General features: G+C 39.1%; 2 protein-coding genes and 3 long non-coding RNA genes across 10 annotated transcripts; 3 read left to right on the forward strand and 2 right to left on the reverse strand.

The window, feature by feature from the left end:
• Positions 1 to 7,230: 7,230 nt before the first annotated feature.
• On the forward strand, positions 7,231 to 42,270 carry SAMTOR (S-adenosylmethionine sensor upstream of mTORC1). The gene is made up of 5 exons (XM_080563686.1): positions 7,231 to 7,603; positions 19,753 to 19,894; positions 28,731 to 28,904; positions 34,485 to 34,599; positions 39,557 to 42,270. The coding sequence occupies exons 1-5, from the start codon at positions 7,246 to 7,248 to the stop codon at positions 40,184 to 40,186; spliced, it is 1,419 nt and encodes a 472-aa protein (XP_080419812.1). The 5' UTR covers positions 7,231 to 7,245; the 3' UTR covers positions 40,187 to 42,270.
• Positions 42,271 to 44,164: 1,894 nt separating this feature from the next.
• TMEM168 (transmembrane protein 168) lies at positions 44,165 to 70,599 on the forward strand. The gene is made up of 5 exons (XM_080563667.1): positions 44,165 to 44,785; positions 48,770 to 50,036; positions 61,898 to 62,040; positions 63,106 to 63,380; positions 67,219 to 70,599. Exons 2-5 carry the CDS (start codon positions 48,900 to 48,902, stop codon positions 67,764 to 67,766), a joined length of 2,103 nt encoding a protein of 700 aa, XP_080419793.1. The 5' UTR covers positions 44,165 to 44,785; positions 48,770 to 48,899; the 3' UTR covers positions 67,767 to 70,599.
• Positions 69,989 to 81,476, reverse strand: LOC308181085. Of its 5 annotated transcripts, none has more exons than XR_013941315.1 (5): positions 81,074 to 81,476; positions 79,178 to 80,102; positions 73,169 to 76,988; positions 71,915 to 71,998; positions 69,989 to 71,825 (listed from the first exon to the last, which is right to left on the reverse strand). It is a non-coding gene; the product is annotated as an uncharacterized lncRNA (long non-coding RNA). The 5 variants fall into 5 exon arrangements; XR_013941316.1 differs by having other exon boundaries at positions 76,870 to 77,470; XR_013941317.1 differs by having other exon boundaries at positions 76,643 to 77,470.
• LOC308181093 lies at positions 80,010 to 89,187 on the forward strand. The gene is made up of 4 exons (XR_013941323.1): positions 80,010 to 80,089; positions 81,472 to 82,001; positions 83,193 to 84,043; positions 87,157 to 89,187. It is a non-coding gene; the product is annotated as an uncharacterized lncRNA (long non-coding RNA).
• A 22,992-nt stretch (positions 89,188 to 112,179) lies between these two features.
• On the reverse strand, positions 112,180 to 120,734 carry LOC308188592. Of its 2 annotated transcripts, XR_013945622.1 has the most exons (4): positions 120,545 to 120,734; positions 120,377 to 120,421; positions 116,062 to 116,193; positions 112,180 to 113,517 (listed from the first exon to the last, which is right to left on the reverse strand). It is a non-coding gene; the product is annotated as an uncharacterized lncRNA (long non-coding RNA). The 2 variants fall into 2 exon arrangements; XR_013945621.1 differs by lacking the exon at positions 120,377 to 120,421.
• Positions 120,735 to 143,735: the final 23,001 nt, after the last annotated feature.

The raw sequence follows: 143,735 nt of genomic DNA on the forward strand, positions 1-143,735 counted from the left end.
TGTCACTGAGGCCAGACTTACCCTACCCTAAAACATGAACTATGTACAAGCCGTACAGGGTAGGAGCTTTAGCATTCATTGCTCTTCCCAAAGTACTTTATACTGCCTGCAATATTCTCATCCTGAAGATACAGCTCTGTTTGATGGTCTATGAATAGAATTTGTTGTTCTCTCACCTTCTGAAAACTTGACTTGAACTTCAGTAAGGGCCCAGATAAACCATGTGACAGTATTCAAGAGACAGAAGAGATGAAAAGGAGTTGGGCCATCTTTAGGATAGATAAGAATAGTTTACGCATACTAGAAATATATTTCCTTTATAGGTCATATCTAATGATACCCAAAATATCTTCTCACACACCCCCTCAGGAGTTAGGAAGAAAAAGAAAGAGAAAAGTGAAATGACGCAGCATACCCGGATCTATCCACAGCATCGCAGAAACAGATTTTTCCTCATAGATTTTTTTTTTCCTGTCGCAAAAATTCACACACAGCTTAGTCTTTCTCAGGGTGCTTTTTAGCACCTGCAACTCCCATCAGACAGTGAGGTCATCTTGGTTTATGAGTCAGGCTATCATACCTGCAGTACAAGATTACAGGGATAGTGCAGGATTTCCCAAGTTGAGAATGACCCAACCTAGAGCTACACTGCTATTGAACTGAACTGGAGCTGTACATACCTGACCCATACGGGAAGATTTGGATTTGTATGCCGGGAACTGAACTTAATGCTATCAGGTTCCCTAGATACAGCAATAATCAAACATAAAAGCTTTCCTGCTAGCTCCGACTTTTCGTAAAGTCGCTGTGTTTGAATTGATTACTCAGCAAGTTTATGCAGAGCAACTGACAGAAACATGAATCAGTGCTAAAACCACATACTATTTTGACTGACATCGGAAGAAAACCAGTTAGACCTGCTGGATGTTTTGACATCTCTTGCTAAATCAAAGTGATTTTATGAGTTAATCTTTCATGGCAGCAAGAAATCAGCTAGGAAGAAACTCAGTCTAGAAAGAGTAGCTAGTAGTCTTTGTTAAAGCAATCGTTGTATTGACTGTCTTCATTTAATAATTTATACTTTCCAAATAATAGGAGAATGTGCTTAGACTAAAATCGATGAAAAACAACAACAACAACACAGATTTTTAAAGGAATTTGGAATTCCTCTTCAATAAGTTATGTTTATATTTAATGATCTTTAATAGAGTATTACGTATGTTTGCAATGCTCATGTTGCGAAGAAGTTGTACAATAAAGCACAGCTTTTATTTGAAAAACGCATAGTCTATCTTCAATATTAAAGGATCGTTTTCCTTTCTACATTATACATAAAACTGAAAATAAGTGAGGTATAAAGTACTTTGCTGCATTTTCAGTAAGCAACTGAGTAGTTCCACAGAATTTAATTCCCACTGTATTATTAAACAAGTGTCAGACCGAAGCGATTAAAGCATTCGTAGCTTCTTCCTTCCTGTGTCCAAAGAAACAGCTACCTTCCATGGACAGACACGCTTGGTATCTGCCGACCAGAATAGCAGTGAATGCACTGATTATCAGAAGTGATGGCTACTATTAAAATTATTCCTGCGTTATTGCAACACGGGCTAACAAGCAAAAGATGTGATTTCAATAAATAAAATCTAAATAAAAATCTCCCATCAGTATCTAATTCTAGTGGCCTTGAGACTACATATTTAGACTCCATAACGAGACCGCAGATGTGATGGATTTTTCAGCCTTCTTCTCTAAGTTGGGTGTCTCCAGCTACTTGAGGAGCAACTTTACTTGTCCTTCAATAGAAGAACCCTCCGTTTTCCAGAAGCAAAATTTTATTTCAGTAAATATTGGGACATCAGATCCAAACTGAAGTCATTACCAAACCTATGTTTGCCACTAAAAAAGCACAGGGGACTAAGTAATGGAACTGCTGATGTAAACTTACTTTTAGAGGTGTCAGTCTCCAGGAATGGAGTCACAGATCTCTAGTTCAAAAATTATTGTTATGGGGTAGCAGTTTTAATTACTATGTAATTCTAATTACTAAATTGCCAAAGTGTGTAGTCTGGAGAAATGTAGTAATGGACTAGCTCTTAATAATTGCCTCAGTGCAAATACAGAGCTGTGACTTCCACTTTTTAAATCAAATTACCTGCTTTTCGTGGCTTATAGGACACCACAATTAATAAGTAAAATCTTAAATGCAAACCAAATATACTGTTGGTGCCTCTTTGTCTTCCCTTTGGGTACACATAGCAAAAACAGTTCCCCATCAACAAAGGAACCTTTTATTCCTTTTAAATTACCGCAGCATCTCAATATTCCATTAAAATCATTACATGCTTTTGGTAATATTTTTGCAGATTACATTGCATTAGAGACTCTTATGATGATGTCATCACACTGGAGAAAGAGTGTTATCTAGAAAGGTTACTTCTCTTTGATGATGTGTCATTTCTTTTTTTTTTTTTTGTTCCTTTTCATAGAACTAGAAGATAGAAGGGATGAACAAGCTGAGAAGACTTGATTGTCAAAAATGCCACTGAAATTGAGATGGAAGAAGAGCACTGCGGATTTGCTCTTTTCAGAAAGTTTTTATGTTACTTTTCTTCCATGGTTTTCCTGGGGAGAAAGACTGAAAATACAGACTGCTGCCACCCTTCCCTCAGGAAGGAAGGAAGAGCTCTTCCACCTTGTATCATCCCCTAGTGAAGATGTGGGTTCAGAACCCTTCAGGCAGAGCAGGGACGTGAACTGGTTCTCCCACATCCTCAGTCAATATCCCAGCCACCTGAGCACTGGGTAGAGAGGGGTAATTTCTCCTCCCAGTCTGTGAATCTAGACTTTTGTTTCTAAAGCTATTCATGACAAGTGATAGGTGCTGAAATATTTCAGAAATGCCAAAAGAAGGTGTCTTAGTCTGCCCTAAGTCTGCTTTTGTTTTGTTTTGTTTTGTTTTAAGACGTAATGCACAGAGGATCTTTTGGCCATTTTCTATATTCAAGACAGCAAGTTCAGCTGCTCAAAATGATTCTTTCCAGATGGTGAAACCCCCCTGTCCCCATGAGGACACAAGCAGTTTATTGTCGCATTCCTTTGGAGTAAGTGCACATGTCCTTATCAGTAGTACTGCTGTTATGCCTCAGAGAGAATTACAAGACTTGCAGTCATCTCTGTTTGTTCCTTGACTCTTCCTGGACTGAGTTCAAGAAATGTATTCAGCACAAGTGTTTTTCTCTGCCTCGCCAGAGCAGTGGGCCATAAGCTCCAGGCCTGCTAGAACCAGTCCTCCTTTAATCACCAGCTGCCATCACCCTCTGGTATCTCCATGCAGCACCTCGTGGAGGTTCCTCTTTTGATAGCTGTGCATTCAGATGCCATTGCTGGAAGCTAATTCTCAACACATATTCTGTAGGGACTTTACAGAGTGTCTCCATTGCCAAACCAAGGTAAGTATCTATGTATCCTGAAAGTATAAAGCCTCTTGTTTTAGTATTCTTTTTTTTTTCTTTCATTTCATTCATTTCATTTTTTCTTTCTTTTTTTTTCTTTTTTTTTTCAGAAAAAAAAAAAAAAGGAAAGAAAGAAATCCAGCAATTCCCTTTTACTTGCCTACGGAAGCTAAACTTCTAATTTACTTCTTTAGGAATGAAGAATGTAATTTTATTGTGGTCTATTTTAATATAGAAAATAGACCCATATGTTACAAATGTTATGCTTCTCTATTCCCTTTTTAAAAAAATAGCTTGTACACCTAGGTATGAATGTAGCCAGTGCACTGAAGTACATTAAAGTAGATTTTTTGGTTGTTAACACATTTCTGAAACACAGAAATTAATTTATACATTGACAATAGAAAGTAACACAATCATTAATAAAAAGGGAGAGTCAGATTTAAAAACTGTACAGTGTAAAGTCATAGTATTAAAATAAAAATATTATTTGTAAATGTAAATTTGCATATAATTGTGATCAATTGAACCCACTTTATCAGAATCATGGAATGGCTCAGGTTGGAAGGGACCTTAAAGATCATCTAACTCCCAGCCCCCTGCCACAGGCAGGGACGCCACCCACTAGATTAGGTTACCTCATCTAACCTGGTCTTGAACACTTCCAGGGATGGGTCATCCACAGCCTCTCTGGGCAACCTGTTCTAGTGCCTCACCACCCTCTGAGTGACAAATTTTCTCCTGATGTCAAGTCTAAATCTACCCTCTTTTAGTTTAAGACCATTCTCCCTTGTCCTGTCATTATCTGACTGAGCAAAGAGTTGCTCTCCATCTTTTTTCTAAGCCACCTTTCAGTACTGAAAGGCCGCAATGGGGTCTCCCCGGAGCCTTCTCTTCCCCAGGCTGAACAGCCTCAGCTGTCTCAGACTTCCTTCATAGGAGAGGTTCTCCAGCCTCTGACCATCTCTGTGGCCCTCCTCTAGACTCACCCTAACAGCTCCACATCCTTCTTGTGCTGGGGGCCCCAGACCTGGATGCAGTGCTCCAGGTGGGGCCTCACAAGGGCGGAGCAGAGGGGCACAATCACCTCCCTCCACCTGCTGGCTACTCCTCTGCTGATGCAGCCCAGGCTGCAGTTGGCCTTCTGAGCTGCTAGCACGCACTGCTGGCTCATGGTGAGCTTTTCATCCACCAGAATCCCCAAGTCCTTCTCAGCAGTGCTGCTCTCAGGGAGTTCTTCTCCCAGTCTGTGCTCCTGTCTGGGATTGCCCCAACCTAGGACATTAGTTATAGAAAGAATCCCTTAGAACTGGCAAACAACAATGATAACATTATTCAAATAGTAACTTTAAATTATTGTTCAGAGAGAGTATATTTCAAATAGGAACTCTGCAATTTTTTCTCCAGTTTTCCAATTGTGCAGATTTCCGGATCACATATACACTTATGTTTTGACCGTGTATCCTACACTGCTACATCCAGAGACTCAGGGCTGGGGACAGCGGGGTTGATGCCACGGCAGTATCTGTCAGGCATTCTCCAAATGCCCCCACCTTTCTGTCACTCCAATACTCCTAGTCTGCTGAAGAAGCTCCCTCAGTAGCCTCCTAGTATCATGCCACACACAGAAGACTGGCTCATGCTTTTCCTCTTAATTCTGTGCTTCCACAAATCCTACACAGCATAAAAGTGGATGGAGCATTAACCACTGTGTAGGCTGACCCTCTTGCAAGAAGTTCCCAGTAGCTATCAATTTATTCTCCTCTGTTTAAACTGTCTTAATTGTTCCTGTGTGGACCTGCATATAAAACTAGAAGCATTTCAGAAAGCTAAAATAGAGTCCCAGCGCTAAGCCTTCTTTATAATTCAAATTTAGCTTCCTGGATCAGTTCTGTGAATATGAAATGTAATCACCTATATGGGAAGCAGATTTCCGGATGCTTTCCAAGGTAAAGTGAAATTAATATATTTTTCTAATTAACCTGTGCTCATTTTCTTTGCAGTTTGAAAATTTAATGAAAAACATATCACCAGGCTTCTCTTTACTTTCTTAGGAAAAAAAATTAAAATTCTCCTTACGTAATGCTCCTGTATTATAAGTAAAAAATAAATAAAAAAAATCTGAAACATTTTGACAATAAAATACCCACTGGCATGAATCTAGTGATGGAAGATCCGAACTAGACTGCAGTTCTTTTAAGCACTTACTGAAAAATAACAATACTGAAAAAGCTGGACCTTTGCTCGCAATCTGCAACCCACTTGCAAGATGAGTGCAATGCGGTATTTGACTGCATAGCTAAGAGTAAAGTTAAAAAGGGATGTTTTTACAGTCAATAATAATGGCAGGCTTTTGTTTGGATTTTTCTGTTTTGTCTTGATAATTGCAGCTTTAAAAAGAACTTTATCAGAAAGGCAGACTGATGCCATGCTCCGTGATTAGCTATGAAATAATCTTTTTTGGCAGGATTGACAGAGTGCTGATAAGAACCTGTTACCCGCCCCACTGGACAAAGTGGCACATGTCACCGAATTCTCATTAGGATGAAATATTGACCCTGCCCAAGTCCGTGTGATTTGTCACTGGTTTAACTGCAGCCGCAATTACCTTCTTAGCGTTTATGAACATCCTCAGAGATCACAATTAGCTGCTTCTAGCCAAGTCAAACAAGGAAACAGCTTTACTGCAGATGTCCCTGCTACGATCCTGGGAGGAGTGGTTTTGCCTCTACTGTTTCCAACTGCGCTTAGAGGAGAGAATCAAAGTGCTTTGGGTTTTGTGCAGCACTTGGGCAGTTGCAGGCCAATGCTCAGCCCTTGCCCCGCTGGCACTGACCCTGCTTGGGGGTGGCCCTTTGGCCAGGCCTGGAGGTGCCGCAGGAGGGGAGTAACAGTGTCCTGACACTGCGTCCCCAGCTCTTCAGCAGGAGACAAAAACCCCAAGAACCCAGCTCCATGGGCTCTGCTGCTGGCAGGTTCTGTCCTGCCCTGGTGATGCATTTCTATCCCCAAAATGCTGGAAACCACACTCAGCATGGAAGCGGGACGAGCGGCCCCAGGAAGGCAGAATAAAGGCTTTGTAGGGCTGCATGCTTACAGTGGACACCGGCCTGCTGGCATCCATTTATCATAGAATCATAGAGGTTGGAAAAGACCTCCAAAATCATCTGGTCCAGCCATCACCCTACTACCAATGTCACCCACTAAACCATGTCCCTAAGCACCACGTCCAACTGTTCCTTGAACAACCCCAGGGACGGTGACTCCACCACCTCCCTGGGCAACACATCCCAATGCCTGACTGCTCTTTCTGAGAAGAAATGTCTCCTCATTTCCAACCTAAACCTCCCCTGGTGCAACTTGATGCCATTCCCTCTGGTCCTGTCACTAGTTATCTGTGAGAAGAGGCCGACCCCCAGCTCCCCACAGCTTCCTTTCAGGCAGCTGTAGAGAGCAGTAAGGTCTCCCCTGAGCCTCCTCTTCTCCAGACTAAACAACCCCAGTGCCCTCAGCCTCTCCTCACAGGACTTGTGTTCCAGGCCCTTCACCAGCTTCATAACTCTTCTCTGGACATGCTCCAGGGCCTCGGTGTCCTTCTTGTAGTGAGGGGCCCAGAGCTGAACACAGCACTCGAGGTGTGGCTTCACCAGAGCAGAGTACAGGGGGGCGATCACCTCCCTGGTCCTGCTGGCCACACGATCCCTGATACAAGCCAGGATGTGTTTTGACAGCATCTTCGGAGTAGGAAGGCGCCTCGGCGGCGACGTGACGTCATCACGATACGTCACGACACATGATGACATGTCGCGACAGGTCCCGACACGCCCAGCCCGCCCGGCCGAGGAGGAGGCTGCGGAGCCCCCCCGAGGCCTCCAATCCCCGGCGTGCCGAGCGGGCCGGGGCGGGGCGGCGCATGCGGGGCGGGCGGCGAGCTGCCGGCTCAGCCCTCGGTCGGCCGGGCTGCGCGCCGCGGAGCAGCGGGACCACCATGGAGGCCGCGCCCCGGCCCCGGCCCCGGCCCGGCGGAGCCGCCGCCGCCGCCCCCCCGCCGCTGCCGCAGCCCCCGGAGCAGGAGCGCAAGCTGGAGCAAGAGAAGCTGTCCGGGGTGGTGAAGAGCGTCCACCGCAGGCTGCGCAAGAAGTACCGGGAAGGTAACCGCGGGGGGGGGGGGGGGAGGAGGAGGAGGAGGAGGAGGAGGAAGAAGGACGGGGGGGGGCTCCCCGCTGGCAGCCCGGCGCCCCCCTCGTCCCCCGCTGCCCAGGGGGTGTGGCGGGGAGCGGGGGGCGGCGGCGGCCCGGAGAAGCTCCCGCTCGCTTCCTGCTCCTCCCCGGCACGGAGGAGGAGGAGGAGGAGGAGGAGGGCACGTCGCCTTCGGCCTCGGTGGGCAGCGCCGGTAATGCTGCCAGGTGAAGGGGGTGCGCCCGGCCGCGGGGCTTGGTGCTCTGGGGGGTGGTAGCCCGGCGGGGGGGGGGGGGGCTTGCTTCGGGCTGGGGCGGTCTGCAGGGACAATTTGGGGCCGTCCGCAGGGAGCGGGGGGCCAGCAGGTCGTGGGTGCCCGGGGGAGCCACCCGTGACCCGGGTGGGCCCCGCTCTTTGTTGGCGCTGCTCCTTCCTTCAGCCGCGGGGAAGGGGTCGGGCTGGGGCAAGGCGTTATGGCAGAGGTGGTGCTGGGGCCTTGGAAATCTGCCCGGGCGTCGGTGTTGATGCCCCTGTGCGGTGTTGCAGCGGTGGTATTGGAGTGCTTAAAACATCACAGAAATGTCTTAAGATGAGTGTCGATGAGCGTCAGAGTTGAGATTTATTTTTCTGGAATGCGTAGCCTCCTCAGGATGACTTCAACGATCTCTCCGACCTTCTTTATAGGGCAGGTTACAAGAAATTCATTCATTTTTTCAGGGAGTCCACCACTCTCTAGTGATGGGTAAACAGCAGGTTATGTTCCTCCAGAAGGACACCTGTAAAACGGGGACTCTTCCTCTTCTGTCACTGGTCCTTGTGTCCCTTCCAGGTCTGCGTGTGGCATGTCTGTTAAAGCAACAAGGTCAGGCTGGGCTCTAGGAGTCTCCACAGGAGCCTGACCGTGGGACTTGGGCACAGATATCTTACCTGTGTAGACACCGGTCAAGAGTTGCTGTTTGTTTTGGCCTTAGTGTGAGCCAAAGCCGAAGGGAGGCTCTCCCATGTTCCCGTGCCATTTGGGTGAAGGAATACAGTACGTTCAAACATTCCAGCCCTGGCAGAGGGGTCCAGCTTCTAGCAGTTCACATTTCTCTGTTACTTCACAGTGCCTGCAGATTAAAAAAGGCAAACACTGTCACTGTTAACTTTAAGAACTGTGAACAGTCTCCTGAACTGAATTGCTTCAGATGCAAGCCTAAATTGCGTGGAAGTCAGCGTAAGCACACTGCTCAGCAAAGAGTAACTTGGAATGAAAAGCTAAGTTGGGTTTTATCTTCAGCTAAACATTAATTGGTTAAAAGAAAGGAAAAAAACAGTACTCTAATTTACTTCATAGGCCCTGTAAATTACGTTAGCAGAAACTTTACAGTAATCTTCTAGTCATGTTAATTTAGCAATGTTGTTTGTATCTTTAAAGAGAAGCTTTAAAAACAAGTAGTTAATCATGTCACTTCTGTACAGCAAGGAGATTTCCGCCCATTACATGCTTATCCGATAGTTAGGTAGTCTTTACAAGTAACCTGTGATTAATAGTAGTTGTACTTCATACGTTAGGTTATTTCAATTTCAGAATTCTGTTTTTGGAAGGAAGTTCTGAGTCCTTCTCCCCACATTTCTCTCTGCTTCCATCTGAAATGCCTTTGTTTTATTTTCTAATACTCTGCTGCGCTGACTGGCAAGTGCATTACTGTGACAAAATCAAAGTTGTCGGTTTGCTAAAGAAGCAAAAAAGCAGTAAATCATCTGTAATTTCTTGGTAAAGTTTGAGTTGTAACTTGAGTGTATGAAAGAAACAAGGTTAAAAAACAGTATCCTTGGTTATGCACACAAGGAAAGTCTCTTGACTCCCCAGTGCAGTGCTCCCACCTCCGTATGAAGCAGTAATAGAGCTATCTGTGTTATTCCAGGGTCTTGCATTGTCTCTTTTTAATTTATGCTGACTACTCTCACGTTTACTGGAGTTCTGTGACGCTGGTCTCTATTTCATTCATCTAAATAAGCAAACAGCGCTAGAATTGCTGTTGCATGGACTTCAGTGCTTTGTCTGTGTTAATTTTGTTGATAGAAAAAAATATGCTGAATGTCTTTCTGTAAGGTGTATGATTATGTTGCATAGGGTCTAGGAAACCACTTGATACTGTAATATGATCATAAGTTACTGTGTTCTGTTAGAAGTGTTGGAGAGGAATAGATGCGTCCTTGAGATACAGAGATGTTTGTGGATAGAAGTTATACAGGCTTGATTTTTAATAGCAGAGTACTTTGAGACTTCATTTGCTTTGCTGGTATTAGCAAGGCCTGTGTTTCTGTAGGCAGTTGCAAAGGTAAGTCCGTGTATTACCTGACTTGCTTATAACTGGCATTGTTGCTCTTGATTTATTTCCCACAATAGTTCCCCTTTCTTTTTCTGGAAACTGAGCCAGTACAAAACTGAGAGCAGTGTGCTTCAAAACTGCAAGCTAACACTTCTCTGAAGAAGTCACAAACTTGTCAAAGTGCAAGAGCAGTGTTTTTTAACCAGGGATTCATCACGATATCTTATTCCCATTTCTAAGGAATCACTAGAGAAAAGTTTAGTCAGCTTCGTATCATCTAAAGGTTGATTGACAGATTTTTTTCTTAAGGAAAAAACGTGAACTCTTGAAGTTTATCAAAGCTGAATTTTGGCTTCTTTTTTAATTTCCGCCTTCCTGTGAACTATCTTTACCCTTATGTTTGGTGGATGGGTTTTGTATGTACTTCTGTACCGTGGCTAATGTAATGTCTTGGTCCCAGACCATGCCAGTGTATTCATGACCAAGCATTTTCAATGTTTAAAGTGGTTCAGCTTAAATTCTTTTAAGTTTGTGTAAAAGTGCATTTTCTTTCTTGAACAATTTTAACTTTTGTGCTGTGACCAGTACTTACCTTTTCCTGTTTTCTGGGTATTACTAATCTAGTGTGACTTCGAGTGGAAATACTGATTCTTTCTTTTCTTTCATCTCCGTTTCTTTTCATCTTTTTCAATTTCCTTCCCTTTCCCTTACACTCTCTCTGATGTTAATGAGTAAATAAAGAAGGGGAAGCTTGTAAACATAAGTACCATGGCAGACTTGGTATTTTGGGATTGCAGGATACTCTTACTGTGGATCCTAAGGCACTATTGTGTGTCTTCTATATTTTTAGATGGTTTCATGAAGTTTTACAAATCAGTGTGGGTCTTCTTGGTGTGGAGAAAAAGAGTGTATTTGAATTATTGAAGGACCTTTTCCACGCTTAGTAAATGTGTCAACTAAATTAGCTAATCATTAATAAGTTGTCAGACTCCTTTAAGGCAGCAGTAGACACAGACAAAACCCGTCTAGTGGTTCCTAAAAATACCTCATTCTTCAGGTTAGCCTATAAGCATTGTCTTCATAAAGAAAACATTCTTAAGTGAGAACAAGCACACTGAGGTGTGAAGTGTTCACTTAGGAATATGTCTCATTAGTGTAGAACTCACATTTTTCTGGAGTCCTGTTTCCTACCCAACTGGATTCGCTGAGCCTTACTTGCTTTACACACCAGGGTGAAATCCACAAGCTGAAACAACAGCTCTCAAGTGTTTCGTTAGTCACTTAAAAGAAACTTCAGGGATCTGAATACTTGACACAGGCACTTAGAAAGTACACAAATTAGGGTTTTTCATGGAAAAAAATGAACAAATTAGGGTTTTTTGTGGTCTTCTCATACTAGCCTGTAGAAAAATGGGTATGGTGGAGCAGTTTTGGGGTTAGTCTCTTGCTCTTGGCTCAGTTGCCTGGTACCATAGGTGACCCCAAATTTGTGTAGGATTTTCCAGTATGCACCTTTCAGGCACCTGTAGCCCTGGGCTGGGGCATGCATTGGCTGCGGTACCCTGGTGTCTGTCAAGCCCGACAGTCGGGCTTGTTAAAGCAGATTTAGTGGTTTATAGGGAACTAAACATGATTTATTGAATGTGTGCAGTGTGCTATTGGTTTTTGTTTACAGTTGCTCCTAATAGCCAAGTAGGGTTAATTTTTACTGTGGTATAAAAATCCCTTCCTTGTACAGAAGCAGCCTGTTTTTTCTGTGAGTTGTTTATTACCTCTGTAATCGTGCAGGCCTCTATTTATCAAGTAAACATTTTCTGTACAGCCTGACACTTGGTTACAGAGGGTTTTATATATAGTTTGGAGAGATGTTTTGCAACAGCCTCTACTTCTCACTGGAAACCCTGTATTTAATATAAGTGGAAAAACTTTGAGGTATCTTTAAAGGTGTTTAGTGAACACCCAGGAAAATATTTCATAAGTGTTGTATTTATCTTTAAACAGCCTTAAGAGGTGTAGAGTAGTCTTTGAATCGCACAGAATTGATACTAGTCTTACTAAGTATTATTTACTACATCACAGAAGCTGATAGCAACATTTTGAGATGGTAGTTTGGCTCCTTAAAAATAAAGTTGAGGCTTTGGAGAAATAGGTTTTAAGTTTATTAAGAGGTTTTAGAATTCCAGAAAATGTGGAAGACCTTTGAGAGCCATGCCCTACAATAGTAGGTAGCCTGAATAGGTAAGTGGTGTAGACACTGATGTGAGAAGCGTCATTCTGAAGTCAGTTAGTTGCTTTATGGTCTCTTCCTCTCCTGTTTTTCATGAAAAGCCTTGAGAGAGCTTAAGTTCTTCCTGATATGAAACAGGAAACATTTTGAAATAGTGACATTTTTCACAGGGCAGGAAAACCTTTTTACTGGGCTCTGTGTGGTATGTTAACAGTTGTAACTCCTCTCTAATGAAAACTTATGTTTATTTCTACGGTAAACCAGTTGTATATATAGTAAGGTCCATTTGCTTTTCCCCGCTTGCATTAATTTCCTGGAGAAGGGAAACATTTGGAAATACTGTTAGATTTTCAAACAAACTAAATTTCATTTTATTATAAATCAAAATTGAACGTGTTTTATGATGTAGACATTAAGATATGATTGTCCTCACAGTTTGCATGCCACAGTTTGGGTGAACGTTTCATTAAAAATCCCATATTAGTTTACAGGTTGATGGGGAATTCAGTAAAATTACTGGTATCATTTAGCTAGCCCGCAAATTTTGAATGCCCACTGGCTACAGCACAGACTTGCGATCAGTGGACAAACAGCTGTGTGTAACCTCCTCCCCAGCTCCTTTTATTGCTTTTGCAGGGAAAACAATGTTCCTGTTGCAGGGTCAGCGTGATGAAATCCATTCCTGTGGCTCAGCTGCTTCAGATTTTTGCTCCCACGTTTACATATATCCACCGAAATCAGTTTTACATTAATGTGTTTGCCTCCTTGTTGGTGTCCTTAGGGTGCAGCACGCAGTCATCCCTCAAAGCCAGGTTTGGGGAGGAGAGGGGGTGATCCTGCCAAACAGAGTCGATTCAACACCTGGGGGCAGTAATTGCCTCAGCTATCACGAATGGGCTCCCCGCTGGCTGTGTGACAGCCATCAGTCTTTAAAGTGATTTGTAGCAGATTGGAGACACAAGTCATTCTTCAGGGTGACGTGAGCTGACCCATAAGAGGTGCTTTAAATAGCAGGTGAGTTGTACCCTGGACGTCTGTTTAGTGTGAACAGATAGACAGTAGATTCACACACAAGATTTTTACCAGCTACAGATAGTTTGTCAGGTAGATTTAATATTTATATAGATAGATACCAGTATATTGTTTTGTATATGTGTGTGTGTGCATATATGCATACGCAAGATTTCTGCACTTTAAAAGATTTAATTGTGAAATATTTCAGGTAAGTCCTAAGAAATGTAAAGTAAACGCTAGTCAGACAAGAGAAGAAATATTAGCTTAGATTGCTTGAACTTTGTCCGAGTTGAAGTTCGTGCTCAGTATCTAGACATGTAAAACTGGGTACAGGCGAAGCCAAAAATACCTAATGTCTTTCAGATGTTGTTTTAGTAAGACAGATGTTAGTAGATTTCTGGTTTATCTTGTATATTCTGAAAGTAGTAAATAGCAGAGCGTTAGCTAAAATTCCTCGTGTAATCAATCACTGCCATAGCATCCAGAGATGTAGTAGTACAGCTAAATTCCAACTGATGAATACTGTTAATAAAGAAATAATGTCCTGTGAAGTATTCACAGGAATTCGATTTCAGTTTTTGCCTAGTGGACAGTGTAGGATTTCTTCTCCCATTTACTGGTTGGCATGATTTAGAAGCTGCTTTACTGTTTCCAGCAAGTACGTGAGAGGCAGAGGGCTTAAGAGAGCCTCTAAGAGGCTAAAATGAGATGGATTTTTTTCATTCCTTAGAGCATTGCCATCAACAACAACAAAAAAGAAAGCTCAGAGATCTTGCTAGGCGTTGCTATGGCTAGCAGCCTGTCATCTCAAGTTATCCGGCATTGTCATGGACACTTGTTAAATGTGGGCATAGGTTTTCTTTTAACAATGAGCAATTCAAAGAGTTTTATTAAAACAACTATACAAATATGAACATGTCACTTTTGTTTCTGTCTTTCACTGTTAGTCAGTGTTTTAAGCTTATTTTTTTCCCTCCATAGGAGCCAACAAAGGTGTGTGCAGGAAGGTTTTGTGCTGTTAAATAGATGCAATCCACGCCCTTTTCATCTACCTCTGAGTTTTGCGTTACCAGTTGATACTAGGATGCAGGTGGTCAAGACTTCAAACCCTTGTTTTGTCCTTTTTTCTTTATTGCAGCTACTAATTACAATTATAACTTTCCAAACAAGGAAAACTGGAATTAGAAGGGCCGTTATTTTCAAGTCCTGAAAAAAAATATTTTGGGGAGTAAGGGAGGTTGATTAAGATGTAAAATGACATTGCATCTAGCTGAATCTTAAGTTCGTGGTGTCAGTTACATCAAGGGATGCAGGCGATACATTCTGGTTTGGTGATGGACGAAGTGTCTTGCATTTGCTTTTGAGGTACTCTAGCCATCTCTGTCTGGCAGTTTTTCTGAAGTGCAGTGAGGGAATTAAGGAAAATTGTAACTACAAAAGTTACCCCTGGGTGCAGATTGTATGTTTAGCTTCATATGGCATAACTATTTTATCACTGGATAAAACAGAATGATTCAGATCAGTTGTTTGGGTTTTTATCCCATGCCAAAGTGATAAATACTGTTTTTAGCAAAACTGAGCTCTGTTTCTTCTATAGAGAACTGTCTTGAAAAGACAAATTGATTTGATTTATTCTGTCAGAAGTCTTAGTTGAAGAAGAAGAATTGACTAATTTTTCTATTTATTTAATGTACCTTAAAAGACAATTTTAACAATCTATAAAGAAACATCTTTTAAAAGTTTAACAAAAACGGTAAAATCTAGGATGGAAGAAAGCTGAATTTTGGGGAGTCCTTAACGTATAATTGTATAATTCTTTCTTCTTTATTAAAAATGTTTCCAGTTGTTAAAACTTACAGCTAACGTTAGTTGTCTCTTGCTGTTCCCCACAATTAAAACTATCTCGTAATTAGGGTTATTTAAAAATAACTTGTACGTGACTGGCTCGTTCTCTGAGACAGGCTTCAGTGAGTGCTGCCTTTGGGGGCGTGAGCGGCTGCTCTGCGTGCAGGAGTCGTGTGGGTGGATTTGAGGGATTCGTCTGCTCTAGGTAAACACGACTGGATTTTTGGTTTTCTTCTCGAAAAGGTCGGGCTGTGAAGAACCTCCTGGTTGGTCACTCATTTCTTCATTGACTGAATTGCTAGAAAGAGGTGGGCTTGGCCTTGTTTTGTTTTTAAAGGAGGAGTTAATCTTCAAGGTGAAGAAATTTTGGGTAGAGAGGAGAGTAGACATTAAATACCTTCAAAATAATTAGACCATGGTGATTTGATAGGTATGTAAAACTTCTGTTATGCGCTGGCCTTATAAATCAGAGGCTTTTCAGCTGGATTTTGGCTTAACTGGTTCCTTTATGGAGATCTGAGTTGTGTAAAGATCTGAAGAGTCAGTGCTCGAAAGAGGTTTTAAATTGCTAAAAGGTAATCGTCAAGTGCCTAGTGAGTATGGTGAGTAGCCTTAAACTTTGTCATGGTATGGTCATGAGAACTTGAAATGAAAAGTGTAATGCATTAGGCCAAATATTAAGATGTGACAAAAGATATGAGGCCTTTTTTTTTTGATCCTTTAGATCAGCTACCACAATCTCTTATTTAGTCTTATTTAGTTTACGGATTTAGTGATTGCTTAACAGAAGATCTATTTTTTTTTTTTTTTGAATAAGCATTAGTTTTGCTGTGGAACCTTCCTGTACAATTTACAGTCTTTTTGGTTACACAAGCAATGATTCACAAATAATTGTTTAACTGCACCAGATTTAATGCCGTATTTGCACATGGATTATAACACTGTTTGAAAATATTAATACACAGCTCTGCTGTGTTCTGGGTACCACTTGAAAATCAGATATTGCCAGACCTGTTGTAGTCACTACCTCAAAATGTGTCAGCAGATAGGAATCACCATTTGCATTTCCAACTCAGGCAGCATTGGAGCGTGATTCTGGAATTCAAGTTCCTGTAAATTTGCCTAATGCGCCTGTCTGTGCTTTCTCAAAACTCATGCTGGAGAAGAATGTGGAAAACAAACCAAAATAACTCCCTGCCAGGGTACTTGCTCAAGAGAAACTGAACCTCAAATGCTTCTTTGAAAGTCACTGCACAATGATGTCAGGCTCTTCAAAAAACCTTTTATCTGCGGTTGTTCTGGAAAAGGGCAGACAAATGGTCGTCATATCAAACCCAGTGAGTCAAAGGCAGGTGCGTAGACAAGAATATAGGACAAGTGCTGCAGAAGTATCTCCCTGCACTTGCTCACTGTTCTGTCTTTCAGTGATTTCATGGTCTAGGAACTCCTGACTTAGAAACCGCATCTTTGAAGTTTGTCACGGATTTTTTTTCCCTTAGTTTGCCAAGCTACGTAAACTTTAAGCTAAATTATGCATTTTATGAGGAAACAACTTTATGCATAGAAGCTGCCCTTTTGTGCTTTTCCTGGATGTCTCCTCATCTTGGAACAACAAAGCATTGTTTTATAATGAACTTTTCCATTTCACTCATGATCATGTGGAGTCCTATTCTGCTTTCATCCATTCCTTTCCTGTGTCTGTAAGGTATTCCTCAGGCAGAAACCATGCTGTATTTATCCTGTGTTGCCATTTTCCCTACCTGTATAGATACTTTATTGATAGATGAAAACAAACCAGAAGTGCACACGGAATTGACTTGATATAGGATATGTGATGGAATTATTTTGTGATGAATTTTTCACATTGCTTCTCCATGTCTCTTGTAATGGTCTGTATCGTTCAGTTTTATTTTCTTGTCTGGGTGCTAAAAAAGTTGTTACTGTCATAGGCAATTTTGTTGTAACCCAAAGTTCACATTCTGGGGTGCTGGTAGTCAGCTCCAGGTCTGCTGCTGTATACCTAAATTTAAGATTCTTTATCTTTGGACTCTTGTCCTTCATTTAGTTTTCAGAAAGGTCACAGAATGGTTTGGGTTGGAAGGTACCTCAAAGACCACCCAGTTTCACTCCGCTGCCGTGGGCAGAGACACCTCCCATCAGACCAGGTTGCTCAGGGCCTTGTCCAGCTGGCCTTGAACACCTCCAGGTACTCGGTATCCACAGCTTCTCTGGGCAGCCTGGTCCCGTGCCTCACCACCCTCTGAGGGAAGGATTTCCTCCTAACCTCTAATCTAAATCTCCCCTCTTTTAGCTTAAAAACCATTCCCCCTTGTCCTATTGTTATCTGCCTGAGTAAAAATTCGTCCTTCATATGAACATCCATGCTTTGTTCAGAAGAAAAAAGCAGGTGGGTATGGGAAGAGGAGCTGGGGTCAGGAGGCACTGCTGCTGTGCTGTAAGAAAGCCCTGGCTAGTTAGGGGCACCTGACTTTTCTGTATTTCTTCCCCCGCATCTATCCTATTTCTTAAGTTTTAAGGAAAAAGTGATATTTGGAAATAGAGCTGTTGTCTAGGAATAGACCAAATGGATGAAAAGAAGAATAGTATTAAACTTAGGAATTCATATTGGTGATGTTTTCCCTCAATAAGTGTTCACGTGTTAACTTTTTATGTTTCTATTTAGCCTGTGTTTTCCTCAAACAAAGCTCTATCAACTGTGTGTCATTCGTTTTACAGTTACCTAGCTCATGCAGTAAGGTTCAGTGTCTTGTGGCAGAAAACCCATGGAACTATCTAAATTGCATCCCAATTAAGCAGCTATTAAGAGTATACTTTGGACTGGGCTAGTGCTTTCTGCCTCGATGCTGTGCACGTTCAGCACTTCTGATGTAAGAAATCAAGTTCCCAAGAGTTGTGTTTGTTTTGCCCTCTTTGCTGGTGGGGCACTGTGTCTACCATTTCTTGCTCTCAGTGCTAGAATTTGTCCTGTCCTGCCTGACTGCTTCCACGCGAGGCCCTTTCCTATAGAGCAGCTCTCCCCAAACTTGCATTGTTTGGGAAATATGAGGCTTTCTACTCACCTATCTTGTTAAATAAAACAGTATCACGTCTACTCCCAGGCCTTCCATCTTGACTGCCATCTCATCCAAGGCGATGTAAACACCTAATTTGAAACATGACTCATTTTGATGATTGCATGAGTGTGCTGATGATTATTTTTGAAGAAGAGAAAATAGTTGTGACATCCCTAAACCGAACTTACACAGGCAGAAACCTGGATGTCTGGCTTAGATCTTCTGAGTGTGGAGCTATCTGTCATACCCAGTCTTGCTGGAATTGGTGGACAGATGGGGTGAGCAGTTATTACTGCTTTGTACAAACGCAAAAAGAAAAAAACAGTTGGGACAGAAGGAAATCTATTACTGCTAATTAAAACAAAGCACATCAAAGGAATTCTTGTAAATGGGTGAAAACCAGAAATCTCTTACTGATATGAGGACAAGTCATACTGTAAGCTACTTTCAGTCTTTAGCAGACATAGTCGGGTTATGCTTGGATACACTTTGTAAATATTTCTCTTTCATATTAAGGTGCTGCGAAAACTGGTTTTGGAACCATGTCGTTAAAAGCATGTTGCTTGTCAGAGTTGAATCTTAAAATGTAGTTCTACTCTTAATAACTTGCTGTTATCTGTATCAGCTTATAGATGCAAAATTGGTAGATAAATATTCTGCAGATTTATGTAAATCGATACCAGGTGTGTGCACACATTTGTGATTAAGAAACACAAAATGAATTAGTGAGGATCGTACTAGTGAGCATGTTTTTTTTCTCCTTCGTAGTGTAGAAGTGTCCTTTAGTTAAAGTATACCAAGAGTTTTCACGCTGTAGAAACCTCAGTAGGAATTGTGGCTTGCTACCAGTAGCATTTATCTTGTTTTTGTTTGACAGTACATTATGTAAAGCAAGCTTGAAGAAGTAGGTGCTTCCCAGCAAAAGTGGGAAAATCATGATGTTTAATTACTTTGAAGCGTCAGAATTTAACCTGCAAGTCTTCTTTTTCAGCAAGGTGAGGAAAGTGAAAATAAGCCTGTCCCTGGATATTGGCAGGTAAATTTGTCTGATTTTTTCGACTGTAGTCAGTTTGATTCTTCTGCACTGTCACCTAGATGCTAACTGGGTGAGACTGACTGTACAGGCAGACACTAGTGAAGCCTTGAATTCCTTTTCCAGTGTATCCAAAGAAATCTATAGCCTTGAATAAACCTTCAGTTAAGCAGTTTTACATGTAACATCATCCAGGGTAGCTGCTGTGAACAGGAATGCGACTACGAAGCCTTTCAGTCTTTCATTTCTTAAACTGTTTGTCAAGTTTAATAGCTGTGCACAGAAACCTGAAAGCAGAACTTCCTGGTAACTCTAATTTCACAGAACAAACTGAGCAAAATCCATATACTGAGAATATTGCTAGCTTCTCAAGTACCTGATAGTCCCTTCCTTCTCCAAAACCTGGAATTTTGTTTTTAACTAGAAAAATAGGACCTCATTTTTTGTTTTTAAATGCAGGTAAAGTAATCTCTTACTACATTATATAACTTCTTTTAATTGGAAGATGGGAATTTTGCCATCTACAATAAAGCAGCAATTGTCATATCTCGTGTGCAATTAGATATGTGTGCGTTGTATCTAATGTGCAATTTTTTGTTGTTGTTTTCTTTAGTGGGAGACTTTGATAAGATCTGGCGTGAGCACTGTGAGGATGAGGAAACTCTCTGTGAATATGCTGTGGCAATGAAAAACCTTGCAGATAATCACTGGGCAAAAACTTGCGAAGGGGAAGGCCGGATTGAGTGGTGTTGCAGGTAAACCCTAATGTATTTGAAAGATGTGATTGCACATTTCTATTTACAATTCTTTATAATACAGGATTTAAGGTTTTTTTTGTTGTTGTTTTTCAATTTTTAAGATTTGTTCTATAAAATGTTAATGGTTTATTGGTTCCTGAAACAAATAACCGTCTTACTGTTCCAGCTTATTAGGGATATGTAGCTTATGAAATGATTTCTTCTAATGTGAGACCTCAAATGCATCTTCAACAATGTTTTTTTTCCCCTCAAATGCTGAAGGTGTTTGCAAGTAGACCAATGAAGTAATTTTGTCTGAACCTAAACTGAACTAATGTAACAAGTGTAGTTCAAGTTTAATGTACAGAGTTTGGGTTTGCTTTGTGCATAGAAGTGCATGGATTTTAAACTTCCTACATGTCCTGATAACAAAATCATGGAACGAGTTCAAATAAATTATTTCAATCTTTGAGGAAACTTTAGGAGGATAAATGTTAGTCACTCGGGATTCCTACATAAAGTTGAGGCATGCCATGGAATCTGTACAGCAGAAAAAAAACCAATAGTTTGGAAATTTAACCTGGAGAAGAATTTATGCGTGGTCCTGCCTTTGGGAATGTCTGCAGACAGATGAAGATGCTGTACATCTGAGAGACAGACATACAGTGACTTTACTCATCTAGATGTTTAGAAAACCTGATTTCCCATCATCGTATTACAGTTCTTTTAAATGATGTGAGCTAGAGGAGGTCTATCAACTACATGTCATTAAGTCTTCGTAGGCATCTGTTAGTCTGTTCTTAGAATGCTGCAGTGATGGAGCTCTCCAACTTCCCTACAATCTTTAAAATCACTGAAGATTGAAAATAAATAGATTAAATATTAACAAAGTACCATTCTGTTCGAGTTCTGGAATAGTCACCCTGGAGGTGAGTGTTACATAGTAATAAGCAAAAGACAGTGAAGAAAAGCAGGCATGGTATCACTCGATTTAAACTTGTAACACAGGTCTTTTGATCCCAACCAATGAACAAAAAAAAGAGGGGGACACAGACTGTGAAACAGTTGGTGTAGAGTACATCACCTTGATGGCAAATTGAGATGTTCTGTGCCTGCTGGAAATGGAGCAAGTGATAACAAGCTCATTTTCTTTCTCTTTACAACAAACAAATATTTGAAAACCATTCCTTTATGTATCGATCGTTGATTCTTTAGGTTAAGAAAACAGTCAAGTATTTCTTACCCTTTCCTGGGCGTGTTTTGTGTTACGTTGTCTCATCTTCAAGAGAGGTGAATCAATTTGAAAGAACTATGCCCAAAACTGGATGCAGTGTCCCACTGGCATTGTCAGAGATAAATAAAATGAAAAAATACCATCGAGGTTGTACTAAACTCTTGTTATGCAGCTGGCCTTGTTTGATGGGTTTTCTGGTGGTTTTCTTGGTTGTGTTGGGTTTTGTGTCATCGACTTATGCTCACTTCTGATCCACAACTGTGAGTTTCTTTTTTACAGGCTTTCTCAGTTGCTAGTTGTTTCCTGGTGTTTATGCTATTCATTACTTCTGTAGAGATGTTGATCTTTGTCTCTTTACTAAATTACACTCTCTTAAATTATGCAGAGTTCTAATACTGAGATTTCTTGCAGCTTCTCTTCTGTCCAGCTTGGCGTCATTTGCAGAGCAGTTGAGAGGAATACTGACTGTTCTGGTTATCTGTGCGAGCACTGATTGTACTGGACCCAGGACTGATTCCCATGCTACATTGCTTGATATTTTTTACAACTTGATTGTCAACTGATCTGTGAAACTTTTTCAGTAAAATTATATGCACTTTATTTAAAGTAATTTCTGCTAAGTAGTATTCCCTTACCTTGTGCTAAGCTTGCCTGTTTCCCTGTAGGACAGGATAATGTTCCTTCCTGACAGTGGAAGAACAGTTGATGTCCTTTGTATTGAAGCATTTTGACACTCTCGCTTGTTTGTTTGTTGGGTGGTTGGTTTTTTTGGTAGTTCCCACAAGACCTACAGAGTAAACATTTAAATGTCTAGCTTGGGCCTTGCAGCATAAACTAAGAAGAAAATCCACCTGGTAGGAGACACTAAAATGCTCTGTCTCAGTATAAAGCTTCTTTTAAAACATGGACCTTTTCAGCCTGTAGAGTCCAGAGGTCAGGAAACTTACATCAGGGGAAAAAAAAAAAAAAAGAGGGTTACTTTTCACATTTTTGAAAACTGATGCCTGGATGGCTATATACCAAAACACAGCAGATTGACTTTGTGTTCTGCAAGTTTTTTGTTCCTTATCAAAGGACCAGGAGGTGTGCCAGACAGGTGGCAGGCCCCATTTTCCTTACTCCTCCTTGTGTCTAATTGCTTAATTGCACGCAAGAGAACTTTACGTGCATGAGACTTCACGGAAAGTTTTTGTTCGGTGCTTTAACTGTCTGTCATCATGACAGCAGGAAGGTAGCTGATGTATTAGATGAAATTTAATATGAGAGTGGAATGCTGAAAGTACTTGGGAACCACTGGTGTATCTCTGCTGAAGAAAGGATAGCTTGGGTTTTCTTGGTTTTCCTTTTAAGGAAGATCTTTTTAGACGTATGAAACAGAAAAGTGTTTTTTTCCACTAGATTGAAAAAAAAAATACTTTTTTTTGGTAACCTTTCCTTCACTTTTCTTGTGTTCTTGTATAACCAGATACCTGATAAAGTAAACCAGAGGATACAGAATAACCATCGGAGAAGCCATGTGTACTTCTTTTCAGGATCAAGAATAATTTTCCTGCCAGGTTATCCTTTTGAAAGTCTTTCTAGTTACTTAGTTGAAGATACTGGCAAAATGCGTATTGTGAAGTTAGTTCTTAAACCAGGTGACATAAAACTTACACTTTTACTTCATTAATTTTTATTTATAACTGCACATATTCAGATTCTAGAAACTTTAAAAGATAAAGCAGTAAGGGGTAGACTGTGCTGTTGACCATCTGCTGCCTTGTATAGGGCCATTTTTCTTTTATTTATCGTTCCATGGCAATACTATACAATTGCTAGCATGGGGGAAGAGTGCTTAAAACCTTGTCCCTTTCTAGATACAGCCTAGCTGAGTGGTGTTGTAAAAAGCCTGGACTGCACTGAGCTGTCTTTCCCTCGTTTTCTTTGTATATCTTTAGTAATCAAATGCAAAGTAGCAAATGATATTTGGAAACTAACGTTTCTGTTTCTCTTTCATTTCAGTTACGTTATGACAAAAAACTTAAACTGAAATGGGATAAGATTGCATTTACCCTGAATAATTGTCCTAACTCTTAATTTTTGCTGTCATAGGTAGCCTGGTGAACCTTTGTATGGACAATGAATGCCAGCCTGTTCTGGTTCTAGTTAAACCAAAACGAGCTAGACTAGCAGGTTTGCTTCTTTCTGTTGCTTTTGCATCAGTGTTAAGACTTGTGTTGACTTGGCTATTTTTTTAAATAACAAAAAGCAGAATCTGCAATTCTAACTAGCTAGCAATAGCTAACATGACAAAACATTATCTAGACCTGCATTTTTTGGTCTTTTGACAATTTTATGAGTAAACTGAAGAAATAAGGTCTTGATGAAGTTACTTTTTAGGGAATGCAGAACTGCGTGGAAAAACTTGTGGAGAATAGATGTTAAAATCTTACCTTAAATATTTGTTTTACTGAGATGGGCTTTGTAAGTGTTTGTCCCTGCATCTATTGCCAATCAACATTTTTATTAACAATCTGCTAGAATACAGTCTGTTCATAACATTTGCAAATGGGACCAAACAAGAATTGTCACTCTGAGGGCAGGACTAAGATTAATAATGATGTTAACTATACCAAATACTGTTAACTATGCAAATACAGGCCAGGAGTCATTGGTTATCTGTCAGTCTTTTAGAAAAGCATTTGGATTCTGTAGCAGACCACGAGCTTAATATGAAACACTCATGGGATGCTTTTTTCCCACAAAAGCAATGTTTTGTTTTTTTCTTTCAGCTAGGCTGTCTTAGTCATTAGTCAGATCTTATAAGATCTTTGAAAATAACTACTAGGTCTGTTTAGGATTGAAGGATAGAATAAATTAATGTTTGAAGCCTTTACAGTGCTGTTTTGTAGCTTTTTTGATGAATGCACTTAGTTGAGCAATTCACTTTCAATAGAATTAGTTAGAAGGGAGGTGGGGTAAAGAGGAGAAGGGAAACTATTTAAAACAGAAAAAGGATTTAATGCTCATTGTGCATGTTTGTATGACAGCCTTTATTTTTCCTTTTAAATACTTTGTTCTGACAAAACCGTATCTGTTTGAGTGCTAGAGCTAATTAGAGCATTGATCATACGATAACTGCTAACTATTTTCAAATTCTTGGAATCCTCTGGTAGTGAAGGATATTGCCCCCAGAACTTGGTTTGTGGTGTTGGGGGGTGGACACAACATTGGAGAAATGTCTGATTACAGACCTGTCTGTGTTTCTCAAAAGGATAATGTCTCAAATACCTGGAACTGAGACCAAGTATGAAAAATAAATTGGGAGAATGGGTTGTATACAAGTTTCTCATTGAACTTTAACAAAATATAATTAAGATAACTTATAATACCTAGTGCTATCATACAGGCTGAATAAAGGATTTCCTTAACCTAAATCTGTATGCCTATGACGACAGCAGAATGTTTTCCAGCCATCCTGCACGATTAATGTCTCCAAGGGACCTTAAAAACTCTCAATTTCTTGATTTTCTTCAGGATGAGGTAGGGGAGGTTAAACCTGTAGAAGAGCTCAAACATTTTTTTTCAGGCCAGCAGTTCTTTCAGTTGAGTTTAGGATACTTATTTGTAAATGTGTGGGAGGACAGAAGACAAGTTTTTGCAGACACGATGAGAAGTCTAGACTTTTCTTCAGCTCTGATGGGAAGTATGTTATTTCTCTATACCCTCACTGAACTTGATTTTTAATATTACATTCTGGTTAGTAAGTAGTGTAAGGAATGTAAGTAAGGCTCACCTTTTCTTCTTTGAAAAGCAGAAAAGATGGACTGTGTACACTTAGCCTGCAAAGCTGTCTCCTTGAAACTCTTGAGCATTCATAAAAAGCTATCATCAGAAACTGCTCTTTGCCAAGATAAAAAGTGACCAGCGTTAATTTAGTTGTTATTACTTGGCAAGAAAAGTAACTATTAATTCTTTCAACATATTTCAAATTTCATATGGTGTTTCTTTGGCAATTGAGGATTTGAAACATCACCCCCTCCCTAGTTTTTTATATTCTATTGAAACACATGGTTTTGGTTACTGTATTCTACAACAAAGCTTTTCTTTCATAGCTGAAGAGTATGAACAAATGATTTATCTCATGGATATGTATCATACTCTCTAACTGGAACTTCCTATATGTGTCCAGCCCAAATGGGACTGGGGGGGAGAGGGCTCAGAGAGGAGGCTGTTCAACTTGAACAAATTGGTTATCATTTCAGATTTGAAGTATAGAAAACAAATTTCACTGTGGAAATACCTGGAATTTTTGTATAAGCAAAATATGAACTTCACACTTTACCTGTCTCTGCCAGCAAACTTAAACAGTTTAGAACTGAAAAGTTTATTTTGCTGGTTTGTGTAAACTGTAGCAAGTGTTAGCTCAGGTAGCATTTGAATTGCACAGTTCTTCAAAAACAAGTGTGTTAATTGTAGAGCTAATATATCATCAAAGAGCAGAAGCTTAAATGTCAGTTAGAAATGGAGTCGTGGCAGTTCTCAGAGTTATAAAATAGATTCCTTAATTTTATTTCTCTTTGTAGGTAATTAAGGGATAGTCTATTCATTACTTGAGACAGTTGTTAAATGCAGAGTCTTAAGTAACTGCATACTCAAAACCACAGTGTGATTGGTGATGGGGTTTTAATAACCGTAAAGTTAAACGTGTGGCTGCATCAACAAGTTACTATAAGGGTAACCTGCTGAGTGCCTTACATTTTATTAACTACTGAGCAGTAGGTGCCAAGGTGCTACCCCATCATGTGTGTGAGGTCCACTTCCATGAGGGGAGTAGAGAGACAGCTCCTGTGAGGCTTTGGGAAGAAAACCCTCAGCGGTTATGAACTGCCATCTTAACCATTTTTTTGTTTGTTTGTTGTTGGGGGGGGGGGTATTTGTTTGGATGGGTGGATTGGATATTTTGTGCTTCCTTGTGGCATGGCACAAGTATGCAGACAGGATCTGAACATGAAGAGTTTTACCCAGTCTCCAGCCGCCTTTTGACTCTAGCCCCTCTTGTCCAGCAGCAAAAACCCAGGAGTTGATGATGCCTCTCACCATAGTTGACTTTGGTGTTTCATGACATCAGAACTCAGTTGACGTGAGAGAGAGCTGTAAAATAATGGGGAAGAAATACTGAATTACAGCAATACCAACTACGAGGAAGAAATAGCTTCTTCATAGTGACAGGAGAAGTTATCCTACATTTTGCAAGTAGATTATTCTCCTGCACAACAGCTCACAAGTGTTAACCTGGGCAGCATGACAGCCTGTAGCGACGGAAAAAAATTGATAGCATCAATAGTTGAGCAGAAGAAACAATACATTCCTCCCAAGTTTGTGGATTTTTTTGTTTGGTTCTGATTTACCTGTTGGTGTTGGTAGCTGTATAACATTATTTAGCCAGCTGTTGCTTCAGAATGCTTAAGAAAAGGTAACAAGAAAAAAGGCTTTTAGAGTAAAATTAAGACACTGCAAAATGCTTACAAAGTGGTAAGGTAGCTGTAACAGGGTGAGGAAGTGGATTTTCCTGAGTTTATCTTTTCTTTGACTAAATGACACACAGCTAAATAGTTATAAAAGACATTGTCTCTAAACTGATTATATGCTCGTGAACAAATAATTTGATATACTGTAAAATACAACTTTTATTAGCATAGCAGTAATAAGTCCAAGTCTTTTTCTGGGGTTTTGTTTTTTTTTCCCCTTAAGTTCAATGATGGACTTCTACTTTAACCTTGTTAATTTTAGAATTATTGTCTTCGTGTATATGCAATCTCTAATGGAGTTGGTATGATTTCACAGTTCATGTATTTGGGATTATTGTAGCCTGGACTGCTGGTATTGCTTCTGTGTGTGATCTTGCTCAATACTGCCAAGGTGTGGATCTTATAATTTCTTTAGTGTCTTTTCCAGCCAGCTTCTCTTTGGTCTGAAAATAGCTTTGGTTACTGAGGAGTTGTAAACTTGTTGACTATGAATATAATTTTTAATATGTTTGTTTCTCATAGGGCTGTTTACTACCGTAAGGTTACTGTCTGCATTTTAAACTTTTCATATTTACTGCAAGAATGCCTAGGGCCTGCTTAAGCAAGTAAGACTTGCTTGTACTTTGATTTTGTTAGGCACGGGTCAGTTTTGATCTCAAGGCCATTTAAGCATGTCAGCACAGAAATGCGTACAAGGTAACTTAGGTCTTTCCTTCACAGCAACAATTAACAACGTGGACACAATGGGCTACTGTAATTACATGTGTACAGATTCGGGGCGGTCATTCCCTGGCAGCTTGGGGTAAAGTGGCTTCTATCTGTACCTGTTTGATCATATGTTTCTCTTTATGAAACTCAACAATAATGACAGTTTTAAGCTTGTTCCTTCACATTTTCTGTGGTGGATATATTTGTTACCTACAATATCACCAACACTTAGATAAGGCCTCTGTATTCCAAGACCTTGTCTATTTGTGATTTAACCTGCTATATTATACCAACGTGTCTTTTTCCTGAATCTGGGAGGTGAAATACAAAGCGGGATAAAGATAATACAATATAAGGCATTATTAAACTAAATTTGAATTTGTCTTCTGGAACATTACCTCAAACCTCTGCAGCTTTTTTTAGAGGAAAATCGAATGTGTTTCAAGAAAGTATCATAAAAATGCGTTGTTATGAAAACATAATTTGAACAAGTACTATTTTTGTTAAACTTTTCATGCAAATGCTTGGCTGGTGCATCTAATTAAAAATACTGCTTTGTGCAGGGTGAGTCAGGCTTTTTAATTTCGCAGCAACAAATTGTTTCCATTTCTAGTTGTATTTTGTGGACAAAACAATTCGGTTATTCTCCGGAACATATGCTGGTGTCTCTTACAGTAATGCTGACTACTGGCTGAAGTATGCAGGTGCAATTTAACTCTTTTGATAACGTTCATTCCTTTAAACTGGTTAACCTTTCAGTTCATGTGTGACTGAATACTTTGTTCTGTTTCTTAACTAGCAAAATGCTTAAACAGGGAAAAAAAGGAAAGCTAAAATAAGTCTTCTGCAATAATACAGCTACTGCAGATGCTATTTTAAAAAGGAAAAAAAGGGGGGGGGCTCTAAATTAGAAACAGGTATAAATAAGTTAGGCCATAAGCCTGGGTTGTATTCACTTCTTTCCACATTCCTAAAGTGCACTGCAAGACACAGATGTTTCAGAAGTCCCTGCATTTAGGAGGAGCTTAGTTAAAACTGCGTGTATGCAAGCATGCCTTGATAGAGAGCTGTGGTGTTCAGGTGATAGCTGAAGTTACCCACTGGTGATGTTCTGACAAGACATCTGTTGTCTTGCATTGAAAGCTTATCCAGATAAAGGTAATTTGAGTCTGTTTATGCAACTGTGACTCACAGCCTGATATTTGGCAATAAAACACCTATCTGTTAATTGGGGGTGTGTCACGTCGTTCCTAAAGCTGACTTTCCAAAGTTGCAGTAAAGCCGAGATTTGTTCAAAAGATGACAGAATTTGTATCTCTTAAACCTCTGTCTTGTGTTCTGTCTACAGTAATGACCAAAAATACCATTTTATTTTTCTGGGGGATTTTTTTTGTCTTTTCAGTGTATGCCGAGAATATTTTCAGAATGGCGGGAAAAGAAAAGCACTTGAGAAAGATGAAAAAAGAGCACTTCTTGCTTCGAAGACCACTCCAGCCTTAAATGTTTCCCAGCCTCCCAAGATTGAAGAACCCTTACCGAGCCTTGGCTTGACAAATCATGAGGCTATAACAGAAGAGTAAGTTTTACTTGTTTTCCAGACTTATTTTCCTCTTTGTGTGATGAGACTTAGCTGCAGTTTTTCCCCATAATATATTAGAGAAGTCTGATACATTTGTTTTTCTAAGGGCATTTTCATGTGAATATATCCATGCCTAAAGAAATAGTTAAGCTGTAGTATAAGTTTTGGTGGATGCAATAAAGATTGCTTGAGAATGACATCTTAGTCATTGCCATTTAAGTGTTAGAGTAATTTTGCTTTTGTATGTCATTGTTGTGCAGTGCAATTTATATTAAAGCTTGAGGTGAAATAAGGGAGACGTTAATTAAGTTAGAATCTAATGGCTATTCAGTATTGTTGAAAAGTCAATTGCTTATGTAAGTACCAAGTGGCAAATGTAAATATCAGAGCACTTAAAACTTTCTGTTCATAAATAATTGCAGAGAAACTCTTGATTCCAATTATATACTTCAAAAGCAATTTTGAATTACAACCCTTAATTTTAAATATGCTAGTGTTCCGACGACTGGCTCTGCAGAAGTTGCACTATCCTTGAAGTATTTCCCTAACAACAGTTTTAACTTCTGTTTTTAACCTTCACTCAAGTAAGAGTTTTATTTTTCATATTCATGAGTAGCTTTTTTATTTCACTTACTGTCCACACTATTTTTTCCCTAAAAAAACAAGGCTCATGTTTGTGACGATTCCTTGTGTGATGTGAATAACTTAAGTTTAAAGGAATAAGAATGCATAGACACATTTCCATTGAATGTTTTATTTGACTTGTTTCATATTCTGCAGACAGTTGTAAGAACTGGTCCATGAAACAGTTTTCTCTGCTCTGTGAAGAGGGTTTCTCATTACTGTAACATGTCTGGAGTAAGCAACATTGCTGGAGTAAGCAACAAATGATAGTAAGGTTTTTAGTAGTTGTACAGACCTTATAGAAATGGGGCATATCTGTTATAAATCACTGCCCATAGAAGTCAAATACTAGTTTCATTTGTAAGGCTGTTATAGTTTAACCCCAGCAGGCAGCTCAGCACCACGCAGCCACTTGCTCACCCTTCCCAGGTGGCATGGAGAAGAGAGAGGTAAAAGCGTGAGAACTCATGGGTTGACATAAAGACAGTTTCCTGGGTAAAGCAAAAGCCACACGCACAAAATCAAACAAGGAATTCATTTGCTCTTTCCCATCAGCAGGCAGGTATTCAGCCACTTCCCTGAGAGCAGGGCTCATCACGTGTAGTGGTTTCTTGGGAAGGCAAATGCCATCATTCCTGCCTTCCTCCTCCTTTACTCCAGCTTTTATTGCTGAGCGTGACACCACGTGGTATGGGACGTCACTTTGGTCAGTCTGAGCCAGTCATCGTGGCTGTGTCACCTCCCAGCTCCTTGTGCACCCCCAGCCTCCTCACTGGCAAGGCAGCACCAGAAGCTGAAAAGTCCTCGGCTCTGTGTAAGTGCTGCTCTGCAACAGCTAAGTCGTTGGTTATCATCACCGCTATTTTCATCAAAACCCAGAACTCTTGGCAAGCACTGAGTTAGCTCAGAAGTAAAAGGTTCCATGATGGTTTTAAAACTTAAAAAAAGACCAGAAGATGCGAAAAAAAGTAGGTAGCACTCCATGAGATCCCAAAGGTAGTGGTAGAAAGTGCCATGGGAACCAGAAGTGCAAGTTGTATTGCTGCTCAGAAAGGCGCTCAGCTACTTCGATGAAGCCATTTTCAGATGCTCATGTTGCTCGCCTCTTTGCAAGACTAAAATTGGTGAATCTCACAGAAATAACTAATGTGGGCATACAGATGAAAGTGGAAAAGGACTGGTAATATGTTGTCCCCAGTACCTATTTCCATCCCAGAAACAGTTCTTATGTGTCTAACATTGCATCTTCACCTGGTGTGAAGCTGGACTTCAAAGTGGTTCAGTCTTGAAATACAAAAGTGGCTGTTATCTGTTGTTTACTAGCTTCTCCCTTTGTTCTGTTTGAGTATTGTCGTCTTTTTCCATCAGGTTAAAGTCTTGATTTTTATCCTTAATGGTAAAAATCATAACCTTCTTGCATAGATTCTTCTCAGGTGTTAGGTTGTATCTTAAGAGACAGTTAAGCCATCATTCCGTCTTTCATATAAGTGTATTTCAGCAAGTTAGTCCATCCCATGGAGTGCATTTATGTCTGGATGTTGCTAAAGATTTGAGATACACCAGTGTTGGCACTCAGAACCAGTTGTATAGCTTTGTTCTGCTCTTCTGACAACAGCATAGGGCCTCGGAATTTTTTCCCCTCCCATCCTTGGATAAACAGTAGCTTAATAATTGAAAATTGTAAACCAGAAGTTCAGCATTTGAAATGATTAATGACAAAGATGCAATGACTTTCCTGGTGGTTATATACCTATACTCTAGTTTCTAGTTTCCATCTACTTCCAAGAGAAAATGTCACTTGCCTGTACAACACCTAGTTAAAAATATGTGCATTTTTAAGGGGGCTAATAATCAAGAACTGTAGTCCATTCAATAAAGTTCTTGAAATAAGCAAGTGTAGGATAAGTTTAAAATGGACTCATTTCCAGGTTACGGACACTTCTTTACCAGTTCCTGATCTTTATTCACGTTTTCTACCACTATATTAGTGCGTTGGAGAGCTGTGGATTCAAGATGTATTTGGAGACTACCTACAGTGCAAAGCATTTCTCTTACTTTTCATATAGTTGCCTTGACTGAAAATCATTAGAAACGGGGTTGGAGGGTGATTATCAATGAATTCAGCAAGACTGCCTTTGTAACACAGTAATTGGCTCACCAGATCAGTGACTGTCACGTAGATGACAGTTATGTTTTCACTGAGGAATCTGACTTGAGAGTTGTAGTGTTTTTAAAAAAAAAAAAAAAAAAAGAGGAAGAAAAGCAGGTGTCTGCACCAGTGGTCTGAAGACCTCCAAAATTAATTGAAGCACTTAACTAAGATCCTGTTCTTATTGATAGAATAGATAGAACTGGCAGCCTGGGAACTGCTGTTAAGTTTCTCACTGCACCTGTGTTCAGAGGGGCAGCAGAACCTGACAAGCAGCAGGAAAGTCAAAACACAAGTGAGCACCTGAATCTCTGCTACTGTTAAGGTTTCAAAGTGTATTCACATTGAATTTGGAGTCCGGTAGTCTTACCAGAATGAAAGAGAAACCTGTAATTGAAAGAACACCTATTAAAGTGAAAGGAGAAACTTATCTTTGTCCTGTATCAAACATCTTGGGATCTGTTGTCCATTAGTGTAGAAGAGATGGCTTCTGCTCAGCTTGGGATACAGGGATGTAGCTATCCAGAAGCGTGCCGTAATGCTGTCAGAAGTAGTCTGAGCGGTGCAACCTCTTCACTGAGTCAAAAGCAACACCGCAGCCAAGAATGTAGGTTTTATAAGAGGGAAACAGAATGCATCACAGTGATTTTTCATTTTACCATAGGTGCAGTGGGTTCTCCTGGGGATTAGCAGGTTCTGTATTCTGTTACTTAAAATTAAGTCTAAGTATTTCATCTAACACTTTAAATGGAAAATGTTGAGACCTTTAGAGGCTGTTGCTCTTCTTTATGGGAAGTTTTCTCTGAGCTGGACTATAGAATCAAACTCTCATTTTGTTTCTTGTGGTCCCATGCATCTTCAATTATTTTGCTGTTACTGTTAGACTAATATAGAACATTAGTGTACATATAGTATTTGAATGAAAAAGTCTAAGCCAGTAGACTTGACGTGAAAAAGACACTAAGCCGTTAGAGTCTGTATTTGCTAGACAAGGAGGAGTGCTGCTCTGAGAAGTACTAACGTTACATGGAAAAAGACACCGCTTGCCTTAAGCCCATGTTTGTGATTTCTTGCCACATGGATCTCAATGGTCCTTCTGTGTCGTTCAATCTGTTGCACAGATTACATTGTCATTGGCATCCAAGTTGGGGAAAATTTTTGCAATCATCTTCATTTTGAAATCCCACTTGGCGTCAGCTGTCTCACAGGGTAGCTTGGCAACGTGTGTGGTTTTAACTGAGACTTAGAGGTAATCGTTGTGCTGTTTGCCTTGGTGGTGCTGGTAGTTTGACGGAAGAATTCCCTGGATATTTCCTATGTAGAAGGAAAATCCGTAAGATGGGTAGTGTTATTCAGCTGAAGGCAACAAGGAATCTTCTCTTGCTTCTCTAACATCATCTTCATGATAGGTCATTGAGAGTTAAGGAAGAGTTTGGGGAGGAACATAGAGAACTCTGATCTCTTTATTGCTTCTTAAAAAGTTTTTCCGTGGTATTGCTTACAGTTTTATTGTTGATGTGAGTACAGCCATGGCTTTTTTGGACTCCATTAGCTCTGTAGATCTGTTTCTGAAAGTTTTTGCAGTTATATTTCTCTAGGGCTGAATCTTTCTCAGAAAGGCAACAAATGATATTTTGGAGGTGCCAATTTAGAATTGGCTACAGAAACTGGAAGCAAAAAGCAACACTCACTCACTGGAAAGTTATCAGTCTCCTCCCTGCGAAAGCTATGAGTTCACTTCTGTTTGCCTCCGTTAACGGATTTTGGGTGTTCTAGGTTCTTACAAAACATAACGGAAAATTCTTAGCTATAGCCCTGTAAATGGTCCAATAGAAGGAATTCAAACTCTTGAGCACTAGTGGTCCAAGTGGTTATTGCTCCAACTTCACTCACCAGTTTTTAAGTTTGTGGTGCTGTACGGACTGATCCAACTTTCATAGCACCCACTGAAAATTAAAGTTGGAGTGAAGCTCAAGCAGTCATCCATTTTCAAAAATGCTAGCTAAAAGAAAGCTAATAGAATATTTTTAGATATTTTGCATGGAATAACTAGATGTTTTCACATTCAGGGATATTTTTGTTTACTTTGGAATACAAGTGGATGTCCTCTGCTTAAGCCAGTTATGACACTTGACTTCAGATGCCCTTTAAAATGGGGCTGACGAGTAGGTAGGTCATGGAGTGCTGTCAGTTTCTCTTATGTACTCCTGAAACTTCAACTCTAATGACTTGTGTCAATTAAACGTCGATAAGTACCAGAAAAAGGTAAGTGGGGAAACACAAAGCGATAGAGAAATTACTGATCAGCATGAGTAGTGGACACACTGGTTGCCATTTTACTTTGCTACTATAAGTACAAGTTAGGAGGAAGTTTTACACTCAGAGGCTGGGAAGGCAACAGAACAGGCTGCCCCGAGCAGCTGTGGATGCCCCATCCGTGGAAGTGTTCAAGGCCAGGCTGGATGGGGCTTTGGGCAATCTGGTCTGGTGGGAGGTGTCCCTGTCCATAGCAGGGAGGGGTTGAACTACATGGTTTTTAAGGTCATTTCCAACCTGAGCGGTTCTATGAAGTTAAAGTATTACAGGTACTCTTAAGGTAAATTTTTCAGCTTGAGGGGATCATCTGCTTTACTGTTCTTTTGATTCTTTAGACGTCTCAGCAGTTCAGTTAAGGCATTCACTTATATTAGTCACTGCCATAGTATTCAACAAGAATATCTTTTATGTTAATTATGTGAAATTGTAATTCAGAATATAGCTTCAAAAATAACACTTGATAAAACTGAATTCTTGCTGCTTCTTAGGTTGCTTCACTCCTTGGGAAAGATCAGATTACTTGACGTTGGTAGCTGCTTTAATCCGTTTTTGAAGTTTGAAGAATTTCTGACAGTTGGCATAGATATTGTTCCAGCTGTTGAGGTATGTAACATTTACTATGTTTGATATAAATTTGGCTCTCAAATATCTTAGAATACTTCAAAATGGCTGAAAAAAAAAAGTTGTTTAATACTTCATCAGTATGTATCCTAAACGTCTGTGTTTTAAAAAAAAATGGTGGTCCTTCTATTACATCCATTCCCATGAACAGGCTTCAAAATAATAGCTAAATGTAGTTTGATTTTAAAATACGTTTTTGTTCAAGAGTTATGCCTTTATAATGCTGTTGTGCATCTTAAAACTGGAAAAACTTTAGCCATCTTTTAATGCAGTTTCAGATGAGTTCTTGCATCTTAAAAGCCGTAAATGAAAATTGAGTAGGCTTGTGCTTAGACTTGAACCTCTGGTAAGCTGCATTTGCTGACAGAAAGAAATAATCAGTGCCTCTACTTGGTGTATTTTTTGTGGGGAGTTTTAGTAACCAGAAGTGCTCTATAAAGGGGATTTTCAGTTTATTGCTACAGATACTAAACTGTAATTCTGAGGACAAGATTACTGTTTAGGGAACTTTGTAAGGTGAGTAATACATTTGGGGTAATGCAACAATACAATTGTTTCACTTTCCCTATGTAGTAAGATTTCCAAATGCATTAACTTTGCTGTAATCATGTTTCTTCTGTCTTTCCCTCTTGATCTGACTTTTTTTGTCAGTCCTAGTAGTATTTATTAACCAAGCACACAGTATTAACCAGGCAAAATGACAAAGTGGAAAAAGGAAAAGATACATAAAGGAATGAATTTCTGTTAGAAAATGTGAGACCTTTTACCATACATACCTTGCTAACTTCTACGAAGCTGAATTTTTATAATAGCTTAAAATTAAAATCAGTGGCATAAGGTAACCCTCTCTAGATGTGGAGAGGTACGAGTACAATAATACAGTTAACTTGAAAGCAGTCAGTGTTCTGTTGTTTGCTGCAGCGTGGTTTACATGCAAAATAAGTGACATTTTGTTGTGGTCACCAGGTTTAGTTCCCTAACACCTAATTTATCTCTAAGCACATATATATAAAAAAAATAATAAAAAAAAGATAATTCTTTAGAAATATTTGAGTCGTATAAATTGCTTTTTAAAGTAACTCAGTGCTGGTTTCAGCTAAAACACAAAGCAACTATTAATGGACTTCATCTTGCCTAATTTGAGGAATAGGCATCAGTTGCCCAAGCACAATTGCTTGCTACCACTGGAGATGCTGTAGGACATCAGCATAGGGTTGTTTCTTGTTCATGACGTGTGATGTGAAGGAGATAACATGCCATTGTGAAGTGGCATTTAAAATGGCCATACATGGCAAGTAAACTTCAAGCTGAGATGTGCGCAGCCCAGGTGTCTACATCCAAGGTTCTATGTTCAAATTACTGCAGGTCTATTAAAACTAGAATCAGCGAAACTTAAAAATCTCCTCTTTCACGGTGAGGTGAATTACGTTCTGATCTCATGATCCCTGATCCTTTATTGACTAGCTCTCCAGTGACTGTAATAGAAGCCTAGACACCTGAAGTTACATGACACAAGTCTAAACATTAATTTGAGGTTATACATAATTAATATTTTACTATGTATTCAGTCATGCTATTTTCCTTTAAAAAAAATTACATTTCTTCTTAAGAAAATAAGTTTAAATTTAGAGTGACCAAAATCATTATTGGAAAAGTTCTAGACAGGTTACTTCTGTGGATGTAATTGAGGAATACAAGTAATCCAGGCCAGACAACAGAAGAGAGGGGCTAGTCAGCATTTGTGTAATTTGTGTACTAACCAGTTCTTCAGGCTCTCTCCCAGTGCAGTCGAACGATAAGATAATTGATTTCCTGCATTCCGACATAGCAGCATACCTTGATGACAGGAACTCACTGGAGCACTGCCGTACAGATCAGCATGGTTACTGTGAGGCCTGCCTCAGGTTCACCAGCTTCTCTTACTGCCATTCTCTTGGTACCTTGGTGTATTCAGGGCACCTTGCAACTTAGCGTTCTTGGAGTAAAAAGGAACACAACTGGTGCACTCAAATGCGACCTCTGTAGTAAGTTCAGGCCCACCTCCAAACTAAAATTAATAAGCGCTGATGTATTTGGGATGACTCTGCTTTGAGCTGCATCAGCAGCGTAACCTGAATAAATTTATCTCTTGGCCAGCAGTTGTCTGCGCTGATTGTAGGATTTCAGAATAACAGCCAGAGGGCTCTTAGGGGAGTTGATGTTGTCTTCTGACCTAAAAAATCGATGCACTAACTTAGTTGTTGAAGTTGAAAATAGAAGAACCTGTAAAACCTTCTCATTTAGCTGATCTTTTAGGTAAGATACCAAAATGTTTTTTGAAAGATATTGAAACATGGAGGCTTTTTAGGAAGTCAGTTTGTTAAATAATGTTGAATAAAGAGTTAAATAATTATGTATTAATAAGAATAGGCTAATCCACTATCTGTATATAAATATTTTAGATATAGAAGTAGCAGTTGAGTAAAATACTTCAGATAATTTGAGGAATTTTGAGGATGTACTTGAAAAATTGTCAGAGGAACTAAAATGTTTATTTAATAAGAGAATCATAAAATCATAAACAAAAGAATGTCTTCACAACATTTAGAATCTTTTATTATACAGAAAATACAACTGTGTGATATGAATGCAAAAATACATTTCTGTTAAACATTCTGGGTGTGTGCTTTGTGTGGTGGGGAGGGGTACTGCTCAAGGGGAAGAGAGACTAAGGTAAGCAGAACAAGTTTCTTCTTGACTGGTGCTTTTGTTGGTCACTCCTTCAAACACTCGGTGACACAAATATTCCAGAGAATAATTAGCAGCTGTTATTTTCCTACAGGAGTTTCACTTGTCTACTTGTCAGGGGAAAGGAGGAGGCTATAATTGAAATGAACGGCAAATCTCAATTTGGTGAAAGTCCCAATATAATTTTATAGTGCCGGGAAACAAGCTGAATATGCAGCAGATGTTGTATTGGAGTAAATACAGTCTGAGACAAAAAAAAGTCTGGGATGGTACTGACGTTAAGGAGAAAAGACAAGTTGGATTGAGTTCTTAAATGTCAATGTACGCACTGAAATACGAGTTTGCTGTTTCAGCGTCTAGAAAGACTGTAAGATCAGTTCAAGACTTGTGCATCGGGAGTAGCAATCCCCACTTTAGCAGCATAGCAACATTTTTGTCATAAAACTGTCTTGCAGAGTTCAAATTCCCCCTGAAACATATTTTAATCATGAAATTTTCTTCTGCATAACTGTTTTATTAGTATCTTTCAACTGCAGAGAAATACTTGCAGTGTAATTTTTTTCAGCTGTGTATGTGTAGCCTTTAAGTCCTTCTCCTAAGCAAAGTTAGCATGTTACCCTGGAAAATTATTTTCCAAAGCACTATTCTTCTGAAGTTGTTACTATATATCCTGAAGTTACTACTGTTGATTTCCTGTTCTAAATAGTACAAGGAAGCAGAATATAACCCTGCAGATATAATGATTGTAATTATTTCCCTACGATCAAGTAATTTTAATTAAAATCTATCTTGAATTATTTTTTCATCTGTATCGGAGGCCAAGATTAAAGCTATTGAAAAGTAAATTACAAATTTTTGGAAGATTGATTTACTCTTTCTAGTTTTCTGCATGTTCTCTGGAGAGAATGTGATTTTATATATAAAGAAATGTTATCTTCTACTTGGGAACAACGACGCATATCAGTTGCTTTATGAATACCTTTGCAATAATGTTGATTTGTTTAATATTGCTTCATAAAATATGCTAGAAATACTCTGGGGAGGGGGATATGAAAATGCAGCAGGTCTACCTCCACCTTTCTGATATGCTCTGGAGAATGTTTTGTCGCAGCTCTAATATTCACGTAGCTGTTTAGCAGTCTGTTTTTCCACTGCATGTTCTGTAAGCATTAATAACAATTTTTGTTTCTATCAAGTTGCAGCCTTGTATCTCAATACCTTTTCATGAAAGAAGTCAGTACTAGGCTTTGAATATAAAATGTCAAAACTTAAGCCTAGTGAATAACCTACTATTTTATGTTTTTTGAGTTCTCTGTGATTAAGGGTGTTATGAATTTGTTCTTTTGTATGTTGTATCAGGGTGTCACTTTCAGTCTTTGACAGCTTGAGCACACAAATGGTTAAAAGAAGAATTTAAAACTCGTATCTTGCCCAAATGTCTACTGGTAAACTTTGCATTTGCAGCAAGGTTAAAACTTGTACCTTCATCGTTGTTACAAAGTAGTTAGTGTACTGTAACTTTCTGATGTATTTTGCCTTGCAATAGTTTCTTCCCTTTTCTGTACCAGGAAGGAACATCTCTTTTTTCCAAGTGATCAAATTATGAAGCCTCTTGGATTCTTTAAAGAGCTAGTGGAAATACTGATAATGTTGAATTTATTTCCTATTTACTTATTTCAGGTTTGTTTGTTTTTTAAAAAAATAAAAGGTATACAATTTAAAACCCAATATAGTCTAGATTGGAATTTTAAGAATTGCATTGTTTTACTCTGTTGTCGTACCTTAACATGGAATTTTATTGGCAATGCATGATATACTATGAAAGCATGGGATCTGGGGGAAACGAGCAATGTACACTCATCTGAATTCTTTTTAAATCAATTGTGAGATAGTTGATTTGATACATTCTATTAGGGCTTTCTATTTCATTTCTTTGTTTTAAATGAACAGTTCTCAGCTATCAAATCTCCACTAAATTGCTGCATATCTCAAATCATTCTTGGCAACTGTGAAAGCTAGTAATATGCATTACTTTTAAATTGCTGTTTTAGAGTGCTTGATTTAATAGCAAGAGGGATGTTCAGCGGGCTTGAATTTTCCTCAAGGAATTGAAGAGGATGTTGTTCATCATTCTCCGGGTGTGAGTTGTATTTGCTCTTTAAACTAACCTTGATGTTTGTTTGTTTTTTTTCTGTTTTTCTTATTTCACCAGAGCGTATACAAATGTGACTTCTTGAATCTACAAATTCAGCAACCTCTCCAACTGGCACAAGATGCTATAGATGCCTTCCTTAAGCAACTGAAAAATCCTATTGATTCTCTACCTGGAGAACTATTCCATGTCGTCGTTTTCTCGCTCCTCCTTTCTTACTTTCCATCACCTTATCAACGATGGATATGCTGCAAGAAGGCACACGAACTTCTCGTATTAAATGGCTTATTGCTTGTAATAACTCCTGATTCATCTCACCAGAATCGCCGAGCTATGATGATGAAAAGCTGGAAGATTGCCATAGAGTCCTTGGGTTTTAAACGCTTCAAGTATTCCAAGTTTTCTCACATGCACCTGATGGCTTTTAGGAAAATCTCCCTTCAAACAACAAGTGACTTAGTTAGCAGGAACTATCCAGGAATGTTATATATCCCGCAGGATTTCAACAGTATAGAGGATGAGGAGTATTCCAACACTTCCTGCTACGTTCGATCAGATACAGAAGATGAACAGCTAGCTTACGGTTTTATGGAGCTACCTGATGCTCCTTATGACTCAGACTCTGGAGAAAGCCAGTCTAGTTCAATTCCTTTTTATGAGCTCGAAGATCCTATATTGCTTCTAAGTTAATGTAGTAGTTGACATGCTAAGTCAAACCTCTTGCTTAACTAATTTTGCTATACTAACGTGGGCTCAACACACAACAACGGTTTGCATAAAGAAAATGCAACGGTTTACAGAGTTTGCTATTTTTTTCTACTTTTGAATTTTAAAATTTATTCTTGTATGAAAGTGAAAAAAATACAAGTTTTATGCAAATGACTCTTGTCATAGCATAAATTGCTGTTACTTTCTTTAGAATATGTATCACTAATTTTCTTCCAGAAAGGTACCATTCTTTTCTTTAGTGCTGTGAAGTGTGAATTCTATTTAATTTGCTAAATGTTGTTTCAATATTTTAACTCTTAATGTGGTTGAGCATAAGGCACTGGAGTTGTTGGGCTTCTGAGAAGTATATGTAGGAAGAAATAATTTGCACTTTAATTAAATGTGCAGATAGGTTAAGATGCTTGGTTACACATGTCCCTTTTTAATTATGGAACAAAGCTTTCTTTCCAGAATTTCTTTTGCTCTGGTTAAGCCTGGGCTGGAGAAACTATAATGCACATTTAATTTTACTTTAATTGCAGCCCTCTTGAGATAACACCAAAACACTGGAATATATTAATCCATAGTCATACATGTTGTGTACTTTCATTGGATAAATAGCAGATAGACATGGGATCTCTGAAGAGGTTATCCCCCAGACACAGAGAAGTATGGTACGTCTAGACAATTGTTTCACTTCAAAGCTGGAACAGGGTTTTGCAATTTTCAGTGTACAAGCACTAACATACATCAGCATTTCCCCAATGTGTTCTGTATTTTTTTTTTGGGGGGGGTGGGAGTGGTGGTGGTTTTTTGTCATGTTTTAAAGTAAATTATTTATGTGTTTTAAAAACAAACTTTCTTTAATTTGGGAGGTCTACAGTTAAGAACAATTGTATGATAATTACAGACTGATTTTGTTTAAAAAAAAAAAGGAACATTTTCACAAGATTTTCAAGGACACATGTATTTGCACAAAAGACATTCAGACCACACAACTGAAGTTAACATACACTATTTCATTTGCTTATTTGGACCCCAATCTTCTGTTTAGTTAAATGAAAAACCCATAGCTGTCTGAAAACTGGTCTGCACTGTAAGAAGGTAAACCAAGTTGTTTATGTTTATGAAATTTTTTAAATTGTGTAATAAATTTGTGAGTACTTTGCCGGAAAAAAATAATCTGTTCAGCATTAAAAATAGAGGATTCAGTATTAGTTTAGCTTAGATTGCCCTCCATTTAAAAATGACCAGAATTTTCAAATTTGAATGTTAGGCTTTAAAATCTATAAGTGAGTGCCTATCAGAAATGATTGGAATTAGGTGCCGCATCATGGATTTAAGACTGACGGCAGCAACATGGTAGAAAATACAAATACAGTGTAAAGTTTTGTAGGTGGAAACACACCTTACAACATTTCAATCTGCCATGTTATTTTTATAATACGGATGTTACCAGGTAAACTGAAGTGTTAGTGTGGATTTTACAGTAGTTGCTACAAAAATGAAAACTTTCCATTGAAGTTTTGCACTGAAAGTGCCAGTTTGACCTGTCTGTTTTTTCTTGTATACAACTTCCTACGAAGAGTCATACTGTATTGGTCCTACTTACACTCAAATATGAACTGGACTGCAATGCTTTATTCTTTAATATAAGCTTTCTGTGTCTCTTTTCATAAATGTGAAGTGTTCCCAAACATCTGATTCAAAACTGTTATTCGATCTGAATGATATAGTTGTATACAAACCAAACACCTATACAGCTTGTGTATAGGGGAAAAAAAAAAAAGACAAGTTATCGTGGTTGACTTAATTTTTATGGAAAATACCTAATGAAATATACAACAGATTCAAAAACAGCTATAACTCAGTGTTTGCATCTAATGCAATATAATGCAAGAAAATACCATTTCACTTTCACTAAAATGTTCATCAGTCAAAACCGCTCTTCTTTCACTGACTCCAGCAATGCTAGTGTTAAAGCTAAAATATTGGTGCTATAAATAAAGCTGTTTTTAGAAATCTAATCTGCACATACTTCAAAGTCTACCTAGCATTTTAATTGATATTCCTCTAAAAAAAAAGTTGTGTACCAGCTGACAGAAATGTTGGCATTGGTCAATGTAAATTGGTTTGTGATTCATACAAATGAGCCAAGATTTATCCTTAAAGAGTTTAAAACATAATTATTTAAAATTTAGGCCTTCTTGGCAGCTCAGTGACACCATTGTATTTGTGGTTTAGGGACCTGAGATTTGTAACAGCTTGGTTTTCTTGCCGCTTATTCTAAATACCTGAAGTGTTCTTTCTTTTTTTTTTTTTTTTTTAACAAGGGACAGTGGATTGTGGTGGAGAATGAAAGTCAGTTTTACATAAATACTTACACCTCCCTGAACAATACTAGTGATAGTGGGAGTTGTTGGATATTTAGATTTGGTGCAAGAGGAATGTTTCTAGGTTATGAAATGTTTGAAAATTTTGACTGGGCAAGAGATGACACATCTCTTGTTCTTAAGGTGCTGGAGAGGAAAAAAAAAGTGTATTTGCATTTTTGTTGTCTTTATGTCACTACTTTTTGTGAACAAAGCACATTTATTAAAAAAAAAAAAACTTTAAGACATGTTTCTTTGAGATGTGGGTGTTCCGTTTCTTTTTCTCTTGCAGTTGGTTTACACTGAAGTCCAGTAAAACCAATGCACAGTTCTTATTTTCAAGAAAGCACTTGGGTTTATTTTATAAACTGGAATCTAGTAAAGAAGTTAAGTTGAAACTGATGTACTAAATTTCTACATCTCAGTTGTGGCGTGAGCTTTATGGAAGTATTTCTGGAGTTCCTCTAGTTGATCTTGTATCATATTTATTTTCTGCCTACTTACAGTGTGACCACTTAGTAATGCAGTTCCTCTTTCCATTCTAGATGTTCTTAATTTCCCCTCTGTCATTTTGAAATATCTTTGCAGCAGCTACAGTAAGTTTGCCCTTTGAAATCATTCCTGTATTCCTCCACATAATGGTTTTGAGTTCTGCAGGTGCTGTGAAAGGATGGCAGTGGGAAAAGCAACCCAAAGAACTGAAAATGCAAGGCTCCTAATCAGGTCAAGATTGTAGGAAAATTAAATTTCAGCAGATCTTAAGTGTGCCCCTAGCACTGTAGAGTTTAGCTGGTGTATTCTGGATCCCTTGCTTTACAGTGAAGATTAAAAAGCGTCGTTTCACAGAATTTTCCTATCCTTTTCTGCTTCAGGGAGACTTGCTGACTTGCCTTTGGAAGTGATTATTAAAAGTGCTTTTAATCATACCTCCACTCATCCACAGCACATCTTTGATTCCTTGCAAAGTTGGGTTATTCAGGTTCCTGCTCCTTTATTCTCACTTTAAATTCATTGTTTTATTCCTGTGGAATAGTGGGTAGACTTTTAGAAGGGTTGCGTTTAGCAAACTTGCATTGAAAACTTAGCTGCTTTTTCTTACATTTCAAATAAAGTACCATCTAGGAAGCTCAACAAGTAGTTGTTGAAGAAACAGTGTCAATTAAGTGTTTTCATGATGCTACTAAAGCATCTGTAGCAGGTGCTTCTAAAGGAAAAACTCATAGCTTAAAAAAAAAAAAAAGCATATTTTTACTGGATAGTTTTTACTTAAATTTTGAGGAGGGTTTAGGAGGGGTGCCTGTGACTCAGGTGCCCAGCAGCTTCAGGCAGAAGAGAAAGCATGACCAAGTTTCAGATCTTTGAGTGGCCAGCTGCTGCCAGTCAGCACTTCTGCTTCTTGTCAGGGGGAAGGAGGGGGTTACCCACGGTGAAGGGATTGCAGGAAGGAGGGCCATAAACCTGCAGGAAGCCAGCCCTCTGGCAGTTCAAGGAGCCGCTGTGTGGCGGCTGTCTGCACTTCCAGCTCAGCTACCCCTGATGTGCCTGTGTAAGCAATGGCCCTGTTAAGGTCTAGGAGCTTCCTCCTCCCACCCACCTGGCTGCGCTTGCCAAGGCAGTGCTGTGAATGAAACGCAGATTGCATTCTGTATAAAGCAGGGGGTGGCAGCTTTTGTTTGGGAGGTACGAGTCTGGCTGGGATCTGCGTCCTGTGGCCTTGCAGAATGGTGCTGCTGGTGAAGGAGGGGAGGCATCCCTCCTCATTTCCACACTGCCTTCCCTCTTGTGTGTCCCAAGCACCTGCAGGCTGACTCCGGGCGCGTGTCTGTTTGCTCTCCCTCCTTCCACCCCACCAGCCTTCCATTTTGTGTGTGTGTGTGTAGGGGAGGACGTGCTTTCCCTCCTATCAACCCACTGCTGAACTCTCCCTGCGTGGGACGGCGGGGGCTGCGGGTGGGAACGCAGCACCCCCAGCTCCGGCCCCTCTAACGGCGGGGAGAGCGGCGGAGGTGCCCGTTCCTCCACGAACACCTCGCCCCGGCCTCCAGGGAGCGCCGCACCCCTCCCACGGGCCGGGGCCGGGCCCGGGGCTCTGGCAGCGCCCGGGCGGCGCCGTTTGAGCCTCCGCGCTGCCCGTAGCCGGGCCCTCGCAGCCCTAAGATGGCGGCGGCGCTGCGCGGGGGGGCGGGAGGTTGCCGGGACGCCCGCGGAGGTGAGGCCGGGCCGGCGGGGGCAGGGGGCGCACGGCGGGGCCGGGGCACAGCGGGGGGCTCGGCACCGGCCCGGCGGGGAGTCCTGAGGGGTGCCGGGCCCTGGGAGGGGGGGTTTGGGGGAGCCGGGGCTCGGGGCGGGCGGTGTTGCCCCGCCGGGGACCCCTCGGGCGCGTTGCCCTCGCCGAGGCTGGTGCCCGCAGCGGCCTGAGGGCTCGGCACCGCCGCTGGGAGGGGGCCGTCGGTCTGAGGCCTAAACCACTCAGCTGGTGCTCGGCATAAATACTGCTTTTTTGTTGTTTTTTAAAGTCTCCCGGAGTTGCTTTTGTTGTAAACTTGTGCTAAACTGGGTGAATAAAACAGGAGGCCAGCTCCAGCCAAGAGACCGTCACTATCCAATTTCGAGAGGCCTTGCCCAAACTTGAAGTCAGCTGCTGTTATGCTACTAAAGCGTGCTTTTCTGGGTTTTTCTTTCGATTCCTACAAATCACGTTAAAAACTTCTTTGGGAATGCTGTTCCTGAATATTTATAGAAAGGCTCTCGGATAGTTGAGCTTAAGTTTAAACCTGGTTTTAGATTCAGCTTAAAACCATGGGCTTGCAAAAATTAATGAGCGTTTAAAAAGAAACGCGCGCCTTCTGTTTATTTCATGTCTAAATTTGATTTGCTCAAACATTTAGTGCAGATGTTGCAACCTGAAACCTGAAGGCCCTTACTTTAAAGAAAAAAAAAAACTGTCTTTGTTCAAAGTCTAAACACAAATGAGTGACAAAAGTACCAAATTATGTTGTAAAGAATTAATCAGTTATAGAAGTTTCCCATTGAAATTGCTGTGTTACAGCAGTTTGGTAATATCCATGTGATGTGATATGTAAATCACAAGAACACTACTTTTTCTTCCTCTAACCAAAAAGATGACCATGTGATTTGGTTCGGAGGATATTCACGGTCAGTAGCAGGGTTTACTAGCCCATCTTTTTGCTGATTCAGTGGAAAACCAGGAAGAAGAGGTTGAATTCAAGGTCCGAGCTGTCATTTTGCAGGTAACAGCACTTGTGCAGGCTTCGTGCCTTTCTGCTCTAAACCCGTGCGCGCTCCCCGCCGTGGCAACGCGTGCAGGCACGTCGATGGCAGCAGCAGCAGCTTCTGTGCCACATTTCTTGTGACCTGCTGCCAGCAATGCACTGAACTGGGCAGAGGATTTCTGCCTCTCAGAGCGGCTGCTTGCCTGCTGTGGGGTGATGGTGTTGCTTTTGTACTGATCCTACCCAAAAAGGATTTAGTGACAGTGGCAGAATTTTAAGCTGGACATTCGTCGGGAGCTTACGCCTTTTGTACGTGGGCCAGTCTGGTGGCTTGTGTGAGGCTGTTGTCTGCACACACACTTAGAGCAGCAGTCCCTCATCTCGGAGGGATTCCAGAAAGGTTCGGTGAGCGAGATAACAGGAAAGGACGGCAAAAGTGGTTCAGCATAGCAGCAGTCATGCATCAATACTGAGAGAAGAAAATATGAAATCACACCTCTGGTACTCACGGTTTCAATGTGAGCTAACTGGTGACTTCTGGGGGGGGAGAGAGGACACGCAGGAGTTTAAATAAATAGCTCAGGTTGCCTATAACATGTGTTGTTTGTATTACAGGAATACAAGAGTGAGGCTAGTGCTGTAATAACTGATACAGTGCCACCAGCAATATGATAGCTAACTGAGCTGTGCTGTCTATACGAAGTAGGAAACAAAGGAAAGGTTGAAAGTATTCTACTAGGTGAGGGGAGAAATATTACAAGATCTTAAGTGCCTAGGCAGTTCAGAATTAAGTTTACATGTATCAAACATTAATAATAATGAGAGCTATGAAAACGCATTACTGAAGTTCAAAGAACTTGAACCTGTAATGGCACTCTGTAATAACCATCCCTTCTGAGTAGTTCGTATGTACGCTGTTTTAATTAAACAGATTTTTAATGCACAGTTCTTTCCAAATAATATCTGCAATGTATCTTAGGTATTTAAGATAATTTGAAAATATATATCATCAATCTTAAGTAACTTAAAAACTAGGATTCCTTAGGCCTAGTTGGTCGCTGCACCAGTTATTTAAGCTGGTTTGATATGGCGTGTCAGTCTTCAGAGAAGCCAAAGCAGGTAGGCAAATCAGTCCCACACTTTTATTGTTCACTGGCTTAAATAAATAAATAAATAAAAATTAAGAGAGAGAACGAATTCTTAAGAGTTTCAGTCAAAGTGTCTTTTAATACTTGCCCCAGCATTATAAATGAAAGCAGTAAGCTATAACACTAGCTCTAAGTGTTCTCGAGGCATTATCTGCTCTCTGGTACCATTAACTCTTCAGAAGTCATTGAAAGATGGGCAATTAGGTAATTACTTCAGAAATGATAGAGGCTACAAATGAGTCTTCTTACTTGCCGGAGATTGCCAGTAACCTATCTAATTGTACTCCGAGATAAACATTTTGTTAATACGTTGTGAAACAAAAGTTAAATATAATTATTACACAGGATTTCGGTAAGTTTTAACTAAGGGAATTTGTTTGTTTTGGAGCCCTTTCTAATTTGTGATGCTTCTTAGGAAAATTAGCAAGGGAAAAATATTGATACTGATCATATCATTTCTTTATTTTCTTCTGATCCACCTGCTGGTTTCTGTCTTACTTTCTCTGGAGGTGTAGGTTCTGTTTTATTTATTCAGTGACTCCTCGTGTAGAGTTTCTAGGTTCAAAATGGTCAAAAATCAGAAGTACATGTGTTTTGCTTTACCTGTAAGCTTTAAGAAAGCTTGTTCTTGGAGTAACTCTTACCAATTTGTGGCTTACAACACATTCTGCTTACAGAGCAGGGTTATAGCTTTGAAGCACAAACCTTTTTTGCCTTTAACAAGAGAGCTTTGAACTTTGCCTGTGATAACATTGTGTTAAATAGAAAACTATCATTAAATACAATGAAATACAGATTTTGGTGGAAATAGAATTTCCTCAAGAACTTTCATTTCTCATTATGGAAATGAATGCTATTCATTATGTGTAAACTCAGTAAGATTAAACACTAGTAGGATTAGAATAGTCCTCACGTTTCAAGATTCAGTTCAGACCAGGAAGAAACATTTTCTGTAAATTATTGATGACCTCTAGTGAGGTCTCCATAGCCATGTTTCCTTACAACCACCCCCCCCAAAATATTATTGTGTGTTCCTGTACTATATTGAAAAGAAAACTATGGTGGTTAAATGGGTGTGGGTAGGAAGCGCTTACGTTCTAAGTATAATATTTATCTTGATCATTTTATTTATGTGTCTTTTTTTGGTGGGGAAAAAGTGTCTCATAGAGGAGCAAATAAAGGCTTTGAGTTGACATAAAAAAAAAAGGCTGGATTTTATCTCTGAATATGTTGAATGCCAAACCAGTTGATAAACCGTGTATCCATTCCCCTTCCCAGAAGTGGAGATAATGATAATTGCTTTTTTTGTGATCTATTGTGTGTTGAAACTCATTAACTGATTGTGAAGTTCTTTTTGTAAACCCTTGTAGCTATTCGACTACTAAAAAGAAGTCTTGCAAAGCATACTGAAAATGTTTAATGTAAAGTGAGAAGTTGTAAAATGTGATGGTGAAATAAAACAATACTTTAAAACAATAGAGAAATGTTTTAGAAGGTAATGGATATCATAAGAATATTTTGGATACCCGTAGATATCCGATATAGATACCCAATGGGTGTTACTCAGTGAAAAGCTGAATGGGCAAGGTTTGGTTTAAATTTTTCGTATGTTCAAATTATGAAATTAAATTTATGTGAAAACCATATTATATTTTAATAATGACCCCAATTTGACTGACTGTTGAGAATACACTTCCCTGATATTCATTATGTGTTTTTTAATTTAGATGTTAAGTGAATGTGTCATGTTTATGCTGTGTGTGATTAAATGTAATTAATTGCCACTAACGCTTCTTTTAATTCTTCTTCCAGGACTTCAGTGATTCTGGACCACTGTTACTGCAATGATATTACAGAAGACAGCTGTTGCATTGTATTTGTTGGATGAAACCCAAATATTTTCTTCCAGTCAAGTGGGTAAAACCCCCTAACTGCAGTTTACATGTGTAGGTCACTGCGTTACTGTGTTAGTCATTGTCTCAGTGCAGCAATGACAAGGCTAGAAGAAGCAAACAGAGAAGTGAACATGCATTCATCGGTCAGATATCTGGGCTATCTAGCCAGAATCAACTTACTGGTTGCCATTTGCATGGGCCTTTATGTCAGATGGGAAAAAACTGCAGATGCACTGATTTTGGTAATATTTATTCTGGGACTCTTTGTTCTTGGAATTGCCAGCATACTCTACTACTATTTTTCAATGGAAACAGCAAGTTTGAGTCTCTCCAATCTTTGGTTTGGCTTTTTGCTGGGCCTTCTCTGTTTTCTTAATAATTCTGCCTTCAAGAATGATGTGAAAGAAGAAGCAACTAAATATCTGCTCCTTTCAGCCATTGTTTTAAGGGTATTGTGTGCTTTGGTTGAGAGGATTTGTGGTTGTATCCATCATCGACCGACTCTGCTGACAACAGTTGAGTTTTTGGAGCTAGTTGGGTTTGCAATTGCCAGCACAACTATGCTGGTGGAAGAATCTATGAGTATCATTCTCTTGGTTATGGCTTTGGCCGTGTTAATAATTGACTTACGTATGAAGTCTTTTTTGGCAATTCCAAATTTGGCAATTTTTGGAGCCATTGCATCCTTGCTTTTTTTTCCATCACTGCACATTCCCACAAACCCGTTTGCCTTGGCCTGTTTCTTCAGCTGCCTGATTTCAGATCCCCTTCTCGACGTTTACTTCAGTGGACTTTCTGTTACTGAACGATGGAAGCCTTACCTGTACCGTGGGAAGATTTGCAGAAGGCTTTCTGTCATCTCAGTTGGAGTCATTGAACTGATCTTTTTCATCCTTGCCGCCTTTAAGCTACGTGATTTGGATCTCTGGTATTTTGTGATACCTGGTTTTTCTATTTTTGGAATTTTTTGGATGATCTGTCACGTGATTTTTTTTATAACTCTTTGGGGATTTCACACAAAACTAAATGACTGTCACAAGATATACTATACCCACCGTGCAGAAAACAACAGCCTTGACAGAGTTATGGCATCCAAAGGAATGCGTCACTTCTGTTTAATTTCAGAACAGCTAGTGTTTTTCAGCCTTGTCGCAACTGCTGTTTTGGGGGCCGTTTCTTGGCAGGTAAACAAAAATCTCTTTATCTTGATCTCCCTCTTGAGAATTGTTGGCTCCTAAAAGCTCTTGTGCCATTTGGTGGTGTATTGTAGCTCAGCAGTTCAGAGTTGGAGCCTTTGGCTTCAAAAGCACGCTCTTCCAGTTTAACACTTTGTGCTGCCTTGATTGTGTCTTAGGGAGGCAACTGGCACTTAGCAGCTTACCCGTATAGTCAGAATGGGCAGAGTTCATGCTTCCAGGCAAATGAAGTGTGCAAATTATTTTAAATGTACCTACTTACAGAATTAATTTACCTCTGAATTCTTTGTGCTGTAATTTATTTATTTTTTTTCAAATGAAAGCACTGTGTAGAATCCTAGTAATGTGCACCACATTGAGGGCTTTTCTGATGGACTATTTTAATGGAATCAAGGCAAAGTTACGTTTTAAGAATGCATTATTCGATAGTTTTATTTTGATGTGAAGTCAGAGGTCAATTGATAAACTGATAAATTGTTGGTATAAGGTGCTCTCAGTTTCTTATATTGTAGTCTGTTTATGCATCTCATACATTCCTAGAAAGACCAGTTCTTAACATCACACGGTGTTCTTATCTGTGACTTTTCTTTCAATTCCTGACATAAGGCCTATGCATTTTCTTTGTCAGGAAACACACATTTCTCTAAAAGCGCTTGCTCAATGCTCAAACTAAAGTACATTGTGTGTTATCACTAGTGCAGCAGGGTGAAAAGGGAGTTTGGTGCCTGTATTCTTTTTTACGTTGATCTGAAAACAGCAACAATCATTCTTTTAGTAAGGGGTAGGAAAGAGAATAGGTTTAGATTAGATATAAGGAGGAAGTTCTTCACTCAGAGAGTTGTGAGGCCCTGGCACAGGTTGCCCAGAGAAGCTGTGGATGCCCCATCCCTGGAGGTGCTCAAGGCCAGGTTGAATGGGGCTCTGAGCAACCTGGTCTGGTGGGAGGTGTCCCTGCCCATGGCAGGGGGTTAGAACTGGGTGGGCTTTGAGGTCCCTTCCAACCCAAACCATTCTGTGATTCTGTTTACAGAGGGTGAAGGTGCTAATGCGCTGAAAGAAATGGGAAAATACTTTGGGAAACAGAAAGCAGCAAAGATAAACTGACACAGATTAATGTTGTTGACTTCTGTGTGTTTTTTTTTTCTCCTGAGAACTATGGGATTTTGTCAAGCAAAATGCAAATCTTTAATTTTGTTATGTCAGGTGACTTTTTCATTAAAAGCAAGTTTCTTAGCATCTCTCAAATAGTTTTACTAGTTTCTCTGTCTTTCCCATACTCCTTTAATATCCTTGATACACGTTAGTTAATAATTACAGAAGTGATTTGGGTGGAGTCACTCCACCTATTTATACCCAACAGCAGTCAGAACAAGCCAGGCATGTAAGCTGGCTGGGTAGTCACGGGAGAGAGGTATTTTCTTGGTGGCTTCCAGAGCCGGTCCACGTGCAGCTGGACACCTGCAGGGTGTCCTGCAGGATCCCCCTGGGCAGGGCTCCCTCTCCCTGCTGGTCTGCTGAAAGCACGCGGGCGCTGCCTTCAGGGCTACTCTTCCTGAGTGCAGGTTATGTGCACAAGCAGGGAGGTTTGGATTCAGACTTGTCAGGTTACATTTTCCTCTTCATGCTGATAATTCTTCATCATTTTTCTTTTTATTCTGTCTCTGTTGTGTGCCCAGAAATAACTGCAGCTGTTACATGTTTGATAATTTCCAGGCCTCTCTAATTTTGGAGAAGTCCTGTTGTACTTTGGAAGGACTCGTGCAGGACAGTTCACAAAGAGCAAGCTGGCAATTCAGCTGAACCCTTAGTGTTTGTTGTTGGCTAACTTCAGTTTCTGGCATCCTGTGTGTACATAAGATAAGGTGTTGCTCACCTCCTCTGTCCAATAGGTTGTTTGTTACCTGTTCAGTGGGAAGGGGAGTAATTGTGGTGGCAAAAATGAGAGGCATCAGACCACATACTTGTCAGGAAATACAGTTTTTATAATAATAATAATAATTTTAGTAGATAATTATATTGGCATTTATTTTACTGTATTTGTGTCTCTTCCATTATGTATTTACATCAACGAGTTACTTTAAGACTACAAATGCACTAGCCTCCAACCAAAATCCTTTCTATTTCAGAGGTGTGATGTTTGCCACACAGATCACTGTGCCTATTTCATCTGTTGTCAGAAAATGAAATACTTTACCAGACCTGGTCAGAGCATGACTTGATAAATGGATACGTCATTTATTATAGTGACTGCAAGGAGCTGTGGCCTTTTCTTCGTTTTTCTGGATAGTGTCAGTTTTCAAAATAATTAGAAATGAGAAAGTAATGATGTATGAGCATACAATTTACCCTCTTGCAGGACTTTTTTCTTTTCTGGGGCTTTAAGGAAACTAGACGTTTTTTCTTCTTTCTAGGGGGAATTGCAGGCTTCAAGACTCTATTTTAGAGTCCTTTGCAGGATTTTTGAGTGTTGTTTCCAAAGGTCTAGCAAACTCAATGGTAATGCAGCAAACAAACTTCTGCAGTGAATGTGTACTTTCCTTTTAATGCTTTACACATATTACAACAGACAAACTGTTAGAGAATACTCTCTGCTTTTCCTCCTTTAAAAAAAAAACAACAACAACAAAAAAACTATCCCTAAATACTTAATAGGTTAGAATTTGTATTTTGTTTGTGTTTTGTTTTTAAGAAACCCTTGCTGCAGGAAAAAAAAAAGTTACTGACATAGAATGTAATAGAAAAAGATCTTAGGACTGTTAGATGCCGTTCCATTAAAATGTTTTTTTTAATGGTCAAAAAAGCAAATTAAGTATTGGGAAAGGACTGGAAGTATCATCATGCCACAGTATAAATCCATAGCTTCAATATGTCAAATAATTGTGCAATTCTTACTTGCCATCCGAGAGACCAGAAAACAGGAGATGGTTCAGAGAGGGGTGATGAAGTTCATTAGAGACCTAGCACTGTTTCCAAGGAAAGAATGACTAAGTGGGGATACTCCAGTATGGAGATGAGATAACAAAGTGGGAATATAAAATATTGTGTGTGATGTGGAGAAGTAACAGGCAGTGAGTCCCAGCCCGAGAGCTGAGGGGAATCGAGTTGGCAGGAAGCGGGAATGAGCCAGACAGGTGGGGACAGCTCCTCGTACAGAGTCAAGCTAGCTGAGAAATGTGCGTCCCGGTGTGCTAAGCAGTCATACAGGCTCAAGGGGAAACTGCATAGTCCGTGGGGACAAATTCACTGAGGTTTATGTTCTGCAAGGAACCCGTGTCTGGCTCAAGAGCCACCAGTAGTTAGAGTACTCAGGAAACACGCCTGCTTATTCTATCCTCACAGTCTTTCCTAGGCATGCATTTGGACTCTTTGAGACAAAAAATACATCCCTAACATGAAAACGTAAGGGTGACTGCGTGAGGCTACACCAAAGATCCTATTAGGAGAATGTCTTTAGTTAAATTTGCAACATATTTTTTCTTTACATTCTTAGGAGTGCAAAGGACTCCAGAGTCAAAAGTTCCTGAAAATGTGTTTGCTCTTCTTAAAGTTTCCTTCTTAACATTTTCTGCGTGTGTAAAATAACAGGACTGTTTCCAGTCTTTACAACTTGCAGTTTGGGATTTATGTCATTTTAGTAAGTGCTAATTGTATTTGAAGTCTGCTAAGTGTAACCTAGAAGATGAAGCGTTTTCCATTTATACCTTTCCTCAGTCTGAGGATGTGCTGGAAGCTAGTTTAATGACACTGCATTCGATAAGAGAGGGGGCTTGGAATTGCTTAATGGTTTGCCATTTGGCCTCCCGTATAATGAACAGAATTGGCTAAAAGTCTACGCCTTGGAAAGTTGCTTCCTAACAGTCAGCTATAAATAACTAGCCCTAGCATATGAAAAAGCTGGCTCGGTTGTGTGTGTTATAGCCAAAAACGGGGTAGAGGATGGAAGGGGTTCTGTTTCATGGAGAACTTCATTACAGAAACATTATGTATGCCCTTTGCACAACTGCAATATCAATGCATCATATAAATATAACGTGTATGAGAGGTCAAGGCCTAAAGAGAAAGTTGTCTGCTAATTAGTGGCTACAATGCATGCTGATTGACGAAAATTGCCAGGAAAAAAATAATCTCGTTTCATAGAAAGGCCTTTAAAATGAGGAGAATTAACTTGCTGTTGCGCACGTAGGGCTTTTGTGACTCACGCAGAACTGCTGCGGATGGCGCCGTTAGCTGAGGACCTTGCTTTAAGGGGGGTCTAGCTTTTGCAAGAAGCCAGGGGCTTTAGGTGTGCTTGGGAAGGGCTGGGGCTCCCAGCAGCATCCCTCTCCGACAGATCAAACTCAACTGTGAAGAGCAGAACCCTCAGGTCTGGCTGAAGCTGGCGGATGACCTCAGGAAGCACGAGGGGTGTAGAAGCAATTTGTCAAAGCTGATTGCATTCAAAAATGGAGTAACAGCTATTCAGTGGGACATGTTTCAGTAGTGACACGGTCTGCTTCTGCGATTAATCGCTGCTTTAGCTGGAGAGGAAAGACACCTTGACTCGTCAGTAGAAACCCGTTGAAAATTTCCCTTGCGAAATCTGCAGGAAGCGTTCTGCGCTGCCTTTACATTTGTGTGAGTAATTTTAGTCAGATCAATAGCCTCTTTAGCTCCAGTAGTACTTACTCATTTCAGCAATTACTCATGTCTGTAATTAGGCTCTGGGTTGGGACAGGATCCAGCAGAAGTCGTGCAAATGACTCAGGCATTGCCTCTTCTGGAAGCTAGTAAAATGATGAAAAATTTGGGGATGAAGGGCTTGGAATTTGCAAGCATGGTTCTTGGAAAGGTTTGGAGGAATCTTTTTCTCAGAAACTTCAAATCAGATTTTGTTAAGTGCTATATGCCAAGGTAGCAGCGCAGTTTTGCTTAATTACTGACTGAAGAGAATTATTATCCCTGGAAGACCTGTATTTAGTATTACCAAGAGAAAAATGAACTATGTCAGAGACAGGTAAAGTAATGGAATGAAGTAATTTCAGTACATTATTCTTGGTTTTAGTGAATTTTATGGATTAGTAAAATAATCGTATTCATGATATGCATGAGTACTTGCGCTTAAATGAGCGGTACTGTTGAACTCAAATTGCTCATGGAAGAACAGTTAGTTTAGGGTATGTGTGTTTTCTTGTTTGGGGCGAGTTAGTGATTTTGTATTCTTTATGCAGTGCCACGGTCTTGCAAAAGGTTTTTGAAAGCTCAGGTTATGATGCCTTAATAAAATAGAAGGTGATGATTTTTTTTTTAACTTCTCTATAAGAACAGATTGCTTTCTGAATAGTGAAAAGTTTTCTCAGGCTTTGTTTGTCGTTGGGCTTGCTGTTTGACTTGCATAGCAGCCTCGCAGTTTCTTTACGGATTCAGGTGCTCCGTTTCTTTTGCAACACCGTCGTTTCCCCTTTCCCCTCTGTTTCACGTCTCTTCAGCTAGGTCCTAAATCCCCCTCGTGCCCCGCTGAACCGTTCCCAAGCTCACCCCTTACCCTCTTTATTTTTGCTACCCATCTTCCCCTCTTGTAAGGGGTGCTCAAGCCCTTCCTGGGTACCTGCATCTCAGGTCCCGTCCTGGTCCTGGTCAGTACGTCACGGTGTCACCTTGCCTGAGGCTGTCGGGGACCTCTGGAGCCTCCTCCTTCCAGCCCTGGCAGTGGGAGCAGAGCCCTAGCTGCTCATCATTGTACTGCTTCACTGGAGAAGAATGGCTAAAGAAAGAGTTCAGATGAGCCTGGGTGCTTTTGGTAGCTGAGTTAGGCTCAGGGCTTAATAAGGAGCGATTGGTTACGTTCCTTGCATCACGGTGAGTGCCGTCAGGCTGAAATTCAGAGCCAAGTTAGGGTGCCTTGTCCACAGCCCCTCGGCGAAATGCTGGAAAATGCACCAGTGTTATTTTGGGACAAGAGAAAGTATTTGTTGTAAGCCTACAGAATCTGGCTAACGTGCTCAGCTTTGCTGTCAGTCTCATTAATTTCAGAATCTGAATTTCTGCATTCCGAATATTCAGGACTCAAGGTAATGTGCTTGTAAATTGACCACCCCTTCTGCTTCTGCTGTTCCATCTATGCAACGGCATGGGCTTTCCTGGGATTAGAGCAGGGGTCAGGGACGGGAAACAACACGTTAAATCTGCCTGCCAGGGAACACGATGGCTATTTTCTGCAAACTGCTTTCTGGATTTTCCCAGTGCTATTTTAATAGTCAGAGGTAACTGATTATTTATTGCTCTCCAGAGACTGTTCTTTCATTAAATAATTTGTTATCTAAGGCTGTTTCACCTGGTTGTTGATTTACACTGTAAGTTCCTCTTTCCCTGTAAAGCACACCTCTTGTTTTCATTTGGAGTAAGCTATCCTTCAAATGTCTGTAGATTAGTTATCAAGTTAGTCTTTTTCTCCAGAGCTTTCTTTTTTCACGGAGCGTATACATCTTTGGTTTTGCATGATAACTGCGGAGGAGCTAAGCAGCTTTGTTTCATATTTACTTATATGTGAGTGCAGGCACTTAGGGATATATCAAACCAGAAATTGGATAAATTCAGCTTGGATAATGGAAAGCAGGGCAGAATTTTTCCTCACAAATAGGCAAAAACATCTGTGTAAGCTTCCTCAGCTGTGTCAGCCTGTTGTGCATGATCCTGGGCAGCCTGCCCTGGGTATCCCTCAGCAGGGTGACGGTAGGACCAGGTGACATCCAGAGGTTCTGTGATAATCTAAGTTGACATCTGCTTATGAATTTATTTCTGTTTTAATCAGAAGGGCTTTTCTGTAGGTCTTTGTAACTGGCTTCCAATTTAAATTAATGCTGCTTCAGTTTTTTCTTCCTCCTGGTTATTTTCATCAGTCACATGTAAATAACGCTCCATCTTTAAATACTCTATCAGAATTGCTTCACTTTCAACAGTGGTTTTCTCCTTGGGAATGGAGTTGTCCTATCCATGAATATAAAATTATATATTTAGGGTACAAAGTACCTGTAACTTCTGGTGTTTTAACAAAGCAACATTTAACCATAAAATGTTGCTTGAAAAGCTAAAGGAAGGGGAAAGATAGTACTGCTTGCGAATCTCACCCATCTTTCGTTGTCTGTCACTTCAGTAGTCAAAGGCAAGAAGTATTTGATTTTATTTTATTATTTTATTTTTCCCTGTTCTTTGAAATGAGAACTCACTGTATATTTCAGAAGTACTCATTTAGAAGAAGACAGACAAAGGCAAACAGACAAAAACAACCACCACCACCAAAGACAAAAAGATGAAATGGTTTCATATGCTTTCAGTGGCGTTGCTGGGAGGGTCCCTGTGTTCTGTTTGCTTTTGGCGCAGCCTGGGGTCAATGGGCACTCGGAGTACAGAGAGCTACTTTAGGCCAAGTTTGCCAGTGCAGTCGAAACCAGAGTGGAAATGGGTTGAGCAGATGAAAGAACAGAATCCCTTTGTGGCCCCGGCTATGTATGCACGGCCATCTGCTGCATTAAGGACCAGTCATCAAATCTTTTGGAATTAGTAAGTCTCGACCTTGCATCTTATCTGTTATCTTAAAAGAGTGACCTGTCTTAAGATTTACAGTAATTAGTAGCTTAATTAGTTTTGTTTTTAATTTTTTTTTTTGCTATTTCAAGTTGTTATAGTTTAGATGTTTTAAAATGCAGCACTAAATTATTTTTTTTACTTTTACTTTTTTTTTTGCAGCACTAAATTAATATTTTATTATCTTACTACAGAGCTGCTCTAAACACTATTAATCATTCTTATATTATTTAGTGATATATTTCTTCTAAATCAAAATTGTTGAAGAAGTGCTGACAGCAAGTGCCAGCATCTTTACATTACAGAGATGCCCATGCATGTGAAATATCCATCCTAACAACATACTTCTCTATTTCATAACATAAGATGGCCAGTAAATGAAGATGAATTTGAAACTTCAGATGGAGCAGATTTGACTCATAACACTATAGAATGCATTTCCCTTTCCTCTTTAATATATGGTACAAATTAAAAGCAGGATACAGAGAGACATGGATCATCATGATGATCAGAGGCTGGAGCACCTCTCCTATGAAGACAGGCTGAGAGAGCTGGGACTGTTCAGCCTGGAGAAGAAAAAGCTCTGGGGAGACCTCATTGCAATCTTTCAGTATTTAAAGGGGTCTTATAAAAAAAAATAAAATAGAGGACTCTTTACTGGGGTAGATAATGATAGGGCAAAGGGGAATGGTTTTAAACTAAAAGAGGGAAGATTTAGATTAGAGGTTAGGAGGAAATATTTCTCTCAGAGGGTGGTGAGGCACTGGCACAGGTTGCCCAGAGAAGCTGTGGATGCCCCATCCCTGGAGGTGTTCAAGGCCAGGCTGGATGGGGCTCTGAGCAACCTGGTCTAGTGGGTGGCATCCCTGCCCGTGGCAGGGGCTTTGAGTTGGATGGTCTTTAAGGTCCCTTCCAACCCAAGCCATCCTATGATAGGAGGCGATCCTTACCATTTCTATATAGGGCCTTTATCTGACAAGTACTTGTGAATTTTCCTGCTGGTAGCTTTGTATTAGTAGGAATACTTCCAGCAATTAAAAGTAAGTATTTTTTTTTTTTTTTAGAAATCAGACTCAGTCAGAAATTTGGTGAAAACTCTTAACCTTTTTGATAATCTCAAGTTCTGTTACTGCAGAACACTCTGTAGGCTTACTGACTTGTGTGTTTTAGGGGCTTGGGGAGTGCAGGTTGTGTTTAGAACAACATAGCAGTTTGAAAGAAAACTTTTAAAATAAAAAGTCATAGCAAGTAATGATACAATAGTATTTTTATGATATTCTGGTAGCTGTACTTTTTATGGGCAGGTGTATTTTTTTTATTTTGTAATAAGTTCGCTCAGATCAAAACACTAATGCAATGTAAGAGCAGTTTGTTATAACAAGATCCAAAAAAGTCGTATACATCATATGATGGAGAAGCTGAATTTGCCGTAGTTCTAAAAATGGGTTATAATACTTCACGGTCCGTGCATTCAGTCTTTCCAAGGTTTCGAAAATCCTCAGACTGATCATAAATAGGAAGCTTTCCCAGATGAGCCCTTCAATTTCTGCATAATAACTTAAGGCAAGTTACCTTCAGGCTTCTACAGTTTCAAAAGTAAGTCTTCAAATCTTGAAACTAGTTTAGCCAGAGAGCTCCACAATTTCCTCACTGCGTTATACTTTAACAACTTTCTATAGAATGAATGTTAACATGACTTTTTAAAAAACTTTTATTGAGTCCTTTTCCTTTTCAGAGCATATTTAGGAAACTGAGCAACAAAAACTTTCTGCTGATGCATTTGGAAAAAAATATATATTTTTTTTTCTCTCCTAATTTACAACAGAACAAGTTCAGGTTGCACCATAATTGTTACACTGTGTTTTGGGGAAATTGCTCTGAAAATCCTTATTCTCTGACACAACTCAAGAATTACTAGCTGAAAGCTTCTCTGCACATGCCCCAAATACCTAACTTAACCTAACTCACTCATTGATCCTGACCCTCTGAGCAGTAGGCAAGACTGGGAATGGGAAAGGAATGTATCTGGAGTGATGCAAGATACCTCCCAAGATGGCTAAGAAAATGATGTATATAAAACTGATTAAGAATCTCCTATAATGTATGTGCGCTTCATAGGCATGCATTACTCCATGTGGACTGAAATTATTAGCACCAAATCAGTTGCCATTATACCACACGAAATCTGAGTGCAGTATTAACAAGAGCATTAGCACCTTTTACAGACTCACTGTATCTGGGCTGGTTTTGTAGCCAAGCGGTTAGCAGATTTACGAGCACTTTTCTGATGAGGTGTGCAGGGCTGTGGGTAACGGGAAGCTCTCCTTGGCTGTTCTGATTTGACGTCTGCTCTGTGTCGTGGCCTCACTTTTCAGCACTAGAAACGAGACAAACAAACTTCTCATTTGTAGCAAATTCAATAAAGCATCATTGGTTCTGGATATCATCTTCTAGTGGCTTCAGGTAGTGGAATTTGAGAGTGACGCTATCAGTTAAGTTATCAGTTATTTGAGAGGAGTGCTACCAGTTATCAGTTACCAGTTAGTTATCAGGTAATACTGGATTCTGGTGTTTATTTGTGGTAAAAGTATTGCTGTCACTGTTTCAAGGACACAGAAGTGAAGTTTTTCTGTCAGGAGTACAATGGGGCACTATTTAAAACTGGGACGCTCAGCAAACACAGTACTGTTTCTTAGCACAGGAGGCACATTAGATAAGTAACACTTGCAAAGCCATGCAGTATTTCAGTTCTTAAAAACTGAGTATTTTTAAGTTAGTGCTGTGTGCTGACAAGAACTGACTCCGTTTAGGTGTCATTCTTTCAGTCTCATTTACTTTCCAAATTATAAATTGTTTTGTCTGTGTGTAAAATGAACTACCAGCCCTCATCAAATCACTGAGACTGTTAAACAATAAGGGAATATCCAGTTTCATTTTTTTTTAAATAAATAAATAGCCATTAATATTGTAGATTTATGCAATGAGGGCACAAAAATAGTTGTGGTTGGGAGGTCATAAGACTGTTCTAAAGGCAGAAGGCTATAAGGTATGAATATATTTCCTTTGCTACATAAGGATGAATACTTAATATTCCTTATAGCAGCCTTCCAGTACCCAAAGGGGGCCTACAGGAAAGCTGGAGAGGGACTCTTTGTCAGGGAGTGTAGTGATAGGACAAGGGGGAATGGCTTTAAACTACAAGAGGGTAGGTTTAGATTAGATATTAGGAATAAATTCTTTACTGTGAAGGTGCTGAGGCACTGGAACGGGTTTCCCAGAAAAGCTGTGGATGCCCCATCCCTGGAGGTGCTCAAGGCCAGGCTGGATGGGGCTTTGGGCAGCCTGGTCTGGTGGGAGGTGTCCCTGCCCATGGCAGGGGTTGGAGATGGGTGGTCTTTGAGGTCCCTTCCAGCCCAAACCGTTCCGGGATTCTATGATTCCATGAATAACCGTACCATTTACTAGTACTAGTGGTTGCAACATAACTTGTGAAACTTTTTTTCTCAGAAGTGATTTATGTATCAGTGAGTGTTAACTGAAGTAATCTTTTCCAAAACTGGTTTCTATCTACAAAACAGGAAAGTTTCAGGTAGGGCATTAGCTGTGTGGGCACTACGAAGTCCCATAGTAGATTTTCTTTCTCATCTGATATTGTGTAGCTGATAAAGAATTGTCTTTTTAATTGCAATAATGTTCTTAATGTTCGCATAAGTCATCCTTTGTGTGACACGTTAAATAGTCTGCACTAAGAATATTTTTAAAATCTCTTGGCATTAAAAAGCAAGAATAGTTAAATGTGTATTTTTAATGATGCAATATAGTATGTTGTCATCTTATGCTAGGTACGTGATATTCTGTGCAGTACTCTACTGATTAAGTCCTGATCCTGCTGATATTTACCAATGTACTTATTTTATGCACATAAATAATTTTGTGGCATGTGATTTCTCTGCTTAAAAGCTAAGCTATGATCAGGGTTTTCAAACCTAAATCCTGTGCTGTCAGTGATTTCAAATGCATTCCTTTCAGAAGAGTGATCCCTGCTTGCCAGCCACCTTCTCCCCAGATATCCAAATTGAGCTTCCATTTCTCTTTAGAGTACTTCACTGTGTAACGTATGTGGAAAAATAAGTCTACATTACGTATAATAACTCACGTTCCATGTTTCAGGACCCAGTTATGTTTGATCAAACACAGGGAATTATTATTAAAAACCATACCCAGCATACAGGAGGGTTTTTCATGCCATACCTAAATCTCTCTCTATATATATTTTTCTTTCTTTTTAGCCAACCAATGGGATCTTCATGAGCGCCTTTCTCATTGTTTTGCCTCTGGAATCCATGGCTCATGGGCTTTTTCATGAATTGGGAAACTGCCTGGGCGGAACGTGTGTTGGGTATGCTGTTGTGATTCCCACCAACTTTTGCAGGTATAGTTACCATGCACTTCAACCTCACAGTAGTGTAAGTGAGCTGTTAGCTAATAGAGGCAATCCAATGGTGTTGCTTGTATTTTTTCAATAAGAAAATACAAATTTAATTAATAGACAAATTTTGTATTTTCCTTTTCATTTCTGTCATCTTTCAGAAAGAATGAGTAACTGATTCCACTTGGTGTCTTGAAGAACCAAATCTCTTACTGTCAGGACTAATGAATAGCTATGAAGACTGTAGCTATAATATACATAAAAGCATGCATTTTGTAATCCCGAGTCTCGTTGATTATGTATTCATGTTGAGGTATATATGCACACATACCTGTATATACCTGGGTTGTTCCAGGTCCAGTTCATCATTTTCTTAAAACTTTCATTTTCTAAGCAGTGAATGCCGTTATCTGAAACTTGCTTCTGATGCTGAAAGATCAGCATCTGAACAACACACACAAGTAAGAATTACTCTATCTGCATAAGTGAGTTCCATATTGAATAAAAGCTATTTTGGAACAGAGATATATGAATTCAAAATATCTGAGTAAAATGTGTACTTGCATTTCTCCTTGTCTATTGTTGGAAACTCGTTTGCAATACTTTTTTGGTGCAGATAAGCATTCATTCTCCCTGCACTTCATTCCAATTGTGAGTGAACAAATGCCTGTCTGAAGGCAGTGTACTCTCAGTGGGACAAAATAGTTGAAGCCCAGCATGTTCACATCACTGCTCGTCTTCGTTCAGCAAGTTCAGAGTGCAGGCAGAGCAAGCGTTAAGTGCAAAGACGCTCTCTCTCTCTCCCTGCCACTTACCTGTATGGGGTTGAGTAAAGACTACACTTTGAAGTGGAACAAGTGTGATGGGAAGAGGAGATAGTGGCTCCTCACTTAACTACAGTATTTGGCATTGTTTGAAAGCTGTACATTTCAAGTCAATTTGAATTTACAGCAGTGCTACTTCATAGAGGAGAAAATATTTCACAGGGGAAGAAAAAAAATTGCCAATTGCTAAAAGTCCTCTAAACACGAAATTGTTGTTGATCATAACTGGTTTGCTTCTCTTTAGTCCTGATGGCCAGCCAACTCTTCTTCCACCTGATCATGTGCAAGAGTTAAACCTGAGGTCTACAGGCATGCTTAATGCCATCCAAAGATTTTTTGCGTATCACATGATTGAGACGTACGGCTGTGACTACTCTACGAGTGGACTGTCCTTTGATACCCTTCACTCCAAGATCAAGACTTTTCTTGAACTTCGGACTGCAGATGGACCCAGACATGATACCTATATTTTATATTACAGTGGTCACTCACATGGCACTGGTGAATGGGCACTGGCAGGTAACTGTTTTGTGATTTTTTTCTGTTAGTAGTTTTGGCATTTCTAAACCTTACAAATCGTTGAATTATTTCTTATAAAAAGAAAGAAAAAATATTGCAAAACTTCAGTGTTGATCCCACTTAGTCATTCTGAACTATCAGATAGTGAGAACCACCAGTCTTAAGAGTGCAAGTTCATATGAGCTCCTGGCAGGGAAGGAAGAAAGGAATGGGTAATACACAGAACATGACTGTTGAGAAATTCAAGGAATTACAATGAATCATCAAAATAAGCAATGTTGCAGGATGACTACTACTACTACTGGAAAGAATGCAGGAATGCAGAAGCCCCTGTTCCACGCAGTTAACTCGATCTAAAGAAGCAGCTCTTTCCTTACCTTTCTCTGTATGACAGTCGGGTATGTTACTGTGTGAACCTCTATATCATTTTTTAGTATTTAGTCACTTTGATAAAAGTCCTTCTGAAACTAACTGTTCTTACAGTTGTTCTAAAAATTGTCTGATTATTGTTGACCCCAAATGTATGCTTACAAGTTTAAACATGATTTCTTATTCCACTTACAGCTCAAGAAGTTGCCTTTAAAGAAAGTTGCCTTTAATGATCAGGTTTTTATTCCAGAAAAGTAATATCGAAACGACACCCTCCTGCTCTAAATACAGATTTTCCCTGTATTTTGAGGAATATTTGTTCACTGTATTGAACAAGAATAATCTCTTCTCATTCCCTGGACATGGCAGAACCAGCACACTTACTTATGAGTGAATTATACAGCATTCTGTATTGCTGTGACAGCTACTCTGTCATGAAGGGCTGCATGTGTGTCCTTAAGATGTACTCTGTGTGTGTCCTTAAGATGTACTCTGTATTTTATAGAAGAGTTAATCAAAGCGGTAGGAAGCAGGTGTAAATCCCGTGCTAGAAAAGCAGGTCTTCTAATACAGCAAACCTTGTATCATGGAAGGAACTATGGTTTGCTGACATCCTAGAGTTTGGCAGTCACTGTGGGTGCAATGTAGCCTCAAGACTACAAATGCATGTATAAAGGGTTGTTTTAATGCCTAATCATATGTTCGGCATAGACTTCACTACTTTTCCCTCTTCTGTCCCATTTTTGATCTCTTTGTAATAATGCAGTTCTATCTCGGCTGTGTAAAAATTGTTCTTTGGTAAACCTGTGAGGCTTTCACATTACTGATGGGCTTAGCCTTGCTCTCTTGCTGTATGGAATGGGGCTTCTGATTCTTCTGTGTGCAAAAAGTGAATCTTCTAATAACTTCGAAAATTTGCAACTTGTTTTCTTCCTGGAACAGAATTCATTTTCACAGATAGTACTTTGCCTGTGAGCTGCTGTCTGCTTGTCAGCAGTCTCTCTACAGGAGCACGTGCTCTTGAGCAGTGTAGACAGATTGGAGCTTTGCGTGTGGTCATGCTGAGCTGTTCAGCCACAGGTCAGTCTTCATCTGGAGGCCAAACACCTGTTTTGGTGCAATTCCAGGCCTGAAGTACTACACCTGCTGAAGAGCAATGCATATTTTTTCTCACAGGCTTCATCTGTATCAGCGGATTAAAAAAGCCACAGCAGTTCTCAGTTAGCAGGAGTGATATAATGCAGTGTGTGCCAATATGGCTGAATTACTTCTCTGAGAGTAGGGTGGTCTTGTTCCTGAGATCACCTGCCACCCTGTGCAATTGCCAGGCATGTCCACACAAGGTGTGGAGCCTGCTAACTGCAAGACTGCCTCCTGCCAGGGCTCCAGCCGGCAGCATACACTGCTAGTTTATGTACAGATGAAAGCTGATGCAGAAATTCTACAGCTTCCAGATCATGGCATACATCTGGCCAGCTTGGAGGGTGGCGGAGGAGCTGAGATCTCTGTGTACCTGTTCAGAGAGCAATAGTCTGTATTAAACTCTGTCTTTACTTTTCAGATAAGGGTGAAGGTACCAGTTGCAATAAAAAGTTAGTGTGATAACAATATAGTGTATAAATGTGGTGGTTTTCAGCTTTCTTAGCAGTTCCTTCTCAGTTCTCTATTCGAGCACATCTTCAGCTTCTACTCTGAGATAATCTGTAGTCACAGAAAGGAAAGGAACAAGCAGTTGGTGCTTGTCTCGAATCCTTTTTTGTGCTCAGTTTCCCATTGTGAGAGTTAGATACATTATGGAGCATAACTTGATAATCCTGCCAGATAGCACTGCTCCTGAACGTAACCTGAAGTATAAACTGAAAAGACTAAGGATATTTGGTTGTATAATGGTACTGCAAGTACTGTATGCTGGGCAGTGGCATTTTGTGGCAGATGGAACATCTGGTCGTTATCACCTGCAGTGTGTGCCATCCTCTGGCCTCTGGAGAGGGTTAAGAGGGATGGCAACCAGGAAACACAACGTTTGGATCTGACAGAGAAAGGAGCATCTTACTGCTGGCTTAGGCACTGCTACAGCACAGCAGTAGCCTGTAGTCTTTGCTTTATAATGACATCCTTTAAAGGAGGCTTACTGGATTCTTTAGTTCACTAATGATGTTTCTCTGTTGTTGGAAGGTGGGATGTAACACAGCAGTGTATAAAAGAAACTGTTAACTAGTCATGCATAAAGCATGGGCAGTCAAACGACCTGGGAGGTCATGTTATTCTCCGTGAATGCTAAGGCAAGAGCTGGGCTGCTGAGGTGGTGTCTGTGTTGCTGAATTGTCAGCTTAACTGCCTGTGAAGCCTGCCGAAGAGCCAGATGTGGCCAGACACATGGATTTCTTCCTCAGCTTGGTGCCGGAATCTTGTGCCAGCTGATCAATGCATGTGTTTGATGTCGGTAGGGTTAGAAACGGAGGGTGTGTTTGTGTGTGTATGAAGGATGAGCTGGTTTTCTTTGCACAGTTTACCCCTGCATAGTTACACCAAAATAAAGTTTACTTACAAGCCTTTCAAATGTTAACAAATCCATTTTACTGGTAATTGACACAGAAGGCTTACCTAGGAAAAAAAGGAAACTGGCTTCTATACAAATCTCTATTGTAAATACGCGCTATTGTAAATATTGTAAGTACAGCAATGTGGGGATCATGTACCAAGACTGTCATTACTGTACGTTTGTATATTCTTATGATTTTCTTTGATGCTATTTTTTCCAGGTTTGCATTTGTTTTGGAGAAAGTTGTAACCCTGTAATTTTGCTTTTACTATAACTGCAATATCAGGCTCAAAGCCTTAACTCCAAGCTATTAATTTGAAGCACTTTTTTGTCACCCCTTATAGACAGAAATGTGAGTGCTGAAATATGCAGCTACTCTGCTTGAGATTTATCTGTGCAGTTCAGTTCCTAGTAACAAGATTTTAAACACTACTAAATGTACTTATGCTACACAATGAAAATCGCTATGGAGTTGAAATGCAGTTATTTTAAATAATGTTTTTCTACCTCTTTTGAAAGTCATCTTAATTTTTTTTTAAAAAGCTGACATTTTCAAACTGGTGTTTTTGCTGTAAATCTGTATCATAGCTCCAACTTGCTAAAACGTAGACATAATTTCTTCACATTAATAGTCACTGTGGAGCCAGGGGAGTTCACTTGTGTGCAAGGTATTTTCCTTGGGCACTTGAGTAAGTAGTCTGCTTTTCAAAGTTACGTAGATCCTGAAGTATCCGCTACTCTAGGCAGAAGGAATCCCCACTATAGGTAACTTCGCTTAATAAAAACGTGCTCTTTCAAAGCATAGCTGGAACGTGAGCTGAGATGGAGCATGAGAAATTGGACACTCGAATTGCAAGTGTCACAGTTAAAATTCTATACAGTTTTCAGTTTCTTCATGTTAACGTTAAACGTATTTCCTTGTTGCAGGTGGTGATGCTTTACGACTTGACACACTTTTGGAGTGGTGGAGAGAAAAGAATGGCACTTTTTGTTCCCGACTCATCATTGTTCTAGACTGTGAGAACTCTCAGCCTTGGGTTAAAGAAGTAAGGAAAGTAAACGACCAGTACATCGCAGTGCAAGGAGCAGAATTGGCCAAGGTTGTAGACGTTGAGGAAGCAGACCCTCCACAGCTTGGCGACTTCACCAGGCAATGGGTTGAGTACAACTGTAACCCTGACAGCAACATCAGCTGGTCTGAAAAGGGTCGTACAGTGAAAGCAGTGTATGGTGTGTCAAAACACTGGAGTGACTACACGTTGCATTTGCCAACGGGAAGCGATATTGCCAAACACTGGATGATTTATTTCCCGCGTATTACCTATCCATTAGTGCATTTGGCAAACTGGTTTTGTGGTCTCAATATGTTTTGGGTCTGTAAAGCGTGTTTCAGGTGCTTGAAAAGATTGAAAATGAGTTGGTTTCTTCCCACAGTGCTGGACACAGGACAGGGTTTCAAACTCGTCAAATCCTAATTAGGAACCAAAGAGGAAATGAAGTGAGAGCTCTGGGAACTTTCTCACTTCAAAGCATTTGCAACTTTTTGTATGACTATTTTCTCTGAATAAATCTGCTACACTCACTTTGTTCAGCTCTTTGAGCAGCTAAAGTATATGCAACAGTTAGAAACTCCAGTCTTAAACAGAAGAGGCTAGGACTATAATATTTGCGTTTTGTTACTGGACTGTATGTACATATGTAAGAGACTTACTATGACCATGCATTTTTGTGACAGTTGCATGTTCATATGTGTTACTTCAAGCAGCCTTTGTTCAGAATCACCAGTATGACAGACAGGAGCTCCTATGAATGTTAGAGCATGCTTATTTGTCATTTATATCCCCTATAAGGTTCAAATACGGGAAGGGAAACAAGCTAATCTTGAAATCAATATTTATGTCCTTGAAATTGGTTGGTGGGATCAAGGCTATTATAAAATAGCACTGAGCCAAAAATTAAAAGAGAAGAATGAATAGTCATTGTAGATAAGTAGCTGCCAGGAATCTTGTTTTATTTGCTTTTACATCTTCAGCTCTTGCCTCGTTCTCTACTGCCATCAGTGGAAATTTGCTACAGAAAACAAGGAAATCAGACAATCTTGTAATGTTCTGATGGAGTTAAAAGTGCACTGAGAGGTTTTTTCCTCACTGGTCAGGGTGGTTCTGTCTTTTTCAGGCTCTTATCTGTTTGTATTTTTGAAAAGCTACTCTGAAGTAAAAATCAGCAACAACAACAAAAAAAACAAGGAATTTAAGTAAGAAACTAGTCTATTGATAAAAAATAAGAGATACAAATGCTGCCTTGCTTCCACATTTATCTGAAGTCTTTGCTGTGCCTAAGACCTCAGTCCTGTAAAATGTTGAGTCTGGGATTAGACAGATGGGTTCACCTCCAAAAGTATTAAATCTATGAGCAAGCAGCTTGTCAGAAAAATTATTCCCATAAGCCAGCACTGAATCCTAAATGTTCCTCAACTCTGTTCTCCCAGCCACAAGGTCCTGGTCTTAGTCCTTCAGTTACAGAGTTGGATGGGACTCTGGAAATCTTGTCTTGGTGCTCTTCAGTCAGAGAAGCTGTGTAGCTTTTTTTGTCTTGTTTGCCCAAATACTGTAAGTCAGAAGCTAAATAACTAAGCCGCCAAGGTAGTACGCTTTGTGGTGTTGCACACGTGTACAATCCCAACATTTGAAAATCAAGAAATTAGTCCTTTTTATTTTTGAAAAAGTTTAGAACATCAATCATAACACTTCTTGCTAACTACAGCGGGTACATCTTGCTCTCTTGCTTCTACTGTTACATCTTTATGAACGTTGTCTGTATCTTTGTATGACAAGAGGAACTGAAAAGCGTGGGATTTCTGACCTATGCTGGGAACTGTAAGTAGACTAAAGTGAAAATCTGCTCTGCAGTGTCGTGATACACAGTTTTGTACAGAACAAACACAACATTTGGTGCTGAACTTTTGCCTCAGTGTATTAAGTGGTTTCCAGCATATTTATTAAACTGTTAGGTTTTTCTGTAGGATAGACTGTGTGATCTTTAGCAGTTTGTTAAAAATTAAATGAAGAGTCAGCTCTTCAATCTGCAAAAAGGTTATTTGCAAAACCAATCGTGTTTTCAGATTTGTTTCAGTTTTCACAATTAACTCTAGTTTTCTGAATTTGTAATAATATTAACATTAACTAAGGTTATACCTACTTTTGATTTTATTTTTTAAAGCAAAGGCATGGTGAAAATGCCTTTTTAATCTAAAATATATGTTTACAGCCATTGAAAACTGTGAGGCCTTTTTGGACAAAGAGACTGTATTTTGTCATTCAAAATCCAGGGTGTAGGATGATGAGCCTCAGGAATTCAGCAGTATTAATTCACCACTTCTACACTAATTAATATCAAGACATCCTGCCATGGCCCATGTTCCCAGGCAAGGACCAAGTGAAGGCAGAACTCTCCTCTGGTGCCTGGTACTCAAGCAATTCCATGGGTCTCTGCCTGGCTCAGCCCCACGTGCACATTATGGGAGACAATACACCAGAAGCTCCTCATGGCAGTGAGAGATTATCCCTCTGCTGTGCTCTGTATGAAATACGGAGGCAAAGCCTGAAAGAGAAATTTAGACCTAATTCCAAAGAATGTTACATATGCTATCATTGACATGCAAGTTACGCTTGAGATGCTCAAGAATTTATTATATGGATTTACATATATGGATTGAGAAGGGTAGCTTGAGGTCTAAACTTTTTTCTTTTTTTTTTCAAGATGCTTGTCTGTACTGTACTTTCAGAAATTTTGTTATAAAGGTTGCTATAAATTTATATCAATCTTACGTTGACTTTCTTTCATTTACTTCCCATACATTATCAACCTTGCTGAAACACGCAAAAGCACTAAGTCCTACAAACTTTTGTCTTTAAAAGAAATTCAAATTGCAAATTCACAGTAATGGTTTCTTTTCTGAACAAGTATGGGAATAAAAGCCATCTTCTTAATTTTTGCACTACCAGAGTTAAGTATTTGCTGTTCATTATGCTTTGCATGCCTTGTGATTGTTGTTGTCCGGCCTTCAGTTTTTCCTAGAAACTTCATCAGTTTTATTAAGCTTTCCCTTTATTTTGCAAAGACATAATTAATGCTATGCTAGCTGTAAGCATCTATGGTGCCAGCAGTGGACGATGTAACTGGGTTAAATTTCTTGTGTACAAATACCTTTCTGTGGGAAGATTTTTACTGGAGATACTGTTTTTAAATCTGTAAATAGATTTTTTTGTGTATTTGTTATATTGCTTAAATATATTTTGCTGTTTTGGATGCTCATTTCCACTTCATGTTTTTATTTATCACTTCCAAAAACTCTGTGCTCCATCTTGAATTACGTATTTTTTTGTTTGGCTGTTTTTTTTTGTGTACATCTTGTTTCAGAGTTCTTTTTTTAGATAGAAGGTGCAATGGGGCTTACTGAAAACACTAAGGATTATCTGTAGCTTAACAATTTAATAGAAATGATAAATATTAACTGAAATTATTAACATGCCCTTTACCTTCTCATTTTTTATAATTTAGTCAACAAGCTAGTAAAAGCGTTACTTGTGCTTTGAGACATTACTTTTTAGAGTCTTAACTGAAGATTTCATTGATGTATTTGTATTTGTTCAAACTTGTCATCTCCGGTAAGATCTGACTCTAAAGTTAATGGAGGGTTCCTGTTTGAATTAGATCAAGCCTGGGAAAACAAAGCAGAAAGAAACTGTGATGGTGTACAGTGATGAAGAGGTCAAATCTGCACATTTATTCCTCTTAAAAAACTACTAGGGATGTTCTTGCCCTCCCTCCTCATGAAACACTCCTACCATCACTCGTAACAAGCTGGGGCTGGGCTGTGACCCTCTCAGAGAAGACTGCAGGGGGAAATGCCAGAGAAGCAGAGCTGCTAGCGTGAGGGGCAGGTGATGGGCACGGCAGTGCCCATCCAGTATCCAGAGCTGTGGAGGGAGTCACTGCACCATTAGCAGTGCTTTAAGACACCAACCGGACAATGAAGGAAAAAAAAAAAAAATCAGATTTGACTCAAAGATCCTTATGAACTTAAAAATGTTCAAATCATGTTTCTCCTTAGGTGCTGTTACATATTTGTGTTGGAAAACAACATAACCTAGAACACCTAGTAAATAGGTTTTATTTATGCCATTACTGTGGCATAAGAACTTACTTTTAAAAAGCTATTCAAATTCACCTCTCTTGAACATGGACCTGTTTTCAGAAAGCCTTCTGTTGTTGAAATCATGCAATTGTTGGTTAGGAAAGAAGATAAAACAGACTCATTGATAATACAGTATTTAGTTGCACTTGACTAGTATGTAGGATGAAAAATGCTAATATTAAAAAAAGACTAACATTTTGTAGCAAATAAATTAACAAGTAAAAATCAAGCACGTTGATTTGGCAACAAGTACAAAGGCTTTGATCCCTGTTCCCTACTGATCCAGCGCAGTCCTCAGCTGGGCTTCATCAGCTCTTGAATACATTGTGCACCGTCACTACGGAGTGAAATACAAACATGCTCTCACAAGCCTGGAGATTAAAAAGCTGGATCCAGACAAAAGGCCTTCAGTGTTACAGAGCTCACCTTCAGAGATTCCAGACCCAAACCGAGGGCAACATCCTCGCACAACCAGATGCACACCTCAGGCATTTGTGAAGGGTCAGTCACCTTGCAAGGGAACAGACACACTGCTCAGGATACCAGGTAGGAAGCTGCTCCAAATCCATGCATGCAGCTGCTTGCAACCAATGATACGGCAACTTAAAATTTCAGTCCTCATTAACACTCAATTTTCTCTGTAGTAATAGTATCACCATCGCAGGGTACATTGAAATATTTTTGGGTTCCTACCTCAGTTACTGCCTTGAACTGAGCTAGGGAGCTGCCAGTGCTGACTTATGCCCATGCTGAAGCTGACGGAGAAACGTATCAAGCTCTGTTGATGACAGACAGTTCTATAATTAATATCTGCTGCTAAAATAAAGCAATGTGAACCTGACTTTGCCATCCCCCAGACACAAGGCCAGGATACTGGAAAACAGTCTGTGTCAGACCGTAAAACAGAAAACTCGCTTCCTTTGTAAATCAAAGAGAACAGCCTGATTCAGAGATTGGCAATAGCCAGAAGACAAGTAGAAAGTTTTTGCAAAAAAAAGTTTGCTTTATAAATTGTGCATAAGGTCCCTAGATACCGTGGTACTGAGTGTATTATAAATGCATGAGATCCATTAAGAGAGATGGGGAGGGGGAAAAAACCTGACGGATCAGGTTTATATTACTGAAAGCCCTAACGATTTATTCTGCCTTGCAAAAGAGTATGAAGATTTTATCCTTAGAGAAAGGCTACTTATTTTCCAGGAAGGAAATGGCAGAAGAAAAAAAGGAAAGCCAGGAGGAAAAGAAATACTAACAGTTGGGCCTGATCCAGAGCTGTGGCCAGGGGAACAGGCTTTGCAGACCTAGAGCTGCAGAGAGGCTTCAGGGCTGGTCAGTTTTGTCTCTCGCAGCTGTAGCATTACACCCTGACCTACAAACCAGGGCACCTGCATCCAGCCTGCCTGCTGAGCCTGTGCCTGACCCATACCAGCTCCCAAGCCCTGCTGGGGAAGCTATCAGCTCGCCATGGCCCAGCCTTGTCATGGCCCAGCCTTACACACCGACAGCACAGGTTTAATTTCTGGGTTCGTGTCCTGGCACTGTTTAATTTACTGCTACAGAGAAGGTTTCTAAAAGGAAAAAAAAAAATTCAGTGCCTGAAGCCAGTTATCACTATACAGCAACAGCTGGCCTAGCTAGTGGGGTTTGTGTAGTACAAGGGCAACTGTGGCTGACCCATACCTTCAGGCACATTCACACAGCAGTGTCTGCACGAAATGCCTGCTGCAGCAGCAAGGAACCTTCCTGTTTTCTGCCATCGCTGGTGAGGAAGGTGGCTTGCTTCATTTAAGCCAGGCCTCTGGCTCATTTTTACTCTTGGGCTCCACATGCTTCTCTCGATGAGGAATCAGAATCAGTAAGGTTGGAAAAGACCTCCAAAATCATCAGGTCCAACCACCCACCTACTACCAATGTCACCCACTAAACCATGTCCCTAAGCGCCAGGTCCAACCTTTCCTTGAACACCCCCAGGGACGGTGACACCACCACGTCTCTGGGAAGCCCATTCCAATGCCTAACCACCCTTTCTGAGAGAAATGTCTCCTAATTTCCAACCCAAACTTCCCCTGAATAGTGCTACCTTCCCTGCTGAGTTCAAGGCAGGTCTCTAATACCCAAGATTCCTCAGAGAAGCAAATTCACTAAAGGCCTAGCACGTTCTGACAAGAGGTTTTATGAACATAGAGCGAGCGCAGCGCTGGCCTACACGCATGAGGTACGTGAACTACGGCCCCATTGAAAGCCGGGTGGGAAGCGGCACAGGACGTCCAGCAAGTGCCCTGCATCCTGTTTGTCTCGCGCCCAGACGTACAGAAGACGGCTTGACTTAGGGCAGGAAGTGAAATAATATTTTGTAGCGTCTGCTTGTTTGGCATAGGTGGTTAAAAACAGCATAGCTAAGATAACTATCAGGAAGGATTCCAATGACTGACGTATCATCTACCTCATCTCAAGTACAGAAAATGCACGATGGGGTGAACTCCTGTGTGGACGAGGCAGAACAGACAGGTTCCACCCAGAGACAGAAGGAAGCAGACCAGCCTGGTCCTGACGCACAAAAAAGTGTGCGCACACACCAGAATTAGCCGATGGAGACTTGTAACACATGCGGAGTATCCAGGCACCTTCAGTTCTGGGTAAGCCAACTGTCCTGCTGGGGATGCTAGACAAACTTAGCAAGTGGGGTGCTCCTGAGAACCTCCTCTGAAGTTTCTAGTTCCATTTCATAATGTGCAGCATTGAGATGATTTATGGAGTTTTGGTGGGTTTTGTTTGTTTTTATAAAACAAACAATAAAAACACGTCTCAATAGCTAGACCTTAGTACTTGTCTGGAATTCATTGCTGAGCAGCAGGTGCCCTGTGGCTCTTCTGAGAAAAAATAAATAATGAATTGATGACTATTGGGAAATTGCTATGTACAATTGCACAGTAAAGAACTGCCACCAAAAAGTTAGCAGGTCTCACTTGCACTTACCCTGGAGAGAAGGTTTATTAGTCATTGCACGATGCTAGATATTAATTTGCAGCTGGGCAGCATTACTGTAGTTCATTTTCCGACTCTTTCCCCAGCTTCTCACCAGCTAACCTTAACAGGGAGTTAAGCTGCTTGTCCTGCCAGAGCCTGTTGCAGGTACTTGAATTAAAGAGATAAGGGACAGATTCGTGGACAGCAGCTGCACTGAGGGCTCTGAAATACCAAGCTGCTAACCCAAGGCCAGGACTCCTCTTGTTATCAGTTCAGGTTCTCCTCCCCCTGAAAAGCCTGCAGCCCTCTGGTCTACCCAGGGAGCCATGTGCCTCATGGCTGACAGAGCATGAGGGCATTATCAGCCATCTGCTGGAGGATAACAGGGTCTTTAAGATTCATTCGTAAAACAGAACTGTAAACTGTGAAATGACTTTCATTTTTGGGTCCACATCAGACTTTAAGATAGTCACGGTGTGACCACCAATGCTCACAACTGTGTCAGGGTGCTGAGTCAACCTACAACATCAAAATTGAAATAAATACCCAAAATATCACTTTCACAAGGGAACTCATTCCACGTTCACTCTCTTTTTTCTAGTTATAGTCACTGCTCCTTAAATTTCCAGAGATCTTGGATGGTTCTTGCTATGTTAGTTACAGTTTTGATGTCTTTAGGATTTATGAGGCACTCATCTTTAGACCGCAAAAGGGAAATAAGTCAGAACTGGTCACAAAGCTGTCAGTTCACAGCCCATTCCAACTTGTCCATCTGTCACTTTTCATATAGTTGTCTTCTCCACCGCAGAAGATCTTGGCTGGAGCGCTTAGCTCAGCTACAGGTCCTCTTTCAAGCTATTAGGCTTACCCCAAAAACCCACACAGATCGAGAAGTGAAGGGAATGGTAACACCAGCAGGTGTAGAACATCCTCCGAACTGACCTGCATTGCGTGGAAGCACCCCACTACTCTCAGGGGTGTGTGGTCATCCTGCATCAGCACAGTTCAGGAGAGCCACGCTGGTGCTTCCACCAACCACGTATCCCACAGCCCTGGCCATCGGTTTATTTACCAAAAAGTCATTCCAAATGGCAGCTGTAACATACTTTAAAACCAGGAATTTTAGGAGATAGGTAGCAGGACACAGCTAGCACTTCACTTCATCATTCCACCACTGAAGTAAATCCACCTCTGGTGGGCTTTCCTCCATGTGCAGAAGCAGCACCTTTCTCTACCAGAGCTGTTTGCCAGCCTCAGACGCATCGTGGAGTAGGTCTGGGTGGAGAGGAGATGCCCACCAAGCTCACCACGGAAGGAGGGCCAGGCCAGGGCCTCTGCCTGCTCCTGGCATGTGGTGCGAAGGTGCGGTGCTGCCCCATCCCAGCGCTTCAAGTCACAGACGTGTGAGGAAAGCAAGGCACCCAGACAGGCTCCCAGGCCCCAGGCCAAGCAGAACACCGCTCGTGGAGTACTGGGAAGTGCCGAAAGCCCAGTCACAGGCGGGTGAGCAGCTCGAAACTGGGATCTGTGAAGCCTGTTCTGGAGCCAAACATTTCAGTTAGCTTCTGGAGCCCTGTTTCACCATTAAAATGGCATTTTAAAAGCATGCCGAGGGAAAGAGGAGAAGAGGACAAGGGACACAGTGGCACTGCTGGCAGTAAGGCACCTGACGGGTGCAGGGGTAGCAGGCAGAGCGGTTTGCTGTGACGGGGCACCACGTTCACATCCCTGCTGCAGTGCCAGGGCTTACACCTCATCTCTCCTGAGCCCTGAGGTCTGAACTCTGCCAGTGCCTGCAGCTGTTAAAGGAGTTTCTGTCCCCTCTATGCTGCTGCTGTGTCTGGCTGGAAGCCCTCAGTCCGCAGGGGGCTGCGTACCAAACCACCCAGCCCAGTGTTACGAGCTCCTCTGGGTTCAAGGGTTTCCTCCTGGAAAACCTGACCTCGTGGTGATCAGAGAAGATCTCCAAACACATGCTCTAGACATGAGCTGGTAAGAGAGGAAAGATGTTGCCATTTGACTAGATGACTGGCTCAAATGCTCGCTAAGGGTGCTGGAAATCTGGCCTCACCTGCCAGAACTCTGGTTGCTTCAGCACAGTGTTTAAAGCTGCTTGGGATGAGGTTTCCCCACTCAGGACAGTACACAGCATCTTTCCCCAAGCCAGCCCATCCCAAAGTGAAATACCGAGATGAGGTGCGGAGCAGATGTTCCACCAAGGACTTCTCTGACACCTGGGGGTGGTGGCGTCCATTCTCACTGAGCAGTCGCAGGCAACAAACTGTGACCTCCCACACTGTGGGTAAATAGCTCTCAATGCCAAGTTTGGGGTCAGAAGGAAAACGCCTGCCTCCTTGCCAAGCACCTGTTGATTTATTAGGGCAAGGGTGTTTAAGGCTCCAGAAGTAACTTGCCTTTTTGTAGAACAAATCCCATCCGGTACATCCTCATGGTGTATGCAGGAAAACAGCAGCGAGTATTTATTTACCACCCTTCATCTCAGGAAACCATGCATGAATGCAAACACAGGAAGCTGCGTTTTAAATGTCAAAGTATGCTGTAAAAGCTTCGTGTCAGCTACACTTCTCCAAACTAGAAAAATACCAACAGTTTCAATAATAACAATGTAAGAAGAAATTAAATTACTTTTCTTTCCCCTTTCTTTCATAAAGGACAATCTCCTGAAGTCAAGCATCGATACAGTAAAATATTTTTCACCAGGGCATTTTGCACATCAGGAAGAACTCATAATTTTATTCTGTGTTGATATTTGCATATTCATTTAGTCAAATCCATTTCTCCTCATGATTAAGAATGCTATACAACTGATATTCTTCTTCCCTGTACTGTGACACAGCATGTGACTCACAGCTTGGCTTCATAAGGATGCTCATGAATGCTAAAGCACAACAACTGCAGGAAAGCATACTGCGTTCCTGTATGCTCAGGCTAGAAGAAAATAGCTGTAGTGCTCTGTAACCTGGCTTTCTTCAGGGGCTGGATACTGTCTTTGATCTGAGAAAAAGATTTGCAAGAAAATATCAGGGAAACTCTCTCCACTTGTAACTCTATGAGTCTGAGGCACGTTGAAGGAGATGAGATTATCACACCTAAAATGCATCAATTTCCTATAAAGGGGACACAGACCCTGAAGACCAATTTAGGCTTTTTGCGCTTTTGATTTAAAAGCATTGAATTTGCTTTAGAAACTAAACTAACCCTATACTCAGTGAGTTGCTCCAGAAATGCACAACCATCCCTGTGGGTTTTTTCCCCATGGGTAGCCAGAACTGAGCCCTATGTTTCATCAAACATTTAGAGAGGCATCACATGCCCAGCCGCTGTCCTCCTGCATTTGAAACTTTCTTCCACCTAGCCTAGACTTTTCAAACTTGCTATAATTGAAAAGTAAGCCCCTGGCAAATATAAAATTTTAATATTATGTCACCTGAGGTGTCCAGTGAAGAAGACATTTTTTTTTTAGAAATTGAACTTGAAAAAAAGGATAACCACTGAAGCAACCACTGGAGTTACTGAAAGCCTTAGCAAAAAAGGATTTAAGCGTTGAACACAGGCTTAGACCTTAAGAACTGCTTTCATCTGTGAGAGCACGCAATGCATTCGTCACTTGTATCTATGCACTTTCCCTGAATGTTAGATGTCCATGTTTCTCCACTTCGTAAGAAATTTTATTTCTTATTCAGATCAATGTTTCTAATTCTACACTGATACATAGCACAAGGTAATGTCATTATATTACAAGACAGTTTAATTTGCAAGTTCATTTCTTGCCAAGAGTAGGGCAGCAGAGTTCCTAATTCTAAATAAAACCTATTTTATGCCGAATATCCTTGCCAAAGCCCTCTAATGAGCTGGCACAGAATGGTTTCACAGGAACATCCTACAGTCAGCCGTGCTTTCCAGGCATTTCTGGTACCTTATGACAACTCTATTTTTTATTATCTTTTTATTATTATTTTTTTTGTAATGTCTTTGTCATTTTGTTCTACTGTTTTCCAAGAAGTGAGCAGGAGAATTTCCTCTCAACCAGCACACACATTTAAAAAAAAAAAGGCAGGTCACTTCAGTGCTTCAGTTCTGTCATGTCTGGAAATATTAAATATTTATAGCGAAGCAGTTCTGTCGCTGATAGAGAAAGCGGTCAGTGTTAGAGTCTGAATCACAAGTGTCAGCAGTAGACCTCTCATTCATACACAGAAAATAATAAAACAGTGTGGGATTCAATTGCTTCGTGCTCTCAGGAATCACAGCACAGACTTTGTTCAGCCCTAACTTGTCCACGTGAGGATCTGAGGATATGTGAAGGCCTCTCTTGAAAAATGTGTTGCTCTTTGGAGGAATCAAAAAATGAGTTCAAAGTACTGCCTTTACTATACTAATTTCTTCATCATGGCCAAATTACAAACTAGCCTCTTACAAACTCCCATTAGAGAAAGCTTTCCTTAAGCAATTAATAAGCTACAGAAGAAATCCCAGTACATATCCCTATTGTCCAGGGCATACGACACTTTCCTTCAGTATTAAACCTTACTGATTGAGGGCTTTAACATTACAGATGGAGCATTTAAAATACTCCATACTAGTTACATTATTTAATATGCTTCATACTATATCACCATCCACAAGCACTGATAGCCAAGTACAGCAAAACATTGAAAAGCAAAGGGAAAAAAGAGAAGGAACCCAAAGGGTAACGCTTACCTACTTATTGTAGAGCTTATGAAGGTCCAGTTAGCACTGTGCCACAGGAAGAAGTGAGTGCACAGAATGGCTGTGGGGTACAAGACTACCAGCACCTCTCTGTGACCTCCCTCCTCTTGAGCCTGCCAGTCATTTCTAGGTCATTACTAGCACGTGTGTAACATACCTATATGGCCTTGATTTGCTGCTCCTTACAGCTCCCGCTCTGCCAGTGAAACAGCTTTGCCAACAGCTCCAGCAAATTATAAACAAGGAGCCATGGGCCAATATCCTGTAATGAATTTCCCTGGACACTCTGGCTGCAGCATAAAAATGTTTCAGGGCTCAAGAAGGGAGAAAAAGGTTCCTCAGATCCGGGGTGACCTACCCTCCTTGAAGAACTTTGCTCTGAGCAACTTCATATCTCTAGAGACAAGCTGCTGGCAAAGCAGCACCCCAATACCAAACCCCTAACACCAGCCTGCAGAAGCCAGTCATCAGCACCACCCAGAAACTGCTGCCTCTACTCATCAGCTACATAGCTCTAAGCAGGTTGCTGTACTTGTGCTCCGCTGATACAAAGCCAACACAGCTGGTGCAGGTAGGAGGTGACCAGTTTTTAATAGGGTGGGAGGGATTGAAGAACCTTTCTCATTGTTGTTGCACTATGTGCCTTTCTTTGTTGATGGATTCAGTACTCCAAAGTGGGGTTTATCACAGTGATCTATGTGCTAACACTAAACTGTTGTGCTGTAAGGTATCCATTTCCTCCCACAGCTACTGCACTGGGTAGAGCTGATGGTCCTCCCCCTGGAGCCCTACCTTGTCTCCCCCAGCTCCCCTGATCAACAGAGCCCTCTCCTGAATGACTGCTGAATTACTGACTGACAAGCTGCATGGCAAGGATGAAGTATGAATTTGGAAATCTGACAGGTAAGTTGCCAGACTAGAGATTTCCATTTAAAAGTCTTTGAGGGGTAAGATTTTCTACTTCAAGACATGGAGGTAGAAATTCTGACCAGCCAGAAAGATACGGGAAGAGCATTATGTGGCCTCTGATGAGGGCTGTCAAAGCAGTACTCCTGCTACGACAGGAGGGGACTATTTTTTTGTTATTAATAATTTAAAATAAATTCCACTTAAGCTGTGGCTATGCTGTCTTTATGCTTTGTGGGATTTTGAATGACTAGCTTATGAATGGCTAGTGAGAATTTTAAGACCTATTTTGTGAATCTGTCATGAAACATTGCTTATCTTTCTTTAATGAAATATAACACAAATGAAGCAGGATGGCTGTTCTCTTAAATTTCGGAAGGAAGTTTTCACTCCTGTAATTTATTAAGCTCGTGGCTGTGATTTTCTTTTAATGCTTTGTTTAATATTGTATGAGCATCGCTATTAAATGTCATGAATGTTACTATGAAACTTAATTAATATTGTAAAATATGGGGCCTGAACAATTAATGAAATGGAACACACAATTTCATGAAAACTGAGCATGTGTTGTCTTGGAGTCTTTTCAACATACAGTGTAATTCACTAAGATCTTAATTATTTTCTTTATACACTGGCACCTATATTTCATGGAAACATCAGGGAGTTTTTAAATACTTTAGATAGTTCTTTAAAAATCTGATTATGAAAACAGAAATTCTTTGGCTGAAAGTTGCTCATTAGTAGGACTTTTTTCAGTTACACAGATGCAATGTAAAATGCTTGTTTTTCTCAAAAATATAAGTAGAAGTTATTTTGCTGTAATGAACTGCACCTAAGTGGGAAGTTTGTAAACTTAAAAACAGTAAGTCATTAAATTTTGATGCTTATAAAAATTATTGCTTGGATTTGTCAAAGTCTGAGAGATCACAAGTTTCCAATTTTACAATTTGCTGCCCACTCTGTTTCAAGTATCTTGAGGACCAAGATCTTGTGGGGGAGAGAGCCCTCAGCTGGGTATCCTGTGTCAGTAGGGCCTTCAAACCAAAGCTTCAGTTCTTAATCTCATATGCTATGACCTATGCAGAAAATAACCTGTGACAGGAAGAAAAAATAAAATAAAGGCCTTATTGCAGTCTTCTTTCCAATAAAAAAGCATTTGCCTGCTCTTCACAGAGCAGGAAGAATCCTCATTTATCTCTGTTTTCCTAAGTCTTGCTGATAGTGTGATTATCTTTGATTATAACATGGCTAACCCCTCATCTTTCCCTTTCCAAACCTGAGAGATCCTGTTCAGTCCCAAAAACCCTTGCTGTCAGACATCTTGAACTACTAGGTATTGTTCAAGCATGTTCTCCTCTGATTTTTCTCTTCTCATTCAGATTTTCAAGGAAGAAGGAAATAGTCCTTGATAGCAGTAATGGATCAAGCTCCATTACTATGAAAGGCAGGAAGACAAAGATGAACTTCTTGTTTTGGTGTCTTAAAAGATACATTCCCCCACCCTCTTCAGCTGAGAGATTCTTGCCTCTTCCCTGGACTGCGGACAGTAAATGGTTCCCCTCCTTGTTCTTCCCAAGTCTGACACCCTGCAGTCAGGAGTACTCGCTGTATACTCCTGCAATGTATGGCCACTGGGCAGGTGGGCGATTTATTTATTTATTTATTGTTGTGGACTACTGACCGAGAAGAGCTATCAGCAGCAATCTTTCCCATCACTATAGCGGGGAAGGAAGAAGAGTTTTCAGAGGATGTTGGCCGGGAAATACTTGGGAAAGTCATGGAAGAAAGTTCATGCTAAGAATACCTTCAGGAAGTAAGCTACTAATTGTGCGGTGGTTTCCATTGGCAGACTGTATCTAAAAAAAAAAAAAAAAAAAGGCATTAAAAAGTACAAATGTGCTTGTTTAAGGTAAGTGGGAACTCAGCACAACACAGGCAGATTGATTCCTCACAAAATGCTGTTGGCATGCAGAGGTGTAGCTTCATGTCCTGGAGCAGATGAGAAGGGAGAGGTGTCTGGCAGTGTTACAGATGTACCCTTTAGCATATCCTGAAGATAGGTACAGAGTTCATTTGATGGTTACAGTAATCCTTGTAGAGCTAGGCAATTAAATGCTTTATCACCATGGCATAATTCTGTGAGTCATCTGCCATAAGTATCATCTCAAAAACCGAGGGATAAAACTGAATCAACCTACTTTAACTGATGCCTTGTTTCTAGCCTGCTCCAGAAACTCATTTGTTTTAAGGTTTTATTACTCAAATCTAGGGTGTGTGCACACTAAAAACACCGCCAAGGTAGACAAGTTGGTTGTTGATGCCAGAATTCTCTTGAACTTCTCTCTTGCCAGCTTTGTGAACCAGAAGCTGTCCTCAGCTTTGTTGGCAGCCAAAAGAGGCTTCTGCTGGGTGCTCTCTGACAAAATTCCATCCAGCTTGTCAGACCATGAATACGATAAAAATATTGCTGAGGTCTGGGTTTTGGACAGTTTCCTAAGGAGATTACATATACACTACCCCCTTGTTTGCCTTCATATGTTCCCAGTAGCTTTTGAACACAGTGGCCAATATAAATCTTATTTTGCATCAAGGTAGAGATGCTAAAGATATTTGGTTCCTACAAGTTTCATGGAAGTAAGTAGAGAAGATGGAGAGGGACATCTCATTAGCGTGCATCCCTGTTCAATGAAAGGTACTCTCTACTGTACACAGGTGCGAATGCATCATGAATACCAATATTGCTGGAGTGTAAATCCCAGCTAGTATCATTAAATACCAGAGATTTCATATAGGAAATTCAAATCCACAGGTAACTCATTTCCTTTTTGAACTCATGAAACATTTTGGTTTTAATTTCTTTGGGTTTTCTACAATTTGCCTTTACCTCATTGTGTTAATAAAACATTGCTGGCTAGCCAGACACATCTTGGTTCAGTTAACCCTTCAAGGAATACTTCTTGAGCCCATCCTGAGCCTTTCCTTCCCCCTCAAAGTCAAGAACTGCCCCTCCTTGGCTGACACAGTCCTAGAGTACCACAGCCATATTCTGGTGATGATGATTTCAGGAATGTGCAAGTAATGCCCATAATTTTCTTCACAGCTGGATAACACCTGATGGCAAAAGGACTGCTTGTTCCTGGTGTGAAGCAAAACTGAAGGACTGCCGTACTTTAAAGGTGTATTTTTGTCTGTGCTGCATCAATAAGCAGTGAACTTAAAGCAACTTCAAAAGAGAGTGAGGAACAAACACTGTCTTGGCAGTCAGTGCACTCTAATTATTGCATTGTTATTGCAGCTGCTTTCATGAGCAGCAGCTAAGCTAAATGCAAAATAATACCCCTGTGAAGATGCACCTTCAGTTTTGGAGTTGTCATCTCATTGAAGCTGCTGCAGTGCCACAGGAAAATAGCTATTTTAAAATGATGAATGGATCTTCTGAACATTTATTTGCTATACCCTGTTCTTGAACTGTTTTGTAAAGTAGTCTTCAAGGCACTTTTGTAAGGCCATTAACGGTATCCAGTGAAATGGCGCAGCCAAAACAAAATGGATACCCTCAAATATGGAATTACAGGGAATTTTCCCAGAATGGGTAATGTAGCATGACAGCTCAAACTTTGGTGAGCACAGAACAAGCTCTGTATCTCAGCAGCAGGTCCCTGCCTCCTGCCCCCAGCTGGCTGCCTGCTTTTGTGCCGAGCACCTGCAGAGGAAGCAGGAAGCTGGGGCCTGCCAGCATTATTACTTACCGGCAAAACAAAAAGTGGCTGGCAAAAGTTGAAGGTTGCTTTGTGGTGTCTAATGACCTCCTCAGCTTGCTCGAGATGGGGTCTTGGACAAGGTGACTGAGGAAGTTAGAGGGTGAGAAGCTCTCTTGGCCCCTAGCACAGAGGTCTAATCTCAGATGTTGCGGAAGGACCGGAATTGCAAGATCCTGGTACACAGTCAGAGGTAACAGCCCTCTTTCCCCTATAAACTCAGTTTCTCCTACTTCTCTATCTCCCTCCTCACCCAGAACATCCCCCCTAGTATTGCCCCAAAGCTTCACCTTTTCCAATAATTTCCCTTTTTCTCCTTTGCAACCCCAAGATTTCCTTCCCCAGTTTTTTTGTCTTGTAGTGTCTGCTCCTGACAAACACTCACACTTCATTTCTTTCCTGAAATTGGTGAATTGTAACCTGTAAAGCAGTTAATTTAATATTTCCTTTAAGGTTAGAAAAAGGAAAAGAAACAAAAAGAAAAAAAAAGAAAAAGAAAACTGCCACAGAAATACAGAAATAGATTTCCTCCATCAGGCATTTCTAAATACCAGTGATTTCTGTCAACAACAAGCATGAACTTTACATAGACTGGATGGCATTGCAGTTCTGCAGCCATGTTTTGTCCCCACCAGAACCATTCTTATATGGCAATTTCACAAGACCACATTTTATTGGCCCAGAAGATCCCCTACGGTTTCCCTAAAGAGAGAATTTAGCTCTCCATGCAAAGCCCTCAAAGGTGCAGTAGGTGCTCTGCCAAGCCTAGCATAACTGCTTAGTAACTAAGGACATTTGAGGAATAAGTAGATTCATGATTTGCAGGTCATGTCTTCACAAAAGAAGACATTCTTGCTAGCACTCAAAATGTGCTGTTTTATGAAATGGAAAATGAATTTCAAGACTGTTGCCTGAATTTGGGTCACAAGTGCTATTCCACTTCACCACAGGACATGCCAGATTTCAAGGTAAACTTGAGTACATGTATATAATGTAGACTTCCCAAATGAGTCAACCTGTACAGGCAAACACCAAAGTCACCACTGTAGTATCTTTCCCATATGAAACTAAAGGCTGTAATTCATTCAGTGCACAGAGATTAACTAAGAATTCCTGTTGTGGTGCCTTCACATGCTGTTTATTTGTCCTCTCTCATGGAAAATCCTACCCCCTACCTCAGGTGTGCCTCTGCTCTTCATGTAACATGCTAAAATGCCAAAGATTTACAGTAGTCTTGGATTACCAGTGGTTGTGTGACATACTCATCTGAGGCTGCAATAAAAATGGAAGAAGCAGGACAGAAAACTAGGTACTTGAGAGTTTCTATAACTGTCCCAAGTAACAACGACCTCAGTTAGAAGAGTAAAGCAAATGATAGGACATAAGTCCCAAAACTTCCAGGCCCCTTCCTGCTTCACTAAAATACATGGCACTGATTTTGGAAGTACTTTACATTGCTCACAAAGGCTGTCGCGAGACACAATAGACAGCGCTGCTGTTAATTACAGCACAAACCAGTGCCTCGTGTGTCTGATTGAAAGCAGGAACAGGACTGTGGCGATTCCTCACCATTGCAACGCCAAACTGGATTATACTGACCAAAGGGATACATTTAAAAGACTTCTTGTAAAGGTAGCACTGTGTATTGAGAGCAATTATGCTTGACTTCATAGTAGTCTGCATGTCCTTTTTGTTTATGGGTACAACAATTCACTACACAATGAAGTAAATAACACTCAGTCACAGATTTTTCTGGAGTATACACCACTGCCTGTTAAAGCTGATAAGGTAAACTGCACTGCTATTAAAGCATCGATACCTTGGATTAAAACGTTTTTAGTAATTGCACTGAGTCAAAGCTGTTCCTGAGCTCATTAGTCACAAGGGGTCTCTTAGTCTCTCCCTGCCATCTCAGAATAACTGGGATTTTGTTGCTCTCTTCTGTCTGTATTTTTAGGTGTTTTTTTTTCTTTTTTCTTTTTTTTTCTACCATTTGTACCCCCTCAATGACCCTTTAAACGGACACCTTTCCTGTAAGGACAGCTGTATGTACTTGAGAGTCAAGCAAGTCTCCTGTTACGGCTATACAGAGCACCTAAGCTGAAGCAGTTTTGCATTGAAGAAGAAAGAAATACTATATTATTCATTAGTATTCCTTTAAATGCTGCTTCTTCATCACAAATGTAATCAGTATTTCTTAATTAAAAAAAAAAAAAAGGATCTGCAGAATCTCTGAAAACTGGGCCACATGTTTTTTTAGTGACTAAGTTTAAAGAATGCAAATACCATCAATTCAGCTTAAAATAGCCGTGAAATTTTACATTCTGATACTACACAAGCCTAGCACATACTTACTGTCTTAAGGCCATCTTCTCTGGATGCATTTTTTGAAATTGGCCTGACTCAGGATTCTGTCCAAAATAGCTGTGATAGTTTAAAACTTCCCAGCCCTGGCTCTGAGCCCCCCACTGGCATGGGTGAAGCTGAGTCAGAGGGACGTGTGCTTCAGCACGAGAGATCCTGGGAGGATGCTGAAGTGTCAACTGACACTTGTGAAACGGCAGCAAAGCTTCCTTCTGGCTGCGATTCCCCACATCTCCGAAAGATTCAGGCCTTCCTCTATCTGATCTCACCAAATCAGCCTATGATGCACAAAAAGGTAAAATAAAAATAATAATAATAATAAAAAAACTTCATGTGTACCTCTTTATTTTACTGACTGACATTAAAATTAGTCTGCCATTTTGGTTTTATCCATTCTGTACTGAACAGAGTTGTTCTATCTACGGCAGACTTCAGACATGTTGTTTCAATATGCTAAGATAAGAAATCTGCATGTTATGAACTTTTTGTTATATTTGTGATCCTAGGATTATCCTTTTTGTTTTCTGGAGTTTTTTAAACCAGATTTGGTATGCTACAGGACAGGAAGTTGGAAACTAGACTGTCTCCTTATGAGACAACCAGTAGCTGAATAGATTGTGCAGGAAGTTAGGCTGGGAAAATGGTTCTCCTTATATTGTCCGTAGAGATATAAATAAGGAAAGCAACAGAGCTGAGGGAATGAAAACAACTGTAAGATCTGCATTTTATACCTTCAGGTGAGACATTTAAAGGATATGATTTTCTCAGGTGCAAGAAACATCTTGATTGTCAGGAGTCCAGGTCTGGATCAGATCTCCAGAAACACCCAAGAAGAGATTAACTGCCGAAATTCTACTATTTTGCATAGCTCCGGATGCAGTAAGAATACAAAATAATTCCTTAGAAATCTCTCTGTTAAACTCATCTTTCTTATTTATGCAGAAAGCTCCAGTGTAGCTGTTTCCTAGGTACCTAACTATCAGAGAGCAAACTGTAAATCCCAGGTGAATGTGGGGAGAACCTAAAGGACAGCAATCCTTCAGCACCAGGAGAGCTCACCATTTTTTGCTGAATAGGCCTGGATACCAGGTGTGTGCACGACATGCTCTGGGGAGCCCAGGCCTGTAAATTCAAGATTCCAGATTAAGCTGTGGGGGACAAGACAGCAAACATTGGCAAACCGACTTACTGGCACACAAATCCTTTCATGGACCTAGGGTAAGGCAGGGTTTCAGTCTGTGAATTCTGCTACATAGTGCCCCAAATCCAAGCGCTGCAGGATCACTTTTATTTGCTTTGTTTTTACGTTTTGTTTTTTTTTTTTTTTCCTTGGGAGAGTCCATATACTGATTGCTGTAATAATGTTGTCTGAAACACCTTATACACCAAGATGTTTGATTCTGGCATAGTAGCATTTTGTCTCGTCCCCAGTCTTACCATTCTGGAAACTGGTCCTTTTTAGAATCCCAGTCTTTAGTCTGCAAGCTACAAAGACCTGACCCAAACGGCAGAGACCAGCTCTTACTGTATTACACTTGGGTTTGGTACTGTTGGTGTATTCCAGTGCAAATGGGTTTTCTATATGTTCAGGGAGCAGAGTACAAATCCTTGATGTAAGAATCTCAATCTGAGCAAATCAACAGGAAATCAGAGGAGATTTTATTACAGGTTAAACAGGACGTGCTACAGGAGGCATGGTTAAAAAGTTTTTAGATGGATTTTAGAAGCTGGCAAGATGCAGAAGTCTTGTAACTAAACTGAGAGACATTAGACTGCTTGGCAGACCAGCACATGTAAGTTGTCATATGATCTGTGAAGAATAACATGAATAATAAGAATTACAAGAATAATATGAATGATAAGAATAACAAGAAACTAGTGTCCCGGTGAACCAGGGCAGTAAAGCTGCCAGTAAAGGGGCACAGTGCAAAGCCACATAATCAGATGTGGGGACCAAGACCTGCAGAGTTAATGCAATGCTTCTCTCTGAAGCAATTAGCTTTGCTGAAAAGGTTTGGCTTTACAGTGTTATGCAATTGCACAAAATGCACAAAGCTATCCAGCTGGACGAATGCTTCCTCCTACTGCTGTCTATATATTCCCAGACTGGAAGTTGCATACAGGTACTAGCTGGCCCAAGACTTGCATATGCTTTGTTTTCATAAATAATGAGCTTAGATTCACCTCAAGAGCTTTAGAAACTTCTTAGGCTAATAAATCTGTTAAACAGGCTCTGAACCAAACTGCAGTCCTGGGTTTCCTGGGCACTGCAGCTGTCTGACAATGTTGAGAATCAGGTCATATATTCAGTAGCTTATCTTTAGATAACCATAGCTAAACAAAATCCCCAAAACCTTGGCATTAATGTCATGCCATTAAAAGATAAAAGGAACTTCAGCTTAAATTAAAAATGCCTTTTGAGAATGTTTTTTAAAATACAATATTATAATGCTATGGCAAGTTGGATTAAAGCCTGAGATAAAAAAAAATATATATATATAAAAAAAATCATTTACTATGAAGTTATACTGCTGTTAAAAAAAAAAAAGGCAGCTAATACTTGAAAGGGATTGATGTGGTATAATAGGACTTCTAATTTTTGAAGCAAAAGCATGACAAACAGAACTATGCCAAAATTCAATTTAATCTGTTTCTTTCCACCCCTCCTCCTCCAATAAGAGGTTGCAACGCAAACAAAACTAGTACAAGTCTTACATTGAGGAGAAGAATTGTGCAGATGGTTTCTAAGCTGTGCTTAAAACACAGCAGAAGTGTTTTAGCGTGGATGTGAGGGACATGAAAGCATGGCTGGAGAAGCCATTCCCCCAGGAGAGCAAAGGCACAGGAGAACCCTCTGCAGCAAGAGCAGGGAAAGCACAGAAAGAGGTCACAGGTCCTCAAGACTTAAAAAGAGCAACTGTCCCTGCAGGATCCAAAACAGGTGCAGAGGCAGCCAGAACAGTTACCTGAACAATCTGCAGTGAGAAATTTAAAATCAAATACTATAATGCTATAATAAAGGTTCTTTTTAACAAGCTGAAATGAGCACTAAGCATGTGAAAGGTTGACAAGAAAAATATGAAGGGTCTTAATTTGTATGGCCTTGGTAAGTCTGTTCCCTTTACGTTACTTGTCTTACAAAGGAACAGAGGATCGCCTCCAGATTTTGCATTTTGGCCATAATTATGCGAGGTAAAACAACGTATGTGCAATCATGCCTGGATAAAAATAGTGAGATGGTTTTCTTGTTCAGTATCTGTGTAGATCAATGCGCTATCACAGGGACTTAAATGCAGAAATAATGCATTTTTTTCTGGTTGATATCTTTCATTCTGTACGGGAAAGTGAAATTAGTAAAGATTTTATTAAAAAAAAAATCTAAATATGCTAATAATGCCACTCAGAGAAATGATCTAAAATGAGTAAAATTTATGACGCATTTAAGAGACCAGTTTTCCAAGACTGCTCCTCCCCAGCTTCCCCAAATTTGATAAGAATAAAAAGCATTCAGTGCCTCACTAGAAAGATATGCCCCACAATGTATAAGCTGGGAATGCAATACTATAAAGCACTAGCACCTCCCAGAGGATGCTGACTGCTTACAGCTCAGTGGCGTCCCAAATAGTCTTTTCTCTCAGCTAGTTGTCTTATTTTTGGGTCTCAGATGCTGATACACCTATGAAGTAAGATGCTAAATATCTTGCAAATACTACACAGCAAGCCTCAGCTGAAGTTCTCAGAAGTTACAGTCACACTGCCTTCAGTCATAGCCAGTAAATAATCTGGTGACAGAAATCTTCCTGTTCCAGGAACAAGACCTAAGAGCTGCTGAAAGCTGGGGCATTTGACTCAGTTTGGAATCAGGGACATGAAACAGGACAGCTTCATTTTCTAAATGGAAAAATGTTTTGAAATAAATTTCAGATAGAAAAGAACTCCAGACATATAGGCTTTATATTTAATGGCAACACAAACTTCTTGAAATATTAGTATGCCTCATTTAACATAAATACTCATTTAACAGAAATTTTCAGTTTTGATTAGACTGCTTAATTAGTAGTAGTGCCTACTACTTCATTAGTAGTAGGATCTGCAGGCTGAGGCTGCAGTACTGGCTTATGATACATTAGAGCAGTGCTCTCTCAAGGAATGGACAGAACAGAAGGGTGCTGAAATGCATCTTCATCACACAGCAACACGGGGATACCTTTGTTTGATCTACAGGCTATCATCCATTTTCATGAAACCTGCTTCACTCCCCATTGAGATTACAAGAGAAAGAGTCTGGTTTCAGTAGCAGCTATATGTGGTCTCTGTTGTCTACAGAACCATCATTGCCATGGGTAAGATAAAAGAAGCACCAATTAAATTGTTAGACTTGCATATTTTATAAGCAAAATTATAACGGAAGACTTCCAGCCCTGCAAAAATCAAGGGAAGGAACAGATTCCAAATCTCTGAACAAAAATGTTTCCCAAATAAAAACAGGGGATATTGCCTGGGAAAAATAAATAAATAAATAAATATACACACACAGATAATGAAAAAGTAGTTAACCTAGAATAAGGGAATATTTTAAAAATAGAAGCATTTTAGTTGGTTCTTTAATTAAACAGCTTGTACTGAATCACAATAAAGAAATATAATTTATGCATCAATGTCTTAAAAGTAGATCAAATAAAAATAATGCAAAAGAGACTTTATGCATTCTTCCATTGTATTATATTTATGATAAAATTTTCCAAGCTGTATAGTACAATATTATTTTGAAAATTCATTACACATAGGCAGTTGTGAAATACTTCAAAGTGATTTGAGACAAACACAATCTTTTTTTGATATGTTAGTGAAAAAGATACTGTACAGAGGGAAAATTGCAATGGTGATAAATTTTCACTGAAGTGGTTTTGGCTTCCTCAGGAATTAATAAATACTGGCACTGACACACAGATAGCCTTGACACCAAGAGCTGTGACATAGTTCAGATTAATCTTTAGCAAAGATGACCTGTGTGAGTGCGATGCTCAGTATGCAATTCTACTTTTTCATTTTAAGTCTACTGTTGACTACTCTGAAAAGTGCAACTGTCTGAAGTTTTACATGGATGCAAAGTTTTTGTAAACAACTACATCAGACAGACAGATTACTGCTGAACTCAAAGGCAAAGCACAAGGTTCCACTAAGGACAACGATCCTTCTTGAACTATTTGATAAATAACTCTAGCTTAAGTCAGGAAATCTGGTCTCTCGATACAGGGACACATGTTTCCAGTTCCAACTCTGCAAGGTACTGAGAGACTTCAGATGAACTTTTGATTTTCCATGTCACTTCAGTTGTAGTTACTTCTACAGGCCACAAAATTCAGACCGACTTTTGCAAATTTCTGAAAGCATCGGAAGTAACCTTCTCAAATGTGGAAAGAAGTAAGCTTGTTAATCTGCATTTCAAACTGAAATGTGACTAAGCATAAAATAATCTCAGTTCAGGAGTAAAACTGATACATACTACTAGAGGAAACCTGTTTTGTTTTCTTGGTAATGGCAGGATTGAACGGTAAAATGTAATCATTTATAATCCTACAATGAAGTTTAATTCCACAATATTAGAAAAATATTCTCTAGATAATCCACGCTAAGAATCCATGAATGGGTTCTCTAAAAATGTTTCATCTTACTTCAGATGTCAACTTATTCTGTTCTTAGTCTATGTAATCTTACAGATGTCAATTTATTCTGTTCTTTGTCTATGTAATCAGATGGATCTAACTGAAAATATAGTTGATGAGTTTCATGGAGTATTACCTAACCCTGAGCCATGGGGCATTTTCTGTGGTGAGTTAAAAAAGGCTTTCTGTTAGTTGATGACACTTCCAAAAAGTGAAGTCTATTAACCTTCAAATAAATACTTTGAAAAATAGCTTGGAAAGACACCAAAAAAGGCTATCAATTTAATTCTTAATTCAATTTAATCCTTTACCATTATTTAAAAAAAAAAAAAAAAAAAAAACTTTCACAATTAAAACATTCAAATAAAATGTTCCTATTCCCACAGCCATTGTTTTAAATAGAAAAAAGACGGCAAGACTGTAATACTAGGCGTATGTATGCTGAAAGGTTAAATTCAAAACAGGTTTCCCAAACTTGAAGTTAGGTAGAGGAATCAAATTGTCTAATGCCAATTAATAAAGTCACATTTAGCTCAATGGAAAAAAAAATCAAGCTTATAAATAGCCCCAAAGCTCATGTGTGCAAGACAAACCACTGCAGCCTGTAGGTACCTCCAACATACTTCTTCAGTGCCAAAGTCCAAAATTTAGGTTCTAAAACCCTTGTTCAGCTGTTGCCTAAGTTGGGAGGCACTTAACTCCAGTTTAATAGAAGGATTTGGGTGTTAAGAGTGGAATTTAGGTCAAAAGCAAGTCCAAAATTTCATTTATATTAGTGAGTCTACAGAAGCAGTATGATTTCAAATGAAATGGGCTTTAACCCACATAATTTAATCAGTTGACTCATAATGGTATCTATCACAGTAAGATATGCATTTAAACAGTTTTTACATATAAAAATCTTGACCTCTGGTCTGTTTGTAACTGGCTGCAAAAGCCAGAGTGAGCTCCTGAGGGTTCTCTCCTGTCCAGGTTGTCTTAAAGATCGCTGATCACATCATTGGTTAGAAACTCAAGGTTTTCCTGGTTCAAATTGAGCTTAATTGAAGAGAAACGAGAAAGCTAATCCATGGTGTAAATACAGATTAAAGAATGTATTATTTGGTAAGATACAAAAATATGGAATTGGTGAGGAAGAATCTGCCTTCCAATTAATAATGTCATTTTTCTATAAAGCTTTATTAATTTTCACATTTTTCCTCCTTTAACTCTATATTAATCAAGTCCTGTATCAGCATCTCACATTTTGCCTTGGACGAGTGTCAGAGAAATCTTGATTTCTTTATAGAATATTTCAACTGATAAAGAAATTAAAATATGTTACTTAGACTTATAAACCTTGGTTCGTTTATACCCATAGGCTATCAGAGCTACAGTAACACTATTACTAGAGAACCCCCTCTCAACAAAGGAAGGAAGAAATAAAATTTTTAAAAGGCAAAAAATAATGATTCAAAATATATTGTCATCTTTAGAGAATACAAAGTCATAGAGTCAGAAACATGAAGAGAACTTGGTCAAGTTGAGACTATGCTGTAAGATTTTGAAAGAAAAAGCCTGAATAAAGACAGCAAGAAATGCTCTAAATTCTCATGGGGGTAGCTGCGAGAGGGAGAAGACAGAGCTTTAGAAGTGACACAACAGAATCTCATCTGCATTTCAGAGTTGCACATTGCAACTGCACAGTTGTTGCATTGAACAACACAGTGGCTTCGCTGTGATTTTTCAGTGGAAAGAGAGAAGAGTTCATGTTTGGAAAATAGGTATAAAGCCCTGAAGCATATTAAGGAGAGCTGAAAAAAATACACAGATTCAAGCATTTTGTGCTAACCAAAACTGAGGTCTTATGGAAGAACCATACTCCAAAAATATGTTATTTGAGTAAACAGATACAGACTCATCTGCCTATGACTCTTCCATTGAATATTATACCTAGTCACTAATTCTGTGCTGAGATCAACAGTTCTTGCCTAAAAAATAGAATGGAGCAATAAAGTAAGGATATTCTTCTTCTGGGTTGCTTTGGTCTTTTGCACCAACATAGTCTTAGTTAATATCCACACTTATAGTACAGGGGCATCTGGAGAAGCCACATGTACTACAGCAAACCTAAACTGTCGTGACTGATGTTTATGTCTAATCAGCCCCACAGATGTGACAGGGTAATTCTGCCGAGTTGTTTACTCTCAGCACTCTGAGTCATACAAGGTGTCAATTATACTGAAGTTAACAAGAAAATATTTAATTTACTAACTGCAAGATCATACAATGAATCAGCCTCTGAAGAAACAGGATTAGTTTAAGAAAACAACAAACAATAATTGCCTGTAATTTTTAGAAGGCCACTGTACCAATATAAAATCTAGTTCAGTCTTATTTTCCACATGCAAGTCAGATTATTTAAATTCATGAATAATGGATATCTCTCTTTCATGATGTCTTGTTGCTTTCTGTAATAAGAAAAGACAAGCATTTTGCAAATATAACATCTTAAAAACAGTCTCTTGTCAAATAGGCATTGTTATCTATTTCTCTGTTGTTAATGTAATTGACAAAATACTTGATACTACTGATTATGCTTTTTCTTGTAAACCATTTATTTTATGGGCTTAAACAGCTGTGTTTTTGCCTCTATGAATCTGTGATTTCATTATGAAGTTGTAACCATGCTGTGAAAGAGCAATAGGCAAAGTCTTAGGCATACTACCTACCAGCTGGTAAACAACATTTATTAGCAATAAAGGTATAATTCAATCAACATTGGTACATTTCTAAAAAAGCTAGAAGGTTAATTTTCCTCTCCTCTCCTCCTCCTCAAGTAGTTGAATCCACATGAAATGAACAGACATTTAATTTGGTAATCTAAATGTAGATGTTCTTGATTTATATGGAGTCTCTTCATAGAGTTGCAAATATCTGTCACTGTTGACACTTCTAGGTCTGACCCTGGGACACATTGAGTCAATTCAGCACTCTGCAAAATTTCTTTCAGGACCCATTGTATCTGAGAAAATATTAGACCACAAGCTAATTCAAACCTAATAGCTATGAGATTAGAGAAAACAAGGTTACAATTAAAGCATAAGACTTGCTCATTCCTACATTACACGATTTCTGCAAATGAAACCCAACTAACTTCTAAGACAATGAAACAATTACAATAAAGCAGTGAATTCTGGCTAAGGATTTTTGTCGGGAAACATATTATAAAGTTATTTGCCACTAAAGGTACTTCAAAGTTTCCAAGTTAAAACAAGACGAATTCTACAGTGTTACAGCCACTGAATGAAAAACTCTGTTCTGAAAAATGCCACTGTCAGTTCAGTGAGGTCTTGGGGACCAAGCCAACAGAAACATCACACAGTTCAACAAGAAGAGCCAAGTTCAGCACCTGGGGCAGAAATACTTGGATGCATTGGGACAGATGGGAACCAACTGGCTGAAGAGTAACCCTGCTGAAAAGCTCCCGGGCTTGTCATGGTGGATCCCAAGTCACTGAATTTTTTTCAACTTGGCATTGATGTGGCACATTTGGAATAGTCTATCTAGCTTTGTTCCATCTAATTAAAGCAGAAAATTAAGAGACTGGAAAAAGTATAGGAGAGGGCTCTCAAGAGGCAGAGGACACATGGCCTACAGGAGAGGTTGAGGGAAGCAGGCTTGTTTAGTTTGACAAAGAGGAGATTAAGGCTGAGAAGAACAAAGTGCAGCCTAGAATAATTAATTGCAGGGGAGCTACAAAAAATAATGGTGTCAAACGTTTCAGAAAATGACCTTGAATTGTAGGTTGTGAGGTTCATACTGGGCATTAGAAAAAAATTCTTCACTGGGAGGATCCTGAGCATTGGCACAGGTTGTCCAGAATGGGCATGGAATATCCACCCATGGAGATTTTCAGAACTCAGCTAGAGAAAGCCACAGCTGACATGATTTAGATTAGCAACAGTCATGCTAGAGGTGGGAGACTGGACTAGGTGACCTCCAAAGATCCATTCCAACCAATATTTCTATGATTCTGTCTGAAGAACTGAAAACAAGCCTGTAGTGCTTATCTCTGGAGAACAGCAACAACAACAAAAATAACAAACAAAACTAACAAAAAAGAAGACAGAAGATGAACTGCAGTTTGCCTTCCACAGCAAAGTGTAATTAAATCAGTATCATCTTTAAAATTACCTTTCATTATTTTTTCAGCTACACTAAAATGAAGCTAGTTCAGCAGGAAGAAAACTGAGATCTAAAAGCCCCAGCTGGAGGCAAACACCTTTGAGGGGATGAAATTTAGACCTTATTTCTCTTCCCCACATTCTAACTACTCTACATTTTTCCACTCATCTTTGCAGCTTCTTTGAACTTACTTCTAAGGTGCTTCACTTCCCCTGCTGCTCTCTGAACAACAACTGGCAGAGTGAAGGACTGCAACAATCAGGCACTATTTGCCAATGCAGCTTCTGAACCCTGCAGCACTCCTGCTGAAAAAGATGGGTTGAAGGCAGAAGGGAGAATGCCTTGTGTTTTTACTTTTATTTATTCTGTAAATTAGAATAGCCTACACACCAAAGACTCGCTAGATGCGTTTCATACATAGGGTACTGTAATTAGCTACAAGCTTTTTCACTAATATTAAAACATAGAAGAACCATCACAGTTTGGCTTCCTTTCCTTCTCTACAAGTCTACCATGGCTGGAGGAGCAGCTAGCCTCAAACACAAAATGTTTAAAGAGATTATTCATATCTGTCCTGGGAATTATCAAGAATGAAAGTGCACAGTGGCTAAAGGAAGGAAAGGGGGTCCAGAAAATCCTAGTAAAATAGCACACATTTCTTGGCGAATATAGTTTTATTCTGCTCTCCTTTATGAACATACAGAAACTCTATACCACAATGGCTCGATATATTCAAAATATTAATAAATGATAAATATCACACATACCTATAAATCCTAGAAAATATCACACTCAATTCTACAGCATAAGAGAGTCACCACTGTGCATCTAGAGCAGTAAAGAAACTGTAGTTCTCGACTTTCCTTTTCAGACTTCGGGTTTCTTTGGCATTAGATTATTTTAATTAGAGAAAAGGAGTACGTCTGTGTGAAATTTTCATCACTTTTCCATTCTCAGCACTCACAACTTTTATCTTTTTATCAAGCATGTCTATATTTCCATATTAAAACAACAAGAAAGCATTATTCCATCACTTTAAATATCACATGTTGCATGTTGTGGCTTGGGCTGTTACAATGGAAGACAAATGATGACCTAAGAAGCCCTTTCCAGTTTCTGGTGTCATAATTATTTGTAAAAAGCACATAGTTGTTGGTGTCAAACAATCTGCCACTATTGACTGCACAAGGAACAATGCTTTGCCATCATTTGTCTGTCTGATTTACTTTTCCTTCTACTGAAGAAGTCTTTTCCCTTCATGATAAAACAACACATTTTTTTTTTCCTTTACATGTATTTATGTGTTTATATTGTGCATGTGTTTATATTGGCCATGAGACTTCTTGTTCTGATTGAATTCCTAAAAAAAAACACAACACAGCAACAAAAACACCACTACACCACTACCACTACTTTTTGTGATGACTCACAAAAATATCACTGGGGAAAAAAAAAAAAGGGTGTGTGTGGGGGAGTTGTCACCTTCTGTGGTATGTTTATGAAGATTATAATTTTGAGTAACCTGGAGCTGGAAAAGTCCCTACAGTCTCCTCCAACATAAAAATGTGGAACATCACTTAAAAGGAAATTTAATTAGTTGGCATGACTCCTGGGTGAAATTTATTATATTATATTATCAGTAGAAAAACATGCTGATACTCCAACTACACTATCTTTTTACTCTCAGAGACAGATGCAATTTCTCTCTCAATCATTAAAATAAAATGCATGGCCACCCTCAATTTTACTCCTCTCAGTAAGAAAAATAGCAAGCAAGCTACAATATCTACACTGCTGTCTCATCCTCAATGGGTAATTCCTGTGCACCGAAATCTCTGGTTTTACTATGTTCTCTAGCTTACTGTCAACCCTCACAATATCCCCTATTCTTATCCTGTAGTAAGTCACAACAACAGACAAATTAACGCTAAATATCCCAGAATAAATTATGACTAAACAAAGGATAAAATAAATGGCAGACAAACCATTAATATTTTTTAGGATACAGCATTTCTTTAGTTAACAAAGACTGAGCATACAGAAATGCTCTTTCTTCTTGATCTTTCTTGTAAATCTGAGGAAACTCTAATGGCAGGAAATTAATATTCTTTTATTTCTGGAGTATGAAATGGCACTAATAAGGTCAAATATCTAGCTGAGGAGATTGCTTATACGCCAAATCCAGAATACAATGAGGAGAGGAAAACCTGACATTTCAATACTTCAAGATTTACTTTGCAGCTCTGGTTAAGGAAAGTCAAAAGGATATTCTAAAGCTGTTCAAGATATTAATCTATATCATGAAGTTTTCTATTTTACACTTACTGCTTAGAAACACTGTGTCTTTCTAACACAGCTTCCAAACATTTTGTCTTGTTAAGCTAAATACAAGCTTACTGAGAAATTACCAGTAACCCTCTTTTCGTTTCACATTGTCATCTTAAGCTGTTATATCTCTTCCCCATCCCCCCCTTCTCTAACTTCTCTAACATATTTTTGGCAATCCATTCTCCTCCTCTTCATATATCCATCCACTTAAAAAAATATTTATATAATTCTTGAATTTTTCAAAAATTAATGCTTTATTGATCCCTTAGTGTCTTTAATATGATTTACCTCCTTAAAGGAACCATTAAAAAATGCATTGTTTATAGTGTTGCTTGTCACCACACTTTAAATCTGTAGACAGTTCTTTAAATTTTTCATTTCAAATGACAATATGAACAATTATGCCTGCCATTTTTTTTCCCAAATGTAATTACTATTCATATTTGTTATCTATAAATTAGTTTGAAAACAGACTTACTATAAGCCTGGTCAAAATTTAACCTGTATTTAAAAGTAAAAGTGTCTTCTACCAAATTCTGAATGGGTAGATAACCAGTAAGACAATGAGTATTTATTTTCGCTCATTCATGAAGCTTTAGGATTTTCCAGCTCTCTTAACTTCTCACTCTCTGTAGAGAGGGGCTTGCTTCTTACGCTGCCATTTGTTACCCAACCACCAGCCACACCCCACTACCCATTTCTGCACTCTAAATCACTGGCAGCACTAGTTCTCAGGACACCAACAGACTGTAGTATGAACTGTGCTATATTACACCAACAACAATTGCTATTCTTTAGTTCAACCTCCCCAGCTTACTGAAGACCCTGGAAAAAAAAAAAAAAAAAAAGAAAAATCTCTAAGATTTCTGGCTTCCCCTATAAAGCCCTCTGTCACAATTAAGCAGCATTTTTTGGTTGGTTGGTTTGTTGGTTGGTATTGGGTGGGGAGAGGGAAGGCAACAGCAATCTATACCTGATCATCAGCTACTGTATTCTAAACTTCTTGTAGTGCTGACTAAACCAACCAACTGTCCCCTTAGATTCAGACTGGTGAAAGTGCTGTGCTGGTGTCACAGGGAAGGACTATTTCCTGAAGAAACCCTGAACTAGTACATATATATACATATATGCGTATAGACATCTCTCCCACCTTAGTGTGCTGCCTAGAATTTTATCCTTAGCTCACCAGGGCAATATTGCTCAATTTCATAGTTCTTCCTCATTACCCAACTACTATCCAACAATAGTGATGCTACCCCTTCTCTAAAGCGCAATTGGAATATATGTAAAAAAATTCACAGTTTATAAACTTCAACTATGAAAGAGTATCATTTAACTAATTAGCACTTGCCCCAGTGAAAAGTCACATGTATAAACTTAAGTAATAATAAAGGTAACAATTTAACTAATCAGCATTAACTTCACAGCTCTGGAATGAATGCTTACCTTGCAGAACAAGTGGTAATTCATGCCTGTGGTGACACTTATGCTGCTATTACCATCTTGTTGTTTGGTTTTTTGTTTGTTTTGTTTTCTTCACAGATCTAAAGTCTTCCTTCTCTACTGGCTACTCTGAAAAAAAGCCTTTGTGATTCTCAGAATCCTCCCTGAAAACTCACTTTCTGAAGAGAATATGGACAAGTAATTTTATGTTTCAGCGTGTTTGTACCTGGACAGTGGATTAGGGATCAAATCCAATTTCATCTTCTGCTGCACTTTTTCATATAATTCTGTTTGCTCCTGCGTTGCACTAAATTGAGATGTTTCTTATTCTAGCTTTCCCAGAACATATTTTTAAGTAAATCTTATATGTATTTATGTTTTGTGTTTATGGTTTTTACTCTTAGTCTGATTGTACCAACTCTACTGTTCCCTCCGTTGGACATATTTCACACTCACCATTACTCATTATCTGCTTACACTCATGGTTTCCTATATTTTAGTGTCATGAATATCAAAATCTTAACTTACCTGCACATTAGTGCTTAAATAAACACAACAAATAAACAAATTACAGAGAAGCGACAACCAGAAATGAGTTTATATTTACACTTCAATCACTTTTGAAATTCTTCCATGTCATATGTTTTACTGTTTGACATAAGCATGCAGATATACTCTATATTAAATAATAAATTTTAAAAAAAATCAGTTTTGATCTTCCCCACAAGTATAGTACTTTTTTCCTTGTGGCTGTAGCTAGAGTGGGACTGTTCTTTAAGAATTCTGTTTTTAATCTGTTTAATAAATTCGACACATTCAAGGAAAAAACAATCTTTCTTAGCAATTTAACTTTGTAAGAACATCAACTCCTTCTAACCAGCAACCTAATATATCAGAATGGTGTCATTGAAAAGCATTAATTTAAATGTCTCTAGGAAAATAATAATAATAATAAAAGTCTATGGATAAGTTTAAGAAGACATAACTTGGTCATTTTTCTGTAGTTATTTTATTTGCAAAAAGTTTTGCAGATACTATATTTTGCAGATTAATCTGCAAATCAGAACTACCCACCTGTCTTCAAACTACACTAACCTAAGCCTTTCTGTCCTTACTTTTTACCTGTCTATTCTTTCCCCTCCCATCTTTACAAACAACAACAACAACAAAAAGCTTACACTTTCAGGTGGGGTCTAGGTAGAAACACTTTCAGGTGTTAGGTATGTTCCGTAACAGCACTAAGTGATTCAGTTGCATTCAGTTATTTCCTTAATGCTTCATTGAAATTAAACACGTTCTCAAAATGTGAAACAATTTCAAAATTTTGGTAGAGAAAGATTTATGAGTTAGCAACACATTTTTTGAAAATGTAATGACATCTTTAAAGAATTCAGAACAATGGCCTGTGCATAAACAACCTTAATGATACAGTTGAGAACATAAACATACCTATGTGTATGGAAAATGTTAATTACAGTACATACAATGGGACTTTACACCGACACAGTTGTAACTCTGTCCAGCCACTTCTGACAGTCTTGTACCACGACCAGAGCTGCCTGGGAGCAGATCCAAGGCCCAGCACTGATGCTGCCAGTTGTGTGACCTTAGCTCTGCCTACTGAGGAAACTGCAAGGGGAGAGCAAGCAAGGAGAAGATCTGAAGAGTAAAACCAGGCAAGATAAGAAAGGTAAAATTGCAACTAGAGGATTACTGAGGTAGGGACCCTTATCAAATCAAGTTAAAAAGAAAAGCAACAAATAAAGGTATAAAATTTGGAGGGAAAAAAAAAAAAGAGAGAGAATGACAAGAACTATCAAGGGTCTGTTCCAGGGAACAGCAAAAGTCAACCTTCCCCCCTTGACTGGTACCTATCTTGGCCAGCAAATGCTCTTCACGTGTTGGTGAACTTTTATGTGTTTTAGCCAATAAAAATCTGCCTCCTGCATTTGACTTGGATGTCTTCTGCATGTAGAGTGCTCTTTTGTAAAAGGTGCCTGAACAAAGCGACTCCTCTGCAATCACAGAGGGACGGTAACTGTTGCACAACAAAGGGTCTAAAAGCGCAGTGCACAACCTACTTGCAATAAAAAGAAAAATGTCTGGCTATACACACTTGCAACATCTGCATTTAAAATAGTGAGGGGGTGTTCTCTGGAGGGAAGAAAAAAAATAATAATTTTACCTTCAAAGAGAGGAAACTTAAAATAAAATCTATATTTTGAGACCTGCAAAAATGTTATGACAAACCAAAATATTGCATGACATGGATACTTGTAATTGCAAGGATCCTGATTTAATGACCCAAGATATCCCCTTCCAGTCTTAAATTCATATTTTGATCATATCTGGTCCTGTTTCATAGTCAAACAAACCCAAACTCCAAACATTACAAAACCAGTCCAACTTGTTCCTCTAAATACACTGCCAGGTGTTAAGAATTATAACCCATACATATATTTTTTTCTCTTTGGCTTGAAGTTTAACTACACAAAAGATTATGCCTATAAAGAAATAGGTTGGGAAAGGACGATCGTGATTTTTTTTTTTTGAAAGCAATGCTTAAACGATTTCTGCATCTTTACTCATAAGCTATGTATCCTGAAACATGGGATGGGAGGCATAGGAAAGAGCTCTGCTGCCTCAATGGAAGAAACGGATAAGACTGAACAATTTATTAAATTCAGTATTATAAGTCAGTGAGGAACATTTCATTATTTTAAGTTATAACAACATTAGAAAAAAGGGTCAGATGAAGCCTATATTTAAGTTATTTATAATCAATATCTTCTGGTGAAGTCTGAGCACAAGAAAAAACTTAATTCCCAGGCATCATTCTCTGACAAACGGCAAGTCTCAAAAGCTCGGTCTATATTAGAGAATTAAACAGGTCTGGGACAGTCTCAAGCACTGTCCTGCAGTTTGTTTTTTTTTTACTTATTCATTTAACTCTTAGCATACTCCCTTACTATGGTTTTGCTGTGTCAGATTCTGCTCTCCCAAGTTACCTCATACTGCTAGGATAGCATGAGCCAGGCACTTACCCCAGTAGACAGTACGATATGGCCACAACGTTTAACATAGATAAAGAAGGGAAAGGTTGGTTATATGAACACAAGTTATATGTGACATTTGCCTTAAAAGTCAGAGAACATGTTATGTTGTATTTTATTTAGTAATACAGACACAGCGGTATGGACTGCACTAGCAGAGGATAGGAATTTTGCAGAGACAGCCCCCTGAGGTCTGTACAAGAAATATATTGTGCTGCCCCAAAGTGGATTACAGAGCTTTAGAAATGAGTACCTCTCAGTATTCCTAAATTTCAGTGGAGGCAATAGAAAGACAGGTTTTTCATAGGGGAAATTGTAACTCGTCCTAAACAAACAGTATTTGTAGGGATATATAAATATATATATAATTCATACATATATATATGAATTTTATTGAGTTATTGACCATGAGTAATTAAAATGGTCTATACTGCAAAAAACACTGATGATAAAAATATGGTTGAAGGTCTTATCTATACAACAACAAAAGGATCATTATAACTAAGTTGTTACATTACTAAATCTGCACTATAGTATAAGAAAAGAAAATTCACATAAAATGCTAATGTTAGTATAGGTTTCTCCTCTAGAGGAAAGACAATAAACCATACTGGTAGTACACGTTTGCAAACATAGCTACAATCACACCACAATTTGTACTACTTACCAACTACTTTAGTTAAAAAGAAAATCAAATTCTTAGTGTGCATTATCACAGTAAAAAAAATACCTTATTCAGCAAAATTGGTTTATTTTCTAAAATGAAGGCTTACAGTCATAAATAAATGTCTCCTTGCATGGCTGGAACATCTACTAAATACCAGGTGAGTGATCTATCTTAAGCAGTATTAAGACATTAATTTGAGGCACTTTATCTTAGACCTATGTTCAGATCACCTAAATTCTAACTGACCTAGAATGCAGGTGCAGGTGAATCTTCAGCAACCAAAAACTCTTTACCATTTTTGGAACTGCCTTTATATACTTATTTTGGGAAGGCAGGGAACAAGAAATATGCTTCCAGCTTTTTTTTTTTTTGCTTTTTTTTTTTTGCCTTTTTTTTTTTTTTTTTGTCACTATACATTTTATAATGTGAAAGGCACCTGTAATCCAGGATTATAAATAGCAATTGACAAACATGGAATGAAACTGCAATCAATATTTTTGGAAATACTTTGGGGAGCAGAAATTAGTAAACATGAATGGTCTAAAAATATAAAACATTTTGTAGTATTCTAAACAATTCACAGATGGTGGACTGACAAATGCAAAATAAGCAAGGTACTGCACTTAAGATTCTCACAATAGGATGACGATTGTGAAATAAATGACTGTACAGCTAATAAGCTGAAATCCATAATAGTGTGAGGTATGCTTAGTGACCAAAGGTGTCTGAACAAGAAAAAAAGCCACTGAAACTATTTCTTGTAATGAGGATTTAGTTCCTTGCCATTCTCCAGACAAGCTTTCATAAACACAATGAATCATTTTAGTACACCCCAATCCATTCTTAAAAAAGAATGCACTCTTTCTTATTAGAAAAATGTGCTACTGTAAGCAAACTATAATTATTTTTATTTTGTATTAAACAGTATTTTAATTTTTATATTCATTCATACATAAGGCTTTGAGAAAACAGATTTGTTTTCTTTGCATTTTCTTCTTACTTTTTTAAAGGTACTAACAAGTATCACCTGAAAAAAAGCCTCCAATATTCTGCCTATCACACCTTCTTTATTAGGTTGCAAGGATAAAACATTTATGCTTTCTCAGATGTTCTCTGCCTGATAAGCCATAGGTCTAAGATAAAAGTTTCAAAAATGTATTTGCATCCACTGCATATCAGATTAACTTTCCTGTAGGCAATTTTGGAGGCGCTGCTGCAGAATAAGTCACAGTTACAATATTTCAGTGACTTTTAAAAAAGAAGTTCTCACCCTTCACAAATATTCACAAGTCTCTTGAAATGAAGCAGTATTTCCCTACCACCCAATTGATAAGCTAGCTATTTAGAGCTATTTAAAGACCTAGTGGATGAGATCCCATGGAACACTGTCCTCAGGGACAAAGGAGCTGAACAGAGCTGGTGACTCTTTAAGGATGTTTTCCTTAGAGCACAAGAACTCGTCATCCCCCTGTGTAAGAAAGCAGGCAGGGAGGGCAGACAACCGGCATGGCTGAGCAAGAACCTGCTGGTCAAACTGAGGCACAAGAAGGAAATGCACAGGCAGTGGAAGCAGGGACACGTGGCCTGCAAAGAGCACAGGGATACTGTGCGGATGTGCAGGGATGGCATAAGGAAAGACAAGGCATGGACGGAACTGAGCTTGGCAAGGGTTGCAAAGAATAACAAGAAGGGATTCTATAGCTACATTGCTCAGAAAAGAAAGGCCAAAGAGAGCGTACCCCCTCCAATGGATGAGAAGGGTGAACTGGTAACAACAGACACAGAGAAGGCTGAGGTACTCAACAACTTCTTTACCTGAGTCTTCACTGGCAGTCAGGATTCCATGTCTCTCATTTCCCTGAACCTGCATATGAGGGCTGGGGGAGCAAAGTCCCTCCCACTGTAAGCAAAGAGCAAGTTTGAGACCACCTGATCAAACTGAACAGGTACAAGTCTATGGGGCTTGATGACATGCATCCCAGTGTCCTGAGGGTACTGGCTGATGGAGTTGCAAAGCCTCTCTACATCATATTTGAAAAGTCCTGGCAGTCAGGTGAAGTGTATGGTGACTGGAAAAAGGGAAACATCGCTCCCATTTCTAAGGGTAGAAAGGGGTATCCAGAGAACTACAGACCTGTGAGCCTCACCGCTGTGCCTGGAAAGATGATGGAACAGATCCTCCTGGAAGCAATGTCAAGGCACATGCAAGACAAGGAGGTGATCTGAGACAGCCAGCATGGCTTCACCAAGGGCAAAGTGTGCCTGACCAATCTGGTGGCCTTCTATGACGGAGTCACTGCATCAGATGACAAGGGAAGACAGACCGATGTCATCTACTTGGACTTGTGTAAGGCCTTTGACACTGTCCCATGTGACATCCTGATCTCCAAATTGGGAAGATATAGGCTTGATGGGTGGACCATTCATTGGATAAGGAGTTGACTTAAAGACCTCACCCAGAGAGTGGTGGACAATGGCTGTATGCCCAGGTAGAGGCAGGTGACAAATGATGTCCCTCAGGGGTCTGTCTTGGAACCGATGTTGTTTAATATCTTTATTAATGACATAGACAGTGGGATCGAATGTACCGTCAGCAAGTTTGCAGATAACACCTAGCTGAGTGGTGCAGTTGGTACAACAGAAAGAAGGGATGCCATCCAAAGGGACCTGGACAAGCTTGAGAAGTGGGCCCACATGAACCTAATGAGGTTCAATAAGTCCAAGTGCAAGGTGCTGCAGTTGGGCTGGGGCAGCCCCAGATAGAAGTACAGAACTCATTGAGAGCAGCCCTGCAGAGACTTGGGGGTTCTGGTGGATGAACTCGACATGAGCCAGCAGTGGGCGCTTGCAGCCCAGAAGGCCAACTGCATCCTGGGCTGCATCAACAGAGGAGATGCCAGCAAGGCGAAGGAGGTGATTGTGCCTCCATATTCTGCCCTTGTGAGGCTCTACTTAAGGGTATTGCATCAAGGTCTGGAGCCCTCAGCACAAGAAAGATGTGATCCTGTTAGAATGTGTCCAGAGGAGGGCCACAAAGATGATCAGTGTACTGGAGCACCTCTCCTGTGAAAAAAGGCTGAGAGAGCTGGGGCTGTTCAGCCTGAAGAAGAGAAGGCTCCGGGGAGACCTCACTGCGACCTTTCAATATTTAAAGGGATCTTATAAAAAAGATGGAGAGCAACTTTTTGCTCGTTCAGATAATGACAGTACAAGGGGGAATGGTTTTAAAATAAAAGAGGGGAGATTTAGATTAGAGGTTAGGAGGAAATTCTTCACTCTGAGAGTGGTGAGGCACTGGAACACTTAGGAGCTAATACAGAGCCACAAAATTAAATTTCCTTTTGAAAGCCATTGTGACCAACAAAGGTTGTACCAAAGTCAGTGCAGTCCGAGCAAAAGAGGTCTGAGCAGACCAATGCATTTAGATTGAATTAGCCATTTAGACTGAATTCAATAGCTTTGCTGCCCATTATTAAATCATAGGAGGTATTACAGAGGACATAGGTAACTGCTTTCCCAGGTCAGGATGCCTCTAAGCATACTCTAGCAGCCATCCCGATGCACCAAAACTGAAAACCAAAGTGGAGGACTGAAATTACCTGAGCTTGCCTCTAGAGCTAGGTGAGGCCAAAGGCCAGACAATTAGTTTGCCTGAGACTTGGCCTTCTAACAGTGAGATACAAAAGGTATTTGGGCAATTTGAATCTGACCCCAAGCCCTGAACTCAAAGGGACTAGGAGATTATTCTGTGCTTAAGGACCCAGAATTCACCGGATATATCACCAAGTAAAAATGTGCTATTCGCGAGTTCAAATTCAAGAATGAGGATAGCACTGTCTGAGGTACTATAGCAAGAAACAATGAACACACAATCCAAGAATAACGAGTTGTAGTCTAGACCTTTTGTTTTCTCAGTTACAGAATACATTTTAGACATGGAACAAAACATTTGTGCCATAACTATATAAAGAATCCAGTGGTAAACCTCTAAATCAAAACCTAAGTAATAGAGATGATTCATGTATTGGTATAACTAAACTGTAAAAAAGAAGTATTTCAGGTTTTGATATTTACCATATGATGTTTTGCAAAATACTGAGTTTTGAACTGAGTTTTAATGATGTTTTTGTTCACCCCCAAAATGGCACTTGTGTTGATGTATTATCAGAAGAGTATTATTTATAAACTCTTCTCAAATACAGGGAGGTAAACAAGCGTACTTATTTGAATAAACATTAAAAATACAGAATACTTATTCCTAATTTAGCTTTATTTCAACTCTTCATGATCTTGCTATAGTTTCTAGATAAAATGGTAGCCATAGCAACTGCATATCATATATCAGATAGAAATCGGTATTGAATCCATCCACCATACACAAAAATGTTAGTACTGAGCTAAGAAAAAGAAAAACAAACTCAAGACTATTTGTATGTCAAATTTGTCACATTGAGAAGCTGAATTCATCTACATTACTTCAGCAGATTATGTTTCATGTACAAGGCACTGTTGCAACATGTCACTCTGATGATCAAAGTTCAGACCTGAGCCCTCTCAACAATAAAGGGTAACAGCTGAGGTGCAGAGCTTCCCTTAATTAGAGAGCTGCAGGACAAAACTGCATCCATCTCCACCAAGTGACCATTTTACTAAAAAATAACTTTACTTATGTAAAACCGTTGTCAAATAATCATATACATTCAATCTCAGTGAGGATAGACATTAAAAATAAAAACAACATAAAACAAAACTGGTTTTACCTAATTCTGTTCTCAATAAACAACTGCTGCAATTTCAGTTTCAATGATATATGACTATATTTAAGGCCAGCATAGTGGTAGATGCAGTTTACCATAAATATTTCATTTTCTGAACAGAAACTCTCAGTCACGGGAAGCATGAAAATAAAAGTCAGCTTAAACAAAGCAGTTTCTGAGACTGTTCTCAAGGCACAAAAGGACAGTATTTTTACCTAGCTTTATAAAATGACTTGTTACCGCTCTCTGGCATATGCAAACTAACTGATTCTTAAACCCATGCTAGTGTAACAGCTTGGCTGGGCTTTTTTTAGTAACATTGTTCCTATGGGAGATCAGTAGCACTCATTGTTCCACTTTGCACCCCTGTTGTGCCTTTTAGCACAACAGAGAATTACCAGGAGCATTAACAGTTCTTCCATTTCTGAACTTCCATTTTAAGCTATCAATTAAGCAGCTTTTAGTTAAAGAGTGTGTTTTCTTCTCAAACAAATAAACTCTCTCACAAAGCATTTTACACAGTTAGCCAGTTATACAAAAACCTTCCCTGAAGCAAGACTCAGTATCTCAAAAATTGAAAGACCAGAACTGGAGAGGCTCACAGCCTTATTTCATCACTCACTACATTTGTTTAATCACAAAGTGATGATCTAACTGAAATTACTGAAATATAGAGAAACCACACTGAAAAAGCAGCAGATTAACAGAACACCTTTGTTTTTCCCATCCTTCTTTTTTTGTGTGTGTGCATTTCTAATCACAATGTGCATATGTACTGTATAGGACACAGTCCTATAGAGTAAGGAGCAACACACAGAAATTTCAAGCTATCTAGTAAATGAATTCAAATACTCCAGGTGTATGTGTTAGAAGTCCATTTACACGAGTTAAAATATTGGTTTCAGGAAGCATCTCATTAATTTGAAGTCACACTGAAATATTTTATGTTACTTTTGTGCTTAAAATTAAGCATGTTCTTCAGTATCACTCCTTCACAGTTTTGTCTTGAAACCTAATCACCCAGTTTGCTTAGCAAGATCCTTTGATATCATACTTTCAATTCCCAGCCAGTGAGGTGACTTTATTCCTTTAGCTTTAAAGAATGATTAATTACATTTCATATACTTCATCACCATTCGTCATGTTGGTACCATAGAAACTGATGTTTTATCTGCCCAAAATATTACATAATAATGTAGATACTGCATAAAAAGTAATTTCTGACAGAAAAGGTTTATCTTGCTGTTCGAATACCATGTTCTGTATTCTAAGGTTTGCTTGCAAGAAACATTCCAAAAATTAATTATTCATGTAGTTAAAGAAGTTTAACCTTCAGTAAACCAGCCTGAGGTTTGCCTGAGGGATTTTCCAAATTCTCATTTTGTGTGTTTCATATAGATGCTGATCAAATTTCTCACCTGCAAAAATATTTATGATATAATATTGTCTCACACCAAGTAATTTGCATCTAATACAAAGTTGAAAAGTCCTATGGCTCCTTCTTAAAATATAAAAGAAGGGAGAAGAAAATCTAATATTGATTGATCCTCAGTTATTTCAAAGTATACTTTCTTTCTGATACTGAAATGTGTCAGGAGGTGACAAAATAAACCCAGGTTTGACACTTTATCGATCAGGTGTTTTACCCTGTGAACTGCAAGAGTATGTAGAACTGTTCCCTGATGCTGTATTTTTATGTGCACACACACACTGCTCAGTAGCCACAAATCTATATTTCTTAGTATTTTTAATTTTAACTTTAATGATATTGTTCCATTTAACTCTAACTCCTTTTTCTCCTCAAAACTCAAATACCATATTTAGACATGCTGACAGAAAGAAAAGACGCTCCCAGTTCTTCTGGTTCAGCTTCCACCCATCCTAATTTTGCAAGTATTCTTTCAGTCAACTCTAAAATAATTTTAGCTTTTGAAAATATTGTCTGCTACAGTGGTATATCAAAATGACTGTTTTGGGGGGGCTGGCATTCTTTCATCATTGATATTATCCCAACTTCTCAGAGGATAATCAGTTCAAATTTCAATGCCTCAATCACATCAGTACATCCTGGGAAATCACTGTAAGCTTCCTTTTGATTTCAAACTATAATAATAGTTCCTTTGGTCCCTTTAAAGGATTACATTCACTGTAAAATCTACACTGGAATCCTTCCTCTGAAGAACAGCTGTTTTCAGAGAACGGCTCTGATAGTGAGAAAGCACTTAACCAGGCAGATAACGGTGAGTAAAATGTAGTTCAGAAGTTAGATAATGATGGTCAAAAATCAGATAATTCAGTACGGTACTTCACCTGTTGCAATATATTGCCTATTCTTGCTTTATTCTATGCAGGTTTTTACACATTTGTCACAATAGTGTCTGAATGCCTTCCAGTAGTACACATAGCAATGTGACTAACATCTGTCACATGTTGTTGTTCCCTTACCTTCTCCCTGGGGAGAACTGTATGTGCTGAGGAACATTCTGCTTCAGTAAGGCTTGATTATTTTTAACCAAGCACTAGTAGTTACTGCAGGAAGGATGAGAAATTGTAATTAAGTGGGTATGGAATTATGACTAAAATGTGATCCAGAAACAAAGCTTTTACTTTAACACTCTACAGTACGAGAAGATTAGATCAAATAAAAACTCAAGAATCAAAACCATCTGAGGTCCATTTCAGCATAAACATTTTCATTTCAGTTCCAGTTTCAGCATAAACAGCGGCTGAGCAAAGATATGCATGTGCTTAAACTAAAGCCTAATTTGGTTTCATGTTTTCTCTCATTAAACACAGCATGAGAAGTCAAACAAACTAAAATATCTATGCCTTGTCATGGTATTATTTTTTTTTCTAAAGGCTGCAGGCCCCCTTTTGCCCTAAGATTATTTATGATGCCCCCCTCCCTCCCCCCATTCCCCTTATGATTAAAGCACGGACATGAGAAGGATTCAGCCTGAGGCTGTGGTCTAAATCAGCAGCGGTTCTCTTCTGCTACTCCACAGTACTCCACAGAAGAGTTCTGACGTAGAGTACTCTGTAAAACAAAGCATAGCAGCAGACTCGGTTTGTTCCATCCTGAAGGTAATGATTATTTTGCAGAACCTTTCTGGTGTGGAGATTGAAGATGTAAAGATGCCCCTGGAGCACACGGAATACTTACAGAGCACCATCTAGCAGGTTCTTGTTAGCAGAGACAGGTCTGGTCAAAACCAATATACATCTGCCTGGCGTGTACCAAGAAACACAGTGACACTTTTCCAATATAAAGAGGAGTATCTGTTACGACATTTTTACTTAAAAAGTAATATCCCAGACCAATTCTGGATGCTTTGTATTTTATGTAATCCTGGTGTTTCTAGCCACAACTGTTCCAGCAGAAATTGTGTTCCCTGTGTGACTGTGCCACTATTGGCAAGCCTACATCAGTAAACTCCTTTCTTACGTGATGGTGTCACTCAAAGTATGTCTGCACCATGAATTCTTCTATGATTTTGTACACACAGCTCTCCAGCTACTTCAAGTACTTGCAGAAATTAAGCTCTGCAACTCCATGCTCAGTATAGGCTAGTGATGCAAAAAGATACTTGTCACCTGGATTTTCATGTTGTTTTTTTTTTTCCAGTACCGAAACTCGGAAGCTTGAAAATGGCTTTGACAGATCTCCATTACATACCCATGTCAACACATGTAAGAAGAAAAGTTTTTCTTTTAGATAGATAATTTTTAGGTATAGAAATGTAAACCTGCAAATGTTTCTCAATCAAAACATCATTTTCTCCCACTCCAAAATATCTTACATAATAATATATTTTCCACAAATATATGTAGGTTATTTTGATTATTGCACCACTACTTAGAAGCGAGTCAAAGTGTTGCTTCCATATAACTAATACAAAAGACTAGATAAATGATTTCTAGGAAATCAGCAATAGTTAAATGAATAAAATCAAACACTAATAGAAATTAAATGTTAGAACATGAAATTCATACTACAATTACTCACAGGGTTTGCAGGGTCCAACCAGACAGCTTTATTAGCATCATCTATTGCTTCTTTCCAATCTTACAGGATAAATGAGATAAAGCAACAAATAAAAGTATGGACGTTTTTCTTATGATTAGACACATTTCACAATTAAATCAGAACATTTAATATTTACAATAACATTTCCTTTGTTCTATCTGGAAGTATCTTCTAAAAGTTTTAGCTGAGTTGACTTGATGTCACCTCAGGTTATCTTCCCAAATGGAGGGGGGTATTTGCTGAGGAGTTATGTCAGACAATTATTCTTTCAAAAGATCTTTCTTACTTGCCTTTTTTTTTTTTTTTTTTTTGCTATGCATTCAGAAGCAAATTCAGGATAAAATTATAACCTCCTCTGTGATGCTTGTAGTGCATATACTACAGAATTGTCATGCTGGTCCTGTAGTCCAGAACCATGAGATTAAGGAGGGATATTCTAAATTAAACTTCATGAAAATATGGTATTCTTTTAGTAATTAAATCCAAAGTGAAGTTACTTTTGTTTGTGTTTGCTTTTTTTCTAAAATCTTAGGCTTTTAATGGCACTTTTATGTAAGCTTTTCTTAGTATTAAAAAAAATATATATATTTCTTTTTGGTTTAGAAGTCTAAATGGAATATCAATGTTCAAAATAGTCATCAACAGGATCAAAAACATACTTGAAATATATTCACAGAGGGGGGAACCGGAAATTCTAAGTTCCTTTGGAAGCTCTATCTATGACTCAAATATTATTCAAGATGTCTAATAAGACAGATCTATGGATTACACGCATGCATCAAAATATGTAGGAACTGTGGTCTAGAAACAGAAAAATCTTGTTATACAAAAATAAATAAGCAAATAAATATATAAATCTAATAATAGACAAGAGATACTTCTCTTTTTAAGACGATGGTAGGAGAAAATTTGTTTATTGCAGAGTACCATATGCAAAGAGAAATGTAGTGAGCATTGTTGTAAAGGTCCACTTCCAGAAATATTGATATTTCTGACACTACTTCACAATCAGTTGTAATATGAAGCTGTAACTTCAAAATTATTCCACAGCAGTAAGCTATGACCTAGTTGAGAAACCACCACAAATGGATTAAACATATAGTTTGTGGCTGAATAGGTGAATCTCTTGACAAACATCCCTGAAGGCTCAGATTCAATGCTCAGTAGGTTACTTCTCTTCAAAAGAGGCAGTAGTCTAAAAAGGAAAAGTAATAAAAGAAAGAGAAAGTTGAAGAGAGCTTTGGATGAAAGACAGCAATTATTAAAGTCCACAATATTACTGTGGAGAAAAGCACAGAATTCTTTGGAAGAAATACTGAAAATGACTACGTACTGCTTATTCTTAGTTTAGTATAGCACAACTACCCAAACTAAGTACTTTTATTTAACTGAGTAAGCTGAACTTACATAACAGGTTGCAGCAAAATATTTGACATAAACCAACACCAAACCATCTACATTCTCTCATTCTTCTTATATTTTCAAAGAACACCGTTTCATGATATGAAATGTTTCACAGAAACTCTGTTCTGGCATAATACAGTACTGCAGAACAGTATTTGAAAGCTGAACAGTCAATATATAGAAAATTAGTCTCCCTCAAATTGTAAGAACTTTAAGGGAAAACATTGCATCACTCATTTGAAAGCTGTATTACCTGTTCCTAGGCAATATTAAAATATAAAAAATATAACAATAAAACCAGCCGAGTATTAGTAAGTAATGTTCTAAGACAATAAGCTTTTATATGTTATGTTGGAATAAATCAGTACATACAAAAAAGGCAACATCCAACAGCATTTATTTTAATACCGTAGTATTAATAATATAATAGTAATAATGTAATAGTAACAGTATAATGGGCATTATACTTTTATGTGTGATGTTTAATTTATTTTGCAGGAATAATTTTTTAATGAAAAGATCATATTTTTTAAGTATTTTCTATTATATAGATTTATACACATTAAAAACCTACAGATTGATAAAAATTCCTTTTCAGATTAACTGTTTTCACGGTGTATCCTAAAGTCATACTTTAATTCCCCTGCAGGTCAGCAGAGGAACAATATCTTGGAATATCAATAAGTATTAATAACTGATGAAGAATTTACTGTGAATCAAGAAGCCCACTAGGCTGCCCAGCTGTCCAATTCACTCTGCACTCAGAGTACAAAGTGGGCTAAGACCCTTGTTGAACCTAAACAACAACACTGCTGCATGTGAATGAAAGTCAGATAAAATATTTTTAGTACTTAATTTCCCTACTTTTCCAACATCTTGACTGTGGTAAACATAGAATCAGGAAATAAAGAACAAATACATCCCCACAAGCTTATTTTTATACCTGGAATGTCAATATTTGATACTAAATTTAACCAAAGTCCTAGAGAATCTTGCTACTTTGCACATATGCATGTGCTCTTTGAGAAAGTGCTGGTGTTTGGAGGACAGATCTGGAGTCACAGCCAACTTGCTATGCTCTCTGAAGAAAAAGACAGGATCATGAACTATAAAGTTACGATATAAGCACCAGCATTACACTACATCCAATATCATTACACCAAATAAACATTGTCATTACAAACTTAATGATATTCTTGAGACATCCACATTAGCACCATTGGTCTTCTATTTATTTCAAATTACTGTTTTTATTTACCTCAGCAGGGCTCTATACGATTACTCCCCAGACTGTTCAGACTCCTATGGGGATGATTTATGCTGTCATTCCTACATAATGTTTCCCATAATTGTACTGTGTTTAAAAAACATTAGAACCCAAGGGGCTAGACAAGGAGTTATAACATTAACAGCATGCTCGTATAAATCAATTTACTCCCTTGGAGGGAAAAAAAAGAAAAAAAAAAAAGAAGTTAATAAGATTACAGAAAAAAAAACTGCAAAGCCAATGCAAACTTACCATTATCAGCATGTTTAATCAATAAGTATAAATGCACCACAGATAAATTCCAGAAATGAAAACATAAAGAGGGATCCGTTTCCACATATATGTTACTATATGCTATTGACTTTAATAAACATTAATCATAAAATTAGGAAAAATAACACTTTATTGAAAAGATTCAATCCTACAAGCTGGTGAGCACCCCAAAAGATCTAAATGTACCACATTTTACAAGAGTTCTCGGAGTTGTGTAAGATCAACCTAATATTAGCAGTGGATATAATTTCATAACTACATAATTTCAAAAAAAATCAAGTATATTGGAAGGATCAAGATGTTACCCATGATTTCAGAAACACTGACCATTAAGGAGAAAACCTACTTATAGGGGTTATTTGGGTAGAGAAACAGAGAAATTCAGCCTTTCCTTTCCATTACCTAACAAAATACCTGATTTTACTAAAAAAAAAAAAAAAATCAACACCTCACAAGTCAATTTTTAATATGCTTAATGTAATGTGCAAGCATAAGATAACCTAATATATTCAGAAGATGGATTATTTGTAGCTCAGTCCGATCTGAGCCTCTAAATGTAGTATTGTTTATTGCATTCACTGATCTAATTTTACTGTACTGTAACTTTATTCTAAGATGCAGCTGTCACTCAGTTTAGAATAAATTTAATGTGATAAAAATGACAAAACTAAAACAGGACAATGTATATTAAAAAACGCTATTTTGATATACTCCCTGATCAAAAATGCAGCAGTTCACTAAACCTATGATATTCTTCTCCCCACAAAAGAGTGCGTTATTATGCAACATACATACCATAAAATTCCACTGCAGATTTACCTTAGGGATAAATGAAACTTCTGTTGCTTTAGTGAGTTCATCCAAAGCCTCTTTATGGCAACTCTGTTTTTGCAAGGCTACAGATAGATGACAGCAAGTTTCAAATAACTGAAACATATGACCAGAATCACAAATTAGTTTTTGGAGTTTTAGCCTTGGTTAAATTCATTTTATCCTAATGAAAACTACTTTGACTGTTTTTCCTGTGCAGCCATTATGTATGGACAGATTCTTATTTCCATAAAGCAGTGTGCTCTATAGGATTAAGTGGTAAAGTGGCACTTTACAGGAGCTGAAAATCTAACACTTTGGTCACTAGTTAGTGAACAATAGAACTTGAGGCTGATATGAGAACTATGTTATTATTTCACATTACAATGTCTTCTACTAAGCAAGAAGATGTTTCATAACTGACAGATTAATTTTAAGTTCTGCAAAGTTATCATAATACTAAGCCACAAAAATATATTTATTTCAGACTTGTAAAAAAAAAAACAAAACCACCAGCATTTTGAATTCCAATATCAAATGACACATAAGCTGCAAATTGGACTGGTTAGGTAACCAGGGGTATTATCATGGAGAAATTTTGGCATCTAAGAAATAAGTAGGTATGCAACTGATCAGAAACTATTGAAAAAAAAAATCAAGTTGTTCAACATGAAGTATTTAATTTAAGCAGCTATTATGAAACTGCAAAATCTGGAAAATCCGGACAACATACTGCAGGACAACTTATCTGAATATTAAAAGCCTACAAGCACAGACACCATCGCAATTGTAAAATTTATTGGTGGGAACTGCAATAGAGGCAGGAGCTCTGGGTGTTCCACGTTAAACTTGCAACAAAATTATAAATCATAAACCTTACTAACTCCCTCATGAACAGGAAGACCAGTAACTGGAGCCTGGCTGTTGACTGAAATGCAATCAGACTTCAACACCTTTAAAAGATGGGGGGCATGGTGAAGGTGAAGACTTCATAGGAAATCTGAGAAGTAACATGAAATTTAGTCTTCACACTTTTTGAATTTGTAGCTAAGACTTTTAGGATTTTCTCTTGCGCACAGGAGGTGTATACTACACATTTATACCAACTTTGGGGACAATAGCATTAATCAGTCAGACTAAAATTCTGCTTCTTTTCTTCTGGTGACCCAAACCACGCATTCTCCCAAATTTCCTAGCAGCTCTCCAGGATGTCATCAGTCAAACACATAATTCAATTCCATGATACTTGGCTAGCATGTCATGTTCCCATGCTTAGGAACAAACAGATTGGCAGAGAAATATTCCCTGAACAAAAATTTACAAGTAAAAGGTTTCTTTGTCATTTTCACTTTAATCTCCAATATGGGGAACAGCACATGGCACATATTTTTTCTCTTTCTCTCATTCTATGGCATCTTGTACCATGTACATTTCTGGTCTTTTACACTAAAGCTCTTGAATGTTTTGTGGCTTACAATCGGAAAAGGACAGATTCTAGTAAACTGTGCTGGGTTTTCATGTAATGTGGACTTGGCACCTATTCAGGCAAGTTGAATTTGATGATGAAAGAACAGGGCTGAAAGGGCACAAACATTTCTAAAATTCTGTTAGTGATCAAATTAAGGCTGGATCCAAAGCTCCATTGAGAGAAGCAGCAGTCCTTCCATTCAGAACAAGAAACAAATCCACTAATATTTTGTGAAGTACCCCTTGCTCAGTATTTTTCCGTTCAAATTCCAGAACTATGAGCCAGCTTCCCTCCTGTGACCACATGTAAGTTAGGAGTACTAGACTTCACAAAGGAATCCATTTTCTTTGCCATCACGTGTGTTTTGTTCACTGAGTTCACTTTAAGGTTATTGAGGTCATTGTTGATTTTTGTGTGTTTGTTTGGTTTTGGTTGGTTGTTATGTTTTTTGTTGTTGTTTTGATTTGTTTTTGAGGAGGGAAGCATTTGGGAAACTTCCCAGAGGGAAGCTTCCAAATTTTATGTAATGAAAGCTGCAGATTTTTTGCAAGCATGTGGCCAAATATGACAATAGGGACTTCCTATTCTCTGGTCTCTTGCTACACAAAGCAGAAATAGTAAACTTTAAACAATCTTCTCTACCTGTTACTATTACTCATTTTCTGTGCTTTAATACCTGTGTTCTAATATATTAATATAATATTGATACTGTAATACTGAAATAAGTTATTAAAATGAAGTTATCCTGTTCTGGATATTAGATCAAAAAATGTTTATTCATTTAACTGAGAAAATAATAAATACATCAGGAGACCTTGATACTTGGTGCACAAATTCAGTAAGTTATTTGTTTTCTAAATCAACAAAGCTGTTGTCTGTTGGACATGGAGCACAATGATGGACTGCAGGGAGCCCTTGGGAGAAAGCTGAGTTGCCAAGTTAAGGTATTTCTGAAAGCTACAACACAGGCAGGGGATATCTGGTGCCAGAATTTTCTCACATTCTTTCAGTCAGCTCAGTTTTCTGTTGTGTATTTGTAAATGAAGTGAGTGATTTAACTTCATACATTTGTCTCTTCTTTCTTTTGATACTTTCTTCCAAATAATACTTGGCTTAATTTCCCTGTGGCCTTTCCACTGCATATCAGATGGTATCAGCTGGTATTATAGGAAATCAGTGTACTTTCCTTCTGCTCCTCCTCTGCATGATGGTATTAAAAATTTGGCTTGAATAAGATTGTAATTCTGAACAACCATAAGCATTACATTGATCTGTGCCTGTTTCAGACTAGAAAATGCTCCATCTTTAAAAAAATAATAAAAAAATTTTAAAAAATAGTACAAGACTAGGAAACAACTAGCACATGTCGATCACTTACTTTTTCTAAGTCAGTATGTTGGCTGTATAAAATTTCCACCATGAAGAAAGAAGGTAAATCACATGAATGAAACAGATCTGACATTTATTCTAGTTTTTTCATAGTAGGATTTGAATATCTTCCCCAACCAGTTTTAAAGTTTGAATCCATTTATTCCATTAAAAATTAAATCCATGGTCCAATTCCTTGGAAAATACAATTGTTCAGTTAACAATGCAGTTTTGTAATTCCTGGCATCTGACTTTCATTAAAAATAATAAAAAAATAAATAAAAATTAAGTACAACTTAACATGAAGATAAATAACAGATAATTGGTCTGGATAATTTAAGGGACAGATGTTATAGTTTAAAAGCTTATTTTAGACCATTTCAGTGAATTACATTAGCTTAATCATGTGTACTTCAAAAATATTCTCTACATTTTACTTTGAAGAGAAGAAAAAAACTCAACATGCTGTTCACACACTCATTGGTTCTGGCAAAGTCATGAGTGTATTGAATCTCTTGTCCTTGTACACATTTATCTCTGTAAACAAACTACATCCTGGGTGTGTCTGAGACACTGCAGGGTCTGCTTACAGATGTGTCAGCAACACAAAAAAAATAAAAATAAGAGTTTGGTACTACAGAAATACAATTCAAAACCCCATATGCAGAGAAGGACAGTTTGAGAATACATCTAAGGTATCTAATGACTGACTGCAGCCAAAAGGGGCAGTCCCACCACCTTTCCCAGTCTGGACAGTCAAGCACCAAGCTGACATTTATCTGACACCATGGAAAGGCAGTTTGTGGAGCCAGTTGGCTGGAAAATCTGAACCAGCTCACTGCAGGATCAGGTAAGCACCAGCACATGAGAGACAACTGGAGAACAACTGAAAATCCACAATCCTATTACCTCTGCAGAGTTAATGTTCCTGAGCTAGCTTTTACCTATATGGCAAGCAGAGACTAAAGTATTCTCCTAAGAGCTGGCAGTTACAAATGCTATTACCAAGAACACAGCAGGGTTATTATTATTTTTTTTAAATCACAGTGAGAGATATTTAGTCATGAAAGCAGGCCTGTAGTATGTGGGAGAGCAATATGGAAATCCCTTTTGAGCATTAAGATGTTCAGACACATCTTCCATCCTCTAAAATAGTATCCTACCCATCAGGCTCTATTCAGGGCAGTAGAGGAGAAAAACATCCACAACTTGCAATTTTCAGTGCCTAAACTTGCAGACCTTAATCATAAGCACATGAAAAAAAAAAAAAAAAAGAATAAAAAAATAATAATTCAGTTGGCCAGACTAGAAACTATAAAACACAGTAAGCCAGTTCTAAACTATTAGCCCATTTAGGTTCAGAATAAAACCACTGAAATAGCAAAATACAAGTCCTTTCAGACTTATACTGTAGAACACATTACAATCTAACTCATAACGCAATGACATTGTTTGAAAAATAACCTTCATTTTAGCTGTAATTTTCCTGTCCATAGGTGCTAGAACTACCTGCAAAAGAGGTAGTTAAAATAGAATTAATAAAAAGTGAACAGTTGTGTACAGCAGCTACTTTTAAAGACTAAAATCATTTTGCCTGTATCAAAGGCAGGATCTGTAGGACAGTCACCTTACCCCAAATTGTAATGTAGGTCTTGAGAGGTTGAGAGCACAGAAGCAGGCTGCTGTAAAACATGGCAGCAATTTGCCTTGGAGCAAAAGTGGTAGCCAGTAATGACAGTCTATTTTATGCCCCAGTGACTGAAGAGGTGGTTAAGTTAAAAAAAAAAAAAAAAAAAAAAAAGCTATATCATGGTTAACAGAGACTCTAAGACCTGAACTTCAGCATAGAGAGGACAACAAAAACCTATTGCTAGGTTCTTTGAATTATCCTTTCTGTAGTCCATTCTTATTGTTCTCACAGAGAACAAAAGAAAACAGGCAAGTTCAAATGTTTATGGTTTTTGCAATATTCTGGGATCAGTGCTTTCCGTACTTAAGCAAAGACATGGCTTAAATGGAATGAGTATTCAAAACTCATTTCCAAGTAAAAAGTGTTAGTTAAGTAATTTATTTTCCAACAGAAGCTTAGGGGAAAAAAAATAAAATCATGGACTCCATATAAACGAGGAGAAAGATTTTTTGTTCCAGTTCTAAGTTGCTGACTGAAAAGCTGATAAATCTGTAAGTATATTTTTAATAAAATTCTCTGGTAAGACTACAGGTAAATCCATAAAGAGGGTATGGTCACTAAAACCTACACATCCAGCAAGCCACAACGGCAGTGGTAGAGGTGCTCTTCTCATCGTTGCTCTTGAACCAGTACAAGTGTGCAACAAATCTCAATTCATGAAATCAGAAGTGGAGATGGGATGACTGTGACTCCCTAATTAATGGTTAGCAGAGCCATTTTGGAAGGTGGGCTCATGGGTGTTCTCATTGCTGTTAAAACTTTTATGTATTTTATATTAAATAATGTTTGGATATAAGCAAGGATAAGTAGATGTATAGAGAAAAAAATTGTAATATCATCCGTCTAGGAGAGGACCCTCAACTTGAGAGCCCTTCCTACAGCTGCAATTGCTTGATCCCTCAGGAGGTTTGAATTCTTCTCTAGGTGACAGCAGAGGTTCAACGAACAAAATAGAAGAGACAGCCAAGTGCAGTAGCCTGCAGGTGACTGCACTCCTGTTGGAGATGGTAGGTAAACGGGCTTTAACATCTCTTTTGCTTCAGCTCAGAGGGAGGCATGAAACGGGTCTCAGCTGCTGAATGTGCATCACCTGTGCTTCAAAATGCACTAATTCTCACTTTCATGTGCAGTGTATTAAGCGCTTTATTACCAAGCCCACTGGAATCAGCCCTTCTTGGAAATGGAGGTGTGCCTCATTTCTGGGTTCTGGCTGGGCTGAGGCCACAGTTAAGCGCAGAGCTATGACATCTGGGTAGTTCTGACCACCTCTGATGCATCCCAGGTGCAGGCACCTTCCTCCAGAAACATAGGATTGTACTTCAGTGCCTAAACTCTTCCTGAGCCTCGCTTCCAGCCCTAAAGTTGTCTAACTGATCTGGCAGTCTGTGCTGTAAAGACATACAGTCATTAAAAATTTACCACAGAAACTAAGCATAAGTTTATGAAGCGAAGAGTTATATAAGGTTTTATTTATTTATTATTTGATTAAATTAAATTTTAAAAATCTTTATAAAAATTACAGATTGCTTTTACTTACAAAATCAAATATTTTAAGTTCTACAGCTGAGCCTGCAATTCTGCTGAAATTTGAGCATCTCTGGCTGGGTGCAACAACCCTCCTCCTCCTCCCCAAGTAGAATGAAGCTAATCAGGCTTCTGATACAGAATCCAGAGAACACAGAATCTACCAGAAAAAAATAATAATAATTCATATTCTGGCTGAAAAAAACAGCATAATAAGACCTTATGTTCCTTTCTATGGATCAGCATGTTCTGCTATTAAATCTTAATCAATTGAATACTGCTTCTGTTATATAAAATGGATTAAAAATTTTACAATTCATAGTACAGAGTTATTTTAAAAAAAAAATTGAAAACGAGTACTCAAACATCATTTTGAAAGTAGAGTAGCGATGTGGTACTGTGCAATCCAACATTATGCATTGTATGCTTTTGCTTTAAAAAATATGAACACCTTCTGCTGGTTCAACATGATATGATTTGGTATGCTTCCTTGTCAGCTTTCAAAATAGATTTGCATAACATGTACCACTGATTTATAGAAGTCTGGTCAGGGGGGTGGTGAATAGGATGTCTAGCCTATTTTCTATATGAGTTATAACTGCAAGAGCAGGCAAAATACTCGCAAAGCTCTCATCCAACAATATACAATAAACTTTTAATTCCCTCACTTTCCTTTAAAAAAAATGCAGAAGGTTTTTCAGATTGCCAGTATCCATATAGACTTTGGAAATGCTGCCAGAGGCAAAAGCCATCTGTCCAGAGACCTTGTGTTTCCACACAGCTGCTCTGAACCTACTTTTTTACTCAGAATTAGAGCACGTATAAGATACTGTTGTAGACCCTAGGCTCCCTTGCCTTATAACAAAGGAATCATATTAAAAGACTTTAAATAAATAAATAAATAAATATTTATCCCTCATCCCATCATCAGGTAGCAAAAACCTAATGCTGAACTAACAGACATTTCTCTCCACCATCAATTGTCGGTAGGTATTGGTATTTTGCTCCCCTAGGTGGATCCCTATTAATGAAGGAAAGAATCAGGTTGCAAATTTGAGAGCATTTTGCAGAAAACTCTCAGCTGGCAGCTCTTTGCATTTTAGAACAATTAGTGTTACATCTGTTGTGCTCTCACTATCCCTGCCATTCCAGGAGCTGTATAAGGACAGAGAGAAAAGTCCCACCCTGACTTAGGAGTTGTATAGACCAAAGCCTATGCATCAGACAGTGTGTGGAAATACATGGACATTATGCATCATGATAGAATTCTACGAATCTATGAATTAACATTATTACAAGGAAAAAAACAAAAAAAAACCAAGGCTGCTCATTTCTCCACAGCTTCTCTCTTTATTTTTCTAGATAAGGTACAGTACAGTAAAAAATATGTCATATACCAGTATCTAATCCTAGAGTTAGGCACAGTATCCTTCTCCAAAAGAAATATGCATATCTTGCTGGGTAGCAGAAACTGCCATGGCTAGCTAAGAGCAGCAAGGAATAGGTAGTTCTCCATAAATCTTGAACTTTAATCACAGCTGGCAGTCACACATCTTTAGAGTGCAGATGTGTTATTTTCCATGTCTTCCCGCAGGTTTCCTCAGCTTCCTAACATTGCTGCAGTCTTGAGTGTTGAACTGCATCCAACCGTTTCACAGCTATGTCCTGGTCAAAAACAAATAATAGGTAAAGTGATGAAAAACAACACTAATGTGACATTAAATATTATTTTGTGAAGAAAACATTAAACACCCACCTTCAGTACTGGCTATCTTCTCTATTCCAATGAAAAATGGAAGAATAACTCTTTCAGCCATACATACAGCAGTACTAGAGTCTGAAAATAGTTCAGCACAGATAGCTAAAGACACCAAGAGAAAATGTAGAAAACTATTGACTTAGACTATTGATAGAATCTATGATTCTACAGCTGGGAAAGCAAACACGTGTTGGCATTGCATTCTAGGCAAAAAGTCATTAAGAAACATCAGGATAGCAATTATCTGCCATTGTATTAATAGTGCAGCTCTTTCCTTTCTAGTCAACTTCTAATATTTATATTGGAGACCTTTTTGAAGAATGCAATACGAGCAAACCATATGACAAATTTCAGATTGATGGAATTCATTAATGTTAAATTGTAAAAAGCTCTCACCTTTCCAAAGCATTAGATTTAGATCAGACAAGTTAATTTCTATAGTAGATTCCAAAGCATTAAATAGTTAAAGTTCAGATCAAGTGTAGTGATCTATCTGTCTATATGTTACGAGTTTAGGTATCTGTGGTTTCAGACACCAATCATCTCAATGTGCTAGAGAAAAATTTCTAATTGGTTGGCCATGAGCCCATGAGGATACTCAGAGTCCTAAATGCTGATTCTTCTTTGCTTCCAGTGGCCATCAGCATGTAAATATTGTGATACTCGACGTTTTTCATTGAAGTGTTCATGACACTGCTCTCCTGTGATTTCCACAAGGACATCATATCATAAGACTGTCTCTCTTCATATCGATCTATACGTCAAAATTTTGAGAACCCCTGCTTGGTCATTTTTGGTCATTTTTGGTCATTTGTATTACCAGCAAGATTAACAAGGTTAACAGCGATCTGCATCTCAAAAATTTAAGTACTCAGAAAACTTCTTGAAGATTCAATGTCTACTTAAGGAAGTCTGAGGAGACCAAAAGATTATCTCTAATATTTTAAAGATCTTCTCAGAAAACATTTAGTCTTTGAGAGGAGATTCTGCAGTGATGTTTATCAATTTTCTTTAACTGCCCTTTCCCTCTCCTCTTCTCTCCTATTCTCATCTCCCCTCTTCTCTGTTCCCAGACGTGCCTTCTGTGCCATTAAATTTTGAAGTAGGGAGGTTTCCATTCCTGATCAGTAACCTCCTTCTGAACATAAGTGAATACCAATACCACAAAACAAATATGTGAGTTAGTCAAGTTGTAATTCTCAACTCAGTGTTGACAAGCATAAAGATGCAAAATCGTTTCACTTCCAACATATTGCATGGGATGTCTTTGCTTGTTTATAGCTTAGAGAAAATTTGAAAAAGATCTATGCAAGTAAAAAGATCAATGCACAAGTCTTATTTTACAGAGGTAATGCTGTGAAAAGGGTCAAAAGTCAATCACATGCCTGTACAAAAGATCTGTCCACCAGGGGACCATGATCTCCATGCAGTTTTAATCTTCGGAGGCATAGAAATAACAAGAGAAGATGTAGTCTTTGAAGATGGTTGTCTTTTTATGTTCTGGCACACAAAAAAGATAAATAAGCATTCAACCATCAGGAGCAGCAGCAATAAATATTCAGCATTCTGATACCTAATTCCTAAGCATTCATAATCTAAAACATTTTTTTCACCAACAGTCTGTTTTATTGTGGTCCCATTTTTTTGCAGTTTAATATGAACCACCAGAAAACCAAATAATATTTTACTTCTGGCATTATGTCTTTGTCAACAAGAAAATTGATTGTTGTTCTTTGCTGTGTATGAATGCATTTTCTAAATGTTTAAATGTTGAACAGGAATGATCCCAAAATGTCTGTGCTAATTTATTTTCTTTTTATTTATTTTTTTTTTCCCAGAAAACCTCAGTTTAATCTCTGTCTTTGCAATTTTCTGATTTAGAGCAGCTCCCAAATAACCTCTGATGTATTTAAAGCAGATAGCCTGAGGGCTTGGGAGGACCACTGCAGAAATATTCACCATGCAGTGTTTGCATGTTTCTTCCAAGGGACCATTCTAATGAATGTTTTGCCAGTATGGTTAGATGAACCATGGTGGAATTATTCAGCATCTAATTACACAAGAATTCCTACCTTGGTAAGAAGCAGGCGGTGATGAAGATGCTTGAATCATTCTCACACCAGTTCATTTTTGTTTAGTGTTCACTTCAATGGAAGTCACACGCATACCCATAGAGCGAAGACTGTCCTTTGGGGCTGGAGGACAGCTCAAGTTGTGGACTTCTATCTTTCAGAGTATACCTACTATAAAGGACCTGGAGTGTCATCGTTAGAGCTAAGTAATTGTATTTATACACACATGTAGCATGCAGGGCTGTCTCACTCTCTCTCACATTGTTTCTCTGCAAGAATTCCAGAATTGGGGAACTGACAGAAATCACCCACAATTTTGTAACAGATGTTAAGTCAGAAAGAACTGTATGTGCAAAATAAATAAATAAATTAATTAATTAATTAATTCTATAAAACCACAAAGTATAAAAGAGTCTTTCTCCCTCTTGTCTATAGCAGTCTAAGCAACAAGAAAAAGGTGACACCAGTGTCTCAGGAGGCATTGGAGAGAAAAGTCAATGGCAATGGGGGCTTACAATTTCCAAAGGGTTATAAAATGATTGGCACCAAATGTCTGTACTTTTCGTGTGGAGTTATCTTTACAGTGGAAAAATGAATGGCAGAATGAACAAATTAATGTATAAATGAAAGAAATAAAGGGAGTACTCAGCACAAATACAAAGAAACAACCAAGATGGAAAAAATGAAATTAATGTAGCTTCTTACATTCAGAACTGTATCTTGACATGCAAGTGGGTAGAGGATTTCCAGAACTGAACACACAAAAAGGTGCAACTGACAATTCCTAAGTACTCAGTTTGACTTAACTTTGAAGTTAATCCAGAAACTAAACATGCAGTGATATTTTCCTCAGCACAGCTCTTACAGTAGGATAAAACTCAAGTAAATGAGATTAGGCACTCATGTTTCATCTTTGAACATACAGTGGCTCTATGAGCTTCTGGTGAGATGTGACCTTGTGCCTGAGTGAGCTAAATGTTCTTCATATTGGAAGTCAGGTGGTTCTTCTGTGATTTTTCTATCTTTATATCATGACAGGAAGGAACTACGGCACAAGGCAACACCTGGGAAATGTCTTCTTCTCTGACGTAGGTCACTGCATGTTCCAGTGGATGACAACACATTAATTGTAGTACACAGCACAGCCTCGCTCACAGCCACGACCCCATATGCCACACGCTGTTCACAGATCACAGGCTCAAGTGCTGACTACATCTAGTGCATGGAGTTGCTTGAGATAAGGCAATCTGGCTGGCTGCCCTTCACACACCTGGGTTAGGTGGTCGCTCTGCAAAAGAATGTGGTACTCCTCGCATAACCTCAACACTTCTGTCATTTAATCACTACCTAGTTTCAGATACACTTCTTCCCATATTTAATTTTTAACTATTCCTATCTCAGCTTTTGGGTTGGGGTATTTTTTGGTTGTTTTTTGTTTGTTTGTTTGTTTGTTTGTTTGTTTGTTTTGGGGGGGTCATTCTTAAATCTTGAATACTAGTTAAATAAATGACAAAACATGATTCTTTGTGATTGTGTTTCTCCATTTATTACATGTTATGGGTAAAATCTTCATCCAAATAGACTCGGTGACAAAATTTACACTGAGATCAGTGACACTGAGATTTCACTCTCTGGATATTTTGCACATAAAGAAGTTGCGTCAAGAGAACAATAATGTTTCACTATCAGGAACCCTGGAAGTCAAATAATTATCAGTTTGACAAGCAGAATTAAAGTTTCCTTCCTCTGTGTGCCTGCACTATCACATACCCTTTAGACACTGTGGAGTAGTTCAGCTGACACAGCTTCTGGAAACACTTTTTGCTATTCTTCTGCCTCCCGTTGCACCTCCTTGGCCTGCTTGGGCTCTTGGGCTCTTCCACCCCGTGCCCCTCTGCCTGATGCCTGTCCCCAGAGCTGCCGCTTCCTCTCCGCACAGCCGGTCTGCTGGCACACGAAGTAATAACATTACAGCTAATGTTCAGAGTTTAAATGCTTACCTGATTGGCTGCCCATTCCGTAGCATGGCAAGAAGGACCAGGTTCTGGGGATGCTTGTGCCCTAAGTTGTCATTGTGAAATTCCCCAAATAGGTTTCGTGACAGAGACTGGGCCACACAACTCCTTGTCTCCCATAGGAATAGGACCTGATGATGCTTAGTGTGCGTGTCTTGTGTGGTCTTAAACAGAAGGTGGATCCCAGTTCTTTCAGACTGAAAATATGTGGTAGCTGAAATTCAGGCACTAGAGAAACTTACAAGTAAATGTAGGTGACCCTGATCAGACAGGATTTGTAGAGACTGTTCTGTTGACACCTTTTGGCTCTGACTCCAGGTTTCTGCTGAGCACGTATAGACTGAGACCTTTCAGAAATAAGTGCAGTCTGGGGTAGCATTGCACTGTGTAAGGCCATTCTGGCCACAAATACTGCTTACTGACAACTCTCAAGCCCTACTCAAAACTTAGGGATGCAAGATCTGGTCAGAAGATAAGGCTGCCAAAATTCTTCTTAACTTAGCAGCACATCTTTTCCTTTTGTCTCACTCTCAGAAACAGCTGAAACTTTAAAGCAAAGGGGGATGAACCAGGGAAAGGGAAAATCCTGTGTGAATCAGGCATTCAGCAAGAAAATTTTCAGCACAGCATCTGAAGTTTGGCAAAACTATGGCAAACAAAGTTTGGATCTTAACTTCAAAAGTACTGTACAGTTGTATTCGTTGGCACTGCTACCTACCCTGCTTAATTTGGCACATCACTATCTTCCAATCAGTGCTAATTATAGCCTTCCAAAACCATGATTTGTTCAAACAGATGCTACTTCCAGAAAATAAATAAATAAATGGCCACATAAAGGTTTCTTTCTTTCTCCCACAGAATCTCTCTTCCCCATTATTACAGCAATATGTGATATGAGATGGGTAACACGTGGGCCAAGCTAAGATCTAAACAAGGCAATTTTACACCCCTTTCGCCACTGCTGGCACAGTCACCGTTGTTTTGAAAAAACTGTTCTCCCATGAGAAAAATGCACTTTATCTTTTCAGTGGGCTCACAATTTCTGTTGCAATTCACTGATCAGTATCACTAGCGTTTTCAGCAGTGGGGTTGCGTTTATAGATCTGCTTTCACTGAAGCATTTTCTTCTCATAAATCATTTAATCTCTTGCCAGGCTGCAATATCATACTTGGGCTGCACAACGTAAAAACAGATGGATGTTTTGCAGCCAGCAAGTGAGACATCTAGAGCACTATATGCTCTTTCATGAGTAGTCTACAAATAACATAATTTCATCATTTAAAAAATGTTGCTTTTCTCTTTTTATTTCTCTTTACTTTAAAATGCACAAAATTTAATATTGTAAGTCCCACAAAAGTAATGAAAATGTAGGCAGATCCACATGTAACATTGTGTGTAAACAGAAGTAAACCAGACAATCATTTTAAGCAGCAGATGGAAATAGAGTCTCTTGAAATGTATGTATGTATGGAGCCCAGAAAGAAATGATAAAAACGTTAGGTAAACTATCTGTCCCTTTGCAGATAGGATCTGGTATATGAGTCTATGAAAAATATCCGACTACTTCTCATGTATCTAACCAGTCAGGAATTAGAGCGAGCTATCACTAAGCAAGTTTAATTATCCCAGAAGAGAAAACATTAACATTTCTATGAATTGTATTTAATCTGTACAAAAGACACCATAAAAAGTCACAGTACTAAAGACTAATTAGAAATTGTGCTCTCACACCCGGGTTAGCTTTGTTGAAACCTGTGGCCTTTCAGAGAACATGAGAAAACATTTAGATAACAAGCATTGCAGAATAAATGCAATTAGTAAGGTTAGATATACTGAACAAGGCTCAAAGCACACTGTGGATTATAAAAATGGTTATTTTATTGTTTGCATTATTTTCAGCATTATGCACAAGATAATGCCAAAAATTGTACAATATTGCACCACTGCCCTTACTGACAGACTGATACATCATACAGAAAACATCTTTTACTTTAATAGAGGCACGTTTAGTTGCAGCATTATCAGCATTCTTTGTTAGAATAATAATAATAATACTTAGCTTTAAATGAAATGAAATCCCATTAAGTATCTGAAAATGACCATATACAGTGGAAGCTCACTATTCTGACAGTTTGGGATCTTTTTACCACCCAGATAATGGAAGGTTTCTGTAAGTCTATGTTCTATAAGTCTATGTTTTTCAGAATCTAACTTTTTTTTTTTTTAACAGGTTGTAATTATTTCGACCTAAGATAAAATATAAAAAGTAATAAAATGTGTACTAAACATATAATGGTGGGGCCAGAACAGTAATGAAGGCAACACTAAGCTCATGTTCAGATTAGATTCAGAAAGTAGTTTCCACAGTGCTCTCTAAAATGTAGTTAGAAAGAAAACAAAATAATTTTCTCTCACACAGTTATGTAGAATAAACACTAAGAAGGAGGAAAAAGTAGCGTACTTAAAAAGTAGACAGAGCCCATATCAGTGTATTTAGTGTTCTCTGCACTGATCTCCCTGGAGTCCACAACATTATTCGTTAAAAAAAAGGACATGGCTTCTTTTGCTTTTGACCAGATGCTCAAGTCATAATCCTGTACTTTCTGTAGCCATCTTTCCATGCTGAATTCCCTTTGTACAAGTTTTAATTAGCTATTACATGGAGTGCTTTAGCATTTCTGCATCCACCAATTAGACTTGTCACAATAAAGTTTATGCTATGGTTATGCTGATCACCATGTTCAATGAGTTTCTTTTTCATAAAACAGGAATTCAACTATTTCCTTAAAAAAATAAAAAAAAAAGAGAGAGAGAGAGAGAGATACAACTTTGGCTTAGCAACTGTATAGCCATTATTTTTTTTTACCAGAGTTTCAATACTTGGAGGATTTATGATCAGTTGTTTTCTGACTAAAAAATAATTAAATCCAGATCTATGACGACTGCCAGTAGTACAAAGATCCTGAGTATACACAGTTAGAATTCACAAATCATTAACAGACCTTATTTGAAAAATTAGATGGCAATAAGTTAAATTATTAAATAATTTTGTAAATGTTTGCGTATTCCAGAAGCAGTATAAATTGTTCATCTCTGTCAGTACTTGCCCCAGAACAGAGTTAACCATATACATATGTTTTCTCTTCTCCTTTCACGGGTGTGTTTATAAATGCATATACGTGCATTTCTGTGTTTGTGTCCACAAATAAAAATGAAGATGCTAGATGTTAGATATTCTAACAGCTATATTTAAAAGTCTAGGGCAAGTAAACACACAAGATATTTCTCAATTGGCCCAATAAATGAGATCCCAGGATCCCAGGTAGAGATGGTAGATCATACTCTATGTTTGCTAATGCTTTATTCCACTGAGCCACAAGCGACTGTGTTAACATTTTTTAAAACAGCAAAGAAACCAACGTGGTGCCTCATTACTGATGCTGATAGAGAATCAGGAACCTAATTCTGTTCTCATTTGGAAATAAAAGCCATTTTTGGGTAAATCATGCATAACTTTCCTGAAGTCAATAGATTTAAAACAGTGTAAAACTGGGGTGAGGGAGAAGACGTATCTCTCAGCTGCATAGGAAAACCATTTCCATGATATATTCTATAAATTTGTAGGAAGCCTACATAAAATTTTCCATTTAGGCAATTTCCTGTAGCATAGCTAATTACTGCCATCTAACTAAAGGGAAAAATGTAATTGCAATATGACTCACTAAAACATTAAAATACTCAACAGAAGATATAGTTTGCATAAACAATCTCAGTAGCAAATTAATCTTTGAACAATACTGTTCTCTCACTATTTATTTCAATATTTTGCAAAGAGATATTTAAAAACAGAAAAACCGCTTTATGGTTAAGGTTCAAGAGCGGGAGGATGTGTGATGACTTCTTTCCTGAATGTCGCTGCAAAGTAGCTATAGTAGGCACAAGATTATAAGCACAAGGTTTTTTACAGTAATGCTTCCTGGATACTTTAATGCTTGTTTCAGGGCAGGCTGAAGATGTGCCTGAATTTTGGAAGGGCTGAGAAGCTCTCACCTTTTGGTCACCCACAGACCAGGCATTTCTTCTATGGTCTCCATGGGATAAGTTGGTGAACATTCTTGACCACTTCTGCCGGGTCAACACAAGGTTGAAGATACAATAAATACTTCAGGGGGCTGAACATACTCTTGGGATCTGGGACACCTACTCAGACTTTTTCTCCATATCAAGAAGAGAATTTAAGTGCATATCTCCAGCATAAAGCTCTTCTCTGTGTAGGTTCAAAGTGTAGGAGGGCGTCACTCTAAAGCCCGTTGATGGGTGTTCATTTTTTCTTAAAAGTTGATTAAATCACTTCTCTCAGTTGACGTGCCCTTGGGTCTGCACACTGACTTGTTTTAAGTTTAGGTTGTGGCACTCTCAGTTATTCCAACTATATCAGGGCCTATGGTAAAAGATACTGGTTCTCCTAGCAAACCTTGCCTGGTGTATGTGCCTAGGCTTCATGGCTTTAACAGTACTACTGCTGTGGTGGAGTGTGCGAGGAGCACAAGAGCACAAGTAAAAACTACAGAGTCTATTAGGTGGCAAAGCACATAAAAATCAAGTTTGGTGACAGTCATCTAGATATAGTCAGAATATGACAGAAAAATTCCCTTCCAATGTTGGATATGTTTGTCCTTTACAGCTATTGGATTCATTTTGATGCAGTGCACAGACTTTGAGAATTAAAAGTGTGAACACAGCTCTGTGACAATATGAAATTCAATAGTTGCATATAATCTGTCACTTCTGGTACTGAAGCCTGCTTACTGTCAACTACCATTAAAAATCTTTTGTTCTCTTTATCAAAGGTACAGACAGTGAAGGGGGAAAATGAAAGCACTAGGAACTGAAAGTATTAAGCATTAATTGTACGCTTTCTTTTGAGTTGCCTTTTAGAGGACAGCGGTTGTCCTATTTGATCAGCAAAAAAGGAAAAGCTACAACAACTCCAATTGCAGCTGCTGTTGTTCTTGTTGTTGAAATCTGATTTTGTTTTGGAAAGGTAAACCAAAACAAGCACGTACAAAACAGGACAGAAATGTTAAAATAACCTACAGCTTTTTGTTGTAATTGGATTTCAGTGCTGGAGCACCTAGTTCTTATGACTTTCCTACATTATTAGATGGCCCCTCCGTTAGCAGCTTGTCTTCAGCCTCTTCCTGATATTAGAAGATAAATGTTGTTTTCTGACCCTACTTTCTGAACTGCCCATGTGGGTGTGGATCCTTATCTTCTGAATAAGGACTAGAAGCATTCAGATTTGCCTCATGCTTTGTGCTCACATTCACTGTCACTCTTGTCCTCCCCTGCATCCTCATCTCAGTATCCAGAAGGACACGAGCAACTCATCCAGAGCCAAGTAAAGATAAAACTCAAAAAGAGTTAATGTCAGTAGCAGACTGTCCTACGTATCCTTGTGTTAAAGGGAAGTCTGCCAATGCAAGTGGCCAAACAGACATATAACTTTAGTCTTTAGTAGGGGACTAAACATATATTTCCAAATAATTCGGAAGCCAGTTCTGTAGAGAAAAATAAGATTTTTCACTTTCCTCTGCTGTGTTTTGGAACTCCTTAGTCAGTCCAAAGAGACACAGAAAAGGAAGGGACTTCTGAAATTGTGCCAGATTTGGCCAAGGAGGGGATGTAACTGTACCTCACTGCACCACCTGTGGAGGGAGTTGGGACAACTGCAGTGCATCCTTTCCAATATAATAGATTCTTCTCTTATAGCATAACTGGCAGAGCAAGAAAGAAAACATTCTTGAGGTGCTGCTTTAATATAATGATGCCAGAATCTTTGGTCTTTCTGCATTCAGTGACATGACAGAGACATGTCACTGGACAATTAATCTTACTTCTGCAACTAAGAAGAGCACAGTGCTCTGCGCCTAGCTTTGCTCTGCTGCATCTACTCAGGCACACATCAGGCTGAGCCTGGACTGCGTCCACAAGCCATGAAGATGAGGGGATCTGGCTTACCTGCTGGTCTTGGTGCGTGCCCTGGACATCACTTGATGCTGATTCCCTATAGCTAGCCCTTGCTTACTCATGCAGATCTTGTATTCTCGTCTAAGCAATATTTAGAACCGTACAGTTTCCAAAGTGTAACTTGGTTTCTGTTGGCTGACATTCAGAAGTAAACAATGATTTGAATTAATTTAATAACATAATTAGATTTAAAAATATCTGTAAAGTATAATTCCAGTAGCCCAATATACCGATATATCTTTTTTTTCTTTTCATTTTTCTAAATTTTTCAATTAAAAGGTTAGGTTTTTTTTAGTACTGAAAACTGTTTCCTCTCTAATCCTATGCAATTTGTTCATTATATACAAATTAGTGATTATGCTTTGTTCTCTAAGAATACACAAATACAGGTATGTTTAACCCAATGTATAGATATACTTCAAAGTCACAGCTATTTTTCATGTATGTAAATAAGTAACAGAAAAATAAAAATAAAAAGAGCACCTCTAGCAGAAAAATACCAGATTTCTATTTTTATTTTTTCCCTGAATATCCTTGTCCTTTGAATAGAGGAATATAAAGGGCACTGGGAAATGACTGGAGATCAGCGCCTAAGATTACTGGCTGTGTCCGATAGAATTCAGAAAGCAAGACAAAAGGTCCTATTCTATTTGCCTTGTATCCACAAAAAGGGTTGAGTTGGATGTTTTCCTGGGAAAGAATACCAAAACTAAACCTCAAATACATATATATTTTAATATGAAAATCTTTCCTATATTAGAGGACTTTCCCTTCTCCTTAGCTCATACATATTTTACTTTATTACATTACCCTCTCCACCTCAGAATTTCCAAAAGTGACCTGCATGCTGTGTAAAATAAAGTGAGCATTAAATCACAGTATCACAGATTTCTAGGTTGGAAGAGACCTCAAGATCATCGAGTCCAACCTCCGACCTAACACTAAGTACTCCACTAAACCATATCGCTAAGCTCTACATCTAAACGTCTTTTAAAGACCTCCAGGGATGGTGACTCCACCACCTCCCTGGGCAGCCCGTTCCAATGCTTAATAACCCTTTCGGTAAAGAAGTACTTCCTAACATCCAACCTAAACCTCCCCTGTCGCAACTTCCACCCATTCCCCCTCGTCCTGTCACCAGGCACGTGGGAGAACAGACCAACCCCCACCTCTTTACAGCCTCCTTTAAGGTAACTGTAGAGAGCGATGAGGTCGCCCCTGAGCCTCCTCTTCTCCAGGCTGAACAAGCCCAGCTCCCTCAGCCGCTCCTCGTAAGACTTGTTCTCCAGACCCCTCACCAGCTTGGTCGCCCTTCTCTGGACTCTCTCGAGCACCTCCATGTCCTTCCTGTAGCGAGGGGCCCAAAACTGAACACAGTACTCGAGGTGCGGCCTCACCAGAGCCGAGTACAGGGGCACAATCACTTCCCTAGACCTGCTGGCCACACTGCTTCTTATGCAGGCCAGGATGCTGTTGGCCTTCTTGGCCACCTGAGCACACTGCTGGCTCATATTCAGCCGACTATCAACCAATACTCCCAGGTCCTTCTCTGCCAGGCAGCTTTCCAGCCACTCATCTCCCAGCCTGTAGCGGTGCTTGGGGTTGTTGCGCCCCAGGTGCAGGACCCGGCACTTGGCCTTGTTGAAGTTCATGCAGTTGACTTCATACAGTTGACCTCAGCCCAAATGATATGATAATGATAACAACCAACATCAATTTTGTACTGGCAAAATGACTATAGCTTACACAGGGCAGTGAAGAATACGCCTCATTTTATATACAATTATACAATTAAGTCCTTCCCAAATTTTCTAAAATGAAAACACAACATTGTTTATTAATAGACAGTGATCTCTCTTGGCTGTAGCCTCTCTAGTCAAATGTAGTCTTTCCACACACCCTAAAGCACAACACCCGATTTGCTTCTGTTACTCTCATTTTGTTTCAGTGTAACTCCGGTAACTCAGCACTTAAAAGTGGAATTGCACCGGATGTTGTTGGTGTAGAGTGAATAGAGCCCATTATTTATGTTTGATAAGATACAGCAGGTCCTTTCAGTTGCTTTGTGTCACTGTGAAGACACAAATCATTATGGAACTCTACTTAACTGGGGTTCCTGGTGGATTTATCCGCAGATTTCCATGAATGTGAACAAGGCATACACTTCCACAGATGCAGCATCTTTCACGCAGCAATACCCTCAGGAACTCCACAGACTTCTTCTTGGCCACTGTGAGCGAACTGTACTCAATGAAAGAGCATTTGAAGAAGAACAACTCTGGCCTGGTCTGTTACCATCTAATTGCCACTGAAGTCAGAAAATACATCAGAAAGAAAGTAGTTCTGGTATTTAAAAACAGTTTTTCCTTGGAACGTTTATTAGGAAGCAGAAAGTGATAGAAAAAAATGTAATTCCCATTAAACTGTACCATTTGCATCCAGGCTAAGGTCACTCAGGACATTGGATACGCATGACATTTTCAGACCCTTCAAACTGCCAGTTCAGAAATACCTTGTGTGGAAAAATAATAAAAATAGAAAACTGAATCAGCAGTTTTCTTTTGTTTGTTGTTTAAAATTCAAAAGGCATTCCTAGGCTTACAGTGATTGAGCTCCTTTGTTATTTTTACATAAAAATGCATAGATGGAAAAACACTGTAAAGCAATAACCTGCAGCTAAGTTGTCCTTAATGTACTCATATTCTCTCTTTTGTAACGGTTCACATACTGTGGCTGACTCAATGTCCTCTTCTAATATAAATATACTTTATCATTTGTAGCCAATAAAGTACAATGAAGTTTTAGACAGAAATCTCATAATACCAAAATAGCGATTTTTAAAAAGTAGGTTTTAAAAAGTAGAATCAGTCTCTGCCTGCTTTATTTGTTCTAAATTTGATAACAGTACTTCATATCATTCCAGACTTTCAATATATATCACATTCACATTCATATATAACGTTTGATATTCCAAACCTTTAAAAAGCTTCATGAAATAATTTCTGACAAAATATCAATAAAATGAAAACCTGAAACTTCGCTCCCAAGTGAGATTTTAGGATGCTAATATATTCACCACAGCACTGAAAATATTTTTAACAGTGTCTGGATTTCAAAACAGCAGAAAAAGGGCAAAGGTTCAAACTTCAGATGTGAAGAAAGATTTTATTTATACAATCAAAATATTTTTTTTATTATTAAAACTTTCCCCCAAAAAAAACACATCAAAAGTGACTTGGATTTTTTCCAGGACTTGAAGCCTTCACGAAATATTTTTTAATAGATGAGCAGCTGCACCGAGATAGAACTGCAAAGTTTGTTTTAGGTCAGCTCACATAATGAAGCCTCCCGCTTACCCCAGCTTCCTTCTGAAGAATGAATGATGCTGGTATCCTAGATGGGGGCTGACATAAACCTGACAGTACACAAAACAATGTGGACTCATGCGATTGCTCTGTTCCTTTGTCTTCGCATGCCTGTCTCAGTAAAGCAGCCATATTCTTCATTTCACCTTTTCTTTGCGCCCACTTTCTTTTTCCCTTTCCCTTTAATGCCGTTCTCTTCTTTTTTTATAGCCCTCATGCCACAGGGCATCCTAATAAAATGTAAGCATCTGTTGAGGACAGAGATCCAGAAGACTGCTCATACATTCCCTTAGCAGCTGGAGGCTGGAGGTTTATGGGCTGACCCTAGAAGCCTTCCTCTCTGCTGCTTCTCCAGGGCCCGCTGGAGCCGTGACGCTAGGCAGACCCCTCCAGAGGCAGCAGGACTCTCTCCGCGCTGTCCCCTGCGTACTCAGCTAAGGAAAAAGGAGCAGGGCAGTCACATCCGAATCACACTCTTTGGCTTTATGGGGTCTGAAGCCTTCACGTAATCAAGTGTTGTCTCCACAGGGCTGCAGGCAGCCTGCACGGGAGCAGTCTCCACCCATTTCACTGGAGCTGGAGCCTTCGTACTAGGAGCGAACATTTTATGGCCAAATACAAATTCAAGATATGAGACTGAGAAGAATGTATAAAACAGACAACCTCAAAAATCCAGGTGGAAGTCCATGCTCTATTCAAGGCTTTTTAAGTATGCTGCATCACCTGGTATTTTCCTGTGTATCTGCAGGAAATGTTGTTTAGGGAATGCAGTATTTCAAAAGACAAATATTCCCAGAAGCCACAGAGAGAACAGATCCAGTTTCAGTCACTGGGTAAATTTCCCAGATTCTGCCTGGAAAGGTCTGCATTTAGTTCTAGACATAACTGGGTGAAAATTCTGAAGTCGGTGGCAAACCTCCTGTCATACCTATTAGGGCCAAATGTTAACTGAAGGAAGCAAAGTGCTCAGTTGAGTACAAGTTTTTACTAACTCAGATGTAAGGAAGAAAAAAAAAATCGTCATCACCACCACATGCATCTACAAAAATCTTGATGCAATCCTGCACTCACTGTTTAAGCAACTGTTATTGTCTGTTCCAGCTTCGTCTATTGGCTTGTGGCTGTCATCTCATACACAATAGCAAACTACACAGAAAAGTTTCATACTATCACTGGTATTGGTTAAGATTTGAGAGAACAAGACAGAAAATCCAATGATTTCCCTGTAGGTAAGTTAAAGTCATCCTCATTCTCTGAGGGTACAGGTGTTTTTCTTCATTTTCATGCTGCGATTAAGGCCAGGAGTGGTACTAAACTGCAATAAATAAATAAACAAATTTCAAATTGCCTTTATGGCAGCAAGAAAACTAATGGAAACTGTCTAGGAGCTATTTCCAGTACAAGAGGAGGTGAATCCATTTCTTGTAATCATTAATTTAGGAAGCTGATAAGAGATTTATAGGATTTTGAACCTTGAAATGTAAGAAAATTGTTCCTATAACATGTTCAGCCTGCAGTTTCCCATCGTGTATTAAATTCAGTGTCAGACATAATAGTTACCATTTGGAACTTGTCTCATGCTTACCAAGCAATCTTCCAGACTGGTATAAAATTGCTCGTCTTGGACAGAAGCATTTTTTAATAAAAATGAAATGTGATCATTTTTCCTAAAAATCAGGAAAAAAAAAAAAAATTATGTGTTAAGATTAAATATTACACCTGTACCAAACTACATTTCTGGAATTTTTTGCTACTGTATCTGTTAGATCAAAGGTGCCTTGGAAGAGCAATAACTTACTGGGTCTTTATTTGTTATTTTACATCTTTAGACATGTGTGAATTTAATATAGTTTGCATGTGTGCATTTAGATGCACACATATGCATGGATATGTCTGTCTGTAATATAAAAAAGCCTGCAGCAAAATAATATCAAGGTTGCAAATTCAGGTATTCATAAATTAGAAAATGCTAGAAGGAAAGCTGCCAGTGCACCATCATTGGCTCCCCTATCCAGAAGGAAGAGTGTCCTAGATACTTTTTCACTTTTTAAATATTATTTCTGTGGCTTAAAAATCATCACAATGCTCTACACAGATATGTACACATATAAATATTAATCCCAGTGATGCATGTGCTAAATCTTAACTATCAGCCTCTCCGAAAACACATGCACACACAAACACAAATGATATAGCTCTATCATTATTGTTATTGACCCATTTCATGCTTTTGTCTTCCATTCCACATTCACACTCTTCTTTGAAGAACAGGGATAACTATTCTCTGTTTGTAATATGGATAGACATTTAGAATAAAGGAATTAGGAGAATATAATTATTCCTCTGTCAAGTTTCCTTCTCATTTTCTACCCACCCTTTTACGTTCTCCCCAGTTACTTCTCTTGCAATACTGGTATGAATTACAAAACATCACAGGTCTGAAGCAGCCAGCCTGGGTGGTTGGCTTCATAGAGCTCCAGTAGAGGAAGTGCTCTGTCCCCAAATTATCTTGTTTATCTTGGTCTCTTTCTCCTTCTTCGGCTAAGGGAATTGCAACAGGATCCAGATACTAATAATACACTTGTGTGTTGTACACCCTCCTGTCTCAAATATTTGTTGGGTTTATAATGATACCTAAGACCAAGTGAATTTGAATTTGCTTAGTTCTAGAGAAATTAAAAACACAAGATAGGAAATAGCCCTAGCTGCAAAGAGTTGGCACTAAAAACAGACACAGGAAAAGGGAAGGATTATACCATCTGGGAGTCAATTGCTTGAGCAACTGCTTTACGTTGGGAGGTACCTTATGACACCAGACAAGCAAGAATAGATAAAACAATTTATTCAGATTGCTGTTGTTGTGCTTCTCTCTCTTCAGAGAAGCAGCTTCAATGTTACAGTGCTGTGCACTACAGGAATCCCTGAGACTTTCCAACAAACCATCTAATGCCACGATGTATTCAGTGAGACTGTAACCCACCCCACCAGTTGTCTCTGGAGCCATCATACCTGGGAATCTTCCATCCTGGCAAACCACCCTTGGGCCACCTGGAGTTTTGGGCAGAGGAAAGTGCCTCTCAGTGGTGGATCAAACTAAAGACAACATCACTGAGAACCTGTCTTATGATACACACAGGAATTGATAATTTCAATAAATCTGGACAATTAAGATCATAGGGTAACTTGGATTGGAAGAGACCTCAGGACATTTCTAGCCCACCCTTGCATTCAAAGCAGTCACCTGCAAAATCAGACCAGGTTGCCCAGGGATTTATCCAATTGGTTCTTGACAACCTCCAATGCCAAGATGGACACCAAACATTTCTAAGCAGCCCGTTCCAGAACCTGACTGTCCTTGGAGAAAAAATTCATTATATCTAGTCAGAACCTTTCTTGTTTCAATTTATGTCCCTTGTCTCTTGTCCTCCTGAGGTACACTGCTTTGAAGAGTCTGGGTCCATCTTCTTGATGGTACTGTCAGGCTGCTGTTAGGTGTCCTCAAAGCCATCTCTCCTTCAGACTGAAGGGTCCCTTCCTTCAGCCTCTCATCACAGGGCAAGTGCGCCAGACATGGACTATCCTGGTGGCCTTCTTCTGAACTTTCTCCCATTTTATCAGGGTCCTTGTCCTGGGGAGACCAGCACTGGATGCAGTACCTACCTGTGGTCTAACAAATCCTGATTAAGCCTTCATCAGGCTTTACAGAGAAATTATAAAACCAATGTTGTAATAGGCAGGTTCTCAACTCAATGTTTTCACATATGCTCACCAATTTACAAAAGACACTGTAAACTGTGCAGGTTTAATGCCATGACTTGGAACTGAGTTTACCCTGAACCGTGAAATTTATAATCACACTGGCAGTTAGTATCATGGACTCTGAAGTTTCTCTCTTCTGCAGCTGAATGCCTGATTTTAATCTAAAACTAGCTAGCGTAGGTCCTGGTAGAAAAGCAGTCATTATAATATGACATTCAGCACAGGCTTGCTCCTCTACTGTACTTGTGTGAGCAGCACTGTCTGAGATAGACATTGCTGCAATTGTACTCAAGCCAGCTCAGTCAAGACAATTTAGCGTTGATATATTCCATTTTCGTGAAAGAAAGCATTTGCAAATGAAATAGTACTTAACCAGGACCATTACAGGGCAAATAAAGTTGAAGAGAAGTCCTGTAACTTCTGTACTTTAATAATATTGTCCTAGTTGGAAATCTGTGTGCAGAGAAGAAATGGTTTGGATTGCTAATGTTAGACTGTGTAATGGAAGCCGCTAAAATAATCTTTATGTAAGTGATACTGAGTTTCTGAGGGTGAAGCATAACATTGCAAAATGAAAGACCTAAAATTAGTTGTAACATTTAATGAATAATGGATTTCTGGAAATTATTAGTGTATGTGTGTAATGCAGATTCTACTCCTTAGAAAAGGCAGGACAAAAAAAAATAGAGAAAGAAAAAGCAAAAAAGATAAAGGCCATCTTCAGCTCTTCAAACAACTTAACTTTCTGAATGACGCTCCAGATATTAAATAAAAAAGGAATAACTACCTCCTTTTTTCAGCATTTCCATTGCAATATGGAATGCTCTGGTTAACAGAAGTCCATAAAATAAACAGGAAGGAAGAAAAAATGAAAGATGTTAATTAGCAGGAGAAAAGTAATCTAATTATGGTTATATCTGTCTAGGTGTTCCTAGCTAACTTGAGATTTTCTGTCACTCTTTGCTATAGACCTGCATGTAAATTTTGATCTGGACTTCCCATTGTAGTGTAACCAGCATACTTGTCTTTTAGCTATTCCTTTCAAAAATAAACAAATAAATACAGAAAATACATCTACTCCTGTGAGCATCCGCATGAATGGCTTATTCATGGAAGAGTGTTTTACACTAGTTTCAGAACAACCACTGTACACTAATATTTTTGGCAGCCAGATTGGAGATAACTGTAACCAGGTCTTCTGGCAGAATCACTTCATCCAGGGAAAGGAAAGAAGGACAGATGGGCTCTTAAAGTAAATAGAATTGAACGAGCCACCTTCTGGTTACCACAACCAGCGTTTGAGTTCATGGTCATTCTCTAGAAAGTTGCTAACATATTTTCTGTTTTGGTTTCCACTTGGCTGTGAATTTTTTTTTCAAAATTGTCCTGATAGTACCAGACCATATCAAACACATAGTACAGCCTAATTCTGTAATCCACTAAGCATCATAAAAGCAACAAAATGGCCTTCAAATATAAAAGCATATTATAAAGAATATCCATTTTTTCTAGAATTTATTATGTAAATTTAAAATTATTTAGCCAGAAGGGAACTTCACAGCTCTCACTCTTCTGCATGAGTTTTTGGGGGAGACCAAGGACACAATTTGCTTCTAAGTGTTTCTATGCACACATCTCTGATGGCAGAGGTAGAGCAGAGGTAAGATGACCCATTAGCACAGTAGGACACATCATTAGAAAATTCTCATGCCATCCTGATGAGCACAGGGATGTACAAGTAAGTTTCTCTTTAGACTGTTTTCAGTCTCCATTCATCCTATCAACTGTGATGTTGAAGGTAAATTTTAATGGAAGTGGGATATGTATAGAAGACAGAAAGCAGGGAAAGAAATGCTTTGCTATTCTGTAAACCAGAAACTCAACAGATATTGCAATTTAGGTAAAAGGTCTAATTATTATGTACAAGTCAAGATATTTACCCAGGGTTCATCCAAAGTCAGTCCCTGAGTGGACGAAGGAGAAGAAGGGAAGCAGCAGATACTGCCACAACTAATAAGTCCAAGAACCCAGACAATAAAAGTGCTCATATAAAAATGCCAGTCTGGACAACAGGATTGTCACACTCTGGCTACAAGGTTTTGGGGGGTGAAGCTTGCCTCATGCTTCACAACCTCCCTGCTTGCAACATCACTGCATAAGCACATGGTCTAACTCAGGGAGGAAAGGAGAGAGGCAGGTAAGAACAGAAGTAGTGCAAAAACAGGTATATCTGAAGAAAACCTGCTGAATCCAGGCATCCAAGATCACTGTCACAAAGAGCAAGTACCACAGCCCTTGCATAGATCAGTGGGGTACCCACGTGCTATGTAGGCTGCTTAGAGAGCAGACAGGTCAAGAAGGGAGATCGGACGGCAAGGCCATATTCCCTGGCATTGACATGAAGGATGTTGGTGCGACCCTCATTGACAGGACCAGAAGAGCACTGATTAGCTGCAACTCATTAACTGAGGGCTCATCAGTCCTCTGAAGAGTTAAGCCTTTTAACCTCACTATGAACTGTTTTTATGATAGATGCCAAGATATCAAGGAATTCAATAGCAGGACTAAGGTATGTCCATGCATAAGTGAAGACAGATTTCCGTGTGAT

Source organism: Anser brachyrhynchus, assembly GCF_964034855.1.
Source record: "Anser brachyrhynchus genome assembly, chromosome: 1".
In the NCBI taxonomy this organism is placed as follows: Eukaryota; Metazoa; Chordata; class Aves; order Anseriformes; family Anatidae; genus Anser; species Anser brachyrhynchus.

What these genes read in the sequence shown, in the direction of transcription:
- SAMTOR (XM_080563686.1), top strand. Translation starts at nt 7,246, where the DNA reads ATGATGACATGTCGCGACAGGTCCCGACACGCCCAGCCCGCCCGGCCG. An exon ending in CGGATTGAGTGGTGTTGCAG is followed by an intron (nt 19,895 to 28,730) that starts GTAAACCCTAAT and finishes TTGTCTTTTCAG; the next exon opens with TGTATGCCGAGAATATTTTC. An exon ending in CATGAGGCTATAACAGAAGA is followed by an intron (nt 28,905 to 34,484) that starts GTAAGTTTTACT and finishes GCTGCTTCTTAG; the next exon opens with GTTGCTTCACTCCTTGGGAA.
- TMEM168 (XM_080563667.1), top strand. Translation starts at nt 48,900, where the DNA reads ATGTGTAGGTCACTGCGTTACTGTGTTAGTCATTGTCTCAGTGCAGCA. An exon ending in TGGGGGCCGTTTCTTGGCAG is followed by an intron (nt 50,037 to 61,897) that starts GTAAACAAAAAT and finishes CTTTCTTTTTAG; the next exon opens with CCAACCAATGGGATCTTCAT. An exon ending in TGGTGAATGGGCACTGGCAG is followed by an intron (nt 63,381 to 67,218) that starts GTAACTGTTTTG and finishes TCCTTGTTGCAG; the next exon opens with GTGGTGATGCTTTACGACTT.